General features: G+C 39.7%; 3 protein-coding genes and 1 non-coding gene across 12 annotated transcripts; 1 reads left to right on the top strand and 3 right to left on the bottom strand.

The window, feature by feature from the left end:
- The first annotated feature begins 33,003 nt into the window (after window positions 1-33,003).
- GCNT3 (glucosaminyl (N-acetyl) transferase 3, mucin type) lies at window positions 33,004-60,953 on the top strand. 2 transcript variants are annotated; one of them, XR_005718700.1, is made up of 3 exons: window positions 33,004-33,362; window positions 58,320-58,435; window positions 60,801-60,953. XR_005718700.1 is itself a non-coding variant. In XM_040226639.1 (2 exons), exon 2 carries the CDS (start codon window positions 35,141-35,143, stop codon window positions 36,461-36,463), a length of 1,323 nt encoding a protein of 440 aa, XP_040082573.1. In that variant the 5' UTR covers window positions 33,017-33,362; window positions 35,091-35,140; the 3' UTR covers window positions 36,464-36,900. The 2 variants fall into 2 exon arrangements, 1 of the variants encoding a protein (XP_040082573.1); XM_040226639.1 differs by lacking the exons at window positions 58,320-58,435; window positions 60,801-60,953 and adding an exon at window positions 35,091-36,900 and having other exon boundaries at window positions 33,017-33,362.
- GTF2A2 (general transcription factor IIA subunit 2) lies at window positions 57,485-96,079 on the bottom strand. 3 transcript variants are annotated; one of them, XM_040226649.1, is made up of 5 exons: window positions 96,061-96,079; window positions 64,438-64,558; window positions 63,725-63,829; window positions 60,165-60,291; window positions 57,485-57,785 (listed from the first exon to the last, which is right to left on the bottom strand). In XM_040226649.1, the coding sequence occupies exons 2-5, from the start codon at window positions 64,507-64,509 to the stop codon at window positions 57,760-57,762; spliced, it is 330 nt and encodes a 109-aa protein (XP_040082583.1). In that variant the 5' UTR covers window positions 64,510-64,558; window positions 96,061-96,079; the 3' UTR covers window positions 57,485-57,759. The 3 variants fall into 3 exon arrangements, with proteins under 3 accessions (XP_040082583.1, XP_040082582.1, XP_040082580.1); XM_040226648.1 differs by lacking the exon at window positions 96,061-96,079 and adding an exon at window positions 90,053-90,149; XM_040226646.1 differs by lacking the exon at window positions 96,061-96,079 and adding an exon at window positions 89,980-90,130.
- BNIP2 (BCL2 interacting protein 2) lies at window positions 57,485-116,249 on the bottom strand. Of its 6 annotated transcripts, XM_040226641.1 has the most exons (16): window positions 115,995-116,181; window positions 114,936-115,013; window positions 108,674-108,780; window positions 107,711-107,778; window positions 107,062-107,238; window positions 104,996-105,172; window positions 101,799-101,901; window positions 101,083-101,214; window positions 99,617-99,703; window positions 99,398-99,496; window positions 98,630-98,665; window positions 96,061-96,108; window positions 64,438-64,558; window positions 63,725-63,829; window positions 60,165-60,291; window positions 57,485-57,785 (listed from the first exon to the last, which is right to left on the bottom strand). In XM_040226641.1, exons 3-13 carry the CDS (start codon window positions 108,721-108,723, stop codon window positions 64,540-64,542), a joined length of 996 nt encoding a protein of 331 aa, XP_040082575.1. In that variant the 5' UTR covers window positions 108,724-108,780; window positions 114,936-115,013; window positions 115,995-116,181; the 3' UTR covers window positions 57,485-57,785; window positions 60,165-60,291; window positions 63,725-63,829; window positions 64,438-64,539. The 6 variants fall into 6 exon arrangements, with proteins under 6 accessions (XP_040082575.1, XP_040082574.1, XP_040082576.1 ...); XM_040226640.1 differs by lacking the exon at window positions 114,936-115,013 and having other exon boundaries at window positions 115,995-116,249; XM_040226642.1 differs by lacking the exons at window positions 114,936-115,013; window positions 115,995-116,181 and adding an exon at window positions 108,990-109,876.
- TRNAW-CCA lies at window positions 80,972-81,044 on the bottom strand. Its single transcript has one exon. It is a non-coding gene; the product is annotated as a tRNA-Trp (tRNA).
- Window positions 116,250-144,179: the final 27,930 nt, after the last annotated feature.

Here is a 144,179-nt window from a genome sequence, read left to right on the forward strand (position 1 = left end):
ATTCTAGAAACCATGAGTTCATCTTGGTACTCTAATTTTTCCCCATAAGAATTCTTCTTTTCCTTTTTTCCCTTTCCCACATTTTATTTTCCTTCTTCCATAGTTGGGACACTGGTTCTCAACAATGTCAACATATTTATCATGTTACTTATTTGCTCAGACCTACAATAGTTTTAGATTTTCAGGCTCAACCACTGAAAAACAAACTTACTAGAAACAATTCAAGGTTTGTTTGCAGTTCTTTTGTCTTTAGCCTAAAGGTACATAATCAAACTGCTGCATTCAGAGTTATTTGGATCAGTTCTCCCCCTCGCCATCTTCAGTGGGGTTATGTCACTCATTTGAAATGCAGTATGGTTTATTTCTATTTGTGTTTAGTTTTATTCTCTCTACCCTCAGCTGCTTAATTTTATTTTTTGAACACATAGAATATTATCATGCTTCCAATAGGTAAAACTGTTCAAAAAGATATACTCAAGAGAAGTATTCCTTTCACCCATATCCTTTCCATCTTTCCTCTCTTTCCTCTTCCCTTTTAGGTTTCATTACTTCTTTTTCTGTACATAAAAAAAGGTAGATACATATATATTTTCTTCCCCCCTTTTTCTTTTATTTTGCTTTTTTTTACTTGACTGTATATCATGGAAATTATTCCATGTTAGTTTAGGAAGGTCTTCCTCATTCCTTTGTACCACTGCAGAATATTCCATTGTGTTGATGTACCATAGTACAAACATCTCCTATGTCTGGTCACTTACATAGTAGTTTCAAGTATTTTGCAATGGTAAAAAATACTGCACTAAGTAACTATGTACATTTTTTTCCCCAAATTATTCAGTATGTAACTTCAGGGCAAATTCCTAGTAGTGAATATTGTTACATCAAAAGATAAATGTGTATATAATTTTGTTGTTCAGTTCTTGTCATTTGCCAAGTTGTGTCTGACTCTGTAATTTTGTTAGATACTGTCAAATTCCTTCCTCAAAAGATTATACTATTTTGTGTTCTCACCAGAAATGTTTGAGAGGGTTATTTCCTCAGACACATCAACATGTGTTATCAAGGTCTGGAATTGTTAACTAGTATTTTTCTTATTAGTGAAGTCAAATGTCTTTTCACATATTTAAGGGTCATTTTTATATCAGTTGATTTTATGTTTGTGACTTTTATTTTTCTGTAAAATATTTGGTCTCTTTTCCTTCTATTTAAAAACTTATATCACAATTAAAGGACTAATATCCTTAATATATATGTTATAAATACTTTCTTCTAAATTTATTTATCTTTTCATCTTGCTTTTGGTCTATGTACAGATTTTATATTTATGTAGTTAAATGTATCAGTCTTTTCTTTTATGGCATATGGATTTTGAGTCATTAATAGAAAGTCTTTCCCTATTGTCAGATTACATAGGAATTCATCTATTTATCTTCTACCATTTGAAAACTTTATTTACAATTAACATCTCATATTTTCAAATATTTTTATTGAAGTCTAATTTATGTATAGTAAAATATTTATCAAATTGCAAACATCTGCTGGATCATTGAAAAAGCAAGAGAGTTCCAGAAAAACATCATTTCTGCTTTATTGACTATGCCAAAGCCTTTGACTGTGTGGATCATAATAAACTGTGGAAAATTCTGAAAGAAATGGGAATACCAGACCACCTGACCTGCCTCTTGAGAACTATATGCAGGTCAGGAAGCAAAGTTAGAACTGGACATGGAACAACAGACTGGTTCCAAATAGGAAAAGGAGTATGTCAAGGCTGTATATTGTCACTCTGCTTATTTAACTTTCATGCAGAGTACATCATGAGAAACGCTGGGCTGGATGAAGCACAAGCTGGAATCAAGATTGCCAGGAGAAATATCAATAACCTCAGATATACAGATGACACTACCCTTATGGCAGAAAGTGAAGAGGAACTAAAAAGCCTCTTGATAAAAGTGAAAGAGGAGAGTGAAAAAGTTGGCTTAAAGCTCAACATTCAGAAAACAAAGATCATGGCATCCGGTCCCATCACTTCATGGTAAATAGATGGGGAAAGAGTGGAAACAGTGGAAACAGTGTCAGACTTTATTTTTCTGGGCTCCAAAATCACTGCAGATGGTGATTGCAGCCATGAAATTAAAGGACGCTTACTTCTTGGAAGAAAAGTTATGACCAACCTAGACAGCATATTTAGAAGCAGAGACATTACTTTGCCGACTAAGGTCCGTCTAGTCAAGGCTATGGTTTTTCCAGTGGTCATGTATGGATGTGAGAGTTGGACTGTGAAGAAAGCTGAGCACCGAAGAATTGATGCTGTTGAACTGTGGTGTTGGAGAAGATTCTTCAGAGTCTCTTGGACTGCAAGGAGATCCAACCAGTCCATCCTAAAGGAGACCAGTCCTGGGTGTTCATTGGAAGGACTGATGATGAGGCTGAAACTCCAGTACTTTGGCCACCTCATGCGAAGAGTTGACTCATTGGAAAAGACCCTGATGCTGGAAGGGATTGGGAGCAGGAGGAGAAGGGGACGACAGAGGATGAGATGGCTGGATGGTATCACTGACTCGATGGGCATGGGTTTGGGTGAACTCCGGGAGTTGGCGATGGACAGGGAGGCCTGGCGTGCTGCGATTCATGGGGTCGCAAAGAGTCGGACACGACTGAGCGACTGAACTGAACTGAAAATATTTATTCTTACATGCATCATTCTGTCAGCTTTGATGAATGAATATCCAAGCACAGAACACTTCTGTTGCTCTCGTTCTTTTCAAAGTTGTCAGATCTGCTTTGTGTTCTGAAGGTTCTCCTTTTCCTAGTCTGCGTCCTGCCCCTTGATCCATCACAGATATCTACCCCCACACACACCATAAAGCTCTTAGATGTTTAATCTTGTCTTGTATCTGTCTCTTGGAGGACTGGTAATACTTGTTAAGCAGTAGCAGAAATGACCTGTGACCCAAAGCAGGGACTTTGTGCTCCATCCTCACAACTCTTGAGTCCTGCAGGGCTGGAGTTTCCAGTTCCCATGGGATGTACTCTTATCTGGAGAAAGAGCCTATAATCTATATTTGTCACTAAGGTCCTTTGAACTATTCTCATCCAACAGCAGTGGGTGAGAAGTTGTCGTGTTAGCAGGAGTATTGACCATAAGCATCAGAAAGAGTCACGGCTGCTTTCACACAATGGGGGGCAGGTAGGAATGTGTCTAGAAACTTGGGGTAATTCTGTCTCATGTACGGTGAAGCAACAAGAGAAGGGTCTGATGACCAAAGGTGCAGACCCTGGAAAGTGAAGGTTTATGTCACATCACTAATAAGACACCAAGGCCAATGAGTTGATAGATGAAGGTGAAGGCAATTCAGAGTAGACTGTGGATAAGGGACTGAGTGGCACCAGGTCCATAGCTGAGACCAAACAGGGCTCTAATTCATCCCACCAATCTTCTAGTTTCCTCTCAGGGAGGGAGGCCCATGGGAACCTTGGAAGCCTGCTTCCTGAACAAGTTTAAGAAGTAGCTATATTTTGGCCAAGGAGCACTCCACTCATCACTTGTTAAGAAAAGCTGCTGGGATGCGTGGTGGACTGGCAGCTCCAGATGCTGCCCTGTGAGTATTGAAGCTGCACTTTCCCTAGGATGAGCCCAGCCTGTGGGCTGCACACTATGGGGGCATGTGTGCCCACAAATTCCTGCCAAGTATGGGACTTCTATATCAGGCAACTTTGACTCCTTGGTATCCTTGCCAAAACTTTCTCAGAACTGCACTGTGGGCTGATGTTCTTCCTACATAACCCTTCCTTCTCTCTCCCTCTGACACATGACCTAGGTTGCTGGACCGAGGTTGCTATTTGAAAGCACCCCCACCCCCTTTATTCTTCATAGGCAGTCCCCCGGTAATCATCTTGCATGTTCAATCCCATTTTAGTGTCAGCAGCTCAAAGGACCGAACCAACACTTCGAGGTTGCTGAAACGGAGTGGTTGATTCTCTTCTGTATTTAAAATTGCCCCTCCCTAGGGCCTGGAGGCCATGTCATTTTTCATGTACTTTCTTTTCTAAGCATAATTCTCTCTCCAGTTTCTATGAGGGTAATTATGCTCCTTCAGCGATCTCTTTTATGAGAATGACAGAATCCTGGCCCATACTTATCACTTGACCTCTAGACAAGCCCAGACAGGTCAGCAACCCTGAGTGAACACACTGGGAGCTCACATGAAGACCCTAGACGGAGCAGTCACATTGCACTAGTCACAGAAACCAACTCCCAGGGTTCGGCTACCAAGCAGAAGGCTCATACTCATACTGCATTTGAAATATAATCTCAAGAAAGCTGATGTTTCCTAGAAATTAGGGTTCCTACATTCTTCTTTCAGGAGCCAGTGAATTATACAGACTTTGGGGTCTACCCCAGGCTGGTATACTTTGATTTACAAAGGGTTTACATTATTGAAGAGTTCTTCAATATTATACAGATACACAAATATACACACAAACATGTATAATGGTTATATATGTAACTTATGTATAATTTACGTAATTGCATAGAAAATGCACACCCTGTATACAGTATATTGGTTTCTCTTTTGGCTCAGTTAGTAAAGAATCCACCTGCAATGAGGGAGATCTAGGTTCGATCCCTGGGTTGTAAAGATACCCTGGAGAAGGGAAAGGCTACCCACTCCAGTATACAGTATAGAATTGCATCTTTATAGAAGTTTCATGAACATCCCTTTTCTCTTTTTTTCTCTTCTTATTCTAATAGGACAGTATCAAAAACTTCAAAGTGCAATAATATGGTCTGTTCAAATCATGTATAACTAGAATGATAAGATAATCTTCCTTTATCTTTCACCTAAAACACATCCTCAGAAAACATTAAGATGATACTGGACTAAAAATGTAATCCCATTTTTATAGTCAAAATCTGAAAACTTGGAGATTTTCAAGCAGAGGACATTATCCTAATTGAACTATTCCCATTATGGAAAGCAGGGAACAAAGGGAAAGAACTAAAGCTGATTTGTGTAATATTGTGAGCTGGTGGCTATATAATTTTTGTTTTTTTTTAGTTGGGGTATAGTAGCTTTACAATATTGTGTTAGTTTCTGCTGTATACTGAAGTGAATCAGCGATGTGTCTACATAGAACTCTCTCAGACCCCCCTCACACACTGCATTCCGCTGCTCGCCCCTCTCGGTCATCACAGAGAACCCAGCTGCGCTCCCTGTGCTATGCAGCAGCTCCCCCCAGCTATCTCTTTACACGCTGTAGTGTATATATGTCACTTTCAAGCTCCTAATTCATACCCCACATCCTGGCTGAGTCATCCCCACATTGGGTCCACACATCCGTTCTCTATATCTGTGTCTCTTTCCCTGTCTTGCAAATAGGTTCACCCTGAGAGGGAGTTACCTTGCAAGAAATGAGTCAGTTGGGAGATGAGTTCTCTTCCTTCTTGGGATTTAAACTATATTTATTTCTCCATGTTCTGTGCTGGACTGTTGAGAGTGGAGAGTGGAAGTTCTGAAAATTAAAAGTGTGGGGTCTGTTATGAAGGGTTGGGAGTGATAATTGCCATCACTGAACGTCCTGCTGAGCCATGAACCCCATGAATCACGCACACACTCTGACTTGTGATTCCAGATTCAGCCTGTGGCAAATGTACAGCAAGTGGAGGGCAGGGAATACTGGGGTAAAATTAATCCCTACAGATAGAGGTCCTGGTTTTTTCTTTGTTTGTTTTGTTTGCACCATGTGGGATGTGGCATCTTAGTTTCCTGACCAAGGATTGAACCTGGGGCTCCCTGGACAGGGAACTCAGAGTCTTACCCACTGGACTGCCAGAAAGTCCCTGGTCTGGTTATTTTGCATAGAAGGCAGAGGCAATATGAGGTAGGCAAGAGATCCATATTAAGAGCTTGGGAGTGCTTTGAGAGGAATTTCATATCAAATTATAGCCGTTCTGTATTGACTGAATTCTCTTGTTGTTCTTCAGTCACTCAGTCATGTCTGACTCTTAGTGGCCCCATGGACTGCAGCACGCCAGGCTTCTCTGTTCTTTACTATCTCCCAGAGTTTGCTCAAACTCATGTCCATTGAGTCAGTGATGCCATCCAACCATCTCATCCTCTGTTGCCCCCTTCTCTTCTTGCCCTCAATCTCTCCCAGCATCAGGGTCTTTTCCAATGAGTCAGTTCTTCACATCAGGTGGCCAAAGTGTTGGAGCTTCAGCATCAGTCCTTTCAATGAATATACAGGTTGATTTCCTTTAGGATTGACTGGTTTGGTCTCCTTGCTGTTAGAGGGACTCTCAAGAGTCTTTAGTACCTCATTTCGAAAGCATCAGTTCTTCAGCACTCAACCTTCTTTATGGTTCAACTCTCACATCTGTACATAATTACTGGAAAAACCATACCTTTGACTATTTGGACATTTGTCAGTAAAGTGATATCTCTGCTTTTTAATATGCTGTCTAAGTGTGTCATAGCTTTTCTTCAAAGGAACCAGTGTCTTTTAATTTTGTGGCTGCAGTCACTGTCTGCAGTGATTTGAGAGCCCAAGAAAGTAAAATGTGTCAGTGTTTCCACTTTTTCCCTATCTATTTGCCGTGAAGTGATGGGCCTAGATGCCATGATATTATTTTTTTGAATGTTGAGTTTTAAGCCAGCTTTTTCACTATCCTCTTTTACCCTCATCTAAGAGGCTCTTTAGTTCCTCTTCACTTTCTACCATTAGAGTGGTATAATCTGTATATCTGAAGTTGTTGATATTTCTCCTGGCAATCTTGACTCTGCATATAAGTTAAATAAGCAGGGTGACAATATACAGCCTTGATGTACTCCTTTCCCAATTTTGAACCAATCCAGTGAGTTTCTTCCAAATCTTTCAATAAAGACTGACATGCCTGGACAATATTGCGTGGTGGTTTCCTCAGTTCAGTTCAGTTGTGTCCAACTTTTTGTGACCCCATGAATCACAGCATGCCAGGCCTCCCTGTCCATCACCAGCTCTTGGAGTTCACTCAAACTCATGTCCATCATGTCGGTGATGCCATCCAGCCATCTCATTCTCTGTTGTCCCCTTGCCCCCTGCCCCCAATCCCTCCCAGCATCAGGGTCTTTTCCAATGAGTCAACTCTTTGAATGAGGTGGCCAAAGTATTGGAGTTTCAGCTGTAGCATCAGTCCTTCCAATGAACACCCAGGGCTGATCTCCATTAGGATGGACTGGTTGGATCTCCTTACAGTCCAAGGGACTCTCAAGAGTCTTCTCCAACACCACAGTTCAAAAGCATCAATTCTTCAGCACTCAGCTTTCCTCACAGTCCAACTCTCACATCCATACGTGACCACAGGAAAAACCATAGCCTTGACTAGACGGACTTTTGTTCGCAAAGTAATGTCTCTGCTTTTCAATATGCTATCTAGGTTGGTCATAACTTTCCTTCCAAGGAGTAAGCATCCTTTAATTTCATGGCTTCAGTCACCATCTGCAGTGATTTTGGAGCCCCCCAAAATAAAGTCTGACACTGTTTCCATTGTTTCCCCATCTATTTCCCATGAAGTGATGGGACCGGATGCCATGATCTTCATTTTCTGAATGTTGAGTTTTAAGACAACTTATTCACTCTTCTCTTTCACTTTCATCAAGGGGCTTTTTAGTTCCTCTTCACTTTCTGCCATAAGGGTGGTGTCATCTGCATATCTGAGGTTATTGATATTTCTCCTGGCAGTCTTGATTCCAGCTTGTGCTTCATCCAGCCCAGCGTTTCTCATGATGTACTCTGCATGTAAGTTAAATGAGCAGGGTGACAATATACAGCTTTGACGTACTCCTTTTCCTATTTGGAACCAGTCTGTTGTTCCATGTCCAGTTCTAACTGTTGCTTCCTAACCTGCATATAGGTTTCTCAAGAGGCAGGTCAGGTGGTCTGGTATTCCATCTCTTGAAGAATTTTCCACAGCTTATTGTGATCCACATAGTCAAAGGCTTTGGCATAGTCAATAAAGTAGAAATAGATATTTTTCTGGAACTCTTGATCCAGCGGATGTTGGGAATTTGATCTCTGGTTCTTCTGCCTTTTCTAAAACCAGCTTGAATATCTGGAAGTTCACGGTTCACATATTGCTGAAGCCTGGCTTGGAGAATTTTGAGCATTACTTTCCTAGCGTGTGAGATGAGAGCAACTGTGCGATAGTTTGAATATTCTTTGGCATTGCCTTTCTTTGGGATTGGAATGAAAACTGACCTTTTCCAGTCCTGTGGTCACTCTGAGTATTCCAAATTTGCTGGTTTCCTAGAGGACAATGAAATGAACCTTTCTCCTGGTGCCTGAGGACAAGGCGTGCCATCTTCTCACCAGAAGTGAAGCTCTAGGCAATGGCAATGGGAACTGTCCTGAACAGAGTCAGGAGAAGGGCTCAAGAAGCATTCACCGTGGGGATTCCACTCATGTGTGATACCAGACGGAAATTCTGACTCCCTGATATTTACCAGGAGACAAAAGAACCCAATCTGGGGGCCATCACTAATGGTCTCCACAGGGTCAGAAATACCGTGTAAGTCACATGAGCCTGTGTGAGCAAAAGAGAGGCACTGCTGACTGAAGTACTCTGCCCATTTTGTGTGACAAAAAGTAGGTCAGCTTCCTCCATGGTTTGCTGTGGGACAAAAAGACCCCAGACACACAATGTTACAGTATTCTGAGACTACTTCTAAGATCTGCATTACGGGAAGGATGGAGACGCGTGTTCAGACTGTTGGGCAATCACCACAGACTGGTATCTTACCACATCAAAATGACAGAATGTATTTTATTGATGATTATGACCTAAGATCCCTTTTGAGTGTTGCCCTGTGTCCACAGAGAGGATCACGTGACATCAAGGCAAGACAAAGGGACTTTGTGATTTACCTCAAGGAAGGGAAAAATGGATCTTATAATTCTACCTTGGCAAACTAAATAGCTCTTTGAAAAAGCAGTTAACATGTATTTAAAAAAGATTCCAGTGTTAGCCAAAAAAGTCGTTAAGAATTGATTGTGTTTCTAGAAGTTTATCTTGCTTTCTGTAGCCGTTTACCACTCTGTGTTGTGGTAGAGGGAATGATTTATTCCTTTCAAGTGTAACTTTCTTCTTTAGTTTCCAGGAAAACATAAGCGCAAGTAGCAGGGACGCTGTGAAGAGTTGTCTGTACTGATTTGCGGATCTTAAAGTTCAACATTCAGAAAACAAAGATCATGGCATCCGGTCCCATCACTCCATGGGAAATAGATGGAGAAACAGTCGAAACAGTGTCAGACTTTATTTTGGGGGGCTCCAAAATCACTGCAGATGGTGATTGCAGCCATGAAATTAAAAGATGCTTACTCCTTGGAAGAAAAGTTATGACCAACCTAGATAGCATATTCAAAAGCAGAGACATTACTTTGCCGACTAAGGTCCGTCTAGTCCATGGGGTCGCTACGAGTCAAATACGACTGAGCAACTTCACTTTTACTTTTCACTTTCATGCATTGGAGAAGGAAATGGCAACCCACTCCAGTGTTCTTGCCTGGAGAATCCCAGGGACAGAGGAGCCTGGTAGGAGGCCGTCTATGGGGTCGCACAGAGTCAGACACGACTGAAGTGACTTAGCAGCAGCAGTCAAGGCTGTGGTTTTCCCAGTGGTCATGTCTGGATCTGAGAGTTGGACTGTGAAGAAGGCTGAGCGCCGAAGAACTGATGCTTTTGAACTGTGGTGTTGGAGAAGACTCTTGAGAGTCCCTTGGACTGCAAGGAGATTCAACCAGTCCATTCTGAAGGAGATCAACCCTGGGATTTCTTTGGAAGGAACGATGCTAAAGCTGAAACTCCAGTACTTTGGCCACCTCACGCGAAGAGTTGACTCATTAGAAAAGACTCTGATGCTGGGAGGGATTGGGGGCAGGAGGAGAAGGGGACGACTGAGGATGAGATGGCTGGATGGCATCACGGACTCGATGGACGCGAGTCTGAGTGAACTCCGGGAGTTGATGATGGACAGGAAGGCCTGGCGTGCTGCGATTCATGGGGTTGCAAAGAGTCAGACATGATTGAGCGACTGAACTGAACTGATGAAAAAAATAATAGAATGTACACTATTTATCTGGCATTAAGCATCAGAAATTAAAGGCAGAAGCACATGCCTTGAAGCTGTTAATAACTCTTTGTGGTACTGAATTTGAAAACTGATCAAAATTTTAGATAAAATGAAGCTGGTAGTATAACATTTTATCCTTGCAATGTTAACAAATTCTCATTTTTTCATTTGATTAATGTGAATTAGATGCACACAGGATTGAGGCTGAACTGGGTCTTGAAGGACTATGTGAAATAGTTTCAGGTCAACAGTTCTTTCACACAAGACATATTAACCATGTTGGCCCACCCAATTATATAGGTTTTTTGCTTTATGGTTACCATGAGACTTACATATAACAACTTATATTTATCACAATCTGTTTTAGGTTGATAGCAACTTAAGTTTGAACGCATTCTAACTCCACATCTTTACTCCCCCCAACAGTGTTTTATATTTTTGATGTCACATTTTACATATTTTTATCTTATATATTCCTTAACTAATCATTGTAGCTAGTTAATTTTACTATTTTTGTTTTTAATCTTCATGCTAGCCTTAAAAAGTGATTAAAACACTACCTCAGTCCTGTCTGACTCTTTGTGACCCCATGGACAGTAGCCAGCCAGGCTCCTCTGTCCATGGAATTCTCCAGGCAAGAATACTGGAGTGCGTTGCCATTTCCTCCTCCAGGGGATCTTCCTGACCCAGGAATTGAACCGGGGTTTTCTGCACTGCAGGCAGATTCTTTACCTTCTGAGCCACCAGGGAAGCCTAATTACCTTTATCTTTATACTCTCGGATGTTTTCTTGTTCTTAATTAGCACCTTTGCTTTTCTGCCTAAAGAACTCCCCTTAATATTTCTTGTAAAGCCAATTTAGTGGTGATGAACGTCTTTAGCATTTGCTTGTCTGGAAAGCTCTTTATGTTTCCTTCAATTCTGAAAGGTATCTTTGCCAGATAGGGTATTCTTGCTTTTTGTTCTTTCAGCACTTTAAATATATAGTGCCATTCCTTTCTAGTTGCAAAATTCCTGATCGTAGTCTCATGGGGAATCCTTTGTATGTAAGAGTTGTTTTTTTTTTTCCCTTGCCACATTTAAGATTCTTCCTTTGTCTTTAGCTTTAGACATTTTGATTGTAATGTGCCTTGGTGGGTTTCTTTGGGTTCCTCTTCTTTGAAATTTTCTAGACTTTCTGGGTCTGAATGCCCATTTTCTTCTTGCCTTATATTTCCTCTCTGTTGAAGTTCTCACTGTGTTCATCCATTTTTCTCCCAACTTTGCAGAGTATATTGATGACCGTTAGTTTGAATCCTTTGTTAGGTAAATTCCTTTTCTTTGTTCCATCAAGGGTTTCCCCCCTGAGGTTCTGTCTTTTTCTTTCATTCAGAACATAGGCCTCTGTTTCTTCACGCTGCTTGACTCTGTTGGTTTCTATGCAGTAGATAAAACAGCCATCTGTCCCAGTCTTGAAGAAGGGGCCTCATGTGTGGCAGATTAAACCCTGCCTTAGCTCTCAGTAGTTGCCAAAGCTTTGGGATTGTCCAAGCAACTTATTTGATTTTTAATCACGCCCAGTGTTCACTTGGGGTGTTTACTTGTCAAGGACTGTCTCTAGAATTGTTAGTTTCTAAGGACCCAGGAATGCAAACCTTTCTGGCCACCAGAGCCAGGTGATCCAGAATTGTCCCCTGGGGAGCAGACAGAAAGCCCAGGTGCCAGACATATGTAAGAGCTGGCTGTGTGCTATAGATGTATCAAGATTTCCTTCCTTTTTTAGGCTGAATTATATATTTATTTACACCACATTTTGTTTTATCCATTCATCCATTGATGATTTACAATGCTTTTTAAAATGTTTGAGGTATAATTAACATACAGTTAACTGCACATATTCAAGTCTACTTTCTCTCATATGTATTGTGCTTTGCTTTTTGGTGCTCAGGAAATACTGGATTTTTTAAAAATAAATTGAAGGTTTGTGGCAACCCTGTGTCAAGGGTCTGTTGATGTCATTTTTCCAACAGCATTCGCTCACTTTGAGTCTCTGTGGTACGTTTTGTTAATTCTCGTAATATTTCAAAGCTTCCAACAGCAAAAAGATAAATCACTGAAGGCTCAGATGATAGAATTTTTTAGTGGTAAGGCAATAATTATGGTATGTACATTTTTTAGACACAATGCTATTACACACTTATTATACTGTGGTATAGTGTAAACATAACTTTTACGTGCACTGGGAAACCAAAAATTTCTCATGACTTGTTGATCACAATATTTGCTTTATTATGATGTCTGGAACTGAACCCACGGTATCTCCAAGGTATGCCTTTTTGGATATGTATGTATATATATTCCCATAAAATCATCTCAATACATATATATTTCCATTTCTATAATATATATATTTCTATAAAATCATCCATAAAGTATAATACATATATATAATCCTATAAAATATACATAGATATATTTCCATAAAATCATCTCAATAAAAAAAGATCTCTTTATGATGCAGCATTAAAACAAAACATACAAAAGGGGCATAGTTTACGTAAGCGTTCATTGTTGGTGGAATAATCACAATCCTAAATTTTCTCACAAATGCCAGTAGAGTATTTTATAAGTGATAACAAAGAAGGTTAACTATGAAGGCATAAAAACTTGTGTTTTATTATTGATACTGGGTCAGGCAATGTACCCGAATGTAGGAAGAATGAAAACATTCCTTGAAACAAATTTCAAAGCCATGACATGTCAGTGTGACATACATCACTCTGAACTATGATGAAGGAGTTGACTGTTAACTTGTTAGGAACTTCCTACTGAATTTGAACGGAAGCTGGTCAATATCCAGAGACAGGTGATTCCGTGGGGCCAAGACCCAAGCTCCAAATGTGGCCAAATATAAAATGTTGACCAAACCCCAGGCTTCTTCACCCTCAAGATTACACTGTCAATGCTAAAAGTTAGAGCACAGGTTACAGGTCATCTGTGTTGAAATGTGTTGAAAGGAACTCTTTCTATAAATAAAGTGAAGACTCTAAATGACCAGAAAGCTTTGTGTCTAGCTTACTTGTTGTAGCATTTGCTTTTCCTCAGGGGCCCATGAAAAGCGATGCATCTTTTAATCAATGGTATCTTACATCGGAAGAAAGGTGGTGATTAGGAAAAGATATGAAAGGCAGTTTCAAGCTTCCAAGCGCAGTGTTTCTGATTGTCACCCCTTCTTTAGATGTCTTTGTGTCCTGCACCCTAGAATTTGTGAGAAGGTTGGGCTCAGGCTGCACAGAATGGGATCCTACCTGGTCAAGCGACCTCGGCAGTCCTATTTAAGTATTATTACTAGCCCAAGCTGATACATTTCACACAGAAGTTAAGGGAGTTGACCCTCTGTGCAGTCAAAAATCCAAGTATAAATTTATAGCCACCCCTCCACATCTGCAGTTCCACATCCATGAATTCAACCAACCACAAACTGTGGAATGCTACAGTATGTATTTATTGAAGAAAAAATTCTGTGTATAGCTGCTGCTGCTGCAGCTGCTGCTAAGTCGCGTCAGTTGTGTCCGACTCTGAGTGACCCCATAAATGGCAGCCCAACAGGCTCCTCTGTCCCTGGGATTCTCCAGGCAAGAACACTGGAGTGGGTTGTCATTTCCTTCTCCAATGCGTGAAAGTGAAAAGTGAAAGTGAAATCACTCAGTCATGTCCGACTCTTAGCGACCCCATGGACTGCAGCCTACCAGGCTCCTCTGTCCATGGGATTCTCCAGGCAAGAGTACTGGAGTGGGGTGCCATTGCCTTCTCCGGTGTATAGCTAGACCTGGGCAATTCAAATCTCTGTTGGTCAAAGGCCAGCTGTATTACTTCAAACACGGTGAGTTTTCCCTGAAATGATAAAGCAAGGTTAAATGTCCAGACTTTTATACCTTTCAACTGTTGTGTAAGAGAGTTCAGTCTGTCTAACCCAGCAATAAATATTTATTTATGTATTTAAATAATATATATGTCTCATTGCTCATTTCTTCCCTGATGGCTCAGATGGTAAAGAATCTGCCTGCAATGCAGGAGACCTGAGTTCGAACCCTGGGTCAGGAAACTCCACTGGAGAAGGGTATGGCAACCCACTCCAGTATTCTTGCCTGGAGAATTCCATGATCAGAGGAGCCTGCTGGGCTACAGTCCATGGGGTGGTAAAGAGTCAGACACGACTGAGTGACTAACATATACATAGGTAGATATATAGGTTTATTTAACCACTCTCCAGTCTGGGCTGACTGTGCTATAGAGTATTATAAGTGGCAATTGCCTGTGGAAGGGTTGGCTTGGTAAATTTACTTCAGTGGAGAAAAGGGAAGTCAAGGCAATGATTGGACTGAAATGATCACATTTTTTTAAAAAAATTGAAGTATAGCTGACTTGGGGGCTTCCCTGGTGGCTCAGACAGTAAAGAATCTGCCTGCAACGTGGGAGACCCCTGATCCCTGGGTTGGGAAGATCCCCTGGAGAAGGGTATGGCTATCCACTTCAGTACCCTTGCCTGGAGAACTCCATAGACAGAGAAGCCTGGAGGGCTACAGTCCGTGGGATCACAAACAGTTGGCCACAATTGAGCAGTTAACATAGCTGATTTACAATGTTTCAGGGGCACAGCAACGCAGTTCGCTTATGCACACATACACATTCTGTTTCAGATTCTTTTCCATGATAGGTGAATTGATCACTGACTGAGTTTGTTCACCAATATAACCACATGATTTTATTTTCTATTCCATCCATTTCATTCTAGTCTGTTGGTTGGACATAGTTACTAGCCACAGTCCTAGGTCCTGGGGATACATAATAAATAAGATATAGGCTTTATCTATAAGAAGGTGGCTGGCCAAAGGAGTGAAATAGTGGAGTGTCAGGCCAGAGAGTAATTGGCTATTTTACCACATTGTGACAAGTGCCAAAAGAGGTTCAGGTTTTGACTGGACAATCCTGGTATCTAAGCCTTCTGCTTATAAAACAAAATGGAAAAAAAAATTAATAGGAACAAACATTAGGTCTCAGCCTAGGAGTTACCTTTCTCACAAGTCCTCCCTAACTCACATATTTGTTTCCAAAGCACCTTATCATATCACCTAAAACATGGTCTAACACCAGCCTGTATTCTCTAGTAGTCTGTTAACTTCCTCAAGATAAGGGCCTACATTTGGCCCACCAAGAACTCCCTTGTATGCAGTATTGAAATGATAAATATTCTTTGTGAAAATATTCTAAAAAGAATGTATCATTTGCTTCCCTTGATGAGTATCTTTTTTTCTAGAGAATTTGCTCTTCATATTTAGGTTTTTAAAAACTCTACCTTTGAATGTTTAAAAGTAGCAAAATTAATTTTTTTAAAGAAAAATCTAATAAAAATGTGTTATTAATCTACAGACATGATTAGATGATCATAAATTGTCATCTCACATTGGCATATTTATTTGGGGGCCAGAAAATATTTATCTTTCATGACAGATACGTTAATTGATGTATCTTGACATCGCAGATGAGGAAGTTGACAAAAAGGAGGAGGTCAAAGAAAGGCATGGGTGTGGGGAACCCTGCATCTTTCCCAGGTACCCTGGATGGTGCTTTCAGTGGTAGTGTCTTTGAGCAAGGTGGGTTAAGTATAAGGGAACCATGATGAGTGAAGGAGTCTGGATTTTATTCTTTGAGCCCATTCCCTGAGCAAAGGGAAACTGTTAGGTATTTGTTTTCCACAGGGGAGTTGCATGGGCAGAGCTATGTTTCAGGGTGATAATCTGAAAACAAGGGAGGCCAGATTGGGACAGGGGAATAATTTAAGAGGCTGCAGCTATAGAGTTTGAAGGCAAGAAAGGAGGGTGGTAAGGATGGAGAACTAATCAAGGAGGAATCTGAGGGCTTAGCAATCTGCCAGAAGACTATTGTACTCATTGCCCTTGTTACCTGGGAATTACTGCTCCATAAATGTCTTACTGAATGAGCGAGTTCCTGTAGGTAGGAAGAAACAAAGGGGAAGCTAAGGTTACTGCCAAGTCCAGCCCCAGTGCCTGGGTAGGCAGTAGAGTTGGCCAAGATTTGGAATGATGGGTCTGGGGTAGGAACGGGAGAGAAGATGTGCTCAGGCTGGGTCAGCGGTGGGGTCATCAGCCTCTATTTTCTTTTCCCAGTTGTACTTCATATCACTATGCTTCTGCCCTGCTGCCAGCTTCTTCCAGTGCTATCAGCCATCTTTTCAGTTGCCACTTTTTGGGGGGAGCAAGGAGGTTGGATATTCTTGTTTTTTAAGAAACTTCTGGGCATTTGCATGCTCCCTGGGAAAATCTCATCATCTTTGTTGCAACTGTAGTAAGATCTTAATAAGACAAAAGGCTCAATAACTGGCAAAAGATGTTCTGTTTAACTGAATTTTTCTGATGTCCTTCAGGTAAAGTAGGAACCTTTTTAAAATACTTGGATGGCATACTTGTAAAAAGAAGTCTACTTTACTTCGAAGGCAGATGGTTGACAATTATCATTAAGAAAAATTATTTAGAACTTGGGAATAAGAGGAAGAGGTAGGCAGCATACCCTTGCAGTGATGACATGAACACAGGGGCATTCTTCAACGAGCTCACCCAAGGGTTAGTTTACTTACCTAAGGCAGGACTTCTTCCCTTCACACTATTCACCTTTTGCGCAGGATACATCTTGGTATGGGATTTGTCCTCTGGATGGTAGGATGCTTAGCAGCATCACTAGCCTCTACTCACAAGATGTCATCCCTCCCCCTGCACCCCACCCCCAGCTGAGTTGTGGCCAGAAGCCATCATCTCCAGATGATGCCAAATATCCCTTGAGAGGCAACATCACTCCTGTTTGAGAACCACTGATTTAGAGAGTGAACATTTGACTTGGCTAGTTGCTGTTAATTAAGGGCGCAGACTCAGTCAAGTAACTGCTCCATTGCAAACAATTTCTCCCCAGTAGAATGGAGATTCCAAATGTTATCATTTTTTATTATCTTGTAAGGCATTAGCCAGTGGTGTATCTGCAAGAGGAACTTGACTCTAGCCTTCTTTTATCAGTTCAGTTCAGTCACTCAGTCGTGTCTGACTCTTTGCGACCCCATGGACTGCAGCACGACAGGCCTCCCTGTCCATCACCAATTCCTAGAGTTTACTCAGATTCATACCTATTGAGTTGGTGATGCCATCCAACCATCTCATCCTCTGTCGTCTGCTTCTCCTCCTGCCTTCAATCTTTCCCAGCATCAGGGAATTTTCAACTGAGTCAGTTCTTTGTATCAGGTGGCCAAGGTATTGGAGTTTCAGCTTCAGTATCAGTCCTTCCTTTGTTCAGTTCAGTTCAGTCGCTCAGGCATGTCTGACTCCTTGAGACCTCATGAACCATAGCACCCCAGGCCTTCCTGTCCATCACCAACTCCCAGGGTCCACACAAACCCATGTCCATCAAGTCGGTGATACCATGTAACCATCTCATCCTCTGTTGTCCCCTTCTTCTCCTGCCCTCAATCTTTCTCAGCATCAGGGTCTTTTCAAATGAGTCAGCTCTTCACATCAGATAGCCAAAGTACTGCAGTTTCATCTTCAACATCAGTCCTTCCAATGAACACCCAGAACTGATCTCCTTTTGGATGGACTGGTTGGATCTCCTTGCAGTCCAAGGGACTCTCAAGAGTCTTCTCCAATACCACAGTTCAAAGGCATCAATTCTTCGGTGCTCAGCTTTCTTTATAGTCCAACTCTCACATCCATGCTTGACCAGTGGAAAAACTATAGCCTTGACTAGGTGGACCTTTGTTGACAAAGTAATGTCTCTGATTTTTAATATACTGTCTAGGTTGGTCATAACTTTCCTTCCAAGGAGTAAGCATCTTTTAATTTCATGGCTGCAATCATCATCTGCAGTGATTTTGGAGCCCAGAAAAATAAAGTCAGCCACTGTTTCCACTATTTCCCCATCTATTTCCCATGAAGTGATGGGACCAGATGCCATGATCTTCGTTTTCTGAATGTTGAGCTTTAAGCCAACTTTTTCACTCTCCTCTCTCACCTTCCAAGAGGCTCTTTAGTTCTTCATTTTCTGCCATAAGGGTGGTGTCATCTGCATATCTGAGGTTATTGATATTTCTCCTGGCAATCTTGATTCCCGCTTGTGCTTCCTCTAGCCCAGCGTTTATCGTGATGTACTCTGCATGTAAGTTAAATAAGCAGGGTGACAATATACAGCCTATTTGGAACCAGTCTTTTGTTCCATGTCCAGTTCTAACTGTTGCTTCCTGACCTGCATACAGATTTGTCAAGAGGCAGGTCAGGTGGTCTGGTATTCCCATCTCTTTCAGAATTTTCTACAGTTTCTTGTGATCCACACAGTCAAAGGCTTTGGCATATCACTAAAGCAGAAATAGATGTTTTTCTGGAACTCTCTTGCTTTTTCAATGATCCAGCAGATGTTGGGAATTTGATCTCTGGTTCCTCTGCCTTTTCTAAAACCAGCTTGAACGTCTGGAAGTTCACGGTGTAGAAAGAAAGAAAGTGAAGTCGCTCAGTCGTGTCCGACTCTTTGCGACCCCGTGGACTGTAGCCCACCAGCCTCCTCCGTCCATGATTCTCCAGGCAAGAATACTGGAGTCGGTTGCCATTTCCTTCTCCAGGGGATCTTCCTGACCCAGGGATAGAACCCAGGTCTCCCACATTGCAGGCAGATGCTTTAACCTCTGAGCCACCAGGGAAGCCACATATAATAGCAAGTTTCTCAAAATGCTCTTGGAACCAGCTTTCCCATCTGACTGTTTTCATTAAGTAGTCAGCCGAGCATTTGATGCATTTCAGTGTATGTTTGGAAAGAGTTGTTTCTTAACTTTTGGGAAAATTATGCATTAGCATGGTTAACTTTTCCTGGCAATCTCATGACTTGGGGCTGCCAGTGTGAACTTTGGGTCAGAAGGCTCCTAGCTTTCGGATTTTGTTTCCAAGTCTTCTGAGGTCTCTCCCTGTGGTGCTTCTGCATTCTCCCTGTCCCTCACAACCCTTTCCTCTGGCTGCTCCGTCGATCAGCCACCTACCCGGTTGGGCCCTCATCATATGCACTTGAGCCCCTGTCATATCTGCCCTGCAGTCCTCCTCCCTGCCAGTCTTTTGCTCTTTCCTCCCATCCCTGGTAAAGGCCACCACTAAATAAGGATTTCTGAACCGTGCCTCTGACCTGATGCTTGCAGGACAAAGACTCCAGGCGGCCGAAACAGAATTTTTTTCTTTTTCTTTTTAAAAACTTTGTTGAAGTATAGTTGATGTACAATATTGTGTTAATTTCTATTGGACAGCAAAGTGACTCAATTACATACATGTATGTATGTATATGTGTTCTTTTCCGCTATGTTTTGTCATAGGCTATTGAGCATCGTTCCCTGGGCTGCACAGTCAGACCTTGTTCATCTTGTATAGTATCGATGGTTGGCCTCTGCTCATCTCAGACTCCCATTCCTTCTTTTCCTTCTTCCCCTACATCTCCGCCTCCTTGGCAACCACAAAGCTGTTCTCTGTGTCTGTGAGTCTGTTTTTGTTTCATAGACCTGCTGATTTGTATTTTAGATTCCACATATAAGTGACTTATGGTATCTGTCTTTCTCTTTCTGACTTATTTCACTTAGTATCATGATCTCTTGGTCCATCCATGTTGCTGCAAATGGCATTATTTCATTCTTTTTTTATGGCTGGTGTGTGTGTGTGTGTGTGTGTGTGTGTGTGTGTACACACACCGCACACCACATTTTCTTCGTTCATTCACTGTCAATGGACATTTCCACGTCTTGTGAGTAGTGCTGCGGTGAAAAAAATTGGTCTTTCAGATTCAGGGTCAGATTACGGTTCGTAAATCATTCGGATTACGGTTTAGAGTTAGGGTTCCCACACAGTGAGGAAACGGAGACCCGGAGAAGGCAAATGCTGTGCTAAGTTGTTTCAGTCATGTCTGACTATTTGCAGCCCTATGGACTGTAACCCACCAGGCTCCTCTGGCCATGGGATTTCCCAGGCAAGAATACTGGAGTGGATTGCCATTTCCTCCTCCGGGGGATTGTCCCAACCCAGGAATTGAACCCACGTCTCCCGTGTCTCCTGCATTGGCAGGCAGTAGCTGATTATAAAATCACACAGAGAGGGAGAGAAATCATTGTGAAGAGGTTAGTAAGCAGGTTGAATGTCCTGAGGTGGTCTCTGGACACTGGCTTTTGCATAAATCCAGATATTACCTCTTCCCTTGTCATTTCCTTTCTACTATGTCATTCCATTGCACTCCATAAATCCCAGGTGTTACCTCTTTCCCGTCATTTCCATTCCATTTCCATTGCAGGGCAGAAAATGGTTGCATTCATGGGCATGAGGAAGGCAGTGCCAGTTAACTCAAGCATTTCGGGCTTCAATCAGAACTTCTCAGGGCAATCCTGACCAGCGTTTCTTGAGCTTTAGTGTCTTGCCTGCTTTTACCCCAGAAAGGGCTGTCTGGCTTCCTTCTTCTGCCACTCATTGGATTGTGTGGCTGGTTTTTCCTGATAATCCTGTAGTTAATCTGTTTGCTTTCCACTGGCTGCTTCTGCTTTCTTCCAGCCCACTGGCCTCCCAGCGCTACATGTTCCTGCACAAACACCACCTTCTAAACTCTCCTTTTTGTGCTTCTCCCACAGAGAATCGATAAGTGTGTTAGCCCCTTAAAAAACTTTTCCCCTACAAGTATAATTGAGTCAGCTTCGTGTCAGATGCTGTTTGTCTTTGCACAACTGTCTAGCTAACAATATGTACCATATCCACTTTTCTTTCCTCAGTGGGGGTTGTGATTAGAGCCCCATTAGAGTATCGTATTTAATACCTGAGCTCTGTCGCTCAGAATGTAGCCAGATTAAATGCTTCTTAATAGAGGTAATAAAATTTCATGTGGTGTGTATGTGGCTCAGTTGTGTCTGATTCTTTGTGAGCCCGGGGACTGTAGCCTGCCAGGCTCCTCTGTCCATGGAATTCTCTAGGCAAGAATACTGGAGTGGGTAGCCATTCCCTTCTCCAAGGGATCTTCCTGACCGGGGGATCAAACCCTTTCCCTCACTGTAGGCAGATTCTTTACCATCTGAGGGACCAAAAATCCCATTTTAGAGTACCAATTAAGATTTAGTTTGTTTGCTTTCTCTTTCTTTATTCAGGTTCTGATATTCCTCACAAAATCACCAGCACTGGGGTTTATGTAATCACAACTGAATGTGTTTGTAGAGCTTAGTGATGCCCCCTTCAGGCAGCACTGTGTTCTCAGGTCCCCAGGCCCCCTCCTCCCCTCATTCATTGGTGTTGTTTGATCCTATTATAATCATGACCTTGCCTATTTCATTCCATACATCAAAATATATCCCAGAGGAATCCAAAATTTAAATGTTAAAAACCACAAAATTTTTTTAAAGAAAATGTGAGTGAATAGTTGTATGGCCCTGGAGTGGAAATGAGCATTCTATGTATTATATGAATTTCAGAAGCCAAAGCGAAAGTATAGATAAATTTAACCACATTTAAGATGATTGCAAACTTCAACACATCAATGTTGACCGTTGGAAAGAACCCCATAAAACACAGTCAAAGTCAAACAACACATTGGGAGGAAATACCTCTAAAACCAGAACAAAGGATAAATAACTGATAAATTCAAAGAGCTCTTACAAATCAGTTAGAAAAACTGATAGCCCTATAGAAAAAGGGACAGAAAAAAATCCACAGGAAAGAAATAAAGAAGAAATACAAGAACTTCCCTGGTCATCTAGTGGTGAGTACTTAGCCCTGTCACTGCTAGGGCCTGGGTTCAACCCCTGGTTGGGGAACTAAGATCCTGCAAGCCTCATAGTGTTGCCAAGAGAAAAAGCAAATGTTCAAAAACAGGAAAAGAAGCCCAAGCTCACTAATAATCAAAGAAAAGTAGACAAAAATCATAGTGGGATAGCATTTGTCATCTTCTGATTGTGGAAAAGACAAAAAAGAAAGATAATATCCAGGGATGCTGAAGGGAACAGTTACTTTTGTGGTTAAAGTGGGTAAAACCTTTTGGGTAGTGCCAATTTAGACAATTTTAAAGCTGTATAATCTTTGACCTAGAAATTATTCTTTTAGTAATTTAGTCAATAAAAATAACTGAACAAATACACAAAACTATAGTTTTTAATGCAGCAATTTTTATAATTGGAAATACATTGGGAATAACTTCATTTACAATGACAAAAATGTTTGGACAGTGAATGACTTCCAGTGTGTATTGTGAAGAGAAAAAAGCAAGATTCAAAAGGGCAGCTAAAGCAGAATCCTCTTTTTGCATCATCATCATCATAATAGTGGCTTCCCAGGTGACTCTGGTAAAGAATTCACCTGCCAACACAGGAGAAGCAAGAGAGATGGGTTCAGTCCCAGGGTCGGGAAGATATCCTGGAGAGGGAAAAGGCAACCCCCTTCAGTACATGGACACAGGAGCCTGGAAGGTTGCAGTTCATAGGGTCACAAAGAGTTGATACAACTGAGCATGCACACAGACAATAATAATAGTAATATATGTTCACTGCTGTTGATATGCATTTTTCTAGAAGTTTCCTACTATGAGTCAATCATTAGGTTTCTGGATGGATTCAGTGACCCTCCCTCCCTTTAGAGAAGGGTAGGTTTCAGCCATTCAACCACCTGGTCACTCACTCATTCCATCAAAGTTTGTTGTGCCCCTGAGGCAGTGAGAGTGAGGTTAAGTAAACTGACTCTGAAACTGATTGCCTGAGTATGAACCCATCACATGGTGCTCTTCTTGGGCAGGTTAATTTCTCCCCTTAGACATGATCCACTCTAGCTTCCACTGTGAGTGGAGAAACTGAGGCCCAGTGAAGGTAAACCCTGCGTTCTCCATGGCTTCTCAGTTAGGGAGGGGCAGAGGCCGAGCTGGAATTGCTCCAGGAGAGGCAGCCTGGCTTGGAATTGTACTCCTAGTGTGGTCAGTGAAGTGCAGATAAGGGAGTGGTTGTCAGGTCAGACCCCAGGCTACAAATTCTGACCCTGCCACCTGCTAGTTGTGTAGCCTTGAGTAAGTTACTCAGTGTCTCTCTGCCTTACAGGATTTGTTGTGAGAATTAAATGTAAAGGGCTTGAGATCATGCCTGGAACACAGTATGTTTCAGTCTATGTTACTTATTATTTGCAAGCCTTCAGGGATTAAGAGGTGGACCAGAAAGCATGGTCCTTGTAACTGAAGGAATTTATGACATCGTCGAGAAAGTGTTGGGAAATGCTATGATGAAGTAATGTTTCAGGATCTTAAGAGAACAAGGAAGCAGGGGGTCACAACCAAGCTGAGGCCTAGAGGTGGCAGGGGTGGTGGCCTTTCCCTCTGGGTGGAGGCAATAAACGGGTCAAAGTCCAGAGCTGAGTGGAGAAGTGGTTATTTCCAGGAACTGAATGTAAAGTGGGAGAAATTCTTAATCTCACGCTAGGGTGAGGAATGCTATTGTTCTCTTGAGGATAAGGCAACTAAGCTGAACCTTCAGCCTGACTGTTTCCTCTAACCCTACTCTTTGCCTGACATATCTGTGCACTCATCCAGTATGAGCCTAAAGGCTACCTCCTTCAGGATGTCTTCCAGGGATCCCACTTTCCCACAGAGCTTTCAGTCTACTTGGTACGAGTATCCTTGGTACTTTCCAAATGTAATTGTCCCTGATTATTGATTGCTCTTCCCTACTAAACTGTGAGCTCCTCCATGATTGTATTATATTTGCATGGCACTTGTTTACCAGTGCATGCCTATTGGTATGGATAGATAACGGAGGCAGGGAGAGGGTCTGGGAGCTTCCCAAGAGAAAGAGGTCCAACTTCTGTTTTGAATCCTTGAATTCCACACCCATTCCACCATGGGCTCCTGTCCACTGTCAACCATGGAAAGCGTACCCAGGCCCGACATGGGCTGCAGCTGCCCAGCTTTACTGTCCAGGGCAAAGACATGCTTGTACTTAATACTCTGTAATAACCTATAAGGGAAAAGAATCTGAAAAGGAATATATATATATATGATTGAGTGAAAGTCGCTCAGGTGTGTCCAACTCTTTGCAACCCCATGGACTATAGCCCATCTGTTCCCTTTTTCCACGGGATTCTCCAGGCAAGAATACTGGAGTGGGTGGCCATTCCCTTCTCCAGGGGATCGTCCCGACCCAGGGATCAAACCTGGGCCTCCTGAACTGCAGGCAAATTCTCTACCGTCTGAGTCACTGTATATACATATACATATAGAACAGAGTCACTGTGCTGTACCCCTGAAACTAATGTGACCCTAAAAATCAATCATACTTCAGTTTGAAAAAAGTAACAAAGGGAAAAAAAAAAAAAGACAAAGCTAGTCTCCCATGAGCTGGAATTACAGTATTGGAAGCCTTGAGAGGTACCAAGGACCAAGTTCAGTCTGTCTGTCCTCCCAATTGCTCAAGAATCCACTCTGCCTTTCAGACCAGCAGGTATAGGTGGGGGATAAGTCACAGACACCACTAGTTGCTACACGCCTGCACTCCTCCTTCTTCCTTTCTCTCTGCTCCCCACCCAAGAAGGTAGACTCTCTCCGCCCAGGGCCCAGCATGTTGTTGCAACAGTCTGTGACTGAAAGATGGCGATGACCATAACCACACACATGAAACCTTCTATACTGTATACTGTAGATATGACCTTATGGGCCCCGATAGCCTAGAGAGGCTCCCATCCTAGAAATACTTTATTTTTGTGCTCTCCAAAAGGATGGCATGAAGAATCAGTAGTTTACTTATTTCTATTTTGTTTTTTAAGCTCAAGAAACTAGAACCAAGATATGTGTTGTTTTGTCATTTAATGCATTTTTATATTTCCATATTAGTTGGCATGGTGGTCATTTTCCTTTAAAAGATCATATGAGTAAGTGAAGTGGCACTTTGTGTTTGGTGGTGCAAGTGTTTCAATTATTTTATTTAGGTTCTCATTAGAACTTCCAATTTTACATTTATTAAGACGATATTTTCTATTAGTATCCAGCTAGACTTAAATACACACACATACACACAATCCTACATTACGAATGGCGCCCCCCCAATAAAGACTAGATCTGTTCACACAGACCTGCAAAGAGGTAAAATAAAGAAAAAGCATCATGTCTGACTTCTGCAATCAAAGACAGCATGATTTTTTTTTTAATTGAACTATAGTTGATTTAAAATACTGTGTTAATTTCTGGTATATAGCAAAGTGATTCATATATATATATTTATTTTCATATTCTTTTTTATTGTTTATTACAGGATATGGAATATGGTTCCCTGTGCTATACAGTAGGACCTTGTTGTTTATTCTATGTATAGTCATTTGTGTCTGCTGATCCCAAGTTCCCAATTTATCTCTCCCCTAGCCCCTTTCCTCCTTTGTAACCATAAACTTGTTTTCTGTTTGTTAGACTGTTTCTGTTTTGTAAACAAGTTCATTTGTATCATATTTCAGATTCTACATATGTGATATCATATGGCATTTGTTTTTCTCTGACATTTTTCACTTAGTGAGATAATGTCTAGGGCTATCCATGTTGCTGCAAATGGCATTATTTCATTTTTTGTGGCTAAGTAATATTCCATTGTATAAAGATACCATATCTTCTTTATTCATTCCTTTATGGACATTAGATTTCTTCCATATTGTGGCTATTATATTATTAAAGAATGGAGAGCACTATTTTGTTTTGCTTCCTAAGATGATTCTAAAATAGCTTTTTAAAAAAAATTAAAAAATATAATGCCTGTGCATTCTAGATAAATTAGAAAACTGATGAGACAAAAAGGGGAAACTAAAAACCAGCCACAATCACACAACCCAGAATACCATGGTTAATATTTTAGTACATTCCCTTCCAGACATTTTCCTGAAATGTGTTTTCAAATAAGAAATAATGGTGGTAGTGTTATAGGGATGGGAGAGGTGGTGTAGAGAATACAGAAATTGGAGCTCCTGTTCTGTACTTTGCAGGTTTCAGAACTTCTTTTGACTCCCCTGAAACCTATGCCTGTTTCATATCTATGTTTCTAAATGTCCCTGAGTTAGGAAACAGGTTCTGTACGGGTTAAGAATTTGTGATTCATGTCAGAGACCTGAAAAAATATTGGCCACATAAGGCAGAAAATTCTTTCTCATATAAATGAAGCCTAGAAGTAGGCAGTCTAGAACTGGTAAAGTGGCTTGATGGCTCCCTTCCTCAATGTTGCCTCCAGGTCCTAAGTAGCTGCCAGAGCTCCAACCATTACATCTGCTTTCATGATAATAAAAAGAAAGGAAAGAAGGGCTTAGCCTCTCCCTTTTAAGGAGCTTTCCTAGAAGCCAATTTTACACTTTAAATTGTATTTTTGTTTATGATTTTTTCACAGTCAAATCTGTTTCTTTTTTGTTTATAATTTTCAGGTTTTGGTATAATAGTTAAAATACCTTCCCAACCTAAGTATCATTATTCTGTATATTTCCTGAAATTTTAGAACTGTTTTTTCCTTTTGGTTTTAATCTTTAGTTTATTTATGTTTATAGTGTAGGGTAGGGATCTAACATTCTTTTTCCAAATGACTTCCATAAGGGGATGTTTTCTTTAATCCATAATATCTGTTCCTCTCATAACGATTAGCCAAGATCCTTCCTGAAACAATGCAGGAGGCATTCAGACAAATTCTTAATTTTCTTTTTCTAGATTTCATTAAAACCCACAGTAATTTGTTTGCACTTGTACTTGTAACCATTTCTTTTTTAGTTTTAAACTCTGGTCCTCCATTATACCCAACACATATCCTTTTTTGCACTTATACATGGCATTATAATCTATTTTCAAACACTTCTCCCACATAGGACTATAAACAGCTTGAGTTGTTGTTCAGTAGCTAAGTCATGTCTGACTCTTTGGGACCCCACTGTAGCACGCCAGGCTTCCCTGTCCTTCACCGTCTCCTGGAGCTTGCTCAAACTCATGTCCATTGAGTCAGTGATGCCATCCAGCCATCTCATCCTCTGTCGTCCCCTTCTCCTCCTGCCCTCACTCTTTCCCAGCATCAGGTTCTGTTCCAGTGAGGCAGCTCTTGGCATCAGGTGGCCAAAGTATTGGAGCTTCAGCTTCAGCATCAGTCCTTCCAATGCATATTCAGCTTGAGAGTAGGATTGTCTTAATCCACTTAGTATCTCTAAATACTGAAATGTTAGCAGCTTCCTCAATGTTAAATGCAGTGAGCGAATAAAACAGTATCATTGTATGTGTCATTTGTTACAGATTCCCTTTAAAAGGTTACTTTATAATGACTCAGTAGGAGGTAACATAATCTCAAATTAATATGCTTTTAAATTTCGGTTTTGGAAGATTTCTTCTGAGGAAGTTTCTTAAGCAAAATTGATTCCATTAGTGCTGTTTGGATTTCAATTGGCTTCAACTCTGTGGTATTGTATTTTTGCGTGCAGTTGGAGGGTGCCTCTATCCATCAAGTCCAGTAATTATTAGTAAGCCTTGGTTTCATGACTCCAGTAGTTAGAGGACCTTCAAGGGACACCAAGGAAGCTGTTCAATTCAGGAAACATTTCTGGTGCTTCTGTCATTTGCAAGTTCTTGCACTAGCTGCTATAAGGAGGCAGAGCTGAGTCAGAAATGGTCCTTGCCCTTGGGATCATTACACTGTGATGAGGACGAACAAGTGTCTTGATGTGTTCATGGAGGGGGAGTTGGGGTGGCATAGAAAAAGCCTGGCCATGGCTGCCCTTCCATCTGTGGTGTTGAGAAGCAGGAACCCTGGCCTCGGTAGAAAGCGGGACATCACCCAAAAGTGAGGGCAGAGAGTGAGGAAAAGGGGCTTCCTTTATGACTTAGCGAGTGATCCACCTTGGGAATGGGAGGACCAGGGAGAGTTGGATTAGTTTGCCTGAGGAGATTGTTTCCTTTTCTCTCAGAAGTTTCCTCTGCACTTAGCGAGTAACTTCTTACTGAGTTCTGTGGGGTGGTTTTTTTTTTTTTCTTCTTCTTCTTCCTTTTTTTCTTTTCTTTCTTGAATCTTTTTTCTTTAGAAGTGTGGAGTGTGTCCAGGGGGCGAGAGAGTTTTGCGTGGGATTGGAGAGTGCCCCCAGCCAGCCAACCTTAGCTGAGCCTGAGTTGTGTTCTACATCACTGATTGGAGACAAAGGTGATCACGCTGGGTTTCTGAACCACTTCTCTGTGGCTAGAGACCATAGTCCATCTTCTCCAAGAGCCTACTGATACAGAACATTGAATGAGGTTAGGGCTTAAAGTACCTACACCGCACCTTCCTCAGCACCTTCTCTCTCTTTCAGACTCCAGTTTTACCTATTGATAACATATTAACTTGGCTTGGTTATCTCTTTTTATTTCCTCTGTCTCTGAGTCATGGCCCTTTCTTAGCCAGTCAGTGGGGCTCCCCTTGCACTCTCTGACCACATGCAAACTTTCTCTTCTGGGTAGCCTTAGAATTCTGCTAATACATACTGCACTAGGAAGTGAGAGAGAACGAATATGTTTTCAGGAGCTTGCAGGTAATGAGAGGACAAAACTGACAGATATTAGAGATGAATACCACCCTAATGAAATAAGTAAAAGGATGCATTTGCTAGTTTGTAAACTCAGCATCAAACGGTTGGATCTCTGCTGTCTGGACCTTCCTCTGACCCTCTTGTTGGGTGTGTGTGCACACTGGGCTGTGTCTGACTCTTTGCAGTCTTTCTTAGAGTAGCCTGCCAGGCTCCTCTGTCCATGGGATTCTCCAGGCAAGAATACTGGAGTGGGTTGTCATTTCCTACTCCAGGGGATCTTCCCGACCCAGGGACAGAACCTGTGTCTCTTGAGTCTGCTGCATTGGCAGGTAGATTCTTTACTGCTGCACCCTCTGGGAAGCCCAGGGTTCCCCGTACCTCCATCAAGGTTAACACCAAACTCTACTGCATTCTTCCAGATCCATCATGTTGAGCCTGCCTTAGTTTCCCCATTGTTGAAACTCCTAGACCATTTCACAGACAAACAGAGGTTTGTGATTAAAGACCATGGAAGCAGGTAAAACTGTTTGCCAATAATCAGATGAAACTCATGATTAGGAGAAAAGGATTGAGGGGTCTGAGTGCGAAAAGTCTGCTATTTCAGAAATGAAACCAAAGCAATAGTGATTGTGATAACTCAGGACTGTGTCAGATTTATATTTATTACTGGGCTTAATGTTGCTTTTATTTTCAATACTTGAGGGAGGTGAGCATGTGTGTCTATGTGTATGCTTAGTCGTGTGTGATTCTTTGTGACCCCACTGGGATTTTCCCAGCAAGAATACTAGGGTGGGTTGCCATTCCCTCCTCCAAGAGGTCTTCCTGATAGAGGGATCGAACCTGTGTCTCCTGCATTGACAGGTGAATTCTTTACCACTGAGCCACCAGGGCCCTCATCAATTTCATTGTTCAGGGCTTGAAAATATCTTTGTCCCCAGGCTCACCTTGCTTTATTGTATCTCAATAAGGCTAAAAGAAACCCACATGAAGGGATTAATTTCCTAGGTCTGGGCTCCTGCCTTGAAACTTGCTTGGTCCCCAGGCACTATGAGACTGGGCTCTTCCTCCCTTCTTCTTCTTCTTCTTTTTTTTTTAATATTTATTTATTCATTTTACTGTCTGCATTGGGTCTCAGTTGTGGCACTGGGGATCTTCCTTGTGTTGCTCAGACTTTCTAGTTGTGGCACAGGGGCTCAGTAATTGTGGTACACAGCCTTAGTTGCTTGACGGCATGTGGGATCTTAGTTACCCAGGCACGGATGGAACCTGTGTCCCCTGCATTGCAAGGCAGATTCTTAACCATGGGGCAGTCCCCTGTTCCTCCCTCTTGCCAGTGCTGAACTTTCTCTTCAAAGCCAGCAGGGACTTAAGGTGTGGAATCTGCTGTATTGTGATCTCTGCGGGTTGCCTGCCTCCTGACCTTCCTGTCTCTCTCCAGCCTTTCTGTTTTCTCGCCTGCATTTCCCTGGGGTCAGCTTACATTTACCCCTCCTCCCTGCAGTGCTAATACTGACCACTTAGAGGAAGAGCACAGAGAAGGGGCGAATTCCAGGTCTCTTCCCTGATCTACCTGTCTAGCCACATCACCAGCATCAGCATTTTCCCTTGATCCAGTTAAAGAACACTATTTGTACCCTCCTTGAGCTATAAAACTAGGCCCCATTGGAGACTACCTAACAGTAACCTTCACCAAGAGGCTGCATATGCCAGCTTTAAAGTCAAGCTGCTCACTGTTGTTGTTCAGTGGATAAGTGGTATCCAACTCTTTGCAACCCTATGGACTGCAGAACACCAGGCTCCTCTGTCTCTCATATGTTATCTTGCTTAATCTTCACAACAATTCAATAAAATGGGTATTGTATATATAGCCCCATCTATATAAAGGAAGTCGTTGAAGCACAGAGGGATTAAAGAATCTGCCAGTGGTCACACAGCTAGAAAGTAACAGAGCCAGGATTCAGAGCTAGATCTCTCCTGCCAAAACCCAGGTGTGCCCATAACTACTAGCCACTTGATGTTGCTAATATGTAGGCTATCTTAACAAAATATATCCACAATTTGTTAATGTTCTATTAGCATATATTATAAAAGTGGACTCCTGTTTAGGTTACCTTAAAAATCAAATATTTAAGATATATCTCTATTGAGAGATTCTATGATTTTTTTTTTTTTAATGGGCAAGATGGTGGGACTTTGAGGAGGTCATCAAAGCAAAGAAAGATATAAAACAAATTAGAAAGATTTTGCTATATCCAGATACTGAAGTAAGTGTTATCCTTTAATTGTTTTTGCCGCACAGTGACCAAAGCTGGCAGCAGACAAGAGCTGATGGGGTGAGGGGGCATAAGAGGGGGCGCGTATGACTCCATATGGATGCCTACCGTTGGTTCGTCTTCATCTATAGTCAGAAACCGGTAGTGCATGCTAAGTTGCTTGTCACCTCTGACTTTGCAACTCTATGGACTATAGCCCGCCAGGCTCCTCTGTCCATGGGATTCTCCAGGCAAGATATACTAGAGTGGGTGGCTATTCCCTTCTTCAGAAGATCTTCCTGACCCAAGGATCGAACCCACGTCTCTTACATCTTTACCACTAGCCCACCAGGGAAGTCTCCATAAACAGGCAGAGGAAGTTCCCCAAAAGGAAAAGACCTATCCCGATGCTTTACTGGAGGCTGCGTAAACAAGTCTTGTAGAAGGAAGGCAGCACTAACTCATCCCGGATATTACACTGTTGTCTTTACACGAAGCCTGCCCTTCTGGACTCACCTTTGTTATGTGGAATGGGGGAGTCTGCAAATCATGTTAGTGCTTTATCAGCGCCCCCTGTTACACTCTGCCAATAGGGGGCGCTGGAGGGAGGCTGGAGGCGGAACTTCCTGTTGTCTTTCTCTGTACATTGCTTATGTGAGCATCACCATGGCAACTCCCTTTAACCTCGCTGTGGCCATTCCTTTATGTGCCTGCGCTGAATCCAGTGAACAGTAACGAAGGACAGACACCAGGCTCTTCAGGAGAGGTCTGGATCTCAGGCGAAGAGGATCTCCTCTGAGCTCAGTGACCCAGGCACCATCTGCTTAGGGTTCCCATCTCAGAGGTCTGAGTTGCTCCTTATTGGCACCCCTCTTCCCAAATTCTCAAGTAAACAGTTCCTAAGTATCTCCCTCCTTCCAGCCTACTTCCAGCAATTGCTGCTGCTGCTAAGTCGCTTCAGTTGTGTCCGACTCTGTGCGACCCTGTAGATGGCAGCCCACCAGGCTCCCCTGTCCCTGGGATTCTCCAGGGAAGAACACAGGAGTGGGTTGCCATTTCCTTCACCAATGTGTGAAAGTGAAAAGTAAAAGTGAAGTCGCTTAGTCGTGCCCGACTCTTAGCGACCCCATGGACTGCAGTCTACCAGGCTCCTCCGTCCATGGGATTTTCCAGGCAAGAGTACTGGAGTGGGGTGCTATTGCCTTCTCTGGCAATTGCTTCTTCCCTAATAATTTAGCATCGTCTATCCCTCCCCCGACTTTCACTTACTTACTTGATACCTAGTTAAATTCTTTCCATGAAATTATTAATATTAAATTTGCTATTTCAAACATTTGGTGAGGAATGCTGCATTTTTGGAGGAGTGACTTGAGGGTGAGAGAGACAGACAAAGAGTGGCAAGCAATGTGAGCAGTTTTTTGTTTTTTCTTGGGTGTGGCATATGAGGATCCTAGTTCCCTACCTAGAAATTGAACCTGTGTCCCCTACTTTGGGAGGTCATAGTGTTAACCACTGAACCACCAGGGAAGAACCTGTCGGCAAAGTCCCTGCCAGCAGTTTTGAAGGGGCATTTTTCATACTGTATTGCCAAAACCATCTATGGGACTCTCTTGGTGTTATCCTTTGTTCAGACTGCCAAGAATACTAGAGTCTCAGACATTAGTGAGGGAGATCTACAATTTGGAATCTCAAGGATATTCCTACAGCCTAAAGATTATTAACAGTCATGGAAAGGCAAATGGATTTTTTGGTTTTTTTTTGAGCAGCTGCCATGAAAGAACAAACTCTGGTTTTTGCTTACTTTTCCCCTTCAAATAAAACAACAAAAGAAACAACTTTGAAGGTCATTTTTATTGCTTCAGTCTTCAGTGAAATTCTGGGAGTCTTCAGGGAACATAAGAGGAGTGACATCTGATCTCCAGGTCAAAAGAAGGCAAGGGCGCACCTGTATGTTTTCATGGTTCCTTGTTAGGGGGGAAAAAAGCTTTCAGGTTCTTGCATGAGTATTGACAGGTTGTTATAAACAATTTTACAGCAGGAGAGCATGGGTACAAACCGGACTGTTCTGGATCAAATAGCTGCTTGCCTTCTCAGACATTGCCAGCATTTTTTTCTGCTTGCTCACCTCCTTTGGTGACTTGTTCTTGCAAATATGATCCTGAATGATATATCTGAGCTTGCTCTCTTATCTGAGAGCAGGAAGCTGGGCGAGTGACGGAGGCACCTGCTGCTCTTTACTTTACAGAGATTAAGGAGGAAACTGCCACAGTCTCTTGGATATCCTATGGAAGTTAGAAAACGTATTCTGGAGAGGCTGAAAGGAGACCAGGAGATATGATGCTCATGTTCGCTTCCACAGAACCCGACCCTTGGAAAAAGATACACACTGTGGCAATAGATCTCCCCTAAATAGGACAGAAGCGATTAAAGGTGAGAGTTTTCTTTATTGTTCATTTTTCCTTCCTCTTAGATTTCCATAAGTTATTCCTCAAGTGGATACAATCATGCATCAAAGGAGATTGTGATAAGGGAAAAGAGTTATTGCTGGAAGGATATGTCACATTTTGTTTCTTTCTCACCTTTTAGGAGTTTTTTCCCCTCTATAGTATCTGGTTTTCTTTGGTACTAAGTATCCTAGTGATTCAAATAGACATTTATATAGACATACTTTCTCATATTCTTTTCTATTATGTTTTGTCACAGGATATTGAATATAGTTCCCTGTACTGTTTATTTTTTTACATAGCAGTTTCTAAGTATCCTATATTGTATTTAAAACGTAACTGTGGTGGAGGAACAAGAATCAAGCTTACAGACACAGATACACACACACACACACACACACACACACACAGACACACAGACACACACGGGGACGAGGGAATATGGACGAGTCCCAGATTTGCTTTTTATAAGTATGTGATATTTGACAAGTTATTTAGCTTGTGTTTTCCTCTCTATAAAAGAGGCCTAATAATACTGTGTTTTAAGCATGTTGTGAAGATCCAAGGGGCCAACGTAAAGAAATATTTCTGACTCATAGAAAGCACTCATTAAATACTGATATGCATAGCTCTGTGTGTCTCTGTGTGTGGATGGTTTAGTCTCAAAGTCATGTCTGACTCTTGCGACCCCATGGACTGTAGCCTGCCAGGCTCCTCTGTCCATGGAATTCTCCAGGCAAGAATCCTGGAGTGGGCTGCCATTCCCTTCTCCATTTGTGTGGATATATTTTATTCATTTATTTTTGGCCTCACTATGCAGCATGTGGGATATTAGTTCTACAACCAGGGATTGAACCTGCACCCACTGCCTTTGAAGCGTGAAGTCTTAACTACTGGACCACCAGGAAAGTCCCTGGATAGATGATAAATCTGAGTCAACTGAGAGTTATCTATATGAATGACTATAATGTATTTTTGGAATTATGTTCAATTTTTTGTACTTGTTTAAGAACATTTTCTTTAAAGCATGGCTAGATGCTATATCCGGAGAAGGCAATGGCAACCCACTCCAGTACTCTTGCCTGGAAAATCCCATGGACAGGGGAGCCTGGTGGGCTGCCATCTATGGGGTCGCACAGAGTCGGACACGACTGAAGCGACTTAGCAGCAGCAGCAGATGCTATATCTAACCAGTGAATTATGTGTGGTGAAAGCATCTAAAATATGAACTGTCAAATAAGACCAAGAAGTAAACTTTATCTTTTAAAAGAACTTTGGATTTCTAGAACTGAAGCTGAGAGTGTGAACTTCCTGTCTTTTCTGTTTAGACCAATCACAAATTCTGTCCTCCAGATAAAAGCTATTTTAGACACAGGGTGGTAAGGGGTAGGCAGAAGTCCTCTCTTCCTTGGAATAAAGGGTGGGGACTTCCTCTTACTCAGTACTCCTCCACAGCAGCAGGTACCCAGGGTTGCTTCCTTTTATCTCTCCCGGGTGGAGGTGGAGCCGGGGTCCTAACTCCAGTCCCAGCCTGATAAGCTGGTTTGCAGCGTCAGGTTACAGATCTCCATCCACAAGGGTCCTAGGCAGGACTTGACTGAGAATATTTGTCTAGAGAAGAAATCTATCTTGCCATCACTCTGGAGTTGAACTTGATGTTTCTTGAGGACATTCCAGATTAGTTTGTAACTAAAGGCATTTTGTTCTGTCCAAGGATCTCCTCCTCCACCTTCCCTTACCCAAACTCTACTGACCTCCCATCCCATGAAGATGACTGGGTGGAAGAAGAAGCTCTGCCGGGGGCATCATCTGTGGGCCCTGGGCTGCTATATGCTGCTGGCCGTTGTTGCTCTGAGGCTTTCTCTCAGGTTGAAATGTGATGTAGATTCCTTGGATCTGGAGTCCAGGGACTTCCAAAGTCACCGTTGTAGGGACATCTTGTACAAGAACCTGAAGCTGACAGCAGAGAGATCCATCAACTGTTCTGGGGTCACACGAGGGGACCAGGAAGCAGTGGTCCAGGCTCTCCTGGACAACCTGGAAGTCAAGAAGAAGCGGTTGCCTTTCACTGACACCTATTACCTCAACATAACCAGGGACTGTGAGCGGTTTAAGGCCCAAAGGAAGTTCATACAGTTCCCACTGAGCAAAGAAGAGCTAGACTTCCCCATTGCATACTCGATGGTGGTCCATGAGAAGATTGAAAACTTTGAACGGCTGCTGCGAGCTGTGTATGCCCCTCAGAACATATACTGTGTCCATGTGGATGTGAAGTCCCCAGAAACTTTCAAAGAGGCAGTCAAGGCCATTATTTCCTGCTTCCCCAATGTCTTCATGGCCAGTAAGTTGGTCCCCGTGGTTTATGCCTCCTGGTCCAGAGTGCAGGCCGACCTGAACTGTATGGAAGACTTGCTCCAGAGCTCGGTGCCATGGAAATACTTACTGAATACATGCGGGACAGACTTCCCCATAAAGACCAATGCTGAGATGGTCCTGGCCCTCAAGATGTTGAATGGGAAGAACAGTATGGAGTCTGAGATACCTTCTGAGTACAAAAAAACTCGCTGGAAATACCACTACGAGCTAACAGACAGACTGTCCCTAACCAGCAAGATGAAGGACCCTCCCCCTGATAATTTACCTATGTTCACGGGGAATGCCTATTTTGTGGCTTCTCGAGCCTTTGTCCAACATGTCTTAGAGAACCCCAAATCCCAGAGACTGATTGAATGGGTCAAAGACACTTATAGCCCTGACGAACACCTCTGGGCCACCCTTCAGCGTGCTCCATGGATGCCTGGCTCTGTTCCCTACCACCCCAAGTATCACATCTCAGACATGACTGCCATCGCCAGGCTGGTCAAGTGGCAGGGCCACGAGGGAGATGTCAGCATGGGGGCACCTTATGCACCCTGCTCTGGAATCCATCAGCGGGCCATCTGCATTTATGGGGCCGGGGACCTGCACTGGATTCTCCAGAACCATCACCTCTTGGCAAACAAGTTTGACCCAAGGGTGGATGATAACGTCCTGCAGTGCTTAGAAGAGTATTTACGCCATAAGGCCATCTATGGGACTGAACTTTGAGCTGTACTGTGGGCGGATCGATACCCGAGGGCCAGGGACATGTGCCACCGTGGCCAGGGCATGCTGGTACTGTGTGGGGTGCGGGACGGGGGCTATGGAATTCATGGCATCCCCCAGGGTCAGAGGGCTGCTTTTGGAGTGTGGAGAGTAGATATGCTGACTTGCAGACTACTTCCCTGGGTGAACACTGACTCAGCCCACTTCCAATAGGTCCTTCATGCACTTTCTCACTGAGTTCATAATAAGAACCAGCTGTCTGGGTAAGTGTGGGAGGAGACCCTGGATTTCAGTTGAATTGGTATTGAGTTTTCCACTCTCTGGAGGTGCCCATTCCTAATAATTCTAGGCTTGGTAGTGGGGAGGGGACCTTCTGATGGACAGAAGGCCTTTTGTTTTGTACTATTAACTTAATAAATAGCTTCTGATTAAAATCTCTACCTCTTTTCTTTTTGGTCTAGTAAGCCAGAAATAAAACCGAGACTTTTTCTCATAACTCTTGGTGACATTTGAAATCCCCAGTAGCCAGCAAGAGAATCACCATTATTCCCTAGTGATCATGGCAGGCTGTATGAATGGCCGATGCACAAGAATGTAAACCTCCCCTTGTTTTGTTAACATTGCCAGTAAAAAAGCCAGGGTGATTTAACCAATGTGACCATCCATATCCTTACAGGAAAATTACAGCACTAATTTTGCAAGCTTCACAGCCAAAGCTTAATGTTTCATAACAAAGATTGTAGCAGCCATTAGGTAAGGTCACCATATAATTTACTGTCAAAACTGGAACTCATTTTAGTTGGCGGGGGGTGGGTGGCCTGTAGTATTAATGATTAGTTAGGTAACAAGAATAAACTAGGTCTGGTTACTCCATCTTTATGCCTCTGGAGTCAAAACTCTTATTTAGGTATGTGAATGGAATGGTCACTGATTTTGTGATTTATACATTTCCTTGGGTGGGAGACAGTTATGTGTGTGTATGTTGTACGTGCATTCTCTGCCCCAGCCTTCTGGCCACCTGCCCAACAAATGTTACCCAGTGAAACAGTTTCTTTTCTAAAGCTCCAGAGTTAATTATCAGGTTGTGTTAGTTGTTTAGTCATGTTGGACTCTGCGACCCCAGGGACTGTAACCCACCAGGCTCCTCTGTCCATGGGATTCTCCAGGCAAGAATACTGGAGTGGATTGCCGTTCCCTTCTCCAGAGGATCTTCCCAACCCAGGGATCGAACCCTGGTCTCCTGCATCACAGGCAGATTCTTTACTGTTTGAGCTATAGGGAGATCTCACTTTATCAGAAGGCAATTAGCTGCAAGTTATATTCTTCTGTGATGAGGAAGTGATCCTTTGTAAACAGATAAGCGTATCCTGTATATGGCAGAACTGGTTTTCTGCATACAGTACATTCTGGAAAAGTGATTTACACACCAGTTTGTATAATCTGGGGCTTCCCTGATGGCTCAGTTGGTAAAGAATCCACCTGCAATGAGGGAGACCCCGGTTAGATCCCTAGGTTGGGAAGATCCACTAGAGAAGAGAAAGGCCACCCACTCCAGTACTCTTGAGCTTCCCTTGTGGCTCAGCTGGTAAAGCATCTGCCTGCAATGCGGGAGATCTGGGTTTGATCCCTGGTTTGGGAAGATCTCCTGGAGAAGGGAAAGGCCACCCACTCCAGTATTCTGGCCTGGAGAATTCCATGGACTGTATAGTCCACGGGGTCACAAAGAGCTGGAACACAACTGAGCTACTTTCACTCACTCACTCACTTGTATAATTGGATCCTGCAATGAGCCTGTTTTCTTCATTTCTGATTTTGAGTCAGTTCATTGAGTGTTCTCACAATCAGCTTTCCCAGCATTCCGTGTACTCTGACATAGCTATGACTGTGTCTGGCACAGTGACTTTTCTAGGTTATGACTGCTTCTGTAAGGCTGTATTCCTTTGATAATGGGCAGTGCCACCACCAGCTTACCTGCACTGTTGCAGGGTCCTCGTCACCTTGCTCTCATCGTGGAGATGACTAGTGAGTAGTCCGTTGCTCTGCAGTGAGCCCTGTACGGTCTGTCCTTCGCACCAATGACTGTAGACCTCTCCACCTATTAGCCTTTCGAATGTCCTTGGTCCCCCTCTGAGGGGGCTGCCAGGGGGCAGAAAAGTTTCCAAGTACACATGTCCTGAAAAAAGAACTTGGGTCTTTGGCTTCATAGTCAACTTCCTCTTTAAATTTTCATGTGGGGAAAAAAATATGTCTTTATATAAATACATTACAAAGATTAAAATGTGAACTTATCATTTTGGGGGAACAAGTTGCTGAAATTCTCCAAGCATTGACATTTCCTCTAGAAATATACATTCAGGTGAACAGGAAATGCTCTTTATTTAATAACAAATACAAGGTCTTCATATCAGAAGGGTCAAATTTCGCCCTCCTTGGGTTAGTGTATTTTAGAAATTGTACAATTAAACCAACCCATCTATTGATTTTTCCTTCTCTCATATCTGTTTCTATACCTTATCTCTGGAAAGGAAACATCCTATTGATGAATTGAGCAACTGTGTTTGTATTCCTTTAGAAAGCTTGAATTTCCTCTTTTGATTTGTGGACTGTTGGTAAGTGTTGTTTTAATCACTACATTTTTGCTGCACACTCTGCCCATTGTAATATGCCCTCTTTTCTTGATTTTGTGAAAATTTAAGAAAGGAAGAAAAGGCAGTTTAATCTTGTTTGGAAACAGATGATATAATTTATGTGGGGAGAACAAGTATTTGAATTAAAAATGGATAGAATAATTAAATCCATGGCCTGTCTTAAGTACTTCAGCTGAACTGAATTTACCTACTGTGACTTCTTTCTCTTAGTTGGCCAGTCATTACAGAGATAGAGTTCCCATCTCTATGAAGCTTTGAGTGTATGACAAGCAATGGAATAGCTCATTCATTCATTCATTCCACAAATGTTAATTAAGCTCTTACTATTTACTAGGCATTGTTCTTGACACCAGAGGTAGTGTAGTCAATAAAACAGAGATTCGCATGCTAATGTTGTTCACATACTAGTGGGAAAACAACTATAAACAGTTAACATATATGTATATTAGGAGGCAAATACTAGAGAGAAATTGAAGGAAGGGAATGAGACCTTCCAGTGGGGAGGAAAATTTTAAATAGTGTGGTCAGGTCAGGGAGGTTACATTTTAATGAAAAAGGTAACATTTGAGTAAACATCCAAAGGAGATGAGGAATGACAGGTGAGGATAAATGGGGGAAGAACATTCTAGGCCAAGAGGAAAGACTGCAGGAACACACCTGTCATGTTTAAGGAACAACAAGGAAACTGGTGTAAATGGAGCAGAGGAAAGGGAGGGGTGAAGAGTTAAGAATACAGGGGAAGAGGGTGTATCCTGACGGCCTTTGTGACCCATAAGGTGGACTTGTCTTCTCTGAGAGAGATTATAGGCCGCTGGAAGGTTTCAAGCAGAGGCTAACAGGATCTAAAACTTGAATGCTGCACTGAGGACAGACTGGTTGGCTGGGAGGTGGGGGTGGGGCCAGGAGGCTAGTGTAGAGGCCAGCGTGCTGATCCCAGCACTAGCAGCAGTGGCGAGGACCTGGCTAACAGCAGGAGAAATGGCCAAAGTGGTCAGATCCTGGGAATGTTTTGAAGGTTCAATATGAGAGTTTGCGGACAGATGGAGTTTGCTTATGAGATCAGTGGAGGAACCAGGGATGACTCCAGTGGTTTTGTTCGGGTGTTAAGTTTAGGAGGACAGGGCTACCATTGACCAAGACAGGCACACTGTGAAAGAGTGGCTGTTTAGGGGAAGACCATGGGTTTGACTTTGAAGATATAAAATTGAAGATGCCTATTAGACAGCTGAGAACAGATGCTGAGGGGGATGACTGTGACAGGAGTCTGGGTTCAGGAGAGAGGTCTGGACTGGAGACACTTAACCTGGTGCTCCTCAGTTTATTTATCATACAAAGCCATGGAATGGGATGAGAGCCCCCAGGGAATGAACAGAAATAGAAAAGAGCCTCCCAGATGAGTTCTGAGGGCCTTCTAAAATGCAGAGGTTACGGAGATAAGGAAGAACCAACAAAAGAGTTGGAGGGGAGGAGCTGGTGTAGTAGAAGGAAAGCAACTGGCTGTGCAGTGTTCTGGAAGGGTAAAGGAGAAAGCGACTCGGGAATGAGGAAGTTGACGACTGTGCCCCAAACCACTGAAAATCGCTTAAGATGAGAACAAAGACATGACTATTGGATTTAACAAGGTAGAGCTGGCCTTGATAAGATCAACTTTTTTGTGGTGTTTGGAGGTGAGAATATGATTGGAGGTGGTTCAGAGAGAATGTTAGAGCAAATCTGGCTTTGGCCATATAGATAAACGTTTTGAGTTTTGCTTTAAGGCAAGAGAAGGAGAATAAAAGTAAAACAATGGCAGGTTAAGAGCAGTTTGTCCTAAAAATTAGAAAAGTGATGGCACGTTTGTCGGCTGATGAGAAAGATCTAGTTTAGAGGAAAAGATGCAGGAATGAGATGGGTTACTTGGCAGAGTGACATCCTAGTGAAGAAGACAGGGTCATTATGTAGCGCCCAGGAGAAAGGGCCTGTGTCTGATGGAAGCACGGACGACAGTTCACCCACAGTAGCAGGACTGAAGGCAGGATAGATGGGCTCAGATGTACATAGATGGGTCAATGTGGTGGTCTGTAGAGTTTGTGGTTATTTTAGGTATAATATACACACAGAAAGGGGGCTTCCTGTGGCACAAGAATCTGTCTGCCAAGGCGGGAGATGTGGGTTCTATCTCTGGGTTGGGAAGATTCCCTGGAGTAGGAAATGGCGACCCACTCCAGGATTTTTGCCTAGAAAATCCCATGGAGAGAGGAGCCTGGTGGCCTACAGTCCCTGGGACTGAGTCAGACACGACTGAGAAACTGAGTGTGTGCACGTACACACACACACACACACACGTACACATACACACACGGAAAAGTACAAAAATCCCAAAGATACAGATTATAATTTTTATAAAGTGAACAAATCTGTGTAACTCGAACCCTGATCAAAAATCAGAACGTTACCAGCAACCCAGAGGGCTCCTGTGTCCCTTTCCAGTTACCACCTAGGCTGCAGCAAAGATAACCAGATATTGAAACCCAGCAGGACCCTGCAGGGCCCTTCTGGGTACAAGCCCTTCTGTGTCTCCAGTTCTTGTTTGTAGGAAAAGCTTTCCCTCCCTAGGTATTCCTAAAATTTCAAAGAGCAGACTCGAATTAATGACTAGAGAAAGTAAATGTGGAAAGAAAGAGCTTGAACATTGGAGTCAGAGGACTTCTAGTTCCTCCTGAAGGCAGGTAACAGTCTGATGCATATCTTTGAATTGTCCTGCAGAAACTAAGACTCACATCTGATGGAGGATCACAAGATCACAGACCCCAGACTGGTAGAACCAGAAGATCGACGACTAACGTTCCTGAAACCTCATCCAACCTGATCACACATCCTGCAACCCTCACCTCTAATGTTGCCTTTAAAAATCAAAGCCCATTGGGAACTTCAGGTCTTTTGCGTATTTAGCTGCCCAGTCTGCTTGCTTTTGTTTAGTTGCTCGGTCATGACTGACTCTTTTGTGACCCTAAGGCCTGCATGTTCATGGTTCCTCTGTCCATGGGATTTCCCAGGCAAGAATACTGGAGTGGGTTGCCATTTCCTTCTCCAAGGGGTCTTTCTGGTCCAGGGATTGAACCTGGGTGTCATGCATTGCAGGCAGATTCTTTACCATCTGAGCCACCAGGGAAGCCCACAAATAACAGTACTTTCCTTTATCAGCATCCTGTGTTAGTGGACTGGCTCTGCAACATTCAGGTAAGTAGATCCAAGTTCTCTAACACCACTACTCTGTGACCTGTTTTTGAATTTTTTGTAAGTATTATGTTCTCTTTTGTTTATGACTTCTTAAACTCAACATTTTGAGTTTCATCTATGTTGCATGTAGTCGAAGCTCAATGATTTTCACTGCTGTGTAATATTCCCTATGTGAATATACCATAGTTTTACCCATTCAACTGCTGCTGAATATTTGGGTTCACTTTTATGAATTGTGCTCTATCAACTTCTTGAAATGTTTTATAGGGAATATATGTATACATTTCAGTTTAGTAGGTATGTAGGAGTGAAATTGCTGGGCCATACATAAGTTATACACGTTTACCTTTAATAAGTACTGTCATCGTTTTTACAACATGATCTACCAAAATAACTCCCACCAGCAAGGTGTGAAAGTTGCATTTGCTTCATTTCTTAATATTACTAATCTTTGTCATTTTAATCATTCTGATGGGTGCTGGTGATATCAGATGGTGGTTTTAATTTGCATTTCCCTACTGTTCAGTAGCTTTTCAAATGCTTGCCATTTGGATATTCTGAAGTTCTCTTTCAATTACTTTTATTTTGTTCAGGCTTCCCTTGTAGCTCAATTGATAGAGTCTGCTTTCTATGTGGAAGTGAGTGAGTGAAGTTGCTCAGTCCTGTCCGACTCTTTGCGACCCTGTGGGCTGTAGCCTATCAGCTTTCTCCGTCCATGGGAATTTCCAGGCAAGAATACTGGAGTGGGTTGCCATTTCCTTCTCCAGGAGATCTTCCCGACCCAGGGATTGAACCCAGATCTCCCACATTGTAGGCAGATGCTTTACCCTCTGAGCCACTGGGGAATGCAGGAGATCGGGGTTCAATTCCTGGGTTGGGAAGATCTCCTGGAGAAGGAAATGACAACCCACTCCAATATTCTTGCCTGGAGAATCCCATGGACAGAGGAGCCTGGTGGGCTGAAACAGCAAGATGATTTTATGAGGAAATGGGGAAGAGATAGTGGAGATTTAGAAAGAGAAAAATGTATTAAATGTTTCAGATTGGGAACTGGAAAAGAAACCAGGAAAAAAAAAAGATGCCTGGCAGCATTAAGAACCCATTGATGCTAGGGAAAGTGAATCAGGGAAAAGAAATCAGCCACTCATTCACATTCAGCTGCAAGGGTACAGGCCTATAGTAGGAAGAGAATAGGCTTTACTCAGGTTTGTGATTTATCCTAGCAAATATGAGAAAAATTATCAACTCCTGACCAACCTTGCTTAACCTACATGTAGGCTAAGTTTCTAACCCCAACTGGGCTATTTTGAAGTAAAGCCCAAATATATTTTTATTTTTAATTTATTTTTAAAAATAATTTTGTGTATTTACTTATGACCGTGCTGTCTTCACTGCTGTGAGGGCTCTTCTCTAGTTGTGACGAGCAGGGGCTGCTCTCTACTTGCAGTGAGTGGGCTTCTCATTCCAGTGGCTTCTTGTTGTAGAGCACACACTCTAGGGCTTGCAGGCATTAGTGGCTGTGGCACATAGACTTAATAGCTCTGAGGCACATGGGATCTTCCCAGACCAGGGACTAAACCCATGTCTCCTGCATTGGCAGGCAGATTCTTTACCACTGAGCCTCTAGGGAAGCCCCTAAATATATTTTTAAATTAACTTATTCTGCAGTATGTAAATCTCAACTGAGATAAGTAATAAACATTTTAAAAACTCAACATATTAAATCATACCTAACATAGTAACCACTATGACCATTCATGTATGACCTAAATCAAATCCCTTATGACTATACAGTGGAAGTGAGAAATAGATTTAAGGGCCTAGATCTGATAGATAGAGTGCCTGATGAACTATGGAATGAGGTTCATGACATTGTACAGGAGACAGGGATCAAGATCATCCCCATGGAAAAGAAATGCAAAAAAGCAACATGGTTGTCTGGGGAGGCCTTACAAATAGCTGTGAAAAGAGAAGTGAGAAGCAAAGGAGAAAAGGAAAGATATAAGCATCTGAATGCAGAGTTCCAAAGAATAGAAAGGAGAGATAAGAAAGCCTTCTTCAGCAATCAATGCAAAGAAATAGAGGAAAAGAACAGAATGGGAAAGACTAGAGATCTCTTCAAGAAAATTAGAGATACCAAGGGAACATTTCATGTAAAGATAGGCTCGATAAGGACAGAAATGATATGGACATAACAGAAGCAGAAGATATTAAGAAGAGGTGGCAAGAATACTCAGAACTGTACAAAAAAGATCTTCACGACCAAGATAATCACGATGGTATGATCACTCATCTCGAGCCAGACATCCAGGAATGTGAAGTCAAGTGGGCCTTAGAAAGCATTACTATGAACAAAGCTAGTGGAGGTGATGGAATTCCAGTGGAGCTCTTTCAAATCCTGAAAGATGATGCTGTGAAAGTGCTGCACTCAATATGCCAGCAAATTTGGAAAACTCAGCAGTGGCCACAGGACTGGAAAAGGTCAGTTTTCATTCCAATCCCAAAGAAAGGCAATGCCAAAGAATGCTCAAACTACCACACAATTGCACTCATCTCACATGCTAGGAAAGTAATGCTCAAAATTCTCCAAGCCAGGCTTCAGCAATACATGAACTGTGAACTTCCAGATGTTCAAGCTGGTTTTAGGAAAGACAGAGGGAACCAGAGATCAACTTGCCAACATCCGCTGGATCATGGAAAAAGCAAGAGAGTTCCAGAAACACATCTATTTCTGCTTTATTGACTATGCCAAAGCCTTTGACTGTGTGGATCACAATAAACTGTGGAAAATTCTGAAAGAGATGGAAATTCCAGACCGCCTGACCTGCCTCTTGAGAAACCTATATGCAGGTCAGGAAGCAACAGTTAGAACTGGACATGGAACAAGAGACTGGTTCCAAATTGGAAAAAGAGTACATCAAGGCTGTATACTGTCACCCTGCTTATTTAACTTATATGTAGAGTACATCATGAGAACGCTGGGCTGGAAAAAGCACAAGCTGGAATCAAGATTGCCGGGAGAAATATCAATAACCTCAGATATGCAGATGACACCACCCTTATGGCAGAAAGTGAAGAGGAGCTAAAAAGCCTCTTGATGAAAATGAAAGAGGAGAGTGAAAAAGTTGGCTTAAAGCTCACCATTCAGAAAACAAAGATCATGGCATCTGGTCCTATCACTTCATGGGAAATAGATGGAGAAACAATGGAAACAGTGTCAGACTATTTTTTTGGGCTCCAAAATCACTGCAGATGGTGACTGCAGCCATGTAATTAAAAGACTCTTACTCCTTGGAAGAAAAGTTATGACCAACCTAGATAGCATATTCAAAAGCAGAGACATCATTACTTTGCCAACAAAGGTCCATCTAGTCAAGGCTATGGTTTTCCCGTCATATATGGATGTGAGAGTTGGACTGTAAAGAAAGTTGAGTGCTGAAGAATTGATGCTTTTGAACTGTGGTGTTGGAGAAGACTCTTGAGAGTCCCTTGGACTGCAAGGAGATCCAACCAGTCCATTCTGAAGGAGATCAGTCCTGGGTGTTTTTTGGAAGGAATGATGCTAAAGCTGAAACTCCAGTACTTTGGCCACCTCATGCAAAGAGTTGACTCATTGGAAAAGACTCTGATGCTGGGAGCGATTGGGGGCAGGAGAAGGGGACGACAGAGGATGAGATGGCTGGATGGCATCACCGACTCGATGGACCTGAGTCTGAGTGAACTCCGGGAGTTGGTGATGGACAGGGAGGCCTGGTGTGCTGTGATTCATGGGGTCGCAAAGAGTCAGACACGACTGAGCAACTGAACTGAACAGAGTAACAGTAATTCTTTGATACCAAATGTTTTAAAATTTTGCCCAGTGTCTTAATTATGGTGTATAGTGGCTTATTTGAATTTCCTTTCTCCGTCTTTTTTGTTTTGGCAGTTTGTTAAACAAGTTTTTTGTTTTTTTCCCTGAATGGTCACCATGCTTTGGATTCTGCTGATAGGATGCCAGCAATGCTATTTAAAATATTTAATATTTTCCTGTTCCCAATATTTCTTATAAACTGGTACTTAGATTTAGAAGCTTAAAAGGATTCAGGTTTGAAGTTTTGTCAAGAAAATTTCATTTTGGTATCTTGTATTTCCTATTCCATCACAGCAGGAGGTATATATGTCTGTTTTGCCTTTTTTTAAATGTTGGGATTGAACTATGGGGTTTTGAAGTTGTCAGGTGGATTGTACATTTCCTATAACCTTTTCACCTAATCATGTAATTAAAAGACGCCATTGAAGATCATTGTTTAGTCCTATTATTTTATAACAAATTACAAAATGGTGGTATCCTAATTCTATAAATCCTTCACTTAAAATTTAATGTGAAACAAAACTTCCTTATCAACTGTATCGCTAGTCTGAAGAACAGTATTTCCCTTTACCAGTTTAATGCAGAATAATGAATTGGTTACTTAATGAAAATGAATCTACCTGTATTTTAGAATTCCAGAAATGTTAAAAAAACAATTTATATGCTGTGACTCACTGCACTTATTTTAATGATGTTCCATCTTTGGCTAGTGTATTTTCCTATGGCTAAAGGACCAAAGTATCACAAACATGGTGGCTTAAAACAACAGAAACTCACTTTTTCACAGGTCTGGATGACAGAAGTCTAAAACCAGTTTCACTGGGCCAGGACAGGGTGTAGGCATGGCCATGCTCCCTCTGGCGGCTTTTGGGGAGACCCTGCCCCTTGTGTCTTCTGTGGCTGCCAGCATCCTTGGCTTGTAGCTGCATTGCTCCAGTCTCTCCCGCCATGGTCATGTTGCTTGTTTTCCTCCTGTATGCCGCATCTCCTTCTGCATCCCTCTTATAGATACATGTGATTGCACTTAGGACCCATCCTGATTATCTTACACTTTCCCCCATTCCAAGATCCTTAACAACATTTGCAAAACTTTTGCCACATAAGGAAACATTTACACATTCCAGGGATCAGGACTTGGTATCTCTGGGAGTCATTATTCAGCAGAGTGAGAACCTTTTAAAGTTGGCTGTTTCCTTGGGATATGATTCCGGGAATTTTGGATAAGTTCCTCATTTTCTATTATAAAAAGCCTTTCTAAGACTGTATTTCTATCCTTTACCTTTAGTTAGCTAGTCTCATAAAATTTTTCTGGTTTTTAAATGTGAATGGTATTTTTAAACCACAATTTCGGCATTAGAGATGCTCTTTGTAGATGGGTTGTCACTGAAACAAAGGATCCAGGAATCAAGAGGGTGAATGTTCAGTTCAGTTCAGTTGCTCAGCTGTGTCCAACTCTTTGCGACCCCATGAATCACAGCACGCCAGGCCTCCCTGTTCATCACCATCTCCGGGAGTTCACTCAGACTCATGTCCATCGAGTCCATGATGCCATCCAGCCATCTCATCCTCGGTCATCCCCTTCTCCTCCTGCCCCCAATCGCTCCCAGCATCAGAGTCTTTTCCAATGAGTCAACTCTTTGCATGAGGTGGCCAAAGTACTGGATTTTCAGCTTTAGCATCATTCCTTCCAAAGAAATCCCAGGGTTGATCTCCTTCAGAATGGACTGGTTGGATCTCCTTGCAGTCCAAGGGACTCTCAAGTGTCTTCTCCAACACCACAGTTCAAAAGCATCAATTCTTCGGCACTCAGCCTTCTCCACAGTCCAACTCTCACATCTATATATGACTACTGGAAAAACCATATTCTTGACTAGACGGACCTTAGTCAGCAAAGTAATGTCTCTGCTTTTGACTATGCTATCTAGGTTGGTCATAACTTTTCTTCCAAGGAGTAAGCATCTTTTAATTTCATGGCTGCAGTCACCATCTGCAGTGATTTTGCAGCCCCCCAAAATAAAGTCTGACACTGTTTCCACTGTTTGCCCATCTATTTCCCATGAAGTGATGGGACCGGATGCCATGATCTTCATTTTCTGAATGTTGAGCTTTAAGCCAACTTTTTCGCTCTCCTCTTTCACTTTCATCAAGAGGCTTTTTAGCTCCTCTTCACTTTCTGCCATAAGGGTGGTGTCATCTGCATATCTGAAGTTATTGATATTTCTCCCGGCAATCTTGATTCCAGCTTGTGTTTCTTCCAGTCCAGCGTTTCTCATGATGTACTCTGCATATAAGTTAAATAAGCAGGGTGACAAAATACAGCCTTGACGTACTCCTTTTCCTATTTGGAACCAGTCTCTTGTTCCATGTCCAGTTCTAACTGTTGCTTCCTGACCTGCATACAGGTTTCTAAAGAGGCAGGTCAGGCGGTCTGGAATTCCCATCTCTTTCAGAATTTTCCAGTTTATTGTGATCCACACAGTCAAAGGCTTTGGCATAGTCAATAAAGCAGAAATAGATGTGTTTCTGGAACTCTCTTGCTTTTTCCATGATCCAGCGGATGTTGGAAATTTGATCTCTGGTTCCTCTGCCTTTTCTAAAACCAGCTTGAACATCAGGGAGTTCACGGTTCACATATTGCTGAAGCCTGGCTTGGAGAATTTTGAGCATTACTTTCCTAGCATGTGAGATGAATGCAATTGTGTGGTAGTTTGAGCATTCTTTGGCATTGCCTTTCTTTGGAATTGGAATGAAAACTGACCTTTTCCAGTCCTGTGGCCACTGCTGAGTTTTCTAAATTTGCTGGCATATTGAGTGCAGCACTATCACAGCATCATCTTTCAGGATCTGAAAGAGCTCCACTGGAATTCCATCACCTCCACTAGCTTTGTTCGTAGTGATGCTTTCTAAGGCCCACTTGACTTCACTTTCTAAGAGGCTCTCAGTAAAGTTACATTCAATAACTCATTGAAAATAATTTTTGCTTCCTGTATCTGCAACTTTGGGGTTGGCTTTTTGGCCCCCACGGGAGAAATTCTTCCACCAGGAAACCAACAATATTCCCACTGAGCTGGAAATTGAGATTCCCCCTTGAGTATTTAGGGTTTTTGTGCCCCTGGACCAATGGGAAAATGAGCGGGTTATTATATTGACTGGGGTGGAAAGTGAGTCACTTGGCTGTGTCTGATTCTTTGCAACTCCGTGGACTGTAGCCTACCAGGCTCCTCTGTCCATGGAATTCTCCAGGCAAGAATACTGGAGTGGGTAGCCATTCCTTCTCCATGCAATCTTCCCAACTCCAAGGATCAAATCTGGGTCTCCTGCACTGCAGGTGGACTCTTTACTGTCTGAGCCACCAGGAAGCCCATTGTCTGGGGTGATTGATCCTAATTATCAAGGGACATATAGCTGCTGCTAAACTCTGTGGTGTTGGATAAGACTCTTGAGAGTCCCTTGGACTGCAAGGAGACTCAACCAGTCCATCCTAAAGGAAATCAGTCCTGAATATTGGAAGGACTGGTGCTGAAGCTGAAACTCCAATACTTTAGCACCTGATGCGATGAACCAATTCATTGGAAAAAACCCTGATGCTGGGAAAGATTGAAGGCAGGAGGAGAAGGGGATGACACAGGATTAGATGGTTGGATGCCATCACAACCCGATGGACAGGAGTTTGAGTAGGCTCTGGGAGTTGGTGATGGACAGGGAAGCCTGGCATGCTGCAGTCCATGAGGTCGCAGAGTCAGACCTGACTGGGCAACTGAATTGAACTGAACTGAAACACTGTAACTCACTGGAGTGCCTTAGTGCCCCTATATTCCCTTGTAAAAGTTAAAGGAAGACTAGCAATTCACTAAAGGTAAATTCACTAAGAACTTATATACTTCAGGAATGAAGTTTAGGGTCTCCTAAAGAACCCCAGTCAGCTAAGGTGCTGACTGAAGGCAACTGGAAAATGGTATGGGCTGTGTCAAAAAGATAGCCTGATGGCTAATTTATAAAAATGAGGACTATGCCATTCATGTTTGTTTGTTCTATGGTGTGTGTATAAACTAAGTTTGATTCCTTTTAAAAATGCAATTTTCACTCACCTCAGCTCCTAACTCTCAGTATCTTCTCAGTTCAGCAGGGTTGCCAAGCTCTGTTTGGGTTCCCCTCTCCCTGTGTCTTTCAGTTCAGTTCAGTCACTCAGTCATGTCTGACTCCTTGTGACCCCATGAATCGCAGCATGCCAGGCCTCCCTGTCCATCACCAGCTCCCGGAGTTCACTCAGACTCACGTCCATTGACTCAGTGATGCCATCCAGCCATCTCATCCTCTGTCGTCCCCTTCTCCTCCTGCCCCCAATCCCTCCCAGCATCAGAGTCTTTTCCAATGAGTCGACTCTTTGCATGAGGTGGCCAAAGTACTGGAGTTTCAGCTTTAGCATCATTCCTTCTAAAGAACACCCAGGGCTGATCTCCTTTAGAATGGACTGGTTGGATCTTTAATCTGGGTATTGCTCCGTGCAGACAGCTGGACGACTACAGAGCTCATCCTTAATCCCCTCTCCCCTGATTCTCAGGGATTACAGCCTTGTGTCCTGCCTGTTGCCTACTGTCTGAAGAACACGGTTTCATACATTTTGTATACTTTTCTAATTGTTTACAGAAGGAAGTTAAGTCCTGTCCTTGTTATTCTGGCATGCCTTGAAGTCTCTGAAGATGGCTTAAAAAACAAACTTGAGATTAAAATTGACAGGTAACATTTTATTAGTCTTAGATGCACAGTGATTTTATATATGTATATACTCCAAAATGATTACCATGATGTTAATATCCATCAAGACACAGACAGTTGTTTTTCTTGTGATGAGACTGTTAAAAGTTAGATCTACTTTCAGTTCAGTTCAGTTGCTGTGTCCGACTGTTTGTGACGCCATGGACTACAGCACCCCAGGCCTCCCTGTCCATCACCAACTCCTGGAGTTCACTCAAACTCATGTCCATTGAGTTGGTGATGCCATCCATCCTGTGTCATCCCCTTCTCCTCCTGCCTTCAATCTTTCCCAGCATCAGGGTCTTTTCCAATGAGTCAGTTCTTCACATCAGGTGGCCAAAGTATTGCAGTTTCAGCTTCAGCATCAGTCCTTCCAATGAATATTCAGGACTGATTCCTTTAGGAAGGACTGGTTGGATCTTCTTTCAGTCCCAGGGACTCTCAAGAGTTTTCTCCAAACTACAGTTCAAAAGCATCAATTCTTTGGAACTCAGCTTTCTTTATAGTCCAACTCTCACATCCATACATGACTACTGGAAGAACCATAGCTTTGACTAAATGGACCTTTTGTGGCAAAGTAATGTCTCTGCTTTTTAATATGCTGTCTAGGATGGTCAGAGCTTTTCTTCCAAGGAGCGAGCGTCTTTTAATTACAAGGCTGCAGTCACCATCTGCAATGATTTTGGAGCCCCCCAAAATCAAGGCTGTCACTGTTTCCATTGTTTCCCCATATATTTGCCATGAAGTGATGGGACCAGATGCCATGCTCTTAGTTTTCTGAATGTTGAGTTTTAAGTCAACTTTTTCACTCTCCTCTTTCACTTTCATCAAGAGGCTCTTTAGTTCCTCTTTGCTTTCTGCCATAAGGGTGGTATCATCTGTATATCTGAGGTTATTGATATTTCTCCCAGGAATCTTGATTCCAGCTTGAGCTTCATCCAGCCCAGTGTTCTCATGATGTACTCTACATAGAAGTTAAATAAGCAGGGTGACAATATACAGCCTTGATGTACTCCTTTTCCTATTTGGAACCAGTCTGTTGTTTCATGTCCAGTTCTAACTTTTGCTTCCTGAACTGCATATAGATTTGTCAAGAGGCAGGTCAGGTGGTCTGGTATTCCCATCTCTTTCAGAATTTTCCACAGTTTGTTGTGATCCACAGTGTCAAAGGCTTTGGCATAGTCAAGACAGCAGATGTTTTTCTGGAACTCTTGCTTTTTTGATGATCTAGCAGATGTTGGCAATTTGATCTCTGGTTCCTCTGGCTTTTCTAAATCCAACTTGAACATCTGGAAGTTCATGGTTCATGTACCGTTGAAGCCTGGCTTGGAGATCTACTTTCAGCAACTGTTAAACACCCAGTTGACCATTGAACAATGAGGCCTAGGGTTGCTGACCCTTTGCAGTTGGCCTGTATAACTTACAGCTGGCCTTCTACACAGGCCAACTATAACTTACAGCTGGCCTCTGAATTCGTGGTTCCACATCTGTGGATTCAACCTACTGTGGGTCATGTAGCACTGTCACATGTGAGTGTGTGCTCGGTCATGTCTGACTCTTTGCAAACTCATGGACTATAGCCCACCAGGCTCTTCTGTTCATGGGATTTGCCAGGCAAGAATAATGGAGTGGGTTGACATTTGCTTCTCCAGCATTGTGGTACTTACTATTAAAAAAAAAAAATCCCTGTATAAGTGCACTTGTACAGTTCAAACTGGTGTGAATGATAGTACTTAAAAACAATTTTTTTTAATTGGAGAATTTCTTTACAATGTTGCATTGGTTTCTGCTGTACAACGTGAGTCAGCTGTAAGTTTACACATCTCTCTTCCCTCTTGAGCTCCCTGTCACTCTCCCCATCTCACCCCTCTAGGTCATCACAAAGCACTAGGCTGAGGCTCTGTGTGTTATATAGCAACCTCCCATTAGCTGTCTTAACACATGATGTGTATACATTTCAGCGCCACTCTCAATTTTTCCCACTGTCTCCTTCACTTGTTATCTACAGTCATTGTGCTGTATATTCTCTGGATTTATTTATATAGCTGCAAGTTTGTATCTTATGACACCTTCACTCATTTTGCTCACTCAGGTCACCACCTGCCTCTGGCAATATCTGTTCTCTGAACCTATGAGTTCAGTTTATTTTAGATTCTACATATAAGTGAGTTTATACAGTCTATCTTTCTCTAACTTCTTTCACTTAGGATAATGCCCTCAGGATCTATGTTGCAGCAAATAACAAATTTCCTTGTTATAAAAATGGCTGAATAATATTCTGGTCCTTGTGGGCCACACATAACACTGTATGCATTCATCCATCTATCCATGGTCGCTTATTTTCACATCTTGACTATTGTAAATAGTGCTGCTTTAAACATGGGTGCAGGTTATCTTTTTAAGATAAAAGATTTCATTTACTTCACATAAATACTCAGTAGAATTGCTGCATCATTTTCTAAGCTTTTAAATTTCTGAGGAATCTTCAAAGTCTTCCATAAGTGGTTGCACCAATTTATGTTCCTGCCAACAAGGCATGATGGTTGCCCTTTTCTCTCATCTTTGCTAATGTTTGTCTTTTTGATAGTAGTATTCTAACAGGTATGAGGTGATGATCTTACTTTGGTTCTGTGTTGCAATTCCCTGGTTAATGATGGACATCTTTTTGTGTACCTGTTGATGTTACTTATGTCCTCTTCAGGAAAATGTCTATTCAGATCCTCTACTTTTACCTATTGTCTGAATTCTTTGTTGTTTTTTGGATATAAATCCATCAGATATGTAATTTGCAAATGTTGTCTTCCATTCTTCAGGCTGCCTGTTCATTTTATTGATGATTTCCCTTGTTGTGCAGAGAAGCTTTTTAGTTTGATATAGTCCCACTTAGTTTTGCCTTTGCTGCCTTTGCTTTTGGTATCAAAAAAAAAAAAAAAACCCAAAAAACAAAAAAAAAAAACACTGCCGAGAATGATATCAGGGAGATTTACATATTTTCTTTTAGTCTAATGACTTTTGGTCTTAGGTTCTGTAGTGCATTCTGAATTAATTTTTTGGTGTAGTGTAATATAGTGATCCAGTTTTGTTCTTTTGTATGTGGATGCCCAGTTTTCTCAATGTCATTTATGGACAAGACTGTCCTTGTCCCATTGCATATTCTTGCCTCCTTTGTCTTAAATTGATCATTTATGTGTGGGTTTATTTCTGGGCTCTCTATTCTGTTCCATTGATCTATGTGGGTTTTTTTTTATGCCAATGTACTACAGTGTTTTTTTTTTGGGGGGGGGGGACAGTGTTTTGATTACTACAGATTCATAATATAGTCAGAAAGCAGAAAGTGTGATGATTTCAGGGTCGTTCTTGCTTTAGCTACTGAAGGTGTTTTGTGGTTCACTTTGGGGGACAGAATGAGTAAAAGAGGAAGAAAGGATTAGAGAATAAGACAGTTGGAATATTCAAGAGAGAATACCTTTGACAGTTTTCTTGCATAATGCTCTCTTGAACTAATCCTGCTAAATCCTTTGCTGCATGCTTCATAACACCTTGAGGCATTTACCTTAAGACAAGGTAAATGCCTTGCCTCAAACCTTGTGCACATTTTATCTACCTATGTACTAGAAAAATAAGATTCTATCGTTACTACAGCATATAAAAAATGGTTGAAATTTCACCAATTTACAGGGCATTTTTAGAACGGATTGACAAAACTATTGCAAATTCTTTGCAAAACTATTGCAAAACGGTTGCAAATTCTTTTTAGTTCTGCTAATAGAGGAATAGACTTTTTCTTGCACATTAAGAGGCCGATCACTGCAGATGGCTGATCGCTGCAGCCATGTAATTAAAAGACACTTACTCCTTGGAAGGAAAGTTATGACTAACCTAGATAGCATATTCAAAAGCAGAGACATTACTTTGTCAACAAAGGTCCGTCTAGTCAAGGCCTAGTGGTCATGTATGGATGTGAGAGTTGGACTGTGAAGAAAGCTGAGTGCTGAAGAATTGATGCTTTTGAACTGTGGTGTTGGAGAAGACTCTTGAGAATCCCTTGGACTGCAAGGAGATCCAACCAGTGTTGGAGATCAGCCCAACATTGGTTCTAAAGGAGATCAGCCCTGGGTGTTGTTCCGAAGGAATGATGCTAACAGTGAAACTCCAGTACTTTGGCCACCTCATGCGAAGAGTTGACTCACTGGAAAAGACTCTGATGCTGGGAGGGATTGGGGGCAGGAGGAGAAGGGGCGACCAAGGATGAGATGGCTGGATGGCATCACTGACTCGATGGACGTGAGTCTGAGTGAACTCCGGGAGTTGGTGATGGACAGGGAGGCCTGGTGTGCTGCGATTCATGGGGTCGCAAACAGTCGGACACGACTGGGTGACTGAACTGAACTGAAGCTTATTATCACTAGAGCCTGTGGGAGGGCACAAACTGGTATCCACTCTGGCTGTGTTTTCTGTAATCTCTAGTAAAGTCTGACTATTACCATGGTGGGAAGATTAGACCAGCTATATCACTATGCAAATGTTAGCCATGTGATGTGTATGCAAGCAATTAGAACTGAGAGGGAATGTCAGGCTGTGACTTCTGCACTCATGCCTAGGGAAAAACAGGTGTGCCTATGGTGGCTGAGCTGAATACAAGAACTGGTTTCAACCTGTGGAATGTGGTACAATCCCTAGGGACTACACCTGGGGCATTCTAGATATACCTTAAACACCTGGCACTCCGTACCAGTTACCTGGGTGAATATGATTGAGTACTGAAACCCATGCAAGTCCTTCCTGTCCTTTGCTGTGTTTTCTCATGACTTCTTTGTTAAGAACTCATAAGGAAAGAGATCAATATGGGTTACACTCAATACAAGTGGGTTTAAGTTCTGAAGGATGGGTAGGATTTTGATTCTGAAAGGTAAGTCATGAGAAATGAAGGAAACTGCATAACCAAAGACAGAAATCTTTTTTTGTGTCTTTCTCAAATTAACTGAGCAGACTATGCGATTGTTGGTATGAAAGATTAGGAAGAGAACACTGGAATAGATTATGCAGAATGGGCTGCAAGAATGAAAGTTAAGTTTTAATGTTAAGAATCAAGGACTACATTGACATATTGAGGTAACACCAGGGGCACCCAGTCCTTCCTACCATTACTAGGTTACAGTAGTCAACCATTTCCTACGAAAAACTCAAGACCTAGGCCAAAGTGCTTCTGTATCTTTTGCAAACACAATCTAGTGACATCATTTACCGGACTTAAAATTCCCAAAAGTATATACCTCCAGTCATAGACTTCTTTAAGATCTCTATGACTGTTCATAACATGAAAGTCTAAACCATTATTCCTTAGGAAACCGAAATTTCTACAACCATTGTAAGTTTACTATCAACATTACTCATCTTGTAACCATTATCCTGAACCTTCAAAATAAAAAGGTATTGATCTTGACTAACTGCAGTTAAGACAAATCCTAATTATGTAAAGCCTTTGGTAATTAAATTTCTAAATCTGTAAAAGGGGAACAAAGTTCTTCCAGAGTCATCGTGAGAATTATCTAGAAGAAAAACACACAGCACCTGGTGTTTACCATAATGAAGTTAGTGATGCTGACCCTTCTCTTACACAGACCAGACTTACTTAAAAATGACATCTATAGAGTACTATGCTTTCTCAACAACAAAAGAAAAGCTGAGGGACTGTGTGCAATATAAAGATCTTTTTAATATTTTAATAGGTTTATGATGAAGTGAGAGTGAAAAGAGTGTCACACTGAAAAGGGTTGAACTGCGGGGGACCACAGGCTGGGGCTTTAAAAGCCTGCTCCTACTAAATGATAAACATTCTGTGAGACATTTTAGAAATGCCACATTCTTCATCATGTATTCCTAGACTGACAAAACTTTTCCTTCAAGTACACAAAGATATGGCAGACGGTTAACAGGACTTTTTACTGAAAGTCTAATAACTGGTAAGATGTAGAGCACTCTAAATGAAACTTGACTGTTACGGCCAATTTAATTACATGTCATGTGAAGACTATTTTATGTTGTTGCAAATAGGTTTTTTGGTTTTATTTTAGCTATGAAAGTCGCTCAGCGGTGTCCTACTCTTTGCAACCCAGGAATTCTCCAGGCCAGAATACGGGAGTGGGTAGCCTTTCCCTTCTCCAGGGGATCTTCCAACCCAGGGGTCGAACCCAGGTCTCCTGCATTGCAGGCAGATTCTTCAGCAGCTGAGCTACAAGGGAAGCCCTTATTTTAGCTATATAAGCTGTCTAAAGATGGTCTAATTTTTTCCTAGTTGAGTTTTTCACACCAATGATTACCCTTGTTTTTGTACTTTGAAAAAGATTTTTATAAGGAAAGTTCCAGTCTGGAATTCTGGTTTTGCCCCTGCTAATGCTTTCATCAGCTAAACTTGTAACTGATAACTAACTTGACTCTACTGAAATGAACGCATGTTCTAATTTCCTTTGTAAGGAACACGGTACTCTTTCAAAATGCTTATCTAGTATCTGCATATTGTGAGCTTAGTAGCTCTAGCAGTTATTACTCACATTGAGTTTTAAAATGAATTTATTAAAGAATGGTCCTAGGAAGGCAACAATGTTTGATCTGTCATTAAAAAAAAAAGTTCTGTTTCTTCATGCTGTATAATAAGGAGGGTACAGAGTTATGAGCTTCTTTCTATTGGAATTCTCTGACAGTATAGCACAGAGTAGTCATTTCTGCAATGCTAGAATAAATAAAAAAAAAAAGTCTCTTCTATGCTTCTCTTCAAAAAGCGATGAACAGTAACAGGATGGCATTAAAAAGCCATTTCGTTTTTCTATTCATTCTGTAGTATTGGAGCCAGTATCTAGGAAACAGAGGAGAGAAAGAGTAAATTCAAGAAGCACTTTAAATATTTCGAGAAAATCTTTCAAAAGTAAAACAGGAACTAACGGTGGTGAAGAAGGGGAGACAAAAAGCTGACCACAGTAGTATCTTTTGCACTTAAATGTCGTTTTACCTGAATGAGAAAGTCCACCTTTAGCCTCCGTGTTTCTGTTAAGAAAAATCAAGCTATACTACATTGGTTTATATACTTTTTTCCAGGTCCTCTACTTTCCCAAAATTTAAAACCACAAAGGATAATAATGTGTAATCAGAAGAAGTTTGTATTTAATTCCTGGTGAGAAAAAAAACCCAAATTCTAGTCACTATCACTTTTTCTCTGCTTCTCTATTAGGAACAGAACTGTATTTCAGAAAGCTGACCTGTAGAAAAAATGGTTTTATTTCACAGTAGCACTGCATTTATCTGGTTAGGAATGGTATTATTAACTTAATCTCCTATCTCTACCTGCCACAGCCATTTATATTTTAATGACTGTTTTTTTCTGCTGACATAGAGGAACATGGAACTCAATCTAAACTTTTCTTGAATACTCAACAATTTTTTCTTTGAAGAGCAATCACTTATACTGTGCTGTAAGTGAAGCAAGCTCCTCAGAAGCCACCGAAGGAGGTAAGGCTGATTTGTACTTTACATCCACTGAAGTTTGAGAAAATAAGATACATCTTTTATTTTTAAGAAGCAAGAGAAATACACTTTAAGGACCACTTATAAGTAAAATACATATGTTTACATGGACTCTTTGATATTAAGTTTGCTCAGGGGCCTTCACTGACTTTTTGGTAATTAAATATGTTTCAAATAATTGAAACTGACACTCTGCTAGTCTATATCTGTGCTGTCCAAAATGGGAGCCACTGGCTAGGCACATGTGCTTAAAGTTAACTAATAAATATGAGACCATTAACTATCTCAGCTACCCTAACCCATTTCAAGTATTAATATCAGATGTGGCTACAGGGAAGTACAGACAGAAAATTTCCATCCAGATGCTGATCCATATGATTAAGTCATTTTGGTAGAGGTCTAGAAATTACATAGTAATGCTAAAATTCTATAGTAAAAGTTTGAAAACCTAAGGGTTATAAGGATGCTATTAGCCTAAAGACTTGGGGGAAAAAAATACATTATCTGACATACAGAGAAATGTTATCACTTGTGATCCAGGAGCTATTTTTAAACAGACTTTTGTTGTTGTTATAACAAGGACCAAAGTATATGATAACTATATAAAGTCATCCTAAAGTTCTTAGAATGATTATTTCTAGTTAACCTTCTGAAATGTACAAGCCACTGTAACATTGCTCATTTTAGAGACTCTGACATCTGGAAAACACAATTTCTTTAAAAAAGGGAGAAAGGTATAATTTCAGGCAGCTATCAAAAATCAGCCTTAAGAGAACAACAGTTAATGAGTTGTGTAAAAAATGATGTATTCACAGATGAGTATTACTATAAAGATATATATAAGTGAAGGCTAGACGATTATATACTCAAGTGATATGTTATCTCCAGATGTTACAAATGATGTCTTTTTTTCTGTATGGTTTTCTGTCTTTATATCTTTTCAGTGATTAGAGCGTTTCTTTGAAACCCAAATTATAACAAAAAAACCTAACCTATAACCCAAGAAATGTAGGGGTTTGCTTTCCACATTTGTCTTTCTCTTGACAGTCTTCTCTATTGAATTTCAAGAATAATTGCTTTAAATGCAAACTGTTCAGAATACAAAGTAAAAGTAAGTATATTTAAAATACAATTTATATATTTATTTTTGCTAATTGAATTTAATCATGGGACAGAAAGCAGAGACATACAGTTTCTGAAACATTAAAGGCATGAACAAGTTCCTAGGTCTGCTGTGAAAATATCTGCGAGTACCAGATGAGAAGACTAGATGTTTACCCTTATGAGTGATGGGGCTCTTATAATTATTTAAAAGATTTTAAATAATCACTTTAAAATATATAGCTATTCAGTAACACAGAAACCATAGGATAAATTGTTGAAATTAAACATGTAAAGAAAAAGAAAAAGCTTGAGAAATACTTCAAACCTGTAACAGAAATAGGGAAGAAAAGCTTACTAATTTGTTCCCCTTTCCCCCAACACAAATTCAACCTGTGCAAGTAGTCTATGAGTCATATGAAATGTTTATACCTAAAGTTGGTAAGAGGACTATTTGAGATCTGGAATTTAGAATCTGAGAAAGGAGCCAGGTCTCTAGTTGGGAGTAGATCATTAGCCAACTTCCCCCCCTTACTTTCAGATGATTCTCTAAAGATGCATGAAAAAGATTTCAAGTAGCTTTGCTTTCACAGTAATTAGGGTAGACACTTACTTTTACCATCACAGGCTACAATTTTCACTTTATCCACTTTAATAAGTTCTGTCACCTCTCTGAATTCAACATCATTCAATACAAAAGTCCACACGTTATCGCAGAATCTGTATGTATTTAGAGAGCCCTTTAAAACAAAACATGGAGGCAAACCATGAAGTCATTTTTTCCCCCTCACATTTTTCTCCAGACAACTTATGAAATCCTAGCTACAAGTACATAATTCTCAAAATAGGATGAAAATTAAGGAAAATAAAGCAAGCAAGCTAAGTGTTAAGATACCATACCATTACTTAAAAAAAAAAAAATCCTAGAGAAATATGCCAAGGTAAGAGTTTATTTCAGTTAGCAGACTATTTCCAGGACTGGAAGAGCCTGCAAATTACTCACCTGAAGTCTGAAGAAAAGCTGAAGGGAAATTTGAATTTGTATTTCTACTGCCCTCATGTGGTGAAATTATGAAAATGTATTTGAATTTTTATGAAACTACTTTAAGAAAGCAACCTATTTTATTGTGTATGTTAATCCTCCAAATTTGTAAAAATGTATGAAATTCCTAGAAACATATATTAGCCACTAAGATGATAACATTACTGTCCTGTGTAATTGACGTTCTTCTAATTTATTTTCTTTTAGGAAAAATATGTGTCTGGACATTAAAAAGCTCTTTTTGAAGAGTGTGATGAAGGCGCAAGGCTGAATGTTGGCAGAATATAATCGAAACCTGAGAGACATTCACATGCACACGGATTCACAGAACACTGAAATTTAGTATCGATAAAACATTTAGATGCCCAAAACCTTCCAACCAGAAAAAAAAAAATTCAGCACAAAACTTCCCTGCAGTGTTACCTGTAATACCAAAATGTGAGTTCTCCTAATGTCTTAAAAGTTAGGGTGACTAGGGTAACTATAATGGTTATGACTTAATTTACTAAATTCATTAAATAATAGGAATAATTACCATCCTAGGTGCTAAGGATACAATGGTAAGCAATAGACATATGATCCTTGCCACCCAAGAGGTTTAGCTGAGCAGGGAAGATCATTAAAACAAGTAAATACATAGTGTGAAGTGCTATGTAAGCCTGGGTTACTTGGAGCATAGCAGAAGACAGGACAGAGTGCGCTTGAGTGCCAAAGACTAAGGAGTCAGGGAAAGAAAGGTGGGGCAGCAGAAGTGAAGACAGACACTTGGTGTGGGATAAGAAGTTCCAGAAACCAGAGTGTGACAGGCGGTCCTAAGGTAGAAGAGATCAGGAACCTTGGGAAAGCTTTCATATCCTGAGGGTACCAGGAGTTCAGGGAAGGATTTCAAGCCGAGGAGTAATGTACTAAAACTGCATGTTTGGTGATGGCATGAGGACCAGACTAGAGGGGAGTCTGACTGGAGGAAGGAGCCCCTAAGAAGCTGATACTTTAGCTGGCTGTGTCAAACAGGTGAAAGAGGCTGGGCAATGGCAGGAGCAAAGGGTCTTGAGAAGTGGAGAGGTTTTAAAAGGTAAATCTGTCAAAACTTGACAACCAACTGCATGTGGTTGGATAGTGAAGACAGAACTCTTAGTTATTCCCAAGTTTCTGGCTCGTGTAACAGCGCATTCATAGAAAAAGCTGGTTTGAGAGGAAAGTTAAATATCAGTTTGAGCTACAACTTACTATATCCAGTGCACAGCTGGACTGTAAAAAAGCAAGCATGGGAAAATATCAGCTTTAAAGGATGAGATCATGAAAGGAGCATATGTGGAGCCCTAGAGAACCCCTTAGGAAAACCAACAATTAAGTGACACAGACAGCAGGAAAACTACAAAGGAGCCTGAGAGAGGGGTCAGAGAACAGAAGGAGAGCTAGAACAGAATGGTTTCAAGGGAAGTATGAGTTTTAAGAGATTAATCAACAGTATTACTGATTGTACACTGGATTTATCAATAAATAACTTGGCAAGAGAAGTTTCAGTAGAGGAGTGGGGTTAATGCATTGAAAATCACTCAGAACACACTGTTAAGGAAAAAGACACAGAGCTGTAAGTGTAAAAAACATTTTTTTTTAAATTAGATCTCTTCTTTTGACTATAGTTTGAGGCTTTTGGAAGGCTGAAAAACCAAATGCCAACTTCAGTGTTCATTTCTGGCATCCCTGGTTTATAATCCATGATCCTCTGAACGTGTAGGTTACTGTCGTAGCCAGTCGGTGGTAGCTGTGTCAATAATGTGAACTAGGTAAGTCACTATGATTTACGATTAGCGTGTGAACACTCAAATATGCTGAAATTCAATATATTCAAAATATTCCTTGTATATGATAATATGCGGTTACACTTTAATATACATTTTTCCCACTTTTATTTTTTTTTTATATTTATCTATAACTGAGTAACACTTTTTAAATCCTTTAAACAGATCCAGACTAGAAATCTACAATAACTGGTGATCACTCAGACCTTGTGAACCCTATGACTCTATAAACAAATTCTCTACATGGGCTAAAGTTTATCTACCATCACGGCTCAATTTAAAGGATCAAGTTTTGAATAACAAACTAGGCAGATGTGTATATATGACTGCGCACAAAAAAGCTAACTTTGCCAGAATTACTACTATTCAAGAATCTGATAAAATTTTATAAAGACATACATGTGAAACTGGTGTGACTTGTTTACAAATATAAAATACATGCAGATTTTATCCCTTCACATAAAAAAGTCAAATGTGGCCCTGTTTGTCTTCTTCTGCCTTCTATACCCAATATCCAGAACAATGCCTCGTACTAACTGGCATTGAAATATTTGCTGAATAAATGGCATTTTGTCTTTTGTGATTTTCATCACCAGCTAAAACCAAAAACCCCCAAACACTGATGTTCTCTTAAATGCAAAATAACATCTATGGTCTTTTTATATGATGATTTTCATCTCTTTTAATCTGAATTTACTATCAAATTAAATATCTCAATTGATTGTTCACAGTCAGTTACAGATCGAACTCCTCGTTCTACTCTTCCCCCCTTCTCACTACTGCACTTGACTAGTAAAAAAAAAAAAAAAAAAAGATTTTGTTTGGTTTGGTCTTACTGTTCAAAGTACAAATGATTCCTATGAGACCAAGCTCCCAGAAGAGACCATCGTCTGCCAACAGGTCTGCCAATAAGCCATGCTATCTAAGAGCAGGTGGGGTGCAACATGAAGTTTCTAGAAATTACAGTATTCTTCCCTGGCCAGAGTTTAAAAATCATAACTGATTCTTAGAGATTATGCTCACTTACCTTCAACCCTGAAGATATTGTTACAGACGTCTGAAATCTTTTAACTCTTCAAGGAAGGTAGCCAAACATACATAGGTTGATTTGTGAAATAATGGAATAAAAATCCAAAAACAACTGTGTCTCACATTAAGTGGATGAACTGGTAGATATATCATTTAAATATAAAACAGGATTCAGTTGTTCTAAAACAAGTTTTAAAGTTTCATTAAGTCATCTCTTTTTATGATTAATAAATACGGAGGTATTATAAAAATCACTATTGTAACAACACGGTGCAGCTAGATTTAAGAATATATCCTTACCCTGAAGTTGACGCGGTTCCTGACCCTCTGTGCCAGCGCTGCATTTATAGCCTTATCAAACTGAAGTAGAACTTGAAGGGCAAGTTGGGGGGTAATCTGTTGAGACTGAAAAAATAAAGGTCATGAATCCTCTTTGGGAACAACATTAAAGACAAAAATAAAAATACATTAGTTATCATCTAAAATTTAACTAAGGTTAATTAGAGCCTCTAAACTTGAATCCCTTTGTTCTTTTTTTGAGATAACAGGCAATTAATAAGCAAAACCTGACAGTATTTTCTTACACTATCTTGAAACAAACATAATTTTGAAAAGAAAACATACAGTGATGTTACAACATCAGGACAAAACTTTGTCTATCACTCCTTTACAGTATCTGGAAAGAAGTTTTCACTGATAAACTGAAGGAATCAAGTCTTGAGAAAAAACTTGGGATCAGTAATACGTTTTAAAAAATCTAATAAAATTCATCAAAGTTCAAGACATATGAAAATAAATGGAAATACACAATATGTTCTTGGATGAGAAGTTTATGTAAAAATGTTAATTTTCCTAAAATTAAAAATATGAATTCAAAATTCTAATTTACATCTCAAGACCTGCATTAACTTGTCTAAAGTTAAAGCTACACACAATATGCTATTTTCATAATTATGAGAACAAGAATTACTATACATCCATCTAAATAAAAATGTTGATTTTTAGTCTCTCACCTGTATAAGCTCATCCAGGCTCTCCTGAAGACTGTTTCCCAATGTGGTATTTCTGTACAACTGATATGCCATGGCTTAGGAGGGAGAAATTCTTTTTCTTATTCAGGCTTGCATTGATGTCCTAAAAATTTAATATGAAAGTATTAAAAAAAATTATAAATCACACATGCAATACAGTCTACTTCATATATTCAAATATATACTATTAGTGGGTAAAGAATCCGCCTGCAATGGAGGAGACACAGGCGACATGGGTCCTATCCCTGGGTCGGGAAGATCCCCTGGAGGAGGAAAATCGCAACCTATTCTAGGATTCTTGCCTGAAAAATCCCATTGACAGAAGAACCTGGTGGATTACAGTCCACAGGATCACAAAGAATTGGACGTGCCTGAGTGACTCAGCACATACTATATATACTATATAATAACTTAGGAATTACAACGAATGGTTAAAAATGCTTTTTCGGTTTTTCTATTATTTCAACATAGGCATTTACATTGCTTTATACAAAGTGTGTGTGTGTGTGTGTGTATAAATGTACGCCTTTATCATTTCTTTCAAACATCTACCTTTTGATCTACTCTGGACTTTACCATGTACCATTTATTTCCACTTACTGCCAAGGCAGTGATTCAATCTCCAGCTCACATTTGAGTGCCTTCCCCTTCATTTTTCTGTTCTCTTAAAATGCAGTATTTATCGAGTGCCTAGCAAGAATATAACAGTGATAGGTATCGTCAGAGAGGAAGATAAAGATACACTCTGATTTTAAATAATTTATACTTTGGGGAAGGTAAACATAAAAAAGACATACAAAAGAAATTTAACAGAGAATAAGAACTGTGACAGAGATTATACAGAAGCTGATTGAATGAGCTGGCTCACAAAAACTTCCCGATTCTTCAAGCTAGACTTTAGCCAAGCAAAGGAGGAAAGTCACCTTAGGCTGAAAAAACAATGAATAAAGCCACAGAAGGATGAAATCATCCAGTCTATAGAGAGAACTACAAATTGATCCATATTAGGGTATCGGTATATGAATAGGAAGTGGTAGGACATGAGGCTGAAAAAGATGACACGGATGGATTTGTCAGGAAAGGTGCTAGAGTTTTAGAGTGAAGGCAAGGGGAAACCCTGAAGCTTTCTAGGTAGGAAAGGTCAGGCAAATGGGCAGCAATGTAAAGAACATACTTGAATACAAGTTTAGACAGAGATGAGGGATGAGGGCTTGAAGAGGAGTCCAGATTCAGCAAATACTGAGCTTCTACCACATGTTGCGTGTAAGCTCCCTGACCTTGTGACCCTTTCCGTTTGGACAGAGGGAGACAGTTGTACACAGAGTAACCATCAAGTAAAACTGGGCGAAAAGTAACAGCTGCCTTCACGTCACAGACTTGCTGGGCATCTGATAGGCCTGGTCACCCCTGCCTCTCCAAGTCTTTTCTCTCGCCTTTGTGGCCCCCAGTCAGCCTTCTCCTCCTGCCACACTGGGTACTAGCTTCTTGTTTCCTTTGGCAGGCTGCTCCTCAGCAACCTGACTGCTAAGCCTTGAGTACCCCAAGGCTTCTGTCTTCTCTTTGTTTACTCCCTTAATTATCCTATCTAGGCCACAACTTTAAATACACTGTATTTATCTGCTGACGACCTGCAAACTTTTTGCCAGTCCTGACTTTTCATATGCCCACGTTGCCGCACACAAAATGGCGTCCTTGACACTGGATGGAAATATCAAATATTAGATCAAATTAAATTTGTCAAAAACCAAATTTCTTGATATTCTTTCTTCAAAACTTTTCTGCCCCTGGTTTGCCTACCTCAATTAACAGTAAATCCAGTCTTCCAGAAAGATGGCCCCAGAAGCTTACAGTCAACTTCTCTCGCATCCTGCATGCAAGCTATCAGCAAATCCTTTCAGCTGTTCCTTCTGAACATAACCAGAATCGGACAGCATCGACCATCTCCACTGCTAGTACTAGATCACCATCATCTGTCACTAAGATTTACAGCGATAGACAAGTAAGGGGTCACCCTCTTTCTACTCTTGTCTATGCCCCTTGAGTTGTTACAGTGAACCTTTTAAAACGGAAATAAAAGCACATCACTCATCTATCAAAACCTCTCATGGCAGCATCCTATTTCAAAGTAAAAACCAGAGTCCTCCTAATGGTTTTCAAGGCCTGAGTGATCTGGGCCCTCCACTATGGCTCTGGAACTTGACTTCCACCCACTCTCTCACTGACTGCTTCAGCGCACCAGTGCTCTGCTTCAATACAGCAAGACCTTCTTGTTCAGGGCCTCGGCACTGGCTGTTCTTTTTGGTTCATATGTTCTGCGCAGATACCTGCACGGTTTACTCTCTCATTTGATTCAGATCTCTGCTCAGGTATTACTTCATTAGAAATGACTTCTGGGACCAACCTAGAAAAAAGAACTTCCCCCCTTTCCCTTTGCACTGCTTCATTTTCATTCATACCATTAACTGAAGCTGACATAAATATGTTTATCCTGTTTCCATCCCAACTAAAACAGACGTTCCCTAAAGATAGGACTTTCATTCACTTATATATTTATCATCTGGAGCAATGCCTAGTACACAGTATGAATTCAGTAAGTATCTGTCTGTGAATAAATAACTTGGTGATATGTCAAAATGCCAATATCAAACTGTATTGCCATTAGGTGCATTTATAATAGGTTTTCTACCTTACTGAAGGAAGTGAAGCAGTAGGAACTTTAACTCTCAAAACTACATCTAAGCACCTATCAGTATTGCTTGTCACTAAAGTCAAACTATCCACGTTGTTACCTAAATATAATCCTTCTACCTGTGTACCAGGTCCTAACCTCCCTAGGACAGGATATTGTTTCACAAATTTAATTATTCCTGCCCTATCAAATTCCCATCTATGGATCTTTCCCATGAACAAACAGGAGCTATTTCTCTCATCTTAAAAAGTCTCAACTTGCATTTCCCGCCAGCCTCACTTTATTTCTCTATTCCTCTATGTAGCAAAAAACGCCAAGTAGTTGTTTGTATTCACAGTCTCTCATTCCTTTTCTCACATTTTCTCTTAAACTTAACTCCTTAAAATTTTGCCTCAAGCATTAAATGAAACAGATTGTGAAGGTTATCACTGGCAATGCTACAACTAATAATCCTCAACTCTTAGTTCTCATCAGACTTAAGCATTTGGCAAAGCTGACTGTTCCCTCCTCTTTGATAAAGGATCTTGTCTTAGCTACTGGGACAGTACACTTTTAGGGTCGTTCTCTTAAATTTACTGGTCCCTCCTCAATATCGTTTATAGTTGATGCTCTTCTCCCTTAACTCATAATTTCACAAGGCGCCCCCTTGGTCCTCTGACTTTCTGTCTACACTCATTCCTTGCTGCTATCACTCTGCCTCATGGCTTTACACACCATCGCTGATGATCCCCAAATTCGTATACTAGCACAGACCTTGCCCTGGACTCACTGCTGGATCCAACTGCCTACTCAGCATCTCTATTTGCTGTCTTTCCTATCTCAGTTGATAAAACTCCACACCTCTATGAGCTTAGGCAAAAACCTGTGAAGATATTCCTGACCACCTTTTCCTACCCCTGGTCTGGCCATCTTACCTTCACATCCAATCTCTAGCATAACCTGTTAACTCTACTTTCAATATGGATTCGGAATCCAGCCGGTTTTCACCATTTGTACTGTTATCACCCTGATGTCTGCCACTATCAACTGTCACTGGGATTACTGAAATAGCTTCCTAACTGGTCTCCTGGTTTCCATGCCTGCCTTCTACATTCTAATCCCAATTCAGCGGTCAGGTGCTCTTTTAGAACACAGTATTTCTTTGTGCAAAACTCTCATGTAGCGCCACCCAAGTTGGACAGGTGATAGTGGAGAGCTCTAACAAAATGTAATCCACTGGAGGGAATGGCAAACCACTCCAGTATATTTGCTGTGAGAACCTCACGAACTGTATAAAAAAGCAAAAAGATATGACACGAAAAGATGAGCCCCCGAGGTCAGAAGATGTCCAACATACTACTGGGGAAGAGCAGAGGACATCTACTAACAGTTCCAGGGAGAATGAAGCGGCTAGGCCCAAGTGGAAATGACACTCCGCTGTGGATGTGTCTGGTGATGAAAGTAATATCCAATGCTGTGAAGAACACGTATTGCACAGGAACCCGGACTGTTAGGTCCATGAATCAAGGGAAACTGGACACGGTCAAGCAGGAGACAGCAAGAGGAAACACTGACATTTTAGGAATCAGTCAACTAAAATGGATGGGAATGTGTGAATTTAATTCAGATAACCACTGTATATACTACTGTGGGCAAGAATCCCATAGAAGAAATGGAGTAGCCCTCATAGTCAACAAAAGAGTCTGAAATGCAGTACTTTGGTGCAACCATAAAAATGACAGAATGATCTTGATTTGTTTCAAGCCAAACCATTCAATATCACAGTAATCCAAATCTCTGCCCCAACCACTGATGCTGAAGAAGCTGAAGCTGATCAGTTCTATGAAGAATTCCTAGAATTAACACCAAAAAAGAGATGTCCTGTTCATCATAGGGGACTGGAATGCAAAAGTAGGAAGTCAAGAGATACTTGGGAGTAACAGGTGAGTTTGGTCTTGGAATAAAAAATGAAGCAAGGCAAAGGCTAACAGAATTTTGCCAAGAGAATTCACTGGTGATAGCAAACACCCTTTTTCAGCAACACAAGAGATGACTCTCCACATGGATATCACCAAATGGTCAATACTGAAATCATACTGATAACATTCCTCGTAGCTGAAGATAGAAAAGTATACAGTCGCCAAAAACAAGACTTAGGGCTGATTGTGGTTCAGACCATCAGCTCCTCATAGCAAAATTCAGGCTTAAGCTAAAGAGAGCAGGGAAAACCACTAGTCCAGTAAGGTATGACTTAAATCTCCTATGAATATACAGTGGAGGTAACGAATAGATTCAAGGGATTAGATCTAGTAAACAGAGTGCCTGAAGAACTTTGGACAGAGGTCCGTAACACTATACAGGATAATAAACCATAATACTAAAGAAAGCATAATAAATAGGATAAACCGTAATACTGAACATAGCTGTAATACTGATCAAAACCATCCCAAAGAAAAAGAAATGCCAGAAGGCAAAGTGGTTGTCTGAGGAGGCTTTACAAACAGAAGAGAAGTGAAAATCAAGGGAGAAAGGGAAAAGTACCCCCAACTAAATGCAGAGTTCGAGAGAATAGCATGAAGAGACAAGAAGGCCTTCTTCAATGAACAGTGCATAAAAAACTGTTCATAAAAACTACCTTCATAAAAACAGAAGGTAACAACAGAAAGGGTAAGACGAGATCTCTTCAAGAAAACTGGAAATACTGAAGGAACATTTCATCCAAAGATGGGCACAATAAAGGACAGAAATAGTAAAGACCTAACAGAAGCAGGAGTGATCAAGAGGCGATGAAAAGAATACACAGAACAACTGTACAAAAAGGTGTTGATGACCTGGATGACCATGATGGTGTAGTCCTTCACTCAGAGCCAGACACCCTGGAGTGTGAAGTCAAGCGGGCCTTAGGAAGCACTGCTGCCAGTAAAGCTGGTGGAGCTGATGGAATGCCAGCTGAGCTACTTAAAGTCTTAAAAGATGGTGCTGCTAGTGCTGCACTCATTGTGTCAGCCAATGTGGAAAACCCCACAGTGGCCACAGGCCTGAAAAAGGTCAATCCTCATCCCATTCCCAAGAACGGCAGTACTAGCGAACGTTCAAACCACCAGGCAATGTTCGAAACTCCCACGCTAGTAAGGTTATGCTCAAAATCCTCCAAGCTAGGGTTTAGCAGTTTCTGAACTGAGAACATTCAGATCTTCAAGCTGGGTTCAGTAAAGGCAGAGGAACCAAAGATCAAATTGCCAACATTTGCTGGATCTTAGAGAAAGCAAGGGAATTTCAGAAAAACATCTACCTCTGTTTCACTGACTATGCTAAAGCCTTTGACTGTGCGGATCATAACAAACGGCAAAATTCTTAAAGAGATGGGAACAGCAGACCATTTTACCTGTTTCCTGAGAAACCTGTATGTGGGTCAAGAAACAAAAGTTAGAACCTTGTATAGAACAATGGGCTGCTTCAGAATTAAGAAAGGAGTACGATAAGGCTGTTTACTGTCACCCCGTTTATTTAACTCATATGCAAAGCACATCATGCAAAATGTTGGGCTGGATGAGTTACAAGCTGGAATCACGATAGCCGGGAGAAATATCAACAACCTCAGATATGCAGATGACACCACTCTACACACATGCTTGGCAGAAAGCAAAAAGGAACTTAAGACCCTCTTGATGAGGGTGGAGGAGAAAGAAAATGCTAGCTTAAAACTCAATGTTAAAAAATTAAGACCAGGGAAAAATTAAAATCATAGCATCAGGTCCCATCACTTCATGGCAATTAGAAGGGGAAAAGGTGGAAGCACTGACAGATTTCCTCTTCTTGAGCTCTAAAATCACTGTGGATGGTGACTGCCGCCATGAAATTAGAAGATGACTGCTGCTTAGCAGGAAAGCTATGACAAACCTAGAGAGTGTGTTAAAAAGCAAAGACACTACTTTGCCAACTGATGAATTATTGTCAAGGCTATGGTCTTTCCAGTAGTCATGTATGGATCTGAGAGTTGGACTGTGAAGAAGGCTGAGCGCCGAAGAATTGATGCTTTTGAACTGTGGTGCTGGAGAAGACTCTTGAGGTCCCTTGGACTGCAAGGAGATCAAACCAATCAATCCTGAAGGAAATCAACCCTGAATATTTACTGGAAGGATTGATGCTGAAGCTGAAACTCTAATACTTTGTCCACCTGATATGAACAGCTGACTCACTGGAAAAGACTTTGTCACTGGGAAAGACTGAAAGTAGAAGAACAGGGTGATGGAGGATGAGATGGCCAGATGGTATCACTGATTCAATGGACATGAACTTGGGCAAACTCCAGGAGATGGTGAGGGACAGGGAAGCCTGGTGTGCTGCAGTCCATGGGGTCACGAAAAAGTGAGACACGACTTGGTGACTGAACACCACCACCTATTACCTCGATGACCTCACCCAACATCTCCCCTTTGTTCTTGCCCTTTTCCAGACACAATGGCTTCCTTATTTTTCTTAGAACATGACATACATGTTCCTGCCTATGTAAGCCTTTGTGACAGCTGTCTTTTCTACCTGGAATTATCTTCCCCTGGATAGTCACTTGGTTTTCTTAATACCTTTAAGAACTTAATGGGGCCTAAACAGACCACATATTTAAAATCCCATGCCTGCCTCCACTCTGCAGCTCTCAATCTCCCTCACTCTGCTCTATTTCTTTGATGGCACCGTGACCTTCTAATACATTATATAGTTTTCTTATCTTATGTTTACTTTTCTGCATCCTTCAGCAGAATGTAACCTCCTACCAGAGCAAGGGCTTTTATCTGCTTTTGTTTATTGAAGAGTAAACCAGGCATCGAGAACAAACACTACCTGGCACATGATGGAAGGAAATTAAACATCTGTTCAAAAAATAAATGAAGGCAAAAAACCAGTAAGCATAATGTGTAGGGTAGGCTAGGGGGATAAAGAGGGCAAGAAGGAATACCAGTAGGAAGATACAAACTTGACAAAAGTAAAGTATAGAATCTTGTGTCCTCTCCATTTCCCATTTAAGGTAAGTCCAAGAGTAACCTAGAAATGAAGAAAGCTGAGCGCCGAAGAATTGATGCTTTTGAACTGTGGTGTTGGAGAAGACTCTTGAGAGTCCCTTGGACTGCAAGGAGATCCAACCAGTCCATTCAAAAGGAAATCAGGCCTGGGTGTTCACTGGAAGGACTGATGGTAAAGGTGAAACTCCAATACTCTGGCCATCTCATGCATAGAGTTGACTCTCTGGAAAAGACTCTGATGCTGGGAGGGATTGGGGGCAGGAGGAGAAGGGGACGACAGAGGATGAGATGGCTGGATGGCATCACTGACTCGATGGACATGAGTTTGAGTGAGCTCCGGGAGTTGGTGATGGACAGGGAGGCCTGGCGTGCTGTGACTCATGGGGTCGCAAAGGGTCGGACACGACTGAGCGACTGAACTGAACTGATGAATTATCAGAAGGAGAAATAAACAACCCTGTTTGCAACTGCCTCAAAAAGAACAAACTATACAGAAATAAATTTAGCCAAAGAGGTAAAAGATATGGATATTGAAAACTGCAAGACAATGATGAAAGAAACTGAATATGATACAAATAAACAGAAATTCCATGCATGTGGATTGGAAGAATCAATATTATTAAAATGTCAATACTACCTAAAGCAATTTACAGATTCAACACAATTCCTATCAAAATTCCAAGAGCATTTTTCAAAGACATAGAACAAACAATCCTAAAATTTATATGAAACCACAAAGACCCCAAAATGCCAAAGCCATCTTGAGAAAGAAGGACAAAGCTGGAGGCATCATGTCTGCTGACATCTAACTCTATAATGAAGCTATCGTAATGAAAACAGGATGTCACTGCCAATAAAAACAGATGTACAGATGAATGGAAGTGAATAAAGGGCCCAGAAGTAAACCTGGGTGTGTATGGCTGATTAACTTATGATAAAGGAGACAAGAATTTTGTACATGGGCAAATGACAGTCTGTTGTTCAGTAAAGGGTGCTGGGAAAACTGGGCATCCTCATGACAAAAGAATGGCACTGGACCACTATATTACACCATACACAAAACTAAACTCAACATGGTTTAAAAGCTTGAAATATAAGACCTAATACCATAAAACCCTAAAACTCCTAGAGAAAAACAGAGATGGTAAGCTCCTTGATACAGATCTTGGTGATGGTTTTTCGAATCTGCCATCAGAAGCAAAAGCAATAAAAGCAAAAATAAATAAGTGGGATAGGATCATACTAAAAAGTTTATGCACAACAAAGGAAACCATGAAAAAATGAATAGGCTACCTACTGAATGAGGGAGAACATTTTCAAATCATATTTCTCACATGAGGCTGATATCCAAACTATATAAAAACACAAAACTCAATAGCAAAATCCCAAACAATCCCAGTAAAAAAATTATAAATTACATATGTAATGTGCAGTAGTCTATTTCATATATTCCAACGTATACTATTAGCTATTATAAAAAAGACAACTGATAGCAAGTATTGGCGAGGATGTAGTAAAGGGAACCCTTGAGACTTGCTGATAGGAAGGGAAACTGGTACAGCCACTATGGAAAACAGTATGGATGTTTCTCAAAAAAGTAAAATAGAACTCCCATAGGACCCAACAATTTCACTTTAGGGTGCTTACCAAAAGAAAAAGAAAACCCTAACTGGGAAAGATACATGCACCTCCATGTTCACAGGTATTCCCAACAGCCAAGATATGAAAGCAACCTAAGTGTCCATCAAACACGGAAAAGACAAAGAAACTGTGGGGTGCAGAAGGACATGAGCTCACTTCCTCTCTGAAAAACACCAAAATCACAGCTAAACGATTGCAACATACCAAAACAAATTTTCTATATCCACACACAAAGAGGCCAGGATACTGTGATACTCATAGGATACTAGGTCAGACCTGCATGCTGGCGCTCACCTCCGAGAGGTAAGTAGTGACAGCAGCTCATTTTGAGGACAAAGACAAGGGTGGCAGGAGTTCTGGAGAGTACTCATTGGTGTGAGCCCTTCTGGAGGCTGACATTTTCTTACTAAACAGCCTGTATGCTTTTCTTACTAAAAGCCTGTCCCCAGTATGGGGACACCTCAGGTCAAACAATCAACAGGGCAGGAACACAGCCCCACCCACCGGCAGGCAGGTTGTCTAAAATCTTCCTGAGCCTACAGCTGCCTACTAAACACACCCCTTGCCACGGCCCTGTCCACCAGAGGGACAAGATGCAGCTCTACCCACCAATGGCCAGGAACCAGTCCTTCCCATCAGACGGCTTGTAAAAGTCTCTTAGATAAGCCTCATCCAAAAGGGAGCAGACAGCAGAAATAAGAACTACAACTCTGCAGCCTGTGGAAGAGAAACTGCAATCACAAAAAGTCAGATAAAATGAGACAGGAGAGAAATATGTCCCAGATGAAGGAACAAGGTAAAGCCCCAGAAGGGGAGATAGGCAATGGACTCAAAAAATAATTCAGAGTAGTGACACTAAAGATGATTCAAGATCTTGAAAAAAAGAATGGAGGCACAGGCCAAGAAGATGAAAGAAATGTTTAACAAAGACCTAGAAGATCTAAAGAAGAAACAAACTAAAATGAACAATACAATAAAATGAAATGAGAAATACTCCAGGAGGAATGGAGAGCAGAATAAATGACGCAGAAGAACAGAGAAGTGAGCTAGAAGGCAGAACGGTGGGAATCTCTGCCACGGAGCAGGATAGACAGAAAAGAATGAAAACAAAAAACGAGGACAGTTTAAGAGACCTCTGGGACAAAAACAGATGCACCAGCACTCGCATTACAGGGGTTCCAGAAGGAGAAAAGAGAGAAAGGGCCTGAGTAGCTGAAGATATCCCTAATATGGGAAAGAAAAAAAAGACATCCCCAAGTCCGGGGAGCAGAGTCCCATATAGTATAAACCCAAAGAGGAATACACAACGACACACAGTAATCAAACTGACAAAATTTAAGATGAAGAATAAATATTAAAAACAACAAAGGAAAAACAAATGAAATACAAGAGAAATCCTGTAGGGCTACCAGCTAATTTTTCAGCAGAAACTGCAGCAGGGAGTGGCGCAATACATTTAAAGCGATGAAAGGGAAGAGCCGACAACCAAGAATACTTCACCCAGCAAAGCTCTTGTCCAGATTTGACAAAATCTGAAGCAAAATCAAAAGCTTTACAGATAAGCAACAGCTAAGAGAATTCAGTGCCACCAGACCAGTTGATAAAGGAACTTCTCCTGGTGGAAAAGAAAAGACTGCAACTAGAAACAAGAAAATTATGATTGGGAAGTTCACAGGTAAAGGTAAACATACAGTAAAAGTAGGAAATCATTCACACACAAACATGACACCAAATCCAGCAATTATGAGTAGAGTACAAATGCGGGAAAATGGAAACACACTTGAAATTAAAAGACCAGCAACTCATGGTAACTGCAAACTGAAAATCTAAAATAGATAAATACGCACAAAAGAAAAAGGAATCCAAAACACAACTCTAATTATCAAATCACAAGAGAACAGAAGAAGAAGAAAAAATAAGACTGTCAAAAACAAATCCAAAACAGTTAAGATGGCAATAAGAACATGCATATTGATAAGACTTTAAATTAAATGGATAAATGCTCCAACCAAAAGACGCAGACTGGCTGAATGGATACAAAAACAAGACCTGTATGTGTGCCATCTACAAGAGACCCACTTCATATGTAGGGACACACATAGACTAAAAGTGAAGAAAACATAGGCAGTGTACTCTTTGACATAAATCACAGCAATATCTTTTGGGATAAACCTCTTAGAGTAATGAAAATAAAAACAAAGATAGTGAAAGTTAGTAGCTCAGTCGTGTCTGACTCTTTGTGATCCCACGAACTGTAGCCCACTAGGCTCCTCTGTCCACAGAATTCTCCAGGCAAGAGTACTTGCTCAGGTTGCCATTTCCTTCTCCAGAGGATCTTCCGGACTGAGGGACTGAACCTGGGTCTCCTGCACTGCAGGCGATTTACTGTTTGAGCCACAGGAAGCCCTCAAATGGGAACTAATTAAACTCAAAAGTTTTTGCACAGTAAAAGAAACCATAAACAAAGCAAAAAGACAATCCACAGAATGGGAGAAAATATTTGCTAAGGATGCAACCAACAGGGGATTAGTCTGCAAAATTTATAAACAGCTCAAGGAGGCAATATCAAACAACTAAACAACCCAATCAAAAAATGGCTAGAAGACCAAAATAGACATTTCTCCAAAGAAGACACACAGATGGCCAAGACACATACTAAGATGCTCACCACCACTAACTGTTAGAGAAATGCAAATCAAAACTTCAGTGAGATACCACCTCAGGCTGGTCAGAAAGACTATCATCAAGTTGTCTACAAACAACAAACGCTGGAGAGTGCATGGAGAACAGAGAATGTGCCTGCACTCTTGGTGGGAATGTAAACTGGTAGGCACCGTGGAGAATAGTACGGAGGCTCCTTAAAAAACTAACAACAGGGACTTCCCTGCTGGTTCAATGGGTGGGACTCCACTCTTTCAATACAGGAGGCACGGGTCCGATCTCTGGTGGGGAACGAATATCTCACACGCCGCATAGCCAATAAGTTTAAAAAAATAAATAAAAGTGGGTGTTAACACAAAAACTAAAAACAGAACTATCATAGGATCCACCAATCCCACTCCTGGACGTATATTCAGAGAAAGCCATTGTTCAAAAGGATGGATGCAACCCAATGTTCATCAGAAAGCTGTTTATAAGAGTCAAGACATGGTACCAACCAAATGTCCATGGACAGATGAATTAAGATATGAGATATATATATATATAAATGGAATATCACTTAGCCATTAAAAAAGTGAAATAATCCATTTGCAGCAACATAAATGAACCCTGAGATTATCACACTAAGCTAACTCAGAGAAAGACAAATATCATGATATCACTTACATGTGACATAATACAAATGAACTTCTTTACCAAACAGAAAAAAGCTCACAGACTTAAAAGACACACTTATGATTATCAAAAGGGAACGGTGGAAGGAAGGGATAAATTAAGAGTTTATAACTGAATCGCTTTCCTATATACCTGAAACTAACACATTGTAGCTCAACTATAATATAAAATATACACTTAAATAAATTATGGTATCTATACACAAGGATCATTCTGTCAGAAAAAGAGAATGAAATCTTGTCACTTATTATGTCAGGGATGGAACCTGGCATGATACTAAGTGAATTAAAAGTCAAGAGAGGAAAAAACACAAATACCAAATACTCTGTCTTGTATGTACAATCTATAAAACAAACAAAAAACCCCAAGTGCACAGATACAGACAGATTGACAGTTGCCAGAGGTGAAGGGAGTCAAAAAAATGCAATTGCAAAACAAATATAGAAATTCTGACTCATATTCAAAAGGCAGACCTTATAATGTACACTTGTATATGTTTATGCATGTGTGCATGCCATGTCACCTCAGTTGTGCCCAACTCTTTGGACTATGGACTGTAGCCCACCAGGCTCCTCTGTCCATGCGATGTGCCAGGCAAGAATACTGGAGTGGGTTGCCATGCCTTCCTCCAGGGGATCTTCCTGACTCAGAGGTCAAACCAGCATCTTTTACTTCTCCTGCACTGGCAGGCAGGTTCTTTATCATTAGCGCCACCTGGGAAGCCCATACACGTTTATATATATGCTAAAAATACGTATGAAGACCTACAAGACCTTCTAAAACTAACACCTAAAAAAGATGTTCTTTTCCTTATAGGGGACTGGAATGCAAAAGTTGGAAGTCACGTAACAGTTGCCTGGAGTAACAGGCAAATTTGGCTTTGGAGTACAGAATGAAGCAGGGCAAAGGCTAATAGAGTTTTGCCAAGAGAACGCACTGGTCACAGCAAACACCCTCTTCCAACAACACAAGAGACAACTCTACACACGGACATCACCACATAGTCAATAATGAAATCAGACTGATTATATTCTTTGTAGCCAAAGATGGAGAAGCTCTATACAGTCAGCAAAAACATGACTGGGAGCAGACTGTGGCTCAGATCATGAACTCATTATCGCCAAATTCAGACTTATAAATTGAAGAAAGTAGGGAAAACCACTAGACCATTCAGGTATGACCTAAATCAAATCCCTTACGATTATACAGTGGAAGTGAAAAATAGATTCAAAGGATTAGATGTGATAGATAGAGTGCCTGAAGAACTATGGACAGAGGTTCGTGACACTGTACAGGAGACAGGGATTAAGACCATCCCCAAGAAAGAGAAATGCAAAAAAGCAAAATGGCTGTCAGAGGAGGCCTTACAAATAGCTGAGAAAAGAAGAGAAGTAAAAAGCAAAGGAGAAATGGAAGGATATACCCATTTGAATGCAGTCCAAAGAATAGCAAGGAGAGATAAGAAAGCCTTCCTCAGTCACCAATGCAAAGACACAGAGGAAAACAATAGAATGGGAAAGACTATACAGATCTCTTCAAGAGATCTATAGAGATCTCTATAGTCTTTAGAGATATCAAGGGAGAGATACCATCATTTCATGCAAAGATGGGCACAATAAAGGACAGAAATGGTATGGACCTAACAGAAGCAGAAGATATTAAGAAGAGGTGGCAAGAAACACAGAAGAACTATATAAAAAAGATCTTCATGACCCAGATAATCAAGATGGTATTATCACTCACCTAGAGCCAGACATCTTGGAATGCAAAGTCAAGTGGGCCTTTGGAAGCATCACTATGAACAAAGCTAGTGGAGGTGATGGAATTTCAGTTGAGCTATTTCAAATCCTAAAAGATGATGCTGTGAAAGTGCTGCACTCAATATGCCAGCAAATTTGGAAAACTCAGCAGTGGCCACAGGACTGGAAAAGGTCAGTTTTCAATCCAATCCCAAAGAAAGGCAATGCCAAAGAACGCTCAAAGTACTGTGCAATTGCACTCATCTCACATGCTAGTAAAGTAATGCTCAAAATTCTTCAAGCCAGGCTTCAAAAGCACATAAACCATGAACTTCCAGATGTTCAAGCTGGTTTTAGAAAAGGCAGAGGAACCAGAGATCAAATTGCCAACATCCGCTGGATCATTGAAAAAGCAAGAGTTTCAGAAAAACATCTGCTTCTGCTTTATTGACTATGCCAAAGCCTTTGACTGTGTGGATCACCACGAACTGTGGAAAATTCTGAAAGAGATGGGCATACCAGACCACCTGACCTGCCTCTTGACAAATCCGTATGCAGGTCAGGAAACAACAGTTAGAACCTGACATGGAATAACAGATTGGTTCCATAAGGGAAAGGAGTACATCAAGGCTGTATATTGTCACCGTGCCTATTTAACTTATATGCAGAGTAAATCATGAGGAACGCTGGGCTGGATGAAGCATAAGCTGGAATCAAGATTGCCGGGAGAAATATCAATAACCTCAGATATGCAAATGGCACCACCCTTACGGCAGAAAGCAAAGAACTAAAGAGCCTCCTGATGAAAGTGAAAGAGGAGAGTGAAAAAGTTGGCTTAAAGCTCAACATTCAGAAAACGAAGATCATAGCATCTGGTCCCATCAGTTCATGGCAAATAGATGGGGAAACAGTGGAAACAGTGACAGATTTTACTTTGGGGGGCTCTAAAATGGATGTGAGTCTGAGTGAACTCCAGGAGTTGGTGATGGACAGGGAGGCCTGGCGTGCTGCAATTCATGGGGTCGCAAAGATTCGGACACGACTGAGCGACTGAACTGAACTGAAAAAACTGCAGATGGTGACTGCAGTCATGAAATTAAAAGACACTTACTCCTTGGAAGAAAAGTTAGGACCAACCTAGACAGCATATTAAAAAGCAGAGACGTTACTTTGCCAACAAAGGTCCAGCTGGCCAAAGCTATGGCTTTTCCAGCAGTCATGTATGGATGTGAGAGTTGGACTATAAAGAAAGCTGAGCGCCGAAGAATTGATGCTTTTGAACTGTGGTGTTGGAGAAGACTCTTCAGAGTCCCTTGGACTGCAAGGGGATCCAACCTGTCCGCCCTAGAGGAAATCAGTCCTGAATATTCATTGGAAGGACTGATGTTGAAGCTGAAACTCCAATACTTTGGCCACCTGATGGGAAGAAATGACTCATTGGGAAAGACCCTGATGCTGGGAAAGTTTGAAAGTAGGAGGAGAAGGGGAAGACAGAGAATGAGATGTTGGATGGCATCGCGACTCAATGGACATGAGTTTGAGGAGGCTCTGGGAGTTGGTGATGGACAGGGAGGCCTGGTGTGCTGCAGTCAATCGGGCTGCAAAGAGTCGGACACAACTGAACGACTGAACTGAATTGAAAAATACCTAATGAGTTAAATGTTAATTCAAATTGAGCTGTTCAGAGGACATGTGAATTGGTATTCTGAAAACTATGAATTTATCAAAATACAGTCTAGAGTTTTCAAAGTGATGTAACATTTAGAGTTATGCCAAAAAACTAAACAGAAAGGCAACGTATAGATGTTTTCTTTTTTTTGGCCACACTGAGGGATGCATGAGGGATCTTGTTTTCCTGACCAGGGATCAAACCCAGGCAGTGAAATGTGGAGTCTTAACCACTGGACCACCAGGGAACATCCAACATACAGACTGGGAGAAAATATTTGCACATCATGTATCTGATAAGGAGTTAAGTAAGTAAGTAAGTAAAGTCACTCAGTCGTGTCCGACTCTTTGTGACCCCGTGAACTGCAGCCCACCAGGCTCCTCAGTCCATGGGATTCTCCAGGCAAGAATACTGGAGTGGGTTGCCATTTCCTTCTCCAGGGGATCTTCCTGACCCAGGGATCAAACCTGGGTCTCCTGCATTGGAGGCAGATGCTTTAACCTCTGAGCCATCAGGGAAGCAATAAGGAGTTACTATCCCCAATATATTAGGAGTTCACACACCTCAACAGCAAAAAAGCTGATTAAAAAATGGACAGAGGATCAGAACAGACATTTTCCCAAAGATCACCTACAGATGGCCAAAAACTACTCATGATTCATTATCAGGGAACTGCAAATCAAACCCACAATGACAAATCACCTCACACTCATCAGCATGGCTATAATCAGAAAGACAAGAAGTAACAAGTATTTGGTGAGGATGCAGAGAAATAGGAAAAATCACTGTGTAATGCTGGTGGGAATGCAAACTGGTACAACAAATATGGAAAACAGTGTATAGGTTCCTCAAAATATTAAAGACAGAATCATCATATAACTCAATAATTCCACTTTTGGGTATTTATTTGAAGGAAAAGGAAACACTAATTCAAAATGATATATGCAAACCACAACAGATGCACACACACACACAAATAACACAAACACAACACTAAAGACAGTCATCAAACCACAAAGGAAGGAAAAAAAGAAGACTGTCAGAAACAAATCCAAATCAATTAAGAAAATGGCAAGAAGAACATACACATCAAAATACCTTAAATGTAAATGGATTAATGCTCCAACCAAAAGACACAGACTGGCTGAATGGATACAAAAATAAGATCAGTATATATGCTGTCTATAAGCGATCTACTTCAGACTAGGGACACATATACAAAGTGAGGGGATGGTAAAAGATACTCCATGTAAATGGAAACCAAAAGAAAGCTGGAGCAGCAACACTCCTATCAGAGAAAACAGAGGAAGGACACTACATAATGATCAAAGGATCAATCCAACAAGATACGAGAACTGTAAATATATATGCACCCAACACAGGAGCGCCTAAATACATAAGGCAAATGCTATCAGCCACAAAAGGGGAAACTGACAGGTACACAATAATAGTGTGGAACTTTCACACCACACTTTCACCAATGGACAGATCATCCAGACAGAAAATCAGTAAAGAAACACAGGCCTTCAGTGATACATTAAACCAAATGGACTTAACCTATACAGGACATTCCATCCGAAAGGAGAATAAACTTTCTTCTCGAGTGCACATGGAACACTCTCCAGGACAGATCACCTTTTGAGCCACAAATTGAGCCTTGGTAAATTTAAGAAAAATGAAATCATGTCAAGCATCTTTTCTGATCATAATGGTAAGTGATTAGAAATAATTACAGGGGGGAAGATACCTGTAAAAAACCCACAAATATGTGGAGGCTACCAGATATGTTACTAAACAACCAATGGATCACTGAAGAAATCCAAGAGCAAATTTTTAAAAACCAAGAAACAAATGACAAAGAAAACATGACGCTCCAACCTCCATGGGAAGCAGCAAGAGTAGTTCTAAGAAGGAAGTTTACACCAATATAATTTTACCTCAGAAAACAAGAAAAATCTCAAATAACAACCTAATCTTACATCTAAAGCTACTAAAGAAAGAAGAACAAACAAAACCCAAAGTTACTGTCAGGAAAGAAATCATAAAGATCAAAGCAGAAGTAAATGAAATCTAGACAGAACAGAGAAGAACAATGAAACAAAACTGGTCCTTTGAAAAGAAAAAACAAAATTGACAAATCATTAGCTAAAGTCATCAGGAAAGAAAAGGAGAAAGCTCAAATAAATTAGAAATGAGAAAGCAAAAGTTACCACCAACATCATGGAAATACAAAGGATCATAAGAGACTACTGCTGCAAGCAACTATACACAAATAAAATAGACAACCTAGGAGAAACAGATAAATTATGGGGAAGGTACAACCTTCCAAGACTGAACCAGAAAGAAACAGAAAATATGAGCAGACCAATCAAAAGTACTGAAATTGAAACTGATTAAAAAAAAGACTCCCAAGAAGCAAAGTGCAGGACCAGATGGCTTCACAGGTGAATTTGTCTCTATCAAACATTTAGAGAAGAGTTAACACTTGTCCTTCTAGTGAGAGAAAGAACAAAGTCAGCCGCTCAGTCATGCCAGACTCTTTGTGACCCCATGGACTGTAACTTACGAGGCTCCTGTCCATGAATTTCCAGGCAAGGAGGCTGCAGTGCGTTGCCAATGCCTCCTCCAATCCTTCTCCACTCTTTTAAAACTCTTCCAAAAAACTGCAGGGGGTCTTCCTTGGTGGTTCAGTGGTTAAGAATCCACCTGCCAGTGCAGGGCCAGGTTCAATCCCTGGGCAACTAAGCCAGTGTGCCATAACTACTGAGTCGGTGTCTTCAGCCCATGCTCCATGAGAAGAGAAGCCACGCAAGGAGAAGGCCACGCACCGCAACTAGAGAGTAGCCCATTCGCCACAACTAGAGAAAGCCTGCACATAGCAACGAAGACCCAGAGCAGCCAAAAACAAATAAATATATGAATCTTAAAAAAAAATATATCGCAAAGGAACACTTTCAAGCTCATTTTACAAGGCCACCATCACCCTGGTAACAAACAAAAGATACCACAACAAAAGGAAATTACAGGCCAATATCACTGATGAACATAGACACAAGGGTCCTCAAGACAACACTAGCAAGCTGAATCCAACAGCACATTAAAAGGGTCACACACCATGATCAAATGGGATTTTCCCAGGGATGCAAGGGTTTTTTTAAAGAATTTGCAAATAAATCACTGTGATACACCACATTAACAAATTGAAGAATAAAAACCATATGATCATCTCACTGGATGCAGAAAACTCTTTTGACAAAACTCAACACACATTTATGGTAAAAACTCTCCAGAAAGTGGGCAGAGTGGAAACCTACCTCAACATAATAGAGGCAATACATGAGAAAACCACAGCTAACATCATTCTCAACAGTGAAACACTGGAAGTATTTCCTCTAATATCAGGCACAAAATAAGAATGTCCACTCTTGCTACTTATATTCAACAGTTTTGGAAGCTCTAGCCATGGCAATCAGAGAAGAGAGAAAGAAGACGAATTCAAACTGGAAAAGAAGTGTAACCACCGCTGCAGATGACACGATACTACACACAGAAAATCCTAAAATGCTATCAGAAAACTACTAGGATTCATCAGTGAGTTTGGTAAAGTTAGAGGAGACACAAAGACATCTCTTACATTCCTATACACTAACAATGAAAGAAAATAAAGAGAAATTAAGGGAAAAAAAACCCAGGACTTTGCTGGTGGTCCAGTGGTTAAGAATCCTCCTGCCAATGCAGGGGACATGAGTTCGATCCCTGGTATGGGAACTAAGATCCCACATGCCACAGGGCAGCTAAGCCTATGTGCACAGCTACAGAAGCCGGTGTGCCCTAGAGCCTGTGCCGTGCAGCAATGAGAAGCCCCCACCCCACGACAAAGAGCAGTCCCTGCTCTCCACAACCAGAGAAAGCCCATCAGTGGCAATGAGGATCCAGCGCAGCCAAACATAAATAAATAAATAATAACAATAATAAAAATCCCATTTACCATCACATCAAAAGGAATAAAATTTCTAGGAGTAAAGCTACCTAAGAAGGCAAAAGACCTGTACTCTAAAAACTTTAAAAGACGCTGATGAAAGTAAGCAAAGATGATACAGATGGAGAGATATACCATGTTCTTAGAAGAGAAGATTCAATATTATCAAAATTATTATACTACCAGGGCAATCAACAGATTCAATGCATTACCTACCAAATCGCCAATGGCATCTTTCACAGAATCACAACAAAAAAGTTTACAATTTGTATGGAAACACAAAAGACCCTGAATAACCAAAGCAAACTTGAGAAAGACAGACAGAGCTGGGCAATCAAGTGCCTTGAATTTGGACTGTACTGGCACAAAACCAGAAATATAGATCAATGGAACAGGATAAAGACCAGAGATAAAACCATGCATCCACAGTCAAGTAGTCTATGACAAAGGAGGCAAAAACAGACAATGGAGGAAAAATGGTCTCTTCAGCAAGTGGTGCTGGGGGTACCTCCCTGGTGGTCCAGTGGTTAAGAATCTGCCTTCCAATGTAGGGGACTGAGGCTTGATTCCTAATGGGGGAACTAAGATCCCACATGCTGTGAGGTAACTAAGCCCACGCGTCCACAGCTGGAGAGCCCCTGCACCAAAACTACTGAGCCTGCATGCTCTATAGCCTGTGTGCCACAACTAAGACCCAGTGCAGCCACACACACACAAAAAAAGATTTCAAATACTCAAATATCCTAAAAAAAAAAGGAGGGGGGGGACTTCCTCGGCAGTGCAATGGATAGGAATCCACCTGCCAATGCAGGAGACATGCGTTTGATCCCTGTTCAGAGAAGATTCCACATGCTTGGGAGCAACTAAGCTCAGGTACAACTACTGAGCCCAAGTGCTGCAACTACTGAAGCCTGTGCACCTACAGCCTGTGCTCCCCAACCAGAGAAGCCACTGCAATGAGGGGGCCGTGCACCACAGCTAGAGCGTAACCCCCACTCTCTGCAACTAGATAAGAGTCTGTGCAGCAACGAAGGCCCAGTGCAATCAAGACAATGCAACCAAAAATCAATAAGTATATAAATGATAGAATATGCAGGTCAGGAAGCAACAGTTAGAACTGGACATGGAACAACAGACTGGTTCCAAATAGGAAAAAGAGTACGTCAAGGCTGTATATTGTCACCCTGCTTATTTAACTTCTATGCAGAGTACATCATGAGAAACGCTGGACTGGAAGAAACACAAGCTGGAATCAAGATTGCCGGGAGAAATATCAATAAACTCAGATATGCAGATGACGCCACCATTATGGCAGAAAGTGAAGAGGAACTAAAGAGCCTCTTGATGAAAGTGAAAGAGGAGAGTGAAAAAGTTGGCTTAAAGCTCAACATTCAGAAAAGAAGACCATGGCATCTGGTCCCATCACTTCATGGCAAATAGATGGGGAAACAGTGGAAACAGTGTCAGACTTTGTTTTTTGGGGCTTCAAAATCACTACAGATGGTGATTGCAGCCATGAAATTAAAAGATGCTTACTCCTTGGAAGGAAGGTTATGACCAACCTAGATAGCATATTAAAAAGCAAAGACATTACTGTGCCAACAAAGGTCTGTCCAGTCAAGGCTATGGTTTTTCCAGTAGTCATGTATGGATATGAGAGGTGGACTGTGAAGAAAGCTGAGCACAGAAGAATTGATGCTTTTGAACTGTGGTGTTGGAGAAGACTCTTGAGAGTCCCTTGGACTGCAAGGAGATCCAACCAGTCCATCCTAAAGGAGATCAGTCCTGGGTGTTCTTTGGAAGGAATGACGCTAAAGCTGAAACTCCAGTACTTTGGCCACCTCATGTAAAGAGCTGACTCATTGGAAAAGACTCTGATGCTGGGAGGGACTGGGGGCAGGAGGAGAAGGGGATGACAGAAGATGAGATGGCTGGATGGCATCACCGACTCGATGGACATGAGTTTGAGTGAACTCCGGGAGTTGGTGATGGACAGGGAGGCCTGGCATGTTGCGATTCATGGGGTCACAAAGAGTCAGACACGACTGAGTGACTGAACTGAACTGAATAAAAAAAAAACAGGGAGCAGGGGGTGGGGGGGGAGTGGTGCCAGGAAAACTGAACAGCTACATGTAAAAGAATGGAATAGGAATATTCTCAAACATCATACACACACACTCAAAACGCAGCGTAAAGACCTAAATGTAAGACTGCGTACTATAACACTCTTAGAGGAAAACACAGGCAGAACACTCTGACATAAATCACAGCAGGATCTTTTGGGATTGACACCCTACAGCAATGAAAAGAAAAACAAACAAATGAGACCTAATTAAACTCAAAAGCTTTTATACAACAAAACCATAAACAAAACTAAAAGACAACCCACAGAATGGAAGAAACTATTTGCAAACAAAACAGCCAACGAGAGATTAATCTCCAAAATACACAAATAGCTCATGCAGCTCAACATCAAAAAACCCCATCAACCCAATCAAAAAATGGACAGATCTAAATGGATGTTTCTCCAAATAGGACTTCCCTGGTGGCTCAGGTGGTAAAGAGTCCACGTGCAATGCAGGAGACTGCCTGCAATACATAAGAGACGTGGGTTCAATCCCTGGGTTGGGAAGATGCCCCAGAGAAGAAAATGGCAACCCATTCTAGTAGTCTTGCCTGGGAAATCCCCCAGACAAAGGAGCCTGGCAGGCTGCAATCCATGGGGTTACAAGAGTCTGACGTGAGTTAGCAACTAAACCATCAGCACCAAACTGGACAGACGGATGGCCAAGAAGTGCACGAAAAGATGCTTAAAATCGGAAAAATGCAGATCAAAGCTGAAATGAGGTATCACTTCATACCAGTCAGAATGGCTATCAGCAAAAGAATCTGGAAACAATGAATGCTACAGAAGGTGTGGAGAAAAGGAGACGCTCCTGTACTGATGATGGGAAAGTAAATTAGTGTACCCATTATGGACAACAGTTGGAGCTTCTTTTTAAACAACAACAACAACTAAATACAGAACTACTGTTATGACCCAGCACTCCCACCCCTACACAGGCACCCGTGTTCACTGGAGCTTCCCAGATGGTACAGTGGTGAGCAATCTGCCTGCCAAATGCAGGAGACCCACGAGAAGCGCGCTTGATCCCTGGATTGGGAAGATCCCCTGGAGTAGGAAGTGGCAATGCACTCCACTATTCTTGCCTGGATAATCTCATGGCCAACGGAGCCTGGCTGGCTACAGTCCATGGGGTCACACAACTGAGTAGGCACACACACAGTGTTCATTGCAGCATTATTTATTTACAATAGCCAAGACTGTTAGTCACTCAGTCATATCTGACTCTTTGTGACCCCCTGCCAGGCTGCTCTGTCCATGGAATTCTCCAGGCAAGAAAACCAGAGTGGGTAGCCATTCTTTCTCCAGGGGATTTTCCGGACCAAAGCCAAGATATGGAAGCAACCCTAAATACAGATGTGGTACGTATATACAATGGAATATTACACAGCCATAAAAGAGCAAAACAATGCCATCTGCAGCAACATGGATGGACCCAGAGACTGTCATACTATGTGAAGTAAACAAGACAAAGACAACACATGGTATCACTTCTATCTGGAATCTACAAAAATGGTACAAATGAACTTATTTTCAAAACAGAAATACAGTCACAGATGTAGAAAACAAACTACGGTTACCAGGGGGATGAGGGAGCGTGATTTATTGGGAGATGACGACTGACATATACATACTATTGTATGTAAAACTGATAACAGTGCACATTTCACTGTCTTTTTTTATGTTAAGAGAAAAGATATTTCTGATGAGTTAAATAAACCTCTGAAGATAAATGAGCAGCATAACTAATTTAGCCATTGCTGTCTGTCATTGTCAGACAAGTCAATAGCTTCATCTTACATTTTGTATTTCTTTGCATTGTGATGGTTTTGCCTTTTAATAAAAATGAAGAAGCATTGCAGGTGTTTTAGTATTTGTTGTATAGAAAATATAACTTTTTAAATTAAAAAATAAAAAAGTAAAAAAAAAACTGATAATAACGACCAGCTGTAAAGTACAGGGAACTCTATTCAGTATTCAGTAATGACCTACATGAGAAAAGAAATCTTAAAAAAAAAAAAGTAGATATATGTATAATCTATTTACTGTACACCTGAAGCTAACACAACTATATTTCAATTAAAAAAAACCAAACACAAAAAGAAATATACAGTCTTCCACTGCAGCACTATTTACAACAGTCAAGACACAGAAACAACCGAAATGTCCATTCATGGATAAATCAATAAAAAAAGGTGTGGTATATATAATAAGATGATTATTCAGACACTTAGAAAAGTGAAATCTTGCCATCTGAGACAACGTGAATGGGCTTTAAGGGCATTACACCAAGTCAAATAAATTACATCGAGTCAAAGAAATTAGAGCAAGACAAATACCACATGGTCTCACTTACATGTGGAAACCAAGAAACAAAAGAAAATTAAGCTCACAGAAGATTAGGGGCAAGGGAAAAGGATGGATGAAACGACAAACTTCCAATTATAAAACATAAATCATAAAATTATAAATAAAATTTAATTATAAATTATAATATACATCGCAGGGATATAAGGTACAGCATGATGACTAGAGTTAATAATATTGTATTGCATATTTGAAAGTTACTAAGACAGACCTTAATTCATAAAAAAACTTTTTTTGCAACCATGGTGACGGATGCTAACTAGACTTACTCGGGTGATCCTTTTGCAATATGTACAAGCATCGAATCATGCTGCACACCTGAAACTCATGTAGTTATATGCCTATTATGCCTCAAAAAATACTTTTACAAATAGTTATTTAACTATTTGTTAAAATTACTTGCTTTAATAGTCTTAGAGTCCCCAAAATTGCTTGTGACTTGGTCAATTCTTCTAGATGTAGTTTGAGCCATAGAATTTTAGTACTACTCCATTTTGCAGTTTAGAAAAGTAGAAGGCTCCACTTTCGGAAGTAACCGGACAGTCCTAGTCTTTCTTGAGCAAACCATCTGGTTTAAATTCGTTCTGGTACGAATTCACAAGGGGTTTGAAAGCAGGCTTCAAGTGACCGAAGACACAAGAATGAGACATTTAAAGAAAGCGACCCCTCGATATTGGGGGTGGGGGTGGGGGTGGGGAAATCACCCTTGTAGGCTTTAAGACATTCACCTGGCTAAAAATACGGTGCTAAGCTGAGGACATTTCTCCCAAACCCCCGTGTTCCCTGGACTGTTTACTTGGCACCCGGTGGACAACAAGCCTCTTGGCCGCCTCCCTTTCCTTCCCATCCCGGGAGCGCCGCGGGACCATTTAGGCATCGAAATTGGTAACGGGCCAGGCCGAAAATGCCCTCCCAGAAGACCCAATCGACGTAACGCCTGCTCTGGAGAGTGGCCGGGAGTGCGGGCCGGTTCACCCAGTACCTGGGGAATAGGCGCTTCCCGCCTCGGAGCGGATAGAAGTGGCGCAGCCAGGAGGTCAGCCCAAGGTACCTACTTCCCCGACCACTTCTCCCGCCGCAGCAGAGATCGCAGAGGTGGGCCGACGACCCGGAAGCGCTCGCAGAACCTGGAAGTGACAACACAGGGGTGGGCCGAGAAGCCCCGCCCCTTCCCGCTCTCACCATCCACTCACGCCGGAGAAGGCGGGGGTGCAGAGAGAGGAGTGTGGAGCCGGTTTTCAAGCTTACGCCGCTCAACCCACTTAGATCCCGAGTAACTCACCAGGTTCACTACATAATGAATAAGAATTATAACTTTATAGGTTGTTCTTCACTATTAGACACACTATTAGAAAATCTAAGGCAGTCACATTTTATGCCTGCAGCGTATTTAGCGTAATACTGTTGAAGACCCTGTAAACTGAAGACAAACTCTTAAGTTTATAGCAAGAATTTGATTCAGAACAGTGTGGCAATTAACTTAACCCAGCAAGCGCTTGGTTTGTGAACCATATAGTATCTTGATTTGGAAGAATCTGTATTTAAAACTTGCGCTTGCTGCTGCTGCTAAGTCGCTTCAGTCGTGTCCGATTCTGTGCGACCCCCGTAGACGGCAGCCCACCAGACTCCCCCGTCCCTGGGATTCTCCAGGCAAGAACACTGGAGTGGGTTGCCATTTCCTTCTCCAATGCATTAAAGTGAAAAGTGAAAGTGAAGCCGCTCAGTCGTATCCGACTCTTAGCGACCCCATGGACTGCAGCCTACCAGACTCCTCCGTCCATGGGATTTTCCAGGCAAGAGGACTGAAGTGGGGTGCCAGTGCCTAATACAAGACAAATACTTAAATATATATTCGCATTGTGTAATCTCAAGTGGTATCCTAACTGTGTAACAAAGGAAGCTGGAACATGCACAGCTGTTTGCCGTTAAGCAGCTGAACAGTGATTAGAGTAAATGCAAAACAAGTGCTACCATCTGGAACCTCTGAGCAGGTTCACAGAGTAAACAGGTTATTATTTATGCTATGTTTTCAGCCACTTAGTGAACTGATTTCATTGGTGGATTCCCCATGAGTGAACTAATTCCAAACTATGAAATACAAAGTGTGATTATCGTTAAGATAATGTTTAAAATTAAAGCAGGATGAATTCTTTACCCCTCTGAATAGGAAGCAGCACCCAAACTACAAAAACAAGAGTAAAGATCTAAAACTATCTGAAAAGCTTAAACTTTGTAAAAATTCTGTAGTGAAATGGGAGACAGAAAAATGTGATAAAATGAGTCAAAACAAACTTTACAATTAATTTATTTAAATTCATTAACGTTGCAAAAATATGTGCAACAAATCAGGACACAAGTTATTGTATTCCTAACAAGTCAAAGAAAATATTACATCTTAGTATCAATAAATCAAGACCAACCCTAGTATTTCTTACAGGGACCAACCACATCAACATCTTGCACACACAGTTTTTAGAAGTGAATCTCTCTCACTGTAAAAGGAGAGCACTAGGCTACACAACATCATGTGAATAGTGGTAAAATGATCACAGTACGTTAATTGTGTCTAAATGATAGCATGTGAACTTATAGTAAGAAAAATGTTTGAATCCTGAAATACACATATCAAAGTGCGTTAGCGTCTAACGAATTCTGAATTGTGTTCCATGTGCCCCAAGGTCTGTGCAAGTCAGTGCCCTGAACATCACAAATATTTACTAGCTAGTTTACGTAAATAAAACTGTTTAAGGGGCATAACTTTAGAAAATTCAAATATAAAAAGTGCAGTGGAGTAGCTAATTAACATTACTTTCCAAGTTCCTCCTTGCTGCTGCTGCTGCTAAATCACTTCAGTCGTGTTTGATTCTGTGCAACCCCATAGACAGCAGCCCACCAGGCTCCCCCATCCCTGGGATCCTCCAGGCAAGAACAATGGAGTGGGTTGCCATTTCCTTCTGCAATGCATCAAAGTGAAAAGTCAAAGTGGAGTCGCTCAGTCGTGTCCGACTCTTAGCGACCCCATGGACTGCAGCCTACCAGGCTCCTCCCTCCCTAAACTCAATGTGAAAATGTATCAAAATTTCAAAATGCCAATGTTTTAACCTCTTGCAGAATGTCTTATAAAACAGAACTAGCTATCTCAAAGAGATAATAATTCTTTAGTAACATGAAAGCACTAAACCTTTGATTTTCTTCTGTTGTTATGATGTATGAAGTGCTTTATGTAGACTTTCCATAGCATTTTTAAAGTAGTTCTCAAATCATAAGAAATTAGGTCGATCTACCATATATAGCTGCAGCAAAGTAACAGTTCTCTTCAAATTTTAGTGTCATTCCTTGCAGGTCAACACATTAGTTTCAATTACCATTTACAACTTCAAAGGAAAGTTACACTACTAGGACTCACCACTGATCTGAGTCTAATTTACTCAGAATCTTGGGGTAGGAAGAGAAGGGTGAAAGGCTCCCTACATAATTCTTTACTATTACAACACTAATCATCTCCCACTTCTCTTACCCAGCTGACCTTCTCATGCAAGCATGCAAGTCTAAGTCCTTAACTTTCTGCCAGCAACTCTAATTTCACAATCCCTATTCCCAACAGAGTACTTGGTCTAACTTTTAAGTGTTTTAGTTCTTCTAGATATCCCACCCTTCTGAGATCTGTGATCCATTTCTCAAATGTCTATACGGGATAAGAAAAAACATAAGGCATGAAAAAACAGAATGGGGTAGCCATATCTATCTATTTTCAGTCTATCTCCTCCTCCTCCTGATTCAGCAATGTTAGCAATTCTCCACATATAACATGGGGCAAAGGATGAAACTACTGTCACCTTATATACAACCTTTCCAATCTCAGTAGGAAACTGGACTGTTCTACTTGATAATCCTAATGCTAATTTATCTGTCAACTGAAGAAATCTAAAAAGCCACTTCTGTATTAATTCAAACTTTCAAATTCCCTGAGCACTCACATGACAACAGCCAGAGTAACAGAGTCATTTACAAGAAGGCTTATCAAAAAAGCGGATTCCTTACCTTTTTAAGTTCTGGAATTGCAGCTGAAAGACAGTCTAGCTACCTATATAAACCTGTCAATCAGCAAATTTCGATATTCAGTATAGTTACTAAAAAACGATGTCCATTTTGGAACAATACATTAAATGTTTACCAGCCATGAAATGTCAAAAGTAACCTATCCCATAAACCTACATTTTAACCTGAGCATTGTAATTGCCAACATTCCCTATTTAAACTTGCTTCTGTATGAAGAGACAAAGAAAGCAGAAGGAAATATGTATTCTCATTGGAGGTATTACCAGCCTTTGCACCCTTCACTCCAGTCTCCTTATTCATGTATTCTGTATGTAGCCTGCAATATTCTGTAAATTCCTGCTTGATACAAAAAATGGTACGAACAGCTGCCATATATAGTACTTCCCTTAACAAGGACACATTCAGTGGCATCTTAGATAACAACTAATTTTATCCCTAGGCCCTACTTAGAATCACATTTCTTTACATATCTCCCCAAGCCCAGTTAAAAAGACTATTAAGCTTAAATTGTGGGATCAATATATTGACTACTCTTGGTGCTAATAAGGAATATGTCCAAGAAGAAACACAAATTACTTGATGAGAAACTTCTGACTAAAAAAAGAGACACTTCGAACTCAAACACAACAAGAAATAGTGACAGAAGCATCAAATTAAACAAGTTAAATCCATGATCCCAGCAGAAAGATAAAATAACACAATTCTATCTATTTACCTTAATCAGTAAGGGAAAATTAAAATTGAATGATACAGGGAAAATGTCACATAGCTACTAATGTCACACAGTCATATTACTATTTATAAATAACAAATTTAATAAATACTTTTCCTCTAGCCTACTTGTTATGATCTTCAGTCTCATAGTTATGAAACATTATGGGGCATGTCCCTGGACCAGATTCCATTAAGGTATATGTTAGAACAGGTATTCTTTTAAATCTAGTGATTGATAGCGCACCCCTTTGCTTATATCACATTCCCTCTGAATTTTAATGTTCTAATAAAAGATAGGCTACCTCTACTTCAAAAAAAAAAAAAAAAACAACTTAGGAATATGCACCACTTTTGCAACAAGTTGTATCTATAGTCAGGAACAATGCTTGTGAAAGCAAAAGTCAATAAACAGTAACAGGTTGAAACTGAAGAACTGGGTACTAAGTGGGGAGGAAAGTCACATATTAAAAAGCTCGGCCCAGTTTGAAACTACTTTTCAGATGAAAAACAATCACTTAAAGCACTCTACAAATATACACTCTAATCACAAATAAATTCAGTATGATCTTTTATTCATAATTCTCATATAATAAATTCAGAAGGAATGCCTAAATTGTTAGTTTGCATTTGCAACACAAAGTATTTCTAAGATCTGAGCAAGCAATATGGTTTTGGTTTTAGTCATTGTAATGACAATAGTTCAGGATCTGCCTACAGCTGCTGGGTCCAAGTCAAGTCAGAAGGCTGCTGAGGGAAGAGTCTCATCCTGGGAATCCTCCAGCCTCTCCCAAAACAGGACTTGGGTTAGCGTGTCAAGTTTATGAGTGGGGAGGACAAAGAGTAAAGGAAATTCTCTTCTGAAATAGAAAAGTTTATAGTGAAAACAGTAATGATAAAAGCCAATCTAGGATAGACTACAGCTTGAAGGGTTCACTCTCATTCATCTCAATTTCACTACTCTTTTCATATTAATTACCTTATGTGAAGGGCTGGAGCATGGTACGACCCTTAAATTAGGAAAAGTACCGAGTTCACCAAATATATGAGTCCCACAAGTATATTAGAGCAATCTATTGCTTTTGGATGATTCTGTGGGTAATTAAGTTCTACCTGGGGGCATAAGTACAATTTCAATGTAGAGTCAAGGTACTTACCAAATTAAACAAGGAGTTGATATGCTTACACCAAATGAGTTATCCACAGCACCACAGTATGATGATGCTCTAAGACTTACAAAATAACTTAGTTTACAGTACTGTCAACACAATTTAACAGAAAATGTGAAAACACACCACATCTAACTAGGTCAAACACCTGATAGGAAAGTATTTTGGTAAAGTGCCCACATTGAAAGCAGTTAAAAAAGCAGCCCTGTTTTCTAAAGAGAAGAAGTGACAGTGAGTAACTCATCACATTCTCTACTACACTGCACTCACACAAATTCATAAGAGTGATATCCTGGACACACAGCTTATTTCACATTAGTGAACAAACCTTTTTATGAAGTTTTGACTTTTGGCCAGAAGATAAAATGTCCAAAATATACATATATATACACAAACCCCAATTCTTAACCTCTTTAAATTCTCTAATTCTAGAAATGGCTTTCTGATTTGTCTTTAAAAAAAAAAGTGTGCAATAAACTTGTATTTGTGTCTGAATTAAGAAACAATAAATGTTAAGTGAGAAAAATGTTCAGAATGGTACTAATCTACTTAGATTATGTACATGACCTTTGAATATTCATGAAAACCATTTTAACTGTCCCTCACCTTATGAGCATATTTTCTAAGTGACCCAGGAAGTATATTTAACCATTTACAAAAACAAAACTTCTAACATGCACTTTAAAAAATCATGGTCTTATTTACCTGCATATTTGTCCACAAGAAAGGTATACATTAAAAAATATTGCTCAAAAACATAAAAATATATATTATCTCTTTCCTTTTTCCATTTAGACATATAAATATTTTACTGAAGAAAATGCATCATTTAACAAACAAATGCAAAAACTGCTTTATATAAAGTGTGGTTCTCTGCTATAATAAGCAATATAAAACATAAAATGATTACAATATAATTAGCTAGTAAAGAACTAAATTCAAGAGATCTGCAAACCAATACAGCAGTGAACAGTCCCTTATACAAAAGTCCATTAAGAAAAAGTCAAGTCAATTCTGTAACAGGTTACATAAGAATCAGGACCAATAAATGCATTATAAATGCAAAAAAGCACTGCTTCATCAGCACATTCTTCAGTTGTGTTTGGACTAGATGCCAAACTTACTGTTCATTTTTCGGTTCATCTTGTTTTCCATTAAGCTCTTGATCAACTCTGTTTAATGAAAAATAATACAGATAATAAGTTATCAGCAAATGATCAATTTTCTTTTTAAAAATAATGACTGATTTTACCATAGATTATTATTCTGTTAACAACAAAGCTTTGCAAAGAAGCAGACATAGTAAAAAGGTTACCAAACATTCTCCCAACCAGGAAAAGATAACTTTTAAAGGCAAGAGGACACTGGCAAGAATGTGACTGCTGCTGCTGTTTGTTTTTTTTTTCTAAAGAGTATAAGATACTTCATATACAAATGCACATAAATTTTATTAGAAGTTCAAGTTACAACAGGCATATTAAGATGCTGAACTGTAACATGGCTGGGGCAGGGAGCTAAGTGATCTGAGTGGCAGGAAAAGTAATTTGTCAAAAACTATTTTGTTAACATACATTTAAATGCTACAACTGCCACCAACTGATCAATTTGTAATTTCAGTGATGAAAGTACATATTTATGGATGCCATAATTATTCTCCAGAATTTTACTGGTACACTAAGAATCTGAATGCTTTTCATTTATCTTGATAGTAAGAAGTCACAGAATTTAATAATCAGAAATATCTAGATATAGATTAAAAATTAGAATTATGTAATTAGTCACAAGAAACTTACAGACAACCCTTCACAGATAATGTACAACAATTTATAATATTATATTTGTATATTTTTATTTGTAGTATTTTGAATCACTGATGGAGTTTAAAACATCTTGGTATGATATATGAAGATACTTTCACACTTGTTTCCATTACTATGATCAAAGCCTTGGCCTGTGGTAAAGCCAGATTAACAACATTTAAAAATATTAGTTATAATGGTATCAAAAATTTGAAAGGTACATATTCTTGATAAGGCATGCAATATATACATAAATCTTTTCAACATCTGAAATATCAGTATGAACTAATTTCATAATTGCTTTATTTTAAAATTCTGTTCAAACATTTTAACAGTCAACATCTGTCTACACTTACACTGAGTTGTTTGAAACCAGCATCTAAAACTGCTATATTTAAGCACACTCAGCTCTGAATCTTCCTATCACCAGTACTCATTATAGAGATTTTACCTTGAGTAAGTTCCCCACAGGTAGCTTCTGTTAATTTGATATTAAAAACATGCCCTTCTATTTTTAACTTGAATGTTGTCATTTTCAAGCTGACAAGGATTATTTTTCAAGGCTAAAGAAACTTTGTACAAAAACTAAGAAGTGCCTGAAAGATATATGTAATGATTCTATTTAAGGTTAAATAAAACAAAAGTTTTTAAGAAATCAAGATAAAAATAATATTTGTAAGTTTCAAACAATACATTTAAATAAAAAGTACAATTCCACTTTTTTTCTGGTGCCTAAGTTACTTAACTAAGAATTTTGTAAAAAGATACAATACAGCAGATTTCATCCACAAAGGCAATTCATTTTGAAATCTACGAAGCAGCTGGCTTCAAAATATTTTACAATTACAGACTATATTTCAGCCAGTTGTCTGGCAAGTGCACACCAATGCCTTGAGAGGAGTGAGAAATGAGCAAGATCTAAAATCATTGTTCTTATCTCTACCTTAAAATGTTTAGTGTCATATGTAAAGTGTCATATAGAAATGTAAAGCTATGATTCGATCATGTGGTCAACTGAATTCTTGCTCATCAACAGAGCCAAAATGTGTTTGAAGTTAAATATGAAGTTATGAATATTTCAGCTTTAATTCCTCACTGTGGTCCAAATAATAAATAAATCTCCCGCCTTAACTCTTATGAAAGATTGTATGAATCTGTTTTGCTGATTTAATTGTCAATATTTAAAAAATCCATTAACAAGTCAGATCTAAATCCTGTACTTTTCTAAATTACTATATAAAACAATACTAATTTATACCCTTGCCTTTCATCTTCTATGCTAACATATTAACAGATGACAGTCTGTTATGCTCAAAGCGGAAGTATTCAAAATTAAATTAAAGATGGAAAGCAGAGTGTTTAACTATCAAATGGTACACTGAACTTTTAGGTATTTTATCACATGGAGAATTTGACTAGTTAGCAGGCCATTGTTTAAGCATACAAGGAAATCAATGTTGGTTAGCCAAAGAGTATCTGCATTGTAAATATAATTATCAACCCCAGGGGGGAAATCTGATATATTAAAAAAGAACATAAATATTTCAAAAGCATGAATTGGTAAGGTATTATAAGTAATTGGCTTTTCAAAGAGCATTCTTAGGATCTGTTATTTATACCAAAAGGAGGAAGGAGACGTGGTCTTTATTTTCTAACTGGCATTATTAAGTGGCCTTTATTTTCTAACTGGTCTTTATTTCCTACGTAGTAGAGAATCCAAGCCACACTCAGCAGCAGGAACTTTGGATTCACTGCATATCTGGGCCCTGGGGTATATTCATATTTACAAATGCTGTTATCTTTGTCTACAAGCTAACCAACCGATAAGGAAGAGTTAGTCTGTGCAATGCAAATGGACTAGTCTAGATGCAACCCAGTCAAGGTGTGCATATACCTTTTCTTTTTCTTTTTTAACTTTTCTTCTTCATACCTTGGTGGGGAAGAGTTATTTTGGTAAATATACATGTTATGAAGACGAACAAAAACTAAAAAAAAAAAAAGGCTAACAACAAACTCAAGTTTGTAGGCAAAAGCAAAAATATTTAATACACTATATAGAAAGTCAGAACTGACGTAAGAAACGTGGCATTGATATATTCAACAAACTAAAACCTCAGATTATTAGAACAAAGAAACATTTTTCTATATTATAGCACTGTGATACTCAAGTATTTATGTTAACAGCCTTCTGCTAAGCCCTTCTAGAAGTTATGTAAGTAAATTTGGTAAACAGAACAAATTACAGCCACTGAAAAGTATCAAGGTTAGGCTGATATATTTTATTTCCCTAGTAATATGATTATTTGATGCCATAATGAGCTTACTTAAACTTGAAGAGCAGCATGTTCAGGTGTGGAGAATGTGCTTTAGTACTGACCAATCAAGAATCATCTCTTAGACTGTCACTAGTCTTTAAAATTATAAATGAACCAAACCAGACACAATTTCTCCTACTTCAACTGATAGCCTAAAGAAAATGGTGACTTAAAAGGAAGGTGTTCAAAAGTGTCTTCTTCCCCCTTTTCTTCATTATAAAAAAAAAGAGCAGTTACAAAATATTTATAATATATGAAGGGAGAAAGAATAGGTACCAAAATGTTTACCTCTTGTATATCAAAATATAAAGATCCAAATACAATGAAATAAGTAAAACACAACATACTGTTTTATGCATTCTGGTATTCCAACATATTCCATGGGGACAAGCTCTGCTAGTTCTGCCAAATTAAAGACGTATCTAATTTTTTGGCTGAATTTTGAGCTATAGAAAAAAATAAAGATAAATACCTTAATATTTTTGACCAAAAGAATTGACAAAACATTCATACAAAGAGTTTGTAGATTTTTTTTTTTTTTTAGTTAATGGCTCTCAGAAAATTACCTAATAAATGGTCTTGTAATAGCCAGAAGTGTTCTTATAAACCAAGAGGGATGTACAATGATTAGAGATTTTAGGTTTTTCCGTAACCTGGAGTTAAAAAAAAAAAAAAAATTGAAAAAGCTCTACAAATTCTAATGCTAGAAGAAAAGCTAAGTCATCAATAAGTTTGTACAAGTCTATACAAAAAACTGAAAAAAAAAAAAAAAAAACCCTCATTCAAGAGCTGTCATTTAGGTATATTACTAAAGACAACAAAAGATAAATAAAACAAAAAGCACTCCTAAATTGAAATGGCCCTTTCCACTGCCATGAAATTAATTCTACTTCATTCATGTTTATTTTCACAGTGTAGCCTGTTATTAAATGTCTCCTACTATATAACTTGTCTTCAGGACTCTGCCAGTTAGGGGTAGAGGTCAATGATGAATATAAAAGTAAGCTCTTCATTTCTGAGGAATGGAGGGGAAACTGTTACTGATTTCTTCAACAACATGAAAGGCACTGGGCAGGCAGAAAGATGAGAGGGGAAATCACCGAGGGAACAGGCAACATGAGTCAGATCTAATGTATTCTTATGGAGTCTAAATGGAGAAGGAAACGGCAACCCACGCCAGTATTCTTCCCTGGAGAATCTCATGGACAAAGGAGCCTGGTGTGGGCTATAGCCCATGGGGTCTCAAGGGTCTGACATGACTTGGTGACTAAACCACCACCACCAACACCAAGTCTAAAATTCTGATTAAAAGTTAATCATCCTAGACAACTTAAAATGATGAAATAAAAACTGCTGTTTTATTGTTATAGTTTACACATCATAATCACTAAACATTAAAAAATTACATGAACCAGCCAATCTCATGTTCATGTATGAAGAGAAACCTATTCATAAACCTGCGTTGACTAAACTACTCTGAATTAGCTGTGGTCAAATCAAACCAAAGAGAGAATCAAAATTCCTTCTATTAGCATGGATGACTCTCAGAAGAATACAATTCTAGAGCTCACTCCAAAGAAAGATTACAGATAAATAAGCGTCATAAATAACGAAATACAGTAAGCACTATATGCTCAGTTGTGGTCAATTCTTTGTGACCCCATGGACTATAGCCCACTGGGCTCCTCTGTCTATGGAATTTTCCAGGCAAGAAACTGGAGTGGGTTGCCATTTCCTTCTTCAACTGAGCACTATAAATGATGCAAAATGCAGAATGTAATAAAATAGGAAATGTACTGAATTCCCCATCCTTTCCCAAAACATAAATTATAGGAGAGTATCTTATGTGGTACAAAAGAGAAATAAAGAGCAATTTTATAAGTCTGAAAATAGAAACTTGCTATGAAATTAGTAAATGTAATTTGTGAAGTAGATACATGGTACCTGTAAGTGGTAACAGAAAATAAACGTTAAACTAATAAGGACATTATAAAATTTATTCAGACTAGCTTTTAATTTGTATTTACAATACCTTCTGTCAATTTGTTGATAGCATTTCCTGAGCCATCCCAGACTGGGCATTTTTCTTCGAGTTGTTGCACCATTTAAATAAACTATCATGTAGTTTTCTGCTACTAACAGCTCCAAAGTGCCAATAACATACCTATAAAAATAAAGTCTTAAACACTGCTATGCAGAACCAAACCAGGTTTATCCAAATAACACAATTCCCTTCCCTCTCCTTCACTGAAAGCAAAAATTCAAAACTCTATTAGTATTATTGTCATTTAAAGAAAAAAAAACAAAACTTCTTTCTTTTAGAAATACACACTGAAATGTTTATAGGTGATAAATACTTGCAGGGATTTGCTTCAAAATTATATCATGAGGGAAGTATTTATGGGAAAATGTATAAACTCATAATTGTGGAAGTGGGTGATAGTTACACAAAGATTTAATATATACTTCTCTCTACCTTTGTATATGTTTGAAATTTCCCACAAAAGCACTTAATGTGTCCTCAAATGTAAAATAAAGAAGTTGGAACAAATAATCTGTAATATACCTTCCAGTTTTAACATGACAATTCTTCTGTTGAGTTGGAATAGTTTCAGAATGCCAAATAACAGACTTAAGGAACCAGAACCAGGATATTTACAACTTTTACCTAGCTAAATAAAGTGCACTTTCTTAAACTAGAGATACGATTTACTCAATTCTTTCCAAATATTGTGATGATCTACTTACTTAAAGAGATTGTCCATCAGGTATCTATAATTAGGTTGACCACTTTCAGGCATAAAACAGACAGCAAACACAACAATGGCATTTAATCCATCTCCATAATACCCTGAAAAAGAAACCAGCATGATTATACTCTGAAGACTTTACAGGGGATATCATTTTTAGTTGATAAATTATAGTGGTTTATGTTCCACACATTTCTGAATCAAAAAGTATATTTTTTGCTGTCATTGGTCTGACCCTGTATAGTCTTACAAAGATCTTTAAATCCTCTCTTCTCACAAACAATAAAAACAATAAAATCCTCTCTTCTCACAAACAATAAAAACAATAAAATCCTCTCTTCTCAAAATCAATAACAATATAAAATCTGGTTTATATGGTGGCCATATAAACCAGAAATCCACTTAAATTAGCATACTCCGAAAGCTAGCCCTATTTTATCAAGTAGATAGAATTATATAATCCAAGAATATACAACATCTGCAATAAAACATTCTTATGCAATTTTTTAACATGTAAATAGTAAATGTAAAAAGTTTTACATTCAATGATGTCTAGCATTTTGAAGCTTTCAGAGTCTTACAAAGTAAGAAAAGATTATATCTCTGACATAAGACTAAGTGAAGAAAAACAGCACTAAAATATGCTTTAATTATAATCTCTAAAATGTAAATGTTTTAATTATAATAGATATTAAGCTGTAACCAGCAAGGAGTATCTCTGCTTTAACTTTCATTCCGATTGTTTACAAACATGCACTGAAAAGGTTGAACATTTCATTAGAATCTTCACTACCTTTCTTAACCCCTTAGTCACAAAACATTGCAGTAACTCAGTAGGACAAAATGGCCCTAATTACTATTTTCTCTTAAATAAAGTGCTATGTCTCAAAAATATTAGGTTTAAACCATGAGGCAGGTCTCACAACTTGCTTCCAATGAATGAGCTGAATTCATACATTATCTGTGCACTTCCTGATTCATATTATCCTGTTTTCTTCCTTGCGTAAGACTAAATTAGGCAGAATAATGCAACTGCAAACATTCAAGTGATTTGTTTTCAAATGAATGAAGACCACAGAAATAAGCAGGACAAAGCATTTGGCAGAGGGTAAATTAAGCAGAAACGACTATGTGAAAAAACCAATCTGCTTGACATATGTGGCACCTTGTCCTGCATTAGGAGGAATTCAGGTTATATGACATGATCTATGGAGTAACATTCTGATGCTATTTAAACAGTGACTATGTAAACTTCTACATACAGGACAGTCAGAATGATAGAAATTATAGCTGTACTTCATAGCTTTTCCTATTTGACTTGTAAATTTCTTAAGGAACCAAGCCTTATATTTGTATATTCCAGAAATACACAAAGTAGGTATTCCATGAAAATGCAGAATGAATTCTCTACTTTGTGGTAAAGCTAAGTGGTCTGTTCACAGTTTTAAGGTAGATTAAGAATCATTTTAAAGGGTCAGGTTGTATTTACAAGCACAAAAGACTTGTATAACAATGTTCATGGCAGTTTTAATCATAATAGCTCAGACTGGAAAAATCTCACATGGTCCATCAAAACAGAGATGAATAAACAAATCAGCAGTAACAAGGAATGAACTGCAGATACATGCAACAACAAGGATAAATGTCAAAATCATTATGCTGAGTGAAAGCAGACGAGTGTAAACTGTGATTCCAGTCACATGATTGTAACAGGCAAAACTAACCATGGGGTAGGCATTAGAACAGTGGTTACTGCATAGAGGGTATTCATTGAGAGGGAGTATCTGGGGCAATGAAAATGTTCTGTCTGTCTAAGGGGTGTAGATTATATGAGTATATATGGTTATACAGGAATTTGTCAAAACTCAGTGAATTATACACTTAAGATTAGAGCATTTCTACTGAAATAAGACGGAAAAGGCAATGGCACCCCACTCCAGTACTCTTGCCTGGAAAATCCCATGGATGGAGGAGCCTGGTAGGCTGCAGTCCATGGGGTCGCTAAGAGTCGGACATGACTGAGCGACCTCACTTTCACTTTTCACTTTCATGCATTGGACAAGGAAATGGCAACCCACTCCAGGGTTCTTGCCTGGAGAGTCTCAGGGATGGGGGAGCCTGGTGGGCTGCCGTCTATGGGGTCACACAGAGTGGACACGACTGAAGTGACACAGCAGCAGCAGCAGTGAAACAAGAAAGATAAATACTCTATATCACTTGTATCTAAAATATCTAAACTCTCAGGAACAGAGATTAGAATGGTGATTACCAGAGACAGGATAAAAGGGGAAATAACAGTCAAAGTACAAACTTCCAGTCAGAAGATGAGTAATTTCTGGGGACTAATGTAGCACATGGTGACAATAGTTAACAAAGTTAACCATATCTATTATGTACTTAAAAGTTGCTAAAAGGGTAGTCTAGACCTTAAATGTTCCCAAATAAGAATTGGTAATTATGTGATGTGATGCAAGTGTTAGCAAATGCTATGGTGGCAATCATTCTCAATACAGACTGCATCAAATCAACATATTTTAAACCTTAAACTTATATACAATGTTATATGTCAGTTTTATCTCAATGAATATGGAAAATTAAAAAAGGAATTTGCAAATACTGCAAAAATAAAACAAAGGATTAGAGTATATTACTCCATAAAATTCAGTTCAGTTCAGTCGCTCATTCATGTCCGACTCTTTGTGACCCCATGAACTGCAGCACCCCATGAACTCCCTGTCCATCACCAACTCCTGGAGTCCACCCAAACCCATGTCCATCGAGTCGGTGATGCCATCCAACCATCTCATCCTCTGTCGTCCCGTTCTTCTGCCCTCAATCTTTCCCAGCATCATGGTCTTTTCAAATGAGTCAGCTCTTCGCATTGGGTGGCCAAAGTATTGGGGTATAAATGGATAAAAAGAGGAGAGTGTTAAGTCTCAGTTTAAGGGTGTTTAGGGATAAGGGTGGAGGGAGAGAGTTTTCATTGTATACTCATACTTTTGGAACTTATTGTATGTGTCTATTAACAAATTTTAAATGTTTTATTCTTTTACTTCAAACCCGTTACATTTCTAAAAGGACCCATGTTTATTATACTTTCAAAATTATGTTAATATCCCAAAGGAAAGATTCTTTAAGCATTCAGATATCTGATAGTGTATTAAAAAAATCTGAAAAATCTTTGGTAACTCTTACCTCCATGGCTGATAACTTTCTTATAGGGTTCAATTGCTTTCATATCAACCCTGTGGTCCTGTTCTCCAATTCTGAACATACGCCAGCGTCGTCCATCTTCTTTTTCCTCTGCTGCTGTATATTCAGTAATTGAGCCTTTCCTAATAACTTCAGTAGTCTTGGGTTTTGGAAGATCATCTGTCAAAAGATTTTTGAATCACAGGTTGTTACTTACACAATAAAAATCAAATTACATGTTAACCACTTTACTATCTAATCAGACTGTTTAGAGAATATTTTTTATTATACCTTCTGTGGAATTTTTTTTAACTTTTTCTTTTATATTGGGATATAATTTTTTTTTAATTTATTTATTTATTTATTTTTAATTTTTACTTTACAATTCTGTATTGGTTTTGGCATAGATTGACATGAATCCACCACAGGTGTACATGCGTTGTGCAAGTTTCATACGTACAGCAAAGTGATTCAGTTTTACATATACATATATCTTTTTTTTTTTTTCAAATTCTCTTCCCACTTAGGTTGTTACATAATATTGATTAGAGTTCCCTGTTTGTGGAATTTTAAATATTTCTTCCATAATAGAGAAAAAGGCTTACTCTTGATATAAGGCCATTTTATTTTTGGAAATCATAGTTCTTTAACTTTTTTTGTATTGCTTAATTCACAGAGGACCTAATCGCAGTACAATGTACATCTACAATTTTCAGATCCTGTTGACAACACTGTCCTTGACAGACAATTACCACTATATTAACTAAAGCAAACTCTCTGGGGGCCAATGTTGTTTGTTGTTGAACACATAAATTATTCCCCAAACATTATAATACCAGATAGAAAGTGGTTAACAAGTCAATAGTTACTTCTCATTTGATCAGTTTCATAAAGCAGAAAATTATTTGATAATATTCCAAAGTGTACATGCAAAAGTCTATTTTAAATTGACATTAGCCAAAGCACAAGCACCAGTGATTAGGTATAATTTACAGTTTAAGGTTGCATTTTAGCTGATTTTTCATGATGTAATGATTTTCAAAATTTTAGTATCACAGTCCTTACCAAAAGACAGGGGAAGGGGAAACCTACTGTATGTTAGTTGTTTGTTTCCAAGACAAAGTTGTTAACGGAAAATATCCTTCCAGGAAATGACTACAGCAGCATTAAAGAAAGAAGAGACAAAACACATAGGCAGAAAACTATTTCAGTATCTTTATAAAATATTGTTTACTACTGGATTGCTTATTGAACCAGCAAAACGGGGAAGAAAAAAGAACAAAAGATAAAGTACATTAAGAATCTTACTCTTAAAAAAAAAAAAAAAAAAAAAAGAATCTTACTCTTTACTGCGGATAACATACCTAGTGCTAAACTTTTGCTCAGAAGCAAAAGACACTTAAAAGATGAAATATGCATATATAAATTATTCCCAACTACAAACATACTAGACAGCAATTATCTAACTAAAGGAAGCATGCAATGCAAAACACATGCCAATTCCTCTCAATTCCAAATAGCTAATGATAACAAATCTAAGAGTGGAGTCAAAGAGACTACAGTAGTTCAAGTTGGTCATTTACAAAGTGCAGCACTATCAGATGAACCCACTGAAAAAAAAAAACCCTCAAAAAACACACCTTAAAACCCTCCCTATAGAACTCCCTCTCTGCAAATTCTTAACTACTTTTAAGAATTCCCTGAAATAAGTTTTTCAGTGCTTTCCCTCTTATTTAATCCACTGAATAAAAGAACGCTGTAATTATCAAGCAATATTTGGAAGCAAAATGGAAAAACATAATTTTATAGCACTGGGCAATTAAAAAAAATAATAAAGCCACAGGTAATCTACTATAAACAGTTTGGAAAGCAATAGTATTCAACGTTAGCCAATTTTTCTATCTTTACAACCTATACATGAACTTTAGAATTGATAACATCTCATTTCAATAAAATCCCTTAATCACTGATTTTAGTTGGTTTCATGATCAAGTGAAAATGCCACTGTGCATATACATGAACACAAACAATCATTAATAAAGGTCAGGTAAAATCAATGAAACACCTACCTTCCCACTCAAATTCATTACTGTCATCCGATGGCGTATCTAAGTCATCCAAGTCAATCTCCCCACTTTCATCCAGATCATCCGACAACACAGAGCCATCACTAGGATCCAGAGTTAGGCTAATGTCGGGAGCCGTTAGTTTCTTTCTCACTTTATTGCCATTAACTTCTAGTGAGCCTGGAATGGGTTAAAAAGAAAAATCAAAGATATATTTAGAAAAGATGCTTAGATGCATAAATCGAATAAGAAAACTTTAATCACTTTATTCTTGAGAAAATAACATTCATTAAACAATTCCAAAGCCCTTCTGTACAAACTTTGGACTTTGATCACTACTGTTTCTGTATCATAGCAAGCTGACACATCCCAGCAAGGACATGCTTTTTTAAATAACAGAAGCAGAACTTCCAGTCACTATTTACTACTAAAAATCATCTTCCCTCTCTCCTTCATGATCAAAATTTCTAAAACCCAAGGGTATGTTTTTGCAAAGTAATCCAAAGCATTCCAAAAATGCTTTCCTAAACAGTCAACTTACCCTTTGGCACTCTATGATGGAACAAAAACTGAGTATATTTTATATCTTGACAAAGTGTGTTAAAAAGAAGTACCACAGATAAAAGTCTATTTCTAAGTGTCAAGTTCTTACCAGGCTGACTCTCTGGTCCAGTTACAGCTAATATATCTGCTTCAATACTATCATCTTCTGGTAAAGGTCTAAAACACATAGACATAATTTTTAACCCAGAAATTAAAAAAAAAAAAATCTTTTGACATTCAAAGATCTATTAAAATAGCTTATAGAAACAATTATGTGGAAAACTGAATAAAGCAATGTTTCCTAAGCTTGAGTAATTTACAGACTACTGTTAAAGAAAAATTTCAAACTGTCTCAATTGACTTACATATCTATATAAGTAACACATAAACGTAGGTATATATTCCCTATGTAACAGCTCTTGAATACAACTACAAAACAAATTTTAAAAATCATTACTTTACAAAATGAATATACTTCAAATGCATGAATTTAATGGAATGTACAATACAGTGTATGATGAAGCTAAACTGTCACTTACAATGGGAATATGAACATGACGATTATGTTTTTGAGCTCAGCATTTCTGTATCACGATTATCATGCTGTGCTATGCAATGACTCAGTACTCTCACCAGCTGCTCCTATTCCAACTGCTAAGTAATCTTCTTATGCACTGAGATGGTCTTCTGACCAAAATGGCATGGAAGTATCCCTTAAATATATGGTCTGCCTTTGCTCTCTCTCTCTTACCCTAACTAGTGCCGACAGAATTGTAAACACAAACACCAATGTGTCACGGTAGCTCACCAGATAATATAGAAAGCTTTCCTTGTCTAACTTAACAAGTTTTTGTCTTAAAATAAAAGCATAAAATTTAATAATTCCTGCAGGCTTCTAAAGACCATCTTCCTCTAGAAATCCTGAAGACTCTATTATTAGTACTAAATGAACATTTTGCAACACTGGGTTTCTTTAAGAAGTCCAATCAATATTCATTTAGTAAGTGACACCTCAGTAAAGAAGTAGAGAAGTTCTGTTTTGCATTTGTTTTCATTTAAAAACATTGCTCACATTGGAAAATCTTCATCTTGCCATTCTTCCTTAAGTTCTACACCTTCCATCCTCAGTCTGGACTCAATGTCAACTACAAACTCCTGATAATCGAGAGTGCCAAAATCCTGTTAAAAAAAAGAAAAGAGAGAAAGAAAAAATTTCATAGGCTTATTTTCCACATTATCTGTTGAAAAGATGCAATAATCTTATATTTGAGTTCACACTTCCACCCTGATCATGAAATAAATTTAGTGGGTTGCAACTACTCCTTTCCATTCCCCTCCCCCTGCCCCAAGAATTAGAAGAGTCAGAGTACATATATTCTAGAAATTACCGTTTGTGATAAGGGTGCTGTGCAGTGAAGTACTTATTCCACATGTATACATGCATGTGTGTGTCAAGGACATGATTCACCATTTATTAGGTACTGTGAATTATGGAAAAGCAATTTTGGGGCTGAGGGGCACAAATAATAAAAGTAAATAAATATATTCTCTATTCTAGACCCATCATCAAATTTTCTGTCCTTTGGAGAGAGGTTAATTCTGGAAATTGAACACTAGTAACTAGCATTTATACTCTTAATTCAGCAGAGCCCAAGTGGTATGCTGTCTCTTATATTTACTTCTCCATAATTCCAATGTCACAATTTCTGAGCCACTTAAAGAGGGCTATTCAGTACCTGTTCAGTAAATGAATTTTGCCATATTTTTATTTGTTTCATATCTATACCAAGCTTTTCTCATGTACTTTAGCATGAGTTTTCAGACACTGACCTTAGTGAATATTTCTATTCATGCCACTACATGTTTTAACTTAGTTTCAGTTTTTCTAAGGAAGGATATGGGTGTTACTATCCTCAGTTTACAAAATGACAGATCTAGAGTTTGGCAAGGTTGATGGAATATGAAAGAGAGGTTTAAATATATTTAAGAAATCATTAAGGTCAACTGGTTAACATTACAACAAAAACTGTGGTACCTTGAGGGGGCAGGAGGTATAAATGGAATATCTGATTCACTTACATTAGAGTAAGTCAATAGATGACTAAACTTAACTTAAAAAATGAAGTAACTCCTGAGAAATCTGTATGCAGGTCAAGAAGCAACAGGTAGAACCGGACATGGAACAACAGACTGGTTCCAAATTGGGAGAAGAGTAAGTCAAGATTGTATATCATCACCTTGCTTATTTAACGTATATACATCGTACATCATATGAAATCCCTGGCTGGATGAAGCACAAGTCAGAATCAAGATTGCAGGGAGAAATATCAATAACCTCAGATATGCAGATGACACCACCCTAATGGCAGAAAGTGAAGAGGAACTAAGAGCCTTTTGATGAAAGTGAAAGAGGAGAGTGAAAAAGATGGCTTAAAACTCAACATTCAAGAAACTAAGATCATGGCATCCAGTCCCATCACTTCATGGCAAATAGATGGGGAAACAGTGACAGACTTGATTTTCTTGGGCTCCAAAATCATTGCAGATGGTGACTTGCAGCCATGAAATTAAAAGATTCTTGCTCCCTAGAAGAAAAGCTATGGCCAACCTAGACAGCATATTAAAAAGCAGAGACATTACTTTGCCAACAAAGGTCCATATAGTCAAAGCTATGGTTTTTCCGGTAGTTGTGTATGGATGTGAGAGATGGACCATAAACAAAGCTGAGTGCCAAAGAACTGATGCTTTTGAACTGTGGTGTTGGAGAAGACCTGCGAAGTCCCTCGGATTGCAAGGAGATCAAACCAGTCAATTGTAAAGGAAATCAGTCCTGAGTATTCATTGGAAGGACTGATGCTTGAGCTGAAATTCCAATACTTTGGCCACCTGATGTGAATAACTGACTCATCGGAAAAGACCCTGATGCTGGGAAAGACTGAAGGCAGGAGGAAAAGGGGATGACAGAGGATAAGACGGTTGGATGGCATCAATGACTTGATGGACATGAGTTTGAGCAAGCTCTGGGAGTTGGTGAGGGACAGGGAAGCCTGGTGTGCTGCAGTCCATGGGGTCGCAAAGAGTTGGACACAACTGAGTGACTGAACTGAACACATACATCTCAAGAGACAGAAAGTATTACTAGTTATCACTAAAAGTTTTAAAACAGAGGTAAAAGTGATTGACACCAGTGGAAGAAGGTGGGATGGGGAGAATGAGGCTTTTCACAGTACATCCTTCTATATTATTTAATTTTTAAAACCACATATGTGTAACCAGTGGTCATGTTTAATGGTTGCCTATCTGTTATGTCATTATAACATTCAAAAGATACACAAAGCTGTAGCAAAAAACCATTATGTTCCAGAACAACAATAACAAAATTACATAGAAATTTTCTAAAGTGTTAGATTTCACACAATAAACTAAATTCTTATCTCTGCCAAGACTGGGAGGCTTTTTTCCCAGTTTGAATTCTTACTTAGGCTTAAGAGCTTCAAAAATCTTCAAAAGGTTTACATTTTTGAGGAGTCACTTGCAAACAGAAAAAAAGCAAATGCTGTCTTTTCTTCATCAACATATTTGCTGGGAAAAGTCAGTTAATTTATATGTAGGAGTAAGGCATTTTTAATTCTCTGGGAAAAACTTAAGTAATTTTGAGAAATGAATGGAAAACACACTTAAAATACAATAATCTTGACTTATTTTAAGCCTTTGATATTCACCATAAGGTGAACTAATGTTTTATCCTAGATTTAATAACCAGAGAAGTTTCATTATTTAGTCTCACATTTGTACTGGGGGTTGGAAAAATAACAGGATGCTCTCAGTATTTTTCCAAATACTTCACATACTCAAAAATATTTAATATTTCAAAAATATAAGCAGTGACTGGCAGTTGCTACCACTATGTTTGCAACATCTAGCACAGTGTCTGGCACATAACAAGCCTGTAAATATTAGTTAAATTTAAAAATAAATATTTAATTGTAAGGTGTAACACTGAATATAAGCATTTGCTCTGCTCAACCTCAAGCTTATTCTTCTAATTAAACTACATGAATAGGCTTCCTGTTAAGTTTTACACCTCAATAAAGAGTAGTGAAAATATTTGGGGAAACTAACATACTGTCCATTTCTGTTGGTAAAAATATTCTATGTTTGTAAGAGAAAATACACACCTTGTGCAATTCTAAAAGATAAACCATGTCTTTTAGCTATTTTACCACTTCAGTAAGTCTATCACGTGAAAATACTACTTCAAACACAGAGAACCAGAGTCTGTCAGCTCATTAAGCTGATTCATTCCATTTTTGCTTTAATATCATTGAGTCACATGATGTTAATACACCCCACCATGTGGACATGGATATTTGGTTTGGGAATAATTATTTAGGCTTGTTAAACAGGACCTAGAGGGAGAGAAAAATAGGTTCACTCTTAACCATTTCATCACAAATTTTAGAGGGAAAAATATTGATACACTAGGTAAAGTTTAAACTGCTGCTGCTGCTAAGTCGCGTCAGTCGTGTCCGACTCTGTGTGACCCCACAGACGGCAGCCCACCAGGCTCCCCCGTCCCTGGGATTCTCCAGGCAAGAACACTGGAGTGGGTTGCCATTTCCTTCTCCAATGCATGAAAGTGAAAAGTGAAAGTGAAGTCGCTCAGTCCTGTCCGACTCTTAGCGACCCCATGGACTGCAACCTACCAGGCCCCTTTGTCCATGGGATTTTCCAGGCAAGAGTACTGGAGTGGGTTGCCATTGCCTTCTCCTAGGTAAAGTTAGAAAGTCCTTGAAAGAGGACTGTTCTTAGAACCACATTATCAGCAGTTGTAAGATCAGGAAGCAACAAAGGAGCAATATAAGCACAACAACTCTGAAAGAAATCAGGATATTGCTGACTCACAATATAAATAAATCAGAATGGGGAAGTAATAGTTTAAGATGCTAACTGTCAAAACAACCAAATGCAAGAGGAATAACTTGATTTCTCAACAAACTTGTGGTAGCGGTGGCACATTATTACTAATGCCAGTTATCAGTGGTGGTGATAGAGATAAATTCAAAATGGTATAGCTGACTTCAGTGAAGTGTGGTGGTAAATTCAACCAAGATGCAAATGGGGATTTCCTCATGCAGCCTAACAATCAAGTAAAAATTAAATATTAAGATCATATTTAGAAACGCCCAAATTATAACTTAAAATTTTACATGACAACTTCACTATTATGTAGTTTAACACAGATGGTGGAATAAGTGCTAGTACTCAACATGTACACTCAAATCAATTTTGTTCGGCAAAAGGACATGCTCAGGCAAGCCTTTCACATCCCCATTTAAACGAAAGGACTCTGTTCCAAATGTTCATGTTCACGTTTTCCTATGAAGCTGGCAATACTGGTAGTACAGAGGAAAACACTTTTGGCCAGCCTGTATGTTCAGGAGGGTCGCCAATACACCTCTGTAAAGATCCTACATGCCTGCTTCTCATTGTTTCCTTGAGAGCAGAGTCAGGTAGGTTTTTAAGAATGAAATAACACAAAGATACTAACAGCTTAGGATGGCTATTCTCAAAAAGACCAGAAATAACAAGCAGTAGTGAGGGTGTGGAGAAAAGGAAATCCTTGGTGGGAATGCAAACTGGTGCAGCCACTATGGAAAACAGGAAGGAAGTTCCTCAAAAAATTAAAGCCAGAATTCCGGTACAATCCAGCAATTCCACTCTAAGTATTCATCGGAAGACAATTAAAACCCTAATTAGAAAAGATGTGTGTACCCCCATGTTCACAGCAGCATTATTCACAATAGCCAAGATATGCAAGTAACCTAAGTACCCACTGATGGATGAATGGATAAACACACGCACAGGAATATCATTCCATCATTTAAAAAAAATCTGCCATCTGCCACAACATGGGTGGACCTTGAGGGCATTATGTAACATAAGTAAGTCAGAAAGAGAAAAACACGTTACGATCTCACTTATCTGTCTGTAATCTTAAGAAAACAATACAGAAAAATCAAAGCTTATAGACATAGAGAACATACTGGTAGTTGCCAGAGATGGAGGGTGGAAAGTGGGTGAAATGGATGGAAGGGGTAGAAAGGTATAAACTTTTAGCTGTAAGTTAGTTCTGGAAAGGTACAACATGGTGACTATAATTAGTATCACTGTATTAGATATATGAAAGATGCTAAGACAGTAAATCTTTAAAGTTCTCATGATAAGAAAAAAAATTTTATAACTAAATATGGTGATGAATGTTAACTAGACTTATATGTATTTGGGAATGCATACAAATATCGAACTCATGATATTGTATACCTAAAACTAAGTTATCTGTCAATTACATACCTCAATTAAATGTGATACCCTATCAGAAATGTTAATACAAAATTCAAGAAAAATCACAATAGCGCTGTTTCTCACAATTGTGAAGACAAAGCACAGGACAATTATGCCAACCATAAAAGTTACATTTATTATATTATCAGTATGCAGAACATACTGGAGGGCTCTGAGACCTTTAAGAATATTAAAGTCTAATAACTGATTTCTAATACTTTCTAGAGTCACAAATATTAAATGCACTATAAAAGTATAACTTTGGAATATTATTATCATCACATTATACTAGCACTCTGCTTTACAGAGTATAAGCTTAAGATGACATCTTTCGATCCACAGTCAGCCAAGGTTAAATTATCTGATCTGGCTATACATATACTTCCTTTCTTAGGTGTCTTTTTCCATTGCTGCTCCTTCTGTGAGCGTTACACCAGAAGAATGAACAGAACCACTTTCCAAAGAGTGCCTTTTCCATTTACTGTTTGTATATCTCATACATTCCAACCAAAAATTCTGTATCACATATAAAACATGGGGTTATTATCCCCATTTTAGCTTGTATTTGAGGCAAATAACCACATCCTGGTTTCCAGGTTAGACTTAGACTGTTTCTAATACAGCATACTGTCTCCAGGTCACTGGCAACTTTCTACAGAATAAGCCTGTCAAGCTAGATTTGGCTAAGTACTCTTGTCTGGAAAATCCCATGGACAGCAGAGCCTGGTGGGCTGCAGTCCATGGGGTTGCTAAGAGTCGGATACGACTGAGTGACTTGCCTTTCACTTTTCATTTTCATGCATTGGAGAAGGAAATGGCAACCCACTCCAGTGTTCTTGCCTGGAGACTCCCAGGGACGGGAGAGCCTGGTAGGCTTCCGTCTGTGGGGTTGCACATAGTCGGACAGGACGGAACTTAGGACAGGACTTAGCAGCAGCAGCAGCAGCTTCAAAGATTCTGTAATGCCCAAAGACTACAGTAACACTTACTTATGATAACTGAGTTCAAGTCCTATGTTTGCAGAAGGAGACATGTCATACTTCCTGTCTAAAACCAACAATATTATGCTGCAACAGAGATTATGAAAATTAAAAATAGTGTGTGGAGAAAATGTAAAATGATAAGAACTAAGGAGATGCAAGATCATCAAGAAAATGGTCTATAGGATAACTAGATACTTCAGTTAAAATTCTGAGGAAACATCCATTTACAAATTGTAGAAATTCCTATACAATTTTAGATAAAGAATATGTTTAATTTTAAAAATTAAGTAGTTAAGCATTAGGAGAAGTAGCCTAATTTTTTTTTTTTAAGGTGAAGATGGGAAAAAAAGCAACATCAAAAATCAATCGCACATTTCATTAAATTATATGGAAGGCGCTAAGACTACCCGGATGACTAAAGCCGTGCTCTCAAAGAGCTTGCTAGAGCACAGCAGACCAAGGGGAAGTTTCAAATCGATGTAATAGACGCAAATAAATTTCTGATTTAATATGCGTTGGTCTAGCAGATCATCCATGGCATCAGGTGCACCAAGGAAACCCAAGCCACTTGTGCCAGCTATTTAAGTAAAAGTGTCCATGCAGGAACTCAGCTTTTCTGGTATCAAGGTCCATTATAAATGCCGCTTCCTTGTCTATTCCCCAAGGGTGTGGAGCACGTTAGACATCCAAGTTCCTTTGTTCTGTACCAGGACAGACGCTGGTGAGAAACAGGGGACTAACAGGGCCCAGTGACTGCATCCAGATCGGGAAGTGTGCAGGGGGCAGAGAAGAGGGCAGGTTCTCAGCCGAGCACAACCACCACAAATGGAAAAGGGTTGGGAGAAGTGGGGAAGCAAGGGTGGCAAAAAGCAAACAAGCCTGGCCAAGGGCGGGGGCCGAAGCGGAGCGGGGATCCGGGAAGCGCCTCTGGGCAGTTTCTAGGGCGCCTCCTATAACGGATAAAGCTCGGGGCTTCCTTTCTCGGACCGCCCCGGGTGTGCGCCCTTCGGATGTCTGCCCCCGAGGCCCGACCCGCCGGCCCCAGCCTTCCCGAGGGGCACTTACCCCGGGGGGAGCCTTGGCCTCCTCGTCCTCTTCGCCCCTCCAGGCCGGCGACGTGGGGCTGACGGCCAGGTCGCAGAAGGTAGCGCCGAGCGCAGCCTGCTCCTCTCTGACGGCAGCGAGACCCGGGCCCAGCCCCTGAGCCACAGCGGCAACTACAGCGGCCGACCCGGATACAGAGAGCCGCTCCGAAGGAAGTGACAACACCCCGACCTCCTCCAGACCCCGCAGCTGGAGGGAGCCCTGGCAGAGGCGTGGCGTCTTCATGAGTCCCTCCCCCCGCCCACACCCTCAGTGGTGGCGGGCGGGGCCGGGAAGGAGGAACTAACGCTCCCGCCGGCTTTCTGCCTTCTCCCGCGACTTGGCCAGCGGAGCTGTCAAGCGTCTATGTTAGGTTGGCAATCGTTTACATATCTGCAGGAGCTTCCTCTTCCTGCGCTGGGCCACTACCCTTGAGCCTCAAAGAGCCATTTTTATATTCTTTATGTTGGCTTTACTGATCATTGTGATTTACACTATATAATAAAATGGATGAGAAAATAGTTGCTGTCTCATTGGGGAAGTAAAACTCAGAAAAACCCTTAGAGTTTGGTAAAATTCTTAAGTGAACAATGCAAAGAAATACAGCAAAACAATAGAATAGAAAGACTAGAGATCACCTCCAGAAAATTAGAGATACAAAGGGAACATTTCATACAAAGATGGGCACAATAAAGGACAAAAAAGGCAAGGACCTAAGAGAAACAGAAGAGATGAAGAAGTGGTGGCAAGAATACACCGAAGAACTGTACCAAAAAGTCCTAATGACCCAGATAAGCCAGACATCCTGGAGTGTGAAGTCAAGTGGACTTTAGGAAGCATTATTACGAACAAAACTAGTGGAGGTGATGGAATTCCAGCTGAGCTGTTTCAAATCCTAAATGATGATGCTGTTAAAGTGCTTGTTGCACTCAATATGCCAGCAAATTTGGAAAACTCAGCAGTGGCCACAAGACTGGAAAAGGTCAGTTTTCATTCCAGTCCTAAAGAAGGGCAATGCCAAAGAATGTTCAAACCACCATACAGTTGCGCTCATTTCACATGCTAGCAAAGTCATGCTCAAAATTCTTCAAACTAGTCCTCAACAGCATGTGAACCAAGAACTTCCAGATGTACAAGGTCAATTTAGAAAAGGCAGAGGAACCAGAGATCAAATTGCCAACATCCAATGGATCAAAGAAAAAGCAATAAATTCCAGTAAAACATCTACTTCTGCTTCACTGGCTATGCTAAAGCCTTTGACTGTGTAGATCATAATAAACTGGAAAACTCTTAAAGAGATGAGAATACCAAACCATCTGACCTGCCTCTTGAGAAATCTGTATGCAGGTCAGGAAGCAACAGTTAGAACTGGACATGGAACGCTGGTTCAAAATTGGGAAAGGAGTATGTCAAGGCTATATACTGTCACCCTGCTTATTTAACTTATATGCAGAGTACATCATGCAAAATATTGGGCTGGGTGACTCATAAGCTGGAATCAAGATTGCGGGGAGAAATATCAACAACCTCAGATACTCAGATGATACCATCCTAATGGCAGAAAGTGAAGAGGAACTAAAGAGCCTCTTGATGAGGATGAAAGAAGAGGTGAAAAAGCTGGCTTAAAACTCAGCATTCAAAAAGCTAAGATCATGGTATCTGATCCATAGATGGGGGAAAAATGGAGACAGTGACAGAGTATTTTCCTGAGCTCCAAAATCACTGCAGATGGTGAGTGCAGCCATGAAATTAAAAGACGCTTACTCCTTGGAAGGAAAGCTATGACAAGCCTAGACAGCATATTAAAAAGCAGAGACATCACTTTTCTGACAAAGGTCCATATTAAAAGCTATGGTTTTTCCAGTAGTCATGTATGGATGTGAGAGTTGGACCATAAAGAAGACTGGGTGCTGAAGAAGAGTTTTGAGAGTCCCTTGAACAGCAAGAAGATCAGACCAGCCAATCCTAAAGGAAATCAACTCTGAATATTCATTACAGGGACTGATGGTGAAGCTGAAGCTCCAGTACTATGGCTACCTGATTCAGAGAGCTGACTCATTGGAAAAGATCCTGATACAGGAAAAGATTGAGGGCAAGAGGAGAAGGGAACAACAGAGAATGAGATGGTTGGATGGCATCATTGACTAAATGGACATGAATTTGAGCAAGCTCCGGGAGTTGGTGATGGACAGGGAAGCCTGGTTTGCTGTAGTCGATGGGGTCACAAAAAGTTAGACGTGACTTAGCAACTAAACAACAACAAACCTCAGAAAAATCCTTAGAGTTTGGTAAAATTGTCCTGGGCGAACAGCTTTATAACAGTGCTTCTCAAATTGTTACCAGAAAACTGGATTCACCTCTTAGAGGGGATTGAGCCAAAAGATAACCAAGCTAAAGATCATGGGAAGGATTTCTTGCACCAAGCAAGCAGTATGCTAGGGAATCTTTCCCAAAGTAGTGTCTTCCAAACAGAGAAATTTAGGAAGTTTTAAGCCAAGGATTCATGCATGTGCAGGAAGGGGCTTGAGCAGAGTATATTGCAACATAGAATTGGGGCAAAGTTTGACAGAGTCCAAGCTTTAGTGTCAGACTTTATTTTTTGGCTCCAAAATCACTGCAGATGGTGATTGCAGCCATGAAATTAAAAGACACTTACTCCTTGGAAGGAAAGTTATGACCAACCTAGATAGCATATTGAAAAGCAGACATTACTTTGCCAGCAAAGGTCCGTCTAGTCAAGGCTATGGTTTTTCCAGTAGTCATGTATGGATGTGAGAGTTGGATTGTGAAGAAAGCTGAGTGCCGAAGAATTGATGCTTTTGAACTGTGGTGTTGGAAAAGATACTTGAGAGTCCCTTGGACTGCAAGGAGATCCAACCAGTCCATCCTAAAGGAGATCAGTCCTGGGTGTTCATTGGAAGGACTGATGCTAAAGCTGAAACTCCAGTACTTTGGCCACCTCATGCGAAGAGTTGACTCATTGGAAAAGACTCTGATGCTGGGAGGGATTGGGGGCAGGAGGAGAAGGGGACGACAGAGGATGAGATGGCTGGATGGCATCACTGACTCGATGGACGTGAGTTTGAGTGAACTCCGGCAGTTGGTGATGGACAGGGAGGCCTGGCATGCTGCGATTCATGGGGTCACAAAGAGTCAGACACGAATGAGAGACTGAACTGAACCTTTAGTTGACTGAAGGCATTTGATGGTGAGAAAAGGTCAATATCATCATTTCTTAGGTTCCCATTGATCTGGTGGTTAAGTGTTCAGGTTAATTTTTACCATTGAAACAGAACTGGGAGTCTTTACAACTGTCTTTGCCATTGTTTCTTCTTTTGCCGGATAACGGTCATCTGTTCTTCTATTTCTTTAAGATCCTTATGACTCATAGTAGTGTGGGTATGTCGGTGCTACTTTCTCACTGACATATATACACCACCATGTGTGAAACAGGTAGCTAGTGGGAAGCTGCCGTGTAGCACGGGGAGCTCAGCTCTGTGCTTTGTGAAGACCTAGATGGGTGGGTTAGGGGTGAGATGGGTGCTAGGGAGGCTCAAGAGGGAACGGATGTATGTACACTTACAGCTAATGCATGTTCCTATATAGCAGAAATGAAAACATTGTAAAGCAGTTATACTCCAATTTAAAAATAAAATTTAAAAAGTGATGTAAAAAACAAACAAAAAATAATTTAAAAACAATAAAAAGAAAAAAGATCCTTACGCTGACAGCCATTCAAAGGCAAGCACTGTGGCCAGGGTTGGATCACAAGATGGCATTGGCCTACAGTGGCTTCTCTTATGTTAAAACGCTGTATCTAGTTCCTTTCCTCCGAGGACCCGCTACCCTATCTGCTTAAAAAACTATATGCAGAGAATGATCAACTTATTTAGTTGTAGGCTATGTTTTAGTAAGATAAAAGTATCAGGAAAATTTCATCATTAGAGTCAACAGCCATAAAATTACCTGCCAAGTTGCTATAAAGTTTTCTAAACATTTATTCTCAGTCTCTGTACTATTTGTCTCACTGTGGCCCAGTAACAAACAGTTCTCTGAAGGGCCCAGGTCTATGAGCCATGTTTTGAGTAGCAACGCTGCTCTATAGCTTCAGTGAACTAAGGTTAGTTTGGAGACCCTTCTCAAATCTTAAACCCTAAATCCCTGCAAAGGCCCAGTAGTCAACAATTTAGGTTGACTATGGAATGGTGGGGCTTGAGGGGAACTGAAAAGCTCAAAACTTTAAGTCATTGACCCAAAATGCAGTTCCTGGATTTACATTGCTTTGGAAACATTTACTCACAGCTGGCAGGGGGTAAAACTTTGTGTGTCTCATCTATAAAATAGGGAATAAGTAATACTTCATAGGACTTTTGTGAGATAAAGCCATATGTATATTAGAATAGTGTATGGTATGTTATAATTGTGTATGTGTTAGGTATTATTTTCCTATCAATTTTGTTAAGTAGCTGGCAGAGTGAACAACAAAAATAAAACTGATCAACTAATAGAGCTTTAAACAACTTCTTGGACAATGCTCCTTAGAAAACAATTTCATCTTCAATTAACAGATTTTTCAGTTCCATGCCCTGCAATGTGTAATATTCTCCACAGGGTGGCAGAAAATCATTTGAAATCATAAACAGTTATGTGGTTTTACAATCTTTAGTTTCTTTTTCATTTCACTACCTTTATTGTTTAAATATGCTTGGTCAGTATTTGCTTTGGATTTTGAGTAAGCCATTCTACTATTTGACTTTTTATCCCCATCTCATGAATTATCCATTCTTATTGTTGAAACATTACAAACTATGGATAAGACAAGAAGGATAGTTGTACTATTAACACATTTATGTAGAGCCTTTCAGATTTTTGTATACATATATATATATATATATATAGACAGAGAGATGGAGAGATAACTACAAAAATAGCTCATATTTTATAAAAATAAAATAATTTATCTAATAGTTTATAATCTAATTTTTTCTTCTCATTTAAAAATATATCCTGAATTCCTTTTCTGGTCAATAAGTATATTTAATACCATCATTTTTATTATGTATAATTTATGTACTGACAATTCTTATTGAACATTTAGGGTGCTCAGGTTTGGATACTCCATCTAGTATTAAAGACAACACTGCACAGAGTATCCATAAGGTCAGAAACATAGGACTGACTTATTTTCCAAACAATATATTGGCTACATTTTCAAATTATACATTCAATATGTTTTCCCTCAACTTTTAGGTGAAATAACTTAAAGCAATGGGTCCAATTATTAATCTGAACAAAGAATATACTATTTTCCCTGTGTTTGCAAACTTTTCAGATAATCTTTACTGTACTGTGACAATCGCTTGCTTTTTCTATGTGGTTCCGTGAATAGGTAGATATTTAGACTCCTAAAAACTGGAAAATAATTCAGAGGTGCCAACTAAAGAATGCTGCTAGCCATGTGGTGCTACAGGGGTTGAATCGTTAGAATTGCAGCTGCTGACTTTTAATAGACTCTGAAAGGAGTTCAGGTGATCAGGACTGAAACCCTTTATGATCTGGGAAAACTGGCAGAATTAGCCTTTAGATAGTTAAATATTTTCAAGAGAAATTTGCATCTTTCCATATTTAGAAAAGCACTAAAACCATTAACTAAGATGTGTTCCTTGTGACTAGCAGCAAACTTCTGAGATGTATGCTTGGGTGCACAGTCCCCCTTTGCCAAAGTCACAGATATACTGACCTCCCCTCCCTCTTTACCTCTTTGGAACAGTATATCAGAGCTATCTGAAATGCTGTCTTCCAGCTATAGTTAGAAAGACACTGAATAAAGTCTACTTGCAATTTTTACCTTGTGAGTTTTTTTCAGTCCACAGAGGAAAAATGTGTGGCTTCCTTAAGCACAAGGCAATACATTAGCTCAGAGCCACCATCGGTCTTTTCCTCTGTGGATTTTGGTTTTGGTGTTATGTTTAAATAGACCCTCTAAAATTAAACAAGTAGTCATAGTTGTTTAGAGTTCATCTTTTTAAAAAAATATAAACATTAAATCCAACTGGAATTTTGTATATGTGCTTATGATATGAGGTAAAGAATCTGATTTTTACTTAACTGACACAATATTCTACTCAACATCATTTATTGAATAATCCAGTAAATTTTTGAACTTGACTAGGACTCAATCAAGTGAATGTTTACCTTCAAAGTTATCATCTAAGGTCACCCACTTTGTTCAAGTACCCATTGACAAACATTTTGACAAACTTTTGTATTCATTCAGAGATCATTAGACAAATCTTTACTGGACAATATTGTGAGTCCTGAGGGTCAGGCCCTGAGGATAAGATGAAAAAGACATAATGTCTGCCTTCAAGGAGCTCGTAGACTAGTCAGAGAAAAGGGCAAGTGAAGACAGTAAACAGTTTGGTAGATTGAGTGATCTTAGTACTTCTAAGGTTCAGCTAAACAGAAGGGAGCTAACCAGATTGGGGGGTGGCAGATAGGGTCAAGAAAGGAAGACTTTCTGCAAGAGGTATATCAAGATTAAGAATACGAGGGGTAGGGACTTCCTTCCCTGGTGGCCCAGTGGCTAGGACTCCGTGCTCGAAATGCAGGGGGCACTGGTTCTATCCCTGGTCAGGGAACTAGATCTCACATGCTGCAACTTGAGTGTTATCATGCCACAACTAAAGATCCCTTGTGCCACAACCAAAGACCCTGCATGTCATAATTAAGATCAAAAATCCGTATGTTGCAACTAAAATCTGGTGCAGTGAGATAAATAAACATTAAAAAAAAAAGATTAAGAGGAGGATCTTCTAAACAGAGAGAATGGCGTATAAAGTGCCTGCTGTTCATTGTGACTAAAGCACAAGCAATGGGAATATGAGCAGGTATGAATGGCTGTCATAACAACAATAAGTAGTTAAAGGCCAGATAAAAAAGGGATTTTCTTTTTTTGCCCTGAAAATTGAGTTGTCATATGATCTTGCAATCTCCCTCCTGAGCATATCTCTGGAGAAAAACATAATTGGAAAAGATACATGCACCCCAATGTTCATATCAGCACTATTTACAACAGTAAAGACATGGAAGCAACCAAAATGTCCATTGACAAGAGAACTGGGTAAAGAATATGCAGTACCTATATACAATGGAATATTACTCAGTCATTAAAAAGAATGAAACAGTGCCATTTGCAGCAATATGGATGGACCTAGAGATTGTCATACTAAGTAAAGTGAGACAAAAACAAATAAACATTATATGATTATCACTTATATATGGAATCTAAAAAAATGGTACAAATGAGCTTATTTACGAAACAGAAACAGATTCACATATATAGGAAACAATGGCTCCCAAAGGGGCAGGGGAGGGATAAATCAGGAGTTTGGTATTAAAATATACACACTACTATACATGAAACAGATAACAAGGACCTACTGTATGGCACTAGAAATTATACTCAATGTCTTGTAATAACCTATAATGGAACAGAACATAAAAATATATATACTGTAAATATGTTCAGTTATATATATATATAACTTAATCACTTTGCTATACACCTGAAACATATAAGTCAATTATATTCACACACAACATTATAAATCAACTATATTTCAAATAAATTTTTTTAGAGTAAAAAAGAATGTTTCTTTAATACTAAGGATTTATTCAAGCCAATAAATATGATGAGCAAACTGGAAATGCAATCAATTACCACTTTATTTTACCCTCCCAAAGAAGAGCTTGAAAATGACCTGTACAATGGCAGCTTCATAAGGATAAGCCCTAAGAGAACAACTTTGAGAGGGACAGTACTCATTGGAACGCATGTTTTAGTGTGTATGTTAAGATTATTCATATTCTTTGTCATACTTCATACATCAAAACAAAATCACTCAGTCAAAATGGACTTAAGTCATGAACCTACTCCCCACCCCGACCTCAATCTTGCATCAGAAGTGAGATGAGGGGTGATGAAGAAGACATTTGAGACAATGCTAAGAAAATGTGTGTGTAAATTTCAGAAGACATATGTACATTAAACAAAAGTCTTCAAGTCTGCTGCACTCTCCACTGTATAATTTTACAGACAGATTGTTATTGTTGCTTATGAGCACATAAATTCAGTGATGTTTGGCAGCTCACTAATTTTTGAAAAAAAATAAAGTATCCTTTTTACATGGGCTGAAGATGTCTTTGCTAGTTGAGCTTGAGGGTAAAACTGGATACAATTATATATTCATTTAATTATTCATAACTTGAGTCTGAAATGAATGTGTATATATTTTTCACTTACTTTATAAATTCAAAACTAAACCCAGCAGCAGCTTTGTCTTTGGTAAGGTGACAAGTTTCTTTTCTACAGTGAACCAGTAAAAGATATTGTTCCAGAGATAATTTCTGCTTCCCAATTTCAGAAAATTGAAATTGGACTGCCACATTGGGTGGCAGCCACATTGGGTGGCAGCCACATTGGGTGATGCTGCCACATTCTACAGGATGGATACAGAGAAGCATCAGCATACGTTCCTATGAAATACTTCTATGCATACAGTTGGAATATGGCCATTTAAGAGGAAAACTAGGCTGATTTACTGGAGTATTTCGGTCTGCAGGATTTTAAGGATTCAACTCATTCCAGGAAATAGCTAGGTTATGGGTTAACGTCATATGAGAATAAGAGTTCAGATCTGGACGTGGTCATGTTTGTTGGGGACAGTTCAGTTCAGTTGCTCAGTCGTGTCTGACCCTTTGCGACCCCATGAACCGCAGCACACCAGGTCTCCCTGTCCATCACCAACTCCCAGAGTCCACCCAAACCCATGTCGATCGAGTCGGTGATGCCATCCAACATCTCATCCTCTGTCGTCCCCTTCTCCTCCTGTCTTCAATCTTTCCCAGCATCAGGGTCTTTTCAAATGAGTCAGCTCTTCGCATCAGGTGGCCAAAGTATTGGAGTTTCAGCTTCAACATCAGTCCTTCCAATGACATTCAGTACTGATTTCCTTTAGGATGGACTGGTTGGATCTCCTTGCAGTCCAAGGGACTCTCAAGAGTCTTTTCCAACACCACAGTTCAAAAGCATCAATTCTTCAGCACTCAGCTCTCTTTATAGCCCAACTTTCACATCCATATATGATTACTGGGGACAGTAAGAATGTGCATTTCATTCAATAGAAGTTAGGAAAGACTAGTGCTAGGCTTCCCTGGTAGCTCAGCTGGTAAAGAATCCTCATGCAATGCAGGAGACCCCAGATTAATTCCTGGGTCAGAAAGATCCCCTGGAGAAGGGATAGGCAATCTACTCTAGTTTTCTTAGGCTTCCCTGGTGGCTCACATAGTAAAGAATCTGCCTGCAATGTGGGAGACCTGGCTTTGATCCCTGGGTTGGGAAGATCCCCTGCAGGAGGGCATGGCAACCCACTCCAGTATTCTTGCCTGGAGAATCCCATGGACAGAGGAGCCTGGCAGGCTACCATCCATGGGGTCTCAAAGAGTCGGACATGACTGAGCGACTAAAGCACAGCACACCTTAGACTATTATCAAAACTAATACTGTGAACAAAGCTTAAAGTCCATACTCAGGTCCTATATGAAGATATTAATGCCTGGTGGTCCAGTGGCTAAGACTCCACACTCCTAATGCAAGGGGCCCTGATTTGATCCCTGGTCAGGGAACTAGATCCCAGAGGCCACAACTAGCAGTTCGTATGCTATAACTAAAAGATCCTGCATGCTGCAATTAACACTGGGCCCAGTCACATAAATAAATGCGTTTTAAAAGATGTCGATGCAGTCTCATAAAGGAAATGGCAAATGAGTTTAAAACTATCAGATGGTATACATTTTATAACATAAAAGCACAAACTTTGGCAAAATCATGGCAACAAATAGATTGGTGATCATGATTGTCATCTGGGAAGATGATGAGCAGAGATTCATCTACCCCGAACAGGAGTCATTATCAAAGTATCACTCCACTTATTAATTAGTGCCTTTGCAAACATGTGAGACGTAGTATTACTATGCTTGGATTATTACTAAAATACAGACTCATTTTGAAGAGGGAAGTAGATTTTACTCTTCCTTCTCTCCTTGAAGATACGCAATCTTTTTAGCAGTATGACCATCTAAAATTAGAAACATACAAATAACTAATCGCCTTCAATTAAAAAAGAGCTTGATTGATTGATGATGATGATTTTTACCAGTGTTAAATGATTTTTTAATTCTTTCTGGGCTGAGTAACCAAAAGTGGGAATTGATAACTAAACTGAACTGTCCCACAGCCAATTACAGTTCCTGCATTGAGATTAACTCAAAATTAGATACAGCACTGTTGTTCACCAAAGCATTAACAACTTATTCTGTATCTTTAGAGTTGAAGTACAATTTTACTTGTTTCAAGAAAACAAATAAGTGCATTTTAAAAGACACAATTTGGGGTCAACTGGGAATTTCATTCTGCTTAACAAAAAATGTTAACATGCCTCTATGTAAGGCAAATGCATTTTTATTTTTTATTTTATATGAATATAAAAATCAAAAGTTTGTATTATCTAATCCACTACTGTGATGGGCTAAATGTCCTGCAAATGTATTTCCCAAAATACTTTAACCTCCTAAAAGTAACTACCTCAGCTGAGAGAATCTAGGTGATATTATTTATATTTTGAAACACTGGAACTCTGTAAATAAATAACATGTACTAACTCAAATTCTTGTTAATGAATTTCAGTAAAACAGATGAGAAAATATTAATATTGTAATATTCTTTTTCATGTACACAGTTCCCTTATAATATTTAATGACAAACATCTTTTTTCTAATGTAATTACTAAAGAACCAGATTATAGTTACTAAAAGCAAAGAATACTTTGTAGTTTTAGGTGTTTATAAAATGAGGAGAGATAAAATGATAGAAGTTTAGCATGAATTATCATCTTTCTTTAATCTCTGAAATTGTAGAGTATTAACTCTTCAGCAAGGTCTCCATTAATATGAGGAACTTTATGTATATATATATTAAACACACACACACACACACCCATATATGAGATGCTATTCCATATGACAATAAGCTTACAGAGGCATTATTTACAAATATTGTATCTAATGTTCGTGTGTGTAGTTTGGGATATGAGAGAGTGTGGGGGTGAATTTAAATCGATAAGATGACTAATGCCTGAAACTGCATTATTAGTCTTTCCTTAATTAGCTTATGGCACTGGTTCCTTTTAGAATGCAATTAATTTTTCATAGAATGGCTTAACACATAAACCTTATGTGAAAATAGAAGGCTAGGAGTGGACTGGGATGAGGAGAGGCATATTAGTTCTTATTCCGATACAGTCTCTGTGACCCTGGGCAAGTAACCTATGTCCCCTAGAACTTCAGTTTTCTTGTCAGTAATTTATGAGGTACCAGAGACTCATTTTTACCTAAGTTAGCATTTTGTCTGAAGTTGGGCTTATCGTTTCATTAAATTTTAGGAATTCACGAAAATGTTAAGTGAATGTTTAGGTACAAACCTCTGAAAATTACCCGCCTTACATGTTATCTTTTTTTTTTAAAAAAAAGGCATAGAAAAAGAAGACAATCCAAATACGTAAATAAAATACATGCTAGGTCACAGGAAAGATACTTTAAAGAATCTGAATATTTACCAGGGATATTGGTATTTACAGTTTGCAAGCTTGTACAATACAGTAGACCAAGTCTTGAACTCAGAATCAGCAAATTTCCTTTAAAATTCCAACTTGGGACTTCCCTGGTAGGCAGTGAATAAGAATCCACCTGCCAATGCAGAGGATATGGCTTCAATCCCTGGTCTAAGAAGATTCCACAGGCTGAGGAGCAGCTAAGCCCCTGCAACACAACAACTGAGCCTTGTGCTCTAGAGCCTGGGAGCTGCCAACTACTGAGTGTGTGGGCTGCAGCTACTGAAGCCTGTGCACATACAGCCTGTGCTCTACACCTAGAGAAGCCATCACAATGAGAAGCCTGAGCACCAAAATGAAGAGCAGCCTCTCCTTGCTGCTGCTAAGTTGCTTCAGTCGTGTCCAACTCTGTGCGACCCCACAGACGGCAGCGTACCAGGCTCCTCCATCCCTGGGATTCTCCAGGCAAGAGTACTGGAGTGGGTTGCCATTTCCTTCTCCAATGCATGCATGCATGCTAAATCGCTTCGGTCGTGTCCGACTCTGTGCGACCCCATGGACAGCAGCCCACCAGGCTCCTCTGTCCATGGGATTCTCTAGGTAAGAATACTGGAGTGGGTTGCTATGTCCTTCTCTGCTCTACCTGCTACAGCTAAAGAAAGCCCACACACAGCACAGTCCCCCCTGCCAAAAAAAAATTCCAACTTGACTACTGAATTTGTAAGTCTCCTCCCTTCTCCTCGATGCAACATGCATTCTCTAAGATTAGGAAATAGGTACCAGTAAATGAAGAAACAGATAGCAATCTCAGGGAGTCTTAGGAATTGTCTTGATCATTTTTGTTTAAGGACCATTCTGAAAATGAGGAGTTGCTTCAAGTTTAGTTTATAAGCATGCCTCTTCTGATAATAGTTTTGGCTTCAGTTCTTTATTTGACCTAGAGGTACAGAAAATACATGCTGGAATGAAATCACTTGAAACTCATTCCTCTTTTGGATCTTAATAATTCTTTGTGTTTTGACTATTAAAAAAGTCATTCTCTATATAACCAATTTCTTGGCATAGCTATCTATTTTAAAAGTGTTAATGAAAATATATCTATTTTCAGGTTCTTATAGCTAGAATACATTTTCTAAAGGTGTCCCAGGGCCTCCTAAATAAGGGATCTTTTTGTTAAATTAATAAATCTATTAAAAAATAAGCTTTTCACTTCAATCTATTTTAGGAAGAAAAAAAAAACAACTCACAGGTTGAAGTCTTTATTGCCCTTCTTCCCCCACATCCTCATAAATTGGTTTGGTGTTTAATTTTTGATCTAGGAAAGAATAATTCATTTTTATCTTCATTTAATTTTAATAGTCAAGGAGTAGTCTACAGAGATTGAATAAATTTAATCCTTCTGCAATTAGTGTCAAATTAATTCATTCTGGATGTGGATAACTAAAGAAATACAGACCCTCCCACACACTGACAGAAACCTTTATCAGGTTTAATGTTTTATGTAAATGATCCTACTAGAAAGGAAGCTTGTCTTGTCTCTCCCTCCTCCCTTTCTGTCCTAATCGTTTGTTTTTAAACTAAAGTTTCTTGGAGGACTGTAGTCTTCCCTAGATCAAATGTGTGACCCTATAAGAATAACATTCTGCCACTGATTTGGCTCCTTTGGGTAGAGAAATGGAATTTTTTCCCCTAATAAAATTCACAGTTACACAACTTCTGTGGGATGTTTCAGCAAGGATGGTATGGTCAGACATCATGAGGACGGTCTGGCTATGTCTTGTGTGCAGCAAGCAGCTGGGATTATGGTAAGGAGCCATTGTTCCACACAACAGCATCCATCAGGCTTATCCCAGCCTCATCATCCAAGGATGATTTCCTGAGCAGGACTGTTGTCCCTTCCTATTAAGCCCAGACACAAAAAGCTACCAAGTAGGTTGGCATCCAAAACATTTAAAACTCTTTCTTCTTTCTTTCCTTTAAAATTAGCATTTGGGATTATATGGTTGTTGTCAGTACAGGTTTTATAATTAACCATCTTAATAGATGAAGAACATAACAATCTAATACTCTTCTTTTAATTACTTATACAGCTATAAATGCAGAGTGGCAATTGCTAAACATGACTCATCAAGGTTTCTTTTAAAAGATAATTTAGTTATCTCTTGTCAAGTCACTATTTAAATGTTACTTCCTATATTTGCTGTGATAAGCATTAAAATTTGTATATTGGTTGATAAATCATTGTTTAGGAGTGTCTAAAGGGTTCAGTAAATGGTATGAAATTGCCATAGTGTAATAAATGGTTATTTGATAATGAATGAAATTGTTTGAAAATACTGTTAAAATGTCAAGTTTAAACATATACATCATTACTCAAAAGGAAGGCAAACATGGAAACCACAGTGACATCATAAATATACTGCAATAAACACATTTATTTATACTGAGCAAGTTGTAGGTACTTTGTATAAATGTACACGAATTGATATATGAAGTTAATTTCAATCTGCAAAAGTAATTGCATTGGTTTAACTTATTTAACTCTCCTTACAATAATATTTACTGCAGAAAAAGAAGGTAAAGAAATAAATGATGATAAATAGATAAAATACATAGGAAATGGGAATTGTTTTACAATTTAATTATACTGTCACATAAAATTATCACACAAATACACCAACCCGACAGCAGAAATACATTAAAACTCTATTATCTAATGCAGAGAACAGTTTTTTTGTTGGCTATTATTTCATTTGCACATTTAAAATAATTTTGTTTTTTTTTCCACCAGCATGAAATGTTAAACAATCTCAAAAGCAAAAGAGAGTCAGTTGGAAACAAAAACTGCCTAAAGGAAATGTTTTGCTTTGTCCAGTATTATGAAGATTGACACAACAATCTAAGAAAAGGGCAACAAAAGCACGCCATCCTTCATGATTGATAAATAGAAGAAATATAAACTCAGGATAGAAAGTGAAGTTAATTGATTTGTTAGACTTCAGAACTCACAGGAAGTGTGAAAATAACTTAGTAGCTATACAGCTTAATGACCTAACATTTCATTTTGGGATAAATAAATATACATGGCAAAGATTCATTGGTCTTACAAAACCAACTCAAACGTGTATTTCCTAACACTTTCTAGCCTTATGCTAGATACTGGGGCACTATTTTGGCTCTGTCCTTGAAAAGTTAACCATCTAATAAGGGAGATGAGACATGTTCATAAGAAATAAGGTTTTTATGTCACAGCTGGTTATTGATTGATTGATTCGTATATGTATCAGGTTGTTTTGCTCTAAGTTTCCAAGCCATAAACCACGACCAGAATATAGTGCTAAAACCTTTCTATTAAAAATCCTGAGCTTTGGTATCAATTTTTGTTTCTGATATCTAATCCTAAAAATCCTGCAACATATTTATTAATATCTAATTTTGTTACCTTACTTATTAGGGCAAGAATAGTTTTATTTAGTCTAGGAAAATACAAAATTGAAAAGTTAGTTTGAGAAAAGTGAACTACTCAAAGGGAAAAAGTAATTGAAGGAGTAAGTGAGAATTAAAAATAATTATTGAAGTAAAAACTTCAAGGTTTAATGCAGCTAATAATATACAGTGATTTAAAAGCATATCCTGCAATTTTTTCATGAGTGTCAAATATTTACCCAGGGCCAATAAACTAACTTTTTAGATGGTATTTAGTATTTATGAAATAAAGCCATATTTCTCTTTCATTTTTCTCAATATCCATTCAAATAGAAGATAAATTGGTGGGTCTTCTACAGTCCGGGGGTTAAATAAGACTGTAACACATACTTGGATCTTAAACTGGAGTTATTCTTCTAATTTTTATCAAATGACTAGTGGGGAACATAAATGAAGAATGAAAAACAAGAAAATTTTCACGGGTTCAATTGACCACTCAGGACTTATCTGAAATGAATTATGCTATTTTCTAAGCTAAGGAAATCTCTGATAAATTTCTGATCTCTGTATTTGAAGCATTTTTAATGGTAGAAGTTTTAAAGAGTCATTTTACTGTTTTGTTTGCTGATATGTATGTGTGTATATAGCCATTCTATGTATATTTATTTAGGTATAGCCTCTATTACATGTACATTTTCAATGGGTAACATTTCTTTCTTAAGTAAAATAAGCAGAGGTAATGTTCTTGCCTGAAGAATTCCAGGGATGGGGGAGCCTGGTGGGCTGCCGTCTATGGGGTCGCATAGAATCGGACACGACTGAAGCAACTTAGCAACTTAGCAATGATGAATACAGTTGCAACAGCATTCAAATAGTTTAAAAATTTAAAAATAAAATAAGTGCAAATTTTAGTATTTTATTTCTACTTTTATTCCTGTTAAAAGATTCTTTTTAATGTGAGATGTAATGATTAGATAAATGTAAACATAATTCTTATTAGAGAGCTATGTCTGATTTTTCTTAATGGCATGATATATGATAATTAAAGTGTGCTTTAAATCTTAAGGGCTTCCAGGCTATTTTGGCTCCAGTTGGTGAATTCATTTATAAAAGAAAAGCAGCAGACATTGAAATAGGTAAAATACAATAATAAAAGTAATTCAGACATGACAATGGAAAATGGAGATGCTTAAAAAGAAAATTTAGAGTATCAGATATTGATGAGAGTAGAATCATAAAATGTTATTCCTAGAATGGTTTTCATATTCCTATAAATTAAATAAACTGACTCACTTCTGAACATTAGGGTCTTCAAAATGATATGTATATACTGAAAATATGATCTTTTTTATTGGCTATTGCTACAGAAAGGGTCATAAGTAATGCCAGCCATTACTAGAATTTAGAAGACATCATTTATTATACTTCAGAATGGCCTGTTATATACAATCGTTATTTAAGAAAATATTGAACATGGGATGTAGTTAACTTCTAACATATTGGAAATATCGTTAATTTAAAATTCAAATTCCTCTATTCTCAAAAAGTGTGGTGTTTAACTGCTGTAAAAAATTTATACCCTATCTTAAATTTAAACATAAAACTCAAGAAAGATAACCAATGTTGTAAACCAGAAATGCCTACATCTCTCTGAACATATACGATGCTGTCATGCTAACATAGAACTCTTGCCTTTCTTTTCCAATGTCCTCTCAGTATTAACGCTTTCACTAACCCTCGTACCACTTTTACTGCTCCTTCCTGCCCCTTCCTGCCACTCATTTCTCATCTGACACACTTTCCTAAACTGTGTCATTTGGGCCCCTGTTTTGTGTGATTGTGTGTGAAATTGCAAGAAGAGAATAGGGTAAATTCTCTTCCTCTTCCCTAAGATTATGGGTGGGTCATATAATAGTCCAAGCCCTCTGTTTATACAGAAATTACATTCAAGTCAGGTCAAATTAAAATAGAAAATTACCAGTTGTGTCTGCCTTTTACATCAGTAGAAGTATGAATCCTGAAATGCTGCACTGACCTTCCTAAGATGTGACCTGTCATGGATCCCTGTAAAAGCCTACAGGGAGAGACCTCTCTATGATGTGAAAAGTAGGGGTCAAACCTAGATAAAAATTGGCTTAAGCCAAAATTGATTTCTCTTCTGTCAAGAAATCCATGCCTGGTTCTCTTTCCCTGGGGACCTTCTACTCTATCTTCTTATAGCAGGAAAGCTATCAAAAGAAAGTTCATGATTGATTCCAATGCAATGCAATGAATGCTTTTGTGAACACCAAGTCCAAAGGACTCTTCCTTCACAATCTGTTACTAGATTTTTCTTACTGGTATCATCTCATTCTTAGATTACTACAGCAATTTCTAACTCTTTTTTTTGTCCTCTAGATGCTTTCTACTATAATCAGTGCTAATTATAGCCATTGAACTAATCGGCCTAAAACAGTTTTCTATTGCTGCCTAACAAAGTACCACAAACTTGGTGACTGAAAACACTCTTTTTAATGTTCACAGTTCTGTGGGTCAGAAATCTGGACATAGTGTGACTGGGTTCTCGGCTTAGGGTTTCACAAAGCTATTAGTAAAATTAAGATGTTGGCTGGGTTGCATTCCCATCTGGAAATGGGGCCCTCTTCCAGCTTATGTGGAGAGTTCAGTTCCTTGTGATCATAAGACTTAGATTCCCATTTCTTACTGGCTAACAACTGGGAGATGCTTTTAGCTCCTTAAGGCTATTCTCATTCTCTGATAGGTAACCCTCTTTGTCTTCAAAGAGCAATCTTCCATTATACTTCAAATATTTCTAAGGAGTGACTGATCCCACCTAAGGGCTCACTGGATTAGATCAAGCCCATCTAAGATAATTTACTTTCCTTAGAGTCAACAGTCATGAAATTAAAAGCTGCTTGCTCTTTGGAAGAAAAGCTATGACAAATCTAGACAGTATACTAAAAGGCAGAAACATCACTTTGCTGACAAAGGTCCATGTAGTCAAAGCTACAGTTTTTCCAGTAGTCATATGTGGATATGGTTTGGACCATAAAGAAGGCTGAGTGCCAAAGAATTGATGCTTTTGAACTGTGGTGCTGAAGAAGACTCTTGAGGGTCCCTAGGACAGCAAGGAAATCAACCCTGAATATTCATTGGAAGGACTGATGCTGGAGCTGAAGCTCCCATTCTTTGGCCACCTGATGTGAAGAGCTGACTCACTGAAAAAGACCCTGATGCTGAGAAAGACTGAGGACAAGAGGAAAAGGGGGCGACAGAGGATGAGAAGGTTGGATAGCATCACTGACTCAATGGACATGAGTTTGAGCAACCTCGGAGAGATAGTGAAGGACAGGGAAGCCTGGCATGCTGCAGTCCATGGGGCTGAAAAGAGTTAGACATGACTTAGCAACTGAATAACAATGATAACAATTCAATGTAACATGACCTAATCATGGTTGTGATATTCCACTCACACTCAAGGATAGGAATTAGACAAAGTATATACTAGAGATTAATAGAACTGGAGGATCTTGGTGCCATCTTACAATTCCATCTACCTATACAGTAAGTAGCTATTTAAATTTAGCAATATTAAAAACAAACCTAATTTCAATGCTGTTTATTGCATCTTATTTCTTTCCTCTAGGTTCACTTTTCTCTTTGACAATATTATTTGTGATTTGACATTGGCTATATTATTATTTGACAAGATCCTTTTGTGAGTATTTTATTGAGGGTCAGTAACAGGTAAGCACTTTTAGTTGCCAGAAAATGTCTTTATTTTAGTCTCACTTTTAAATTATAGTTCAGACTTGTGTGGGACTCTAACTGACATTTACAGCTACTTTTCTAGAGAAGGCAATGGCACCCCACTCCAGTACTCTTGCCTGGAAAATCCCATGGATGGAGGAGCCTGGTAGGCTGCAGTCCATGGGGCTGCAGAGAGTTGGACACGAATCAGTGACTTCACTTTCACTTTCATGCATTGGAGAAGGGAATGGCAACCCACTCCAGTGTTCTTGCCTGGAGAATTCCAGGGATGGGAGAGCCTGGTGGGCTGCCGTCTGTGGGGTCGCACAGAGTCGGACACGACTGAAGCGACTTAGCAGCAGCAGCAGCAGCAGCACCAGCTACTTTTCTATTGCCTTCTGGCATCTGAAGACTGAAGCTGGATATTAGTTCAATTGTACTTCCTTTGTAACTAATGTTTTCCCTCCTTGATGGGATTTAACAGTGATATTTTCTAGTTCCACAAGTCTAAGTGTGTACTTATTTATTTTCCTCTTGGTTTCTAGAATACCTTTTCAATTTAAGGATTCCCATCTTTCTTAAATTTTGTAAAATTCTGTATGTTTTCAAATGTTGCTTCAATCAGTTCAGTTCAGTCCCTCAGTTGTGTCTGACTCTTTGAGACCCCACAGACTGTAGCATGCTAGGCTTCCCTGTCCCTCACCAACTCCTGAGCCTACTCAAACTCATGTTCATCGTGTTGGTGATGCCATCCAACCATCTCATCCTCTGTCGTCCCCTTCTCCTCCAACTTTCAATCTTTCCCAGCATCAAGGTCTTTTCCAATGAGTCGGTTCTTCACATCAGGGGGCCAAAGTACTGAAGTTTCAGCTTCAGCATTAGTCCTTCCAATGAAGATTCAGGACTGATTCCTTTAAGACTGACTGTTGGATCTCCTTGGAGTCCAAGGGACTCTCAAGAGTCTTCTCCAACACCACAGTTCAAAAGCATCAATTCTTCAGCACTCAGGTTTCTTTACAGTTCAACTCTCACATCCATACATGACCACTGGAAAAACCATAGCTTTGACTAGAAGGACCTTTGTTGGTAAAGTAATGTCTCTGCTTTTTAATATGCTGTCTGGGTTGGTTATTGCTTTTCTTCCAAGGAGCAAGTGTCTTTTAATTTCATGGCTGCAGTCACCATCTGCATGATTTTGCAGCCCAAAAATTAAAGTCTGCCACAGTTTTCATTGTTTCCCCATATATTTGCCATGAAGTGATGGGACCGGATGCTATGATCTTAGTTTTCTGAATGTTGAGTTTTAAGCCAGCTTTTTCACTCTCCTCTTTCACTTTCATCAAGAGGCTCTTTAGTTCTTTTTCACTTTTTGCCATAAGGGTGATGTCATCTGCATATCTGAGGTTATTGATATTTGTCCTGGCAATCTTGATTCCAGCTTGCGCTTCATCCAGCCTGGCATTTCACATGATGTACTCTGCATATAAGTTAAATAAGCAGGGTGATATTCTTAATTCTTAAAGAGATTCCCATCTCTTTAAGAATTTTCCACAGTTTGTTGTGACCCACACAGTCAAAGGTTTTGGTGTAGTCAATAAAGCAAAAATAGATGCTTTTCTGGAACTCTCTTGCTTTTTCGATGATCCAGTGGATGTTGGCAATTTGATCTCTGGTTCCTTCCTTTTCTAAATCCAGTCTGAACACCTGGAAGTTCACGGTTCATGTACTTGAAGCCTGGCTTGGAGAATTTTGAGCATTACTTTGCCAGCGTGTGAGATGAGTGCAATTGTGCTGTAGTTTGAACATTCTGTTGTATTCTTTTCATTATTTCCCCCTGCCAGGAACTCTTAATAGAATAATATCCAAAATAATTTATTCTCCATGTATGTTAACTGCTCTTTCATATTTTTATTTTTTTTTATATCTAAGTACTGCATGCTGAGAGAATCCCCCAGTTTTGTCTTCCAGTTCAGTAATTCTTTCTTCAACTCTTATCCAGAGTTTGTCCCTTCTACTGATTTTTTAAAAATGTCTTATCTGTGTAATAGTCCATCTGAACACTTTAGTTTGCTTTATTAGCCATGCATTTTGTGTAATTTTTTACCTATACTATATTTTTTTTTTAAGTTTCAAAGGGAAGTTTGTATTTCTTTGCAGAAACAAACTATATTTTTTAGATTTTTTAAAAAACTATTTTCTTTTATCTCAAGTAAATTTGCTTTTTTTTTTTTTTAACCACAGTTTTATTTGGCTCCTCTGTCTTAGAATTGGTTTCCTGGTTATATTTTAGAATCTCAGTTTTCAGATTCTGGGGTGGGAGGTTTTTATTTTTGTTTCTTTTTTTGTGTGTGTGCTCATCTCCCGCTATCTAGTGATTTCGTAGTTGCCTCAGAGAATCACCCCTAGAGGCCTCAGGCAAGAGCTCAGTGTACTGGCAGCTGTTCCCAGGTCCCATCCTAGGTGATATTATTAATATACAAGACAGTATTGGGTCAGATCCAGGTAAAGAGGATGTGTCTACGTCCTTTCACCTCACCAGATGCTGACTGTCTCAGAAATTATATTCCTGGGCCAAAGCATCCTTAAAGTCGACAGAAGAGCTCCAGCCCTAGTCATGGCTTCAAGCAGTAGAGGAGATTAATTTCCAAATATTTCATGAGAACTTTACTCCCCGTTATCCCTCAGAAGCTGTTCTGCTACCTCCCCTACGTGCTTCCAGACCCAGAGCACGTTCCACAGCTTCAGCCCCATCGATCTGCTCAAGACTGTGAGCAGAGGACTGACATAACCTGGGAAACATTTTAAAGAAGTATATCAGCTGCTGAATTGAGGATGGGCTTTGGGGATCAGTGGCGTGGTTGATCGAGCAAGAGTCGAGGCAAGGAGACTAACAGAGATGATGGTGGCTCAGACTGGCACAAAGGGAAACAAAGAATCAAGGATGACTGTGAGAGTTTTGCTCTGGGCAGCTGGGTGGATGCGGCGCTCTTCACTGAAACAGGGAAAGACTAAATCTTTTCCCAAATAAGTGAGGTGTTTGTCCAAACCCAGATGATTAGGGTTTGTTGCAGGCCCCTCGATTCCAGATGTGAAACAAAAAGTTAGAGGAAATTTGGTTTCCAACATTAAGGTCAGAGATGTATTGGACCAAGTGATCAGAGATCCTAAAAGGATGGGTCCCTCTAAACTGGGGGTAGGTTAAAGGAGCCTCTTGGTACTGATAGTCAGTGGCTGATTTACTCTAAACTTAGTTTAGCTTATGTTTCTGTATATTCACTGCCATCTAATTGTGTGAATCAGCCTGTGTCCAGTATGATTTTGGGGGGTGAGGCTATTTCTCCTTTCTGTGTGATACCTCTGGTTTACTTCTGTTACCTTGGAAGTTAGCACTGGTAACAATACCACTCATGAGAAATCAAAAGATAATTTAGATTCATAACTGAAGTATCATTTAGGGCATGTCTCTGTGCATAGAAAGTGAAATCAAATGTTCAGGCAATTATGAGAATTATTCAGGCAAAGACATTTCTTCCTCCCTTATATGGATATTTCATGAAAAATTTCTAGGCTTGTCATTAACTAGCTCATTACTTTAATTAACCACTTCATTATGTAAGTGTAGACACAGTCTTAGAATTATTTGTACTGTTTCTTCCTGTGTGTAAATAACTGTGAAGTAAAAATATTAATTTATGAATGTAATTGTGTAGGTGATCACTCCACATTTACTCAGAATTAGCAATTAGTGCATGCAAATCAGCTAAGACAAAAGTCTTTCTGATCCTGTTCAGAATACAGGAAGAGTTAATTTGCAAGAATGCCTGCTTCTGGCCCATTTGATTCTTAAAAGTCACGTTCTTGCCTCTGAAAATCAGAAATGGACCATATTTGTTGTGAGCTTTATGATCACCGCTAATGCCCTTGCAAACACAAGAAATAAAATGCTAACAAATCATCAGCCATTACCTAATTATATTTACCGAGACAGATAAAGTTGGGGGGGGAAGAGTGGATCATATTTTTTTAAAGGCGTTTCTCACTTTGCAAACAAAGATGAAATTTATAGCTTAATTATTCTTCATAGTGCTATACTGAGCCTTTTCTGTTAATCATACCCAAGTCCTAAGATTTTTCTCCCAAAAAGGTATAAAATGTGTGTTGACTCCCAGTTAGATCATATTCCCTCCAGTACAGGTAATGCTAATGGGATTTAACATTCCTGAGGCTTCACTGGGGCCCTCAGTAGGAAAAACTCTGATATACATAAAGTATCACTTTCAGCAATATAAACATCAACTAACACAGAAGAGTACATTTGCCTTGGACATTTTGAATTGTGGAAGTTATTAGAATTACAGGTCATTAAAGATCATGCTTGTGACTGAATAGCAGCAGGTGAGTTGCCTTGATCATTGAACAATATTTGGAGGCTTATTTCTAGGTTGTGTGTGTGCCTGCTAAGTTGCTTTAGTAGTGTTCAACTCTTTGTGCCTCTATGGACTGTAGCCCGCCAGGCTCCTCTGTCCATGGGATTCTCCAGGCAAGAATACTGGAGTGGGTTGCCATTTCCTTCTCCAGGGGATCTTTCCATATTAGGGATCAAACTCATGTCTCCTGCATTGGCAGGTGGATTCTTTACCACTGAGCCACCAGGGAAGCCCAGATATACTGTCCCTGAAACAGAGCAGGAGCCTGTGGGGCCTTCCTAGGACAAACTTACTCTATGTCCTCCCCCTGTCTTCTGTCCGTAGAAGAACTTAAACCAAAGAATAAATGTATTCAGAGAAATAAGAATATGCAGAAACAAAGGAAAAGCAGTCAAACAAGACAAAAAATAATAATTTAGTCATTAAACAAAGTCAAGGACCTTTAGTTCCTTCTCAAGGGCTATAGATAATGTTCTGAGCCATGTCCTCTGAGCTGTTTTATAGACACTATAAAACCCCCATGAGGTGGAAGAAGTTAACTAACTATATGACCAGACTGTAGTCATGACGTGTGTGTGTGTGTGTGTGTGTGTGTGTGGTGTGTGTGTTCGTGTATGTGTTGTACGTGTTCAGTCGCTTTGCTGCTACTACTGTTGCTAAGTTGCTTCAGTCATGTCCGACTCTGTGCGACCCCATAGAGGGCAGCCCACCAGGGTCCCCCGTCCCTGGAATTCTCCAGGCAAGAACACTGGAGTGGGTTGCCATTTCCTTCCCTCACAGAGCCATGACAAAAGCTACCATGACTCTAAGAACTGGCCTCAAGGCAATGGGAACAAATCAACCCTGGGACTGAAGATTAACACAAAATTGGCAGGGAGATTTCTGCAGAAACTAACACTTCTGGCCAGCAATTTGTTATGTAAGTGAACACTGAAATACTCTAGTCAATATGCAAGTGAATATTGAAATATTCCAGTCAATAACATTTGGGTAACAAAAGTCGTATCAATACATCTCTGGTTAATAATTTGTTAACTGTACTTGAAAGAACATAATGCTGATCAGACCACTGCATGACTGATTTCATGGTGATTGTCAGAGATGACCATGCTGGTCTACATGTAGGCCTCTATTTGTCTGTACACCCCTGAAACTCCCCTTTAAAAGCTCTTGCCCACTGATGGGCAGGGGGGATCTGGTCTTTGGACATGAGTCTGCCTTCTTTCCCAGTTGCCAGTCTCATAAATAAAGCAACCTTTTTTTTCTATCAACATCTACCTCTTGAATATTCACTTACGAGCAGCGAGTAGCTGGAGCTGAGTTTTGATAATACCCTGAAGTTTTCTAAGATGCATCCACAGGTCTGTGTAGACTGAGCTATATGTGCTGGCTACTGTGATCACATATATTCTTAACTCTTCATATGCTTTGGGGAAACTCTTAGCTGCCAGACTATAACTTGAGAGCTCCTTTGAAAAAGCATGGACTGAAGTGGTTAGGGAAGATGAAGGTAGGTATTCAATCCGCTTCTCATTTACTCATGAATTTGATGTTTCAACTTTCATTCTCCCATTTAGTGCAACTCTCCGGTATCACCACCAGAAGGAGCGAGGTTACTGTCTGGCGAGAAAAGCAGGTAGCTTTCTATCACTACTCACAGCAGTGTTAGATAGCTTATCTATCAGAGGCTGATATCTAAACGTTAGTCACATGCTAGGTATTTTACAACATTATTTCTTTATTTTTAATGTCTGACATTTAAATTATATTATTTATTTTTAAATAATATATTCATAAGTTTGAAAAATTTTCAAGTTCAACAGACTATACGGTGAAAACTCTCCCCTGTCACCTTTGTCCCTCAGCCTCTCAGCTGTATTTCTCACAGACAACTGACATTACCAGTTTCCTGTGATATTTCACTTCACACATATGTAATGTTATCTGTTTCTTTAGAGCTAATTTATGCATGCACGTGTCTGACATTTTGCGACCCCATGGACAGGGCTCCTCTGTCCATGGAGTTCTCCAGCCAAGAATACTGGAGTGGGTTGCCATTTTCTACTCCATTTATTTATGTGTGTGTGTGTTTACATATGTAAACAAATACATTCTTTCCCTACCCTTTTAAAGATAAATGGTAGTATGCTACACACATAACTGTGCATTTAATGATATATCTTAGAGATAGTCCCATATCAATACAAAAGGATCTTTCCTAATCTTTCTTATGCTATCACTGTGTGCATGTGCTGTAATTCATTCAATCAGTTCTTTATTGATGTGCATTTAGGTTACATACAATCTTTTGTGATTACAAAAATGCTGCAATGAATAAACCTGTAAGTATACTACTTTTTAAAATGCAAGTTTGCCTTCTGGGAAGAGATGTCAGCAGTAACTCTGTTTTGTACTTTATGACTCCATAACTGTGCTGACCAAACTCTGCTTTCAAAAAAAGGAGGGGTGGGATATTTGCTGAGAATGTAATTCCTGAGAACTACATAGAAAAGTGCCTTTACTAAGACATCCTTGACAAGGCAAGAAATTGTTTTAAAAAATTGGCTTGGCCAAAATGTTCATTTGGGTTTTCTGTAACATCTTATGGATGGTCAATCATAGTTCTTGGCAAACAACTTATGTAAACTAAATGTACTTCGCTGTTTTACTTTTAAAACCCGATACTTTTTATTCCCCAGACAGGACATTATTCTGGTTGCTGCCAGAATCTGTGCTCCCAGATTGCCATTCCAAGACCACAAAAAATGCATTTCTTTGTTTGCAATCTGCCTCTTTTTCTGACATGACAACCTGTAAGATACATACTTAGAACTGAGTACCTGAGTCAAAGAGCATACATGCTTATAGGCTATTTCCAACTACATCACCATTTCACACACAGGAGGTTCTCAGAGAAGTAAAATGACTCACAGTTATTAAACAATAGAGCCAGAATCCAAACATGTGCTTTTTTATATATCACCGCATTGCTCTTTTACTGGTTGAAAAGATTTTTCCTCAATAATAAATGAGTATATATATGTACAATGTATGTGGTGAGTACTTTATAGGATACAAATGAGTAAAGACATGGATATTCTCCTCAAGCAGGTTATGATTCAGTAGTTTCAATAAAATATTGGAAGGAAGGAAGTAGGTGAAGCTATGGAATATATATATATGCCTCACATACCTACATTACACACATACATATATATATGTATGTATATATGTATGTATATTTTTACACACATATGCCATTTGAAGTAAATATAAATAATGGATGTGACAACTCAAGCAGTATAAATAACCTCTACTACAAGTCTGCTACCTCATTCACTCATTCTTTCCTCAAAATTTGCTGAGAACTTACTGGATTTTTCTGTCTAGTCCTCAGTCTTAGGTTTTATTTGTAGATTTCTACCTTGGTCCTGATTCCTCAGTCCTTATCTAACCTATTAGAGATGTTTCCCTTCAGACTAAACTCCAGTCTTGTCCTTTGTGTTCCTTCCTGGAAATGAGTGCTTTGTTCTGATTTCCAGGCCGGTGGCTGGTGCCCAGCTGTTTGTTGACAATGTTTCCAGAGGTTGGAGCTTAAGTATACAGTCTCTGGCTTTCACCCCGCCTAGATCTGGAGTGCCAAGTCTAGAGCTTCCCTACTGTTCTGGCTCATTTTAAATAAACGGACCCAACTTTATATGGATAGTAATGTTTGAAAGATATAATATATGAATAGGTAGTTTTGGGGGGCTTCCCCAGTAGCTCAGTGGTAAAGAATCCACCTGCAATACAGGAGACGTGGGTTCAATTCCTGGGTTGGGAAGATCCCCTGGAGAAGAGCATGGCAACCCACTCCAGTATTCTTTCCCGGGAAAATCCCATGGACAGAGGAGCCTGGTGGGCTATGGCCTGTGGGGTCACAAAGAGTCAGGCATGACTAAAACATCTGAGCACAAGCAAGACGTAGTTTTTCAATTAGTATCATGAAAGGATAGGGCCCTAGGTGTAAATTTGGGATGTTATCAGCACAGAGTTATTCCAGCAACCCACTCCAGTATTCCTTCCTGGGAAAACCCCATGGACAACGGAGCCTGGCTATGGTCCATGGGAATTCATGCCTCTGACTTGGTTCTGCTGTTAAAATTTCTGATTTATGTAATTAAAATTACTTGCCAAAATACAATGACATGATTAAAGAATATCCTCACCACCCATAGCATGCTGAGAATTTTGTTTCAGTTAATTGGAGTTATGCGTGTACCTCCAGGGTTGAATAGTTTGCAAAAGTGCACTATCTATTTTCTTTTCAGCTAAACTGATCCAGGAGATGTTTTGTTCCTAAGTTGTCACGCAAAAAGGTGGATTTAGGGAATTCCTGTGGTCCAGTGGTTAAGAATTTGCTGTCTAATGGATGTGAGAGTTGGACTATAAAGAAAGCTGAGCGCTGAAGAATTGATACTTTTGAACTGTGGTGTTGGAGAAGACTCTTGAGAGTCCCTTGGACTGCAAGGAGATCCAACCAGTCCATCCCAAAGGAGATCAGTCCTGGGTGTTCATTGGAAGGCCTGATGTTGAAGCTGAAACTCCAATACTTTGGCCATCTGATGCGAAGAACTGACTCATTTGAAAAGATCCTGATGCTGGGAAGGATTGAAAACAGGAGGAGAAGGGGACAACAGAGGATGAGATGGTTGGCTGACATCACTGACTCAATGGACATGAGTTTGAGTAGACTCCAGGAGTTGGTGTTGGACAGGGAGGCCTGGCATGCTGCAGCTCATGGGGTCACAAAAAGTCAGACACGACTGAGCAACTGAACTGAACTGAACTGAATGCAGGTGAGGGGGGTTCAATTCCTGATCAGGGAACTAATATCCCACATGCCATGGGGCAAT

Source organism: Oryx dammah, unplaced genomic scaffold, assembly GCF_014754425.2.
Source record: "Oryx dammah isolate SB20612 unplaced genomic scaffold, SCBI_Odam_1.1 HiC_scaffold_26, whole genome shotgun sequence".
NCBI lineage: Eukaryota > Metazoa > Chordata > Mammalia > Artiodactyla > Bovidae > Oryx > Oryx dammah.

Excerpts from the sequence above, each read along its gene's own strand:
- GCNT3 (XM_040226639.1), top strand. The coding sequence starts at position 35,141 with ATGAAGATGACTGGGTGGAAGAAGAAGCTCTGCCGGGGGCATCATCTG.
- GTF2A2 (XM_040226649.1), bottom strand. The coding sequence starts at position 64,509 with ATGGCATATCAGTTGTACAGAAATACCACATTGGGAAACAGTCTTCAG. Across the intron at positions 60,292-63,724 it reads GGAACCGCGTCAACTTCAGG|GGCTCTCTAAATACATACAG; the intron begins GTAAGGATATAT and ends TTTGTTTTAAAG. Across the intron at positions 57,786-60,164 it reads TGTAGCCTGTGATGGTAAAA|ATACTGGCTCCAATACTACA; the intron begins GTAAGTGTCTAC and ends TCTGTTTCCTAG.
- BNIP2 (XM_040226643.1), bottom strand. The coding sequence starts at position 108,723 with ATGGAAGGTGTAGAACTTAAGGAAGAATGGCAAGATGAAGATTTTCCA. Across the intron at positions 107,779-108,673 it reads CAAGATGAAGATTTTCCAAT|ACCTTTACCAGAAGATGATA; the intron begins GTGAGCAATGTT and ends TATGTGTTTTAG. Across the intron at positions 101,215-101,798 it reads CTGATGGACAATCTCTTTAA|GTATGTTATTGGCACTTTGG; the intron begins GTAAGTAGATCA and ends TTATTTTTATAG.